This window comes from Ochotona princeps, chromosome 5 (genome assembly GCF_030435755.1).
Source record: "Ochotona princeps isolate mOchPri1 chromosome 5, mOchPri1.hap1, whole genome shotgun sequence".
Taxonomy (NCBI): domain Eukaryota; kingdom Metazoa; phylum Chordata; class Mammalia; order Lagomorpha; family Ochotonidae; genus Ochotona; species Ochotona princeps.
In genome coordinates, this window is record NC_080836.1 from 65014618 (window position 1) to 65158796 (window position 144179).

Consider the following 144179-nt stretch of genomic DNA (forward strand, 5'->3'; position numbering starts at 1 on the left):
AAATCTGTTCCACTAAGTTTGCAAATTAATAGTTTGTTTTCCCAATAATTTACTGATTTTGTTTATGTAACAAGAATAAAGTCCAGTAAAGGGAAAAATTCATTCTTTGAAGTTATGTCCCAGGCTTTTGCCAGTGTTCTCTCTGCTCTACTCAAAAGAAAGTGCTATACTAAGTGGGAAATTAATGGAAGTTATTGTACCTACTCTTAAATTATTAATTAGGCATATAAAGCCATGCTTGCAGTCCAAGAAGAGTATATGATAATTTTCGTCAACAGCACCTATAAGCTTTACCTAGAAATAACTGGAAAACTGTATCTTAGTAATCACATTGTTGAGAGCTGTCTTTTTTACAAATTCCAGAATAAATGAATGTTAGGAAGACTTCCAGGAAGTTGTTCTGAGTATACCAAGTTATACAAAGATAATTGAAAAGATAGATCATGGAAACTTCTGTAATATAAAAATAAACATGAGAACAAATATTTGGGAAACTGCATCAGAACTAAATCAAGAGTCTTTCATTAATCACCAGGGTATTTCTCAACCACTGTTGCATTAATATGTTAATTCAACTTTACATATGATAAATACGCATATGACATATATGGTGTAGTCTTTCCCCATAAAACATGGAAAACAATTTAATAAGTAGTGAGTCCTGGCCTTATTATTTAGTGGGTGAAATTACCGCCTGCAACTATGGCATCGCATCTGGGTGCTGTCAGTGTGTGTTTCAGCTGTTCCACTTTCAGTGCGGATCTCTGCTAATAGCCTGGGTAAGCAGCAGAGGATGACCCAAGCGTTTAAGACTCTAGATTCCACCTGGCCCAGCATGGGAATCTCTGGCCACTGCAGCCATCTGTGAGTGAATCAATGGATAGAAGAGCTTTCTGTTTTGATATCTCTCTCCCAATCATTCAAATAAATAGGTCTTTAAAATTAATAATTTAGGAAGTAACAATTCAGCCTCATTTTGAGCTGGGTGCTGTGTAAGCTGTTTTAGGGAGGTAAGGGAAAAGAGAACATGTTCTACTACCTAGTCACTAAAAGCACAGATTGACTAGCACACGAAGAATCAAGTGCCAAATTCTCAGCAATTAGCAATTGATGCTGCCAACAACGTGTAGGTCAAACCAGGCTGAGCACTGTCATTGAATCCAGTGTCGACAAGAGGAATGATGTGTAAACGAAGAATGGCATATATGATGAACAGTCTCACTGGGCCATTTCAGCATCCTAAAATCAGGATGTGTACCACATTTAAGGTCCTATGTGAGGCTCACAAACTTCATAGTCTTCCAACAAAATTTTGTGTATCCTGCTTTACTGAAAGTGTGCCAACAAGCAGAGGAGAAGCAAATAAATGCAATTATCTTTATATTGGAAACCTATACCAAAAATGGATCAATCTGGCCCTTTATTATTTTACCTATAAATTGTTGTTAGCATTTTATGTTATATGTTGAAGCAAAGCAATATAAAATACATCTACTAAAAGCTTGTGGATCCCATGACTGGGTTATTGAGCGTGGATAGATCGTTGTTATTACTTAGAACCAAAGGACTGATTTTCACTTCAATTGCGCACGTGACTTATTTGAATGAATATTGTGTTTTTTAAAAACTTACTATGAATAAAGATTTGAAGTGTACAAAATTATATAAATTTGTGTTTATAAATAAAATATTAACTTGCATATTATAGTTTTTCTTTTAGCATATTATAGTGTGTTCCTAAAGAGGATTAAACAATATGAAAACAATTTGCCAGTATTTGTCAATTTTATGAATTACTACAGATATTCAATTTACATGTTAGACGGTAACTATTGCTAGATAAATTATTGCTAAATAAAGGGTAGCTCTCAAAACTGAAATATGTCATAGACTATCTAAAGATGGATTTTTAAACAACACCAAACTATAAATTCTTCCTTTAAATAAATATACAAAATGAGCTTCCTAAGGATGAACGACCTTTAATGCATATTCATATTTCTCAGTTTTCTCAAGTGTGTTAATTTTTTACTTCTATATTTAATATGTCCAAGCACTGATGAAAAATTACATGGGGTCACTCTACCCATAATCATACATTGTCAAGTGGCCCATAAATACTGAGTGAGAGAGATTCATTTGGAAATCCCTTAAACTCCTTAAAATCCCTTAAACTCCTATGAGTTTGAAATGATTCTTCCTACTTCAAGAATAGTTTAGTTGACGTTGAAAAACATGGATTTTTAATTTTTGGATATACATGTAGCATGAATTTATTATAAAATTCTTTTTAATTGTAGGATATCATTGTTCATTGTGAAAATAAAGGTTTGTTTAAACATGAACTTAGGAATCTTGATCTAAATCGCATTTAATGAAATGACAAATTTCCATACTTTGCTTGAATAGTTCTGCCATTTAGTTCTGAATTACAAAGCAGCATTAACAGCCCTCTAATATTAGTTTTTTATATTTTATATGGTCATGGTATTTACTTGCAAATGTTTTTACAGTTCATATTTTTTCTAGCTTCTTAAAAATTAGTTTGTATTGTGAAATACCTTTTATCATACAGAAAGACTTAAAATATAAAGTGATATTCTATAATATGTGATATATGTATTAAGATTGATGCAATATGTATATGCACAGAAGTCTTAACACCTTGGAAGAAAACTCGGGTCCTTTTTCTACTTAGCGCTTAGTAGTTGGTTATCTATAGTCTTATCCTGCCATCTAGTGTTAAGCAGTATCAAATTACAGAAAGTTTCTTCCTAACTGGAGTAAACATGAAATTTTCTTCGTCTTCAATAAAACCATTCTAAAAATTAGGAAATATTTCTAAGAGAACGTTCTGATGCATTTAATAAGTGGTATAAGGATGTATAGATACTTCCTGTAGACTATATAAGTAAACATCAGTTTATATATAGTAAAAAGGATGCAGTTCATAGGATATTGAGATGCAGTGTAAACGAGTTAAAATAGTGTCAACATGCATCATAAATTTAACATTACAAATTCAAATCATGTGTATCTTTAAAAGGTTTAAACATTCAGCAGACAAAATGTGCATTCTTAAGAGATATGCAATATGTTATTACATTTTTATGCTTTAATGTCTCTAATCAGAGTAAATATCTCCTCAAGCAACTAATCTTTTCAAACATTGAAGGTTTTTGGTGGTTAAAACATCTAACATCCTATCCTCTTGGCTTCTTTGTGGCAGAGAAATACAAAGTAGAAGAACACTGTCTATGGTCACCCTACTGTGTGATAGAACAACAGAGTTCCATTCCCACATCTAACTAGAATGTAGTATCTGTAAACCAACTCATCTGTAATACTCCCAACTTTAGACTTTTAACTTATATGAAACCTAATCTTTTTTTTTTAACATACTACGTATTCAGTGATCTCCACTTGGTTCCTTGTCTTTTGAGACAGTAACTTGGTATTGGAATGGAGGCTTAAATTGCTGCTGTCTGGAAAGGTAATGGCTGGGGTGTCTCATTCGGCCACTATCTTGCTTTCAGTTCACATGCCATTTTCTTTGTTTTTTCTGATTTATATTTTCATGATCCAAAGCTAAATGTGTCTGAAAATTGGTTAAGTCAAAGTGGATTAACTCCTAAATCTCTGAGCAGGACTACAAATCAGATCTTCAAACACTAAAAACAGAATGCAGGCCCAATGCACTGGTTCAAATAGCTAATCCTCTCCCTTCAAGAACTGGGATGCTGTATCAGTACTGATTTGTGTCCCAGCTGCTTCTCTTCCCATCTAACTCTCTGCTTGTGGCCTGGAAATAAGTAGAGGATGGCCCTAAACCTTTAGACCCTGTGTGGCAGACCCAGAAGAAGCTCCTGGCTCCTGGCTTTGGATGGACTTATCTCTGGCCATCGTAGCCACTTGGGGACTGAATCAGTGTATGACAAGTTTTTCTTTCTCTCTCTCCCTCTCTCTGCAAACCTGTCTTTTCAATAAAAATAGAGTTTAAAAATGCAAAAAGAGGGCCTAGCGTTGTAGCCTAGCTGCTAATGTCCTCGCCTTGCAGGCACAGGGATCCCATGTGGGTGCCAGTTCTAATCCCAGTGGCCCCATTTTCCATCCAGCTCCCTGCTTGTGGCCTGGGAAAGCAGTTGAGGATGACCCAAAGCCTTGTGATCCTGTACCCACATGGGAAGCTCTTGCCTCCTGGCTTTGAATCGGCTCCGTACCGACCATTGCACCCACTTAGGGAGTGAATCAACGGATGGAAATTTTTCCTCTCTGTCTCTCTACGTATATCTGACTTTGCAATAAAATAAATAAATCTTAAAATTGCAAAAGGTATGGAATGCTAAATGCTGTTCATATTTAATATTAATAAAAAAGCCTCTCCACTAGGCATACAGTTTTTTTATTTTATTACTTTCTATTAGAAAAATAGTGGAAAGAAGAACAAGGTGATTATGTGTGAGATTCATTTCAAAATACGTATTTCACCCAGTCTGCAAGTGTGAACCAAAGATAAAAATTAGAATTATACTGCCTTGATGCACAGAGGTCTGCCATTTGTAGTTCTCTGTCATTTTGTCCGCGTGTGAACCTCTCCGGGTATAGGGAACACTTATTTTAGGGTAACTGATATCAGCTGAGGACATTGTCTTGAGAAGGATGCGACTGGTAGCTAACAGCAACTAGTTCTCACCACTGAAGTATGAGTGTCAGGTTCATTAAAGGACATGTGGAGGGGAACCAAAAGAGTCTACCACCATGATGATGGCAGGTAAATAAAACCTATTCCATGGCTGCCCCTGGGTCTTCCTGGAGCTTGAAGATCATAAAATAATACATTTTTAAAAGATATAATATTCTGAAATTTTCATGCATTATTCATCAAGTTGTAAGACCAATAGCTAAAGTTGCATTGACTATATATGATGTAGCCCATACTGTGCTGAGTGTTTTGTATTTTTCTTCTTAATTATCCTGACAATCATTCCAAAGCAAAGCAACAGAGGATTGGAGCTATAAGAGCCAGGTAGGTTCAGATCCTATGATCTTCATTATTTTTTTCACAATAGATGAACCATTCTTCACTTATTTCTAGGAATGTATTGTCAGCCAGCAAAAATGAGGGACACTGTGAATTATGCTGTGCTGTAAAGATAGTATTCATAATTAAATGACTATGTGTCTGTCTTTGTGCTGTTTCTAAGGGAGTTAAAATGGGAATAAGGAAAACATTAGCTTGCATTGTGGTATAGTGTGTCTGTGATGCCAGTTCTAGTCCCAGCTGCTCCACTTCCAATCCAGCTCCTTGCTGATGCACCTGGGAAATTAGTAGACAATGGCTCAAGTGCTTGGGCTTCTTTACTCAACTAGAGGATACAGCAGAAACTGATACAGCCGTTGCAAGTCATTTGGGGAAGATGAATCAGCAGATGGTTTTTGTCTCTTCTCTATATGGCTACCTTTCAAATAAATAAAAAAATAAATCTTTAAAAAGTAAACTGACATTTTCCAAACATATACTTAGATTTACAGTTCTAAAGAATGTCTCATTGAATAGCGACAGATATTTTCAATGAAAAAGGCAGTTATTTATTTCTACTTCTTTAGAGTAGCAATTTCTTGGCAAGATGGATCGTGTAGGTAGCTCACAGCTGTTCACATTTTTGAAACTCCTTAGGAATGTCCCTGGAGTGAATTATAAATTCTTTGAAACATTCTGTTGAGAGTGGGGAATATGTTTAAAAAATGGATGGCTATTGGAGTGTCAGAATACATTCTAATTCCAAAACCTGACTAAGAAGACGGAAGTAGCTGTTTCCTCTGGCTGCTAACTTGAGAGCACTAAGCTGTTTGCAGAGGTGGCTATTAAACTAGAGATATAATTTCTGTGAAGTGACAGATTAAATATACATTAAAACCTTGAAGGCATTCAGATTCTACCACTGAATGAAGGATAACAAATCTTTCACAATATTGACAAAATAGGTTAACTTTGACAAATACGTGGGTTCATTTAAATTTGTGAGAATAGTTCACAGATTTGATGGAAAGAGTTTGTTTCTAGAGAAATATTTTCTGTTTTTTTTCAGAGACTTATTTTACTTTTATTGGAAATTCAGATATATAGAGAGGAGACGAGACAGAAAGAAAGATCTTCTGCCCGCTGATTCACTCCCCAAGTCGCCAGAATGGGCCCGAGCTGAGCTGATCCAAAGTCAGGAGCAAGGAGCATCTTCCAGGTCTTCCAAGAGGGTGCGGTGTCCCAAGGTGTTGGACCATTCTCTAATGCAGGGAACTGGATGGGAAACGGGGCTGCCAGGAGACGAACCCATGTGAACCAGCTTCCATATAGGATCCTGGCATGTGCAAGGTGAGGACTTTAGCTGCTGGTCTACTGTGTCAGGCCTAAGCAATATAATCTTGATTTGGCTAGAATAACTTAAAACAGACTAAACATGTTCGCATTTATTTCAAAACATTTCTTTTAATATTTTAGGATGTATTGGTGAATAATTATTCATCAAATGTCCACAAATTGTTTCCCCAGAACAGTAATAAATAATAATAATAAATAATAAACAATAAGTAAACTTAATGTGGAATGAAAGTTAATAATTTCAGAAAAAAAAAGCTGGCTACAACCAAATCCACTGCTGAAGGATTCAGAATCTCCCACAGGGCCTATGTCTCCCTGTTTGAAATCATTGTATGTTTGAGAACTAATGAAGCACAAAAAGGCAAATTGTAGATGTAATCAATATGGAGATAGCCAACTTCATCAACATGGGCTACTTCTCCAGGAATTTAGATGATTGCTGTAAATGACTATCCATACTAGAAGGATGTAGATATTCACAACACCAGAATCTGGGCAATGTCTCTTTTTGGTTTTGATTGCAGAATATCTCTGTATTTGACTTAACATAAGTTGACACTGGAAGTTTTAAAATAGGATTCTTATAAAATCTTATAATGCTGGAATGAGCCTTGGATGCAGCTGTTAATACATCATCTGAGATGCTCACATCCTATATGCAACTGCCTGGGTTTGAGCCTAGCTCTTTTCTGGTTGCAGCTTCCTTCCTATTCACGCACATCCTGGTTGCAGCAATTGATAGCTCAAATACACTGGTAATTGCTACCTATGTGGAAGACCTGGAATGGGCTATGGACTCCTGGCTTTTATCTGACCTGTCCCCTACATGTTTGAGAAGAGAATCAGTGAATACATCTCTGTCTCTCTTCTTTTTCTCTGTGTATGTGTGTGTACTGTGTACTGTGCATGTGTACTGGGTGTGTATGTGTCTTTGCTTAGCTGTCACTCTTTCAACCAAATAAAAGTTTTAGTATCTAAAAATGCCAAAAATCTTAATTTTTGGTGATAGGCAATATAGTACAAAACATGCACTGTTAATGTCAGTATAGAGCCAGAGAACTCAGATATCTCATCCGTTTACTCAGTGTTGGTATAAGAAATAAAATCTTGAAAGAATTTTGGCTGAATAGTGAGAAGGTGCAATGTCTTTAGCCACAGAAAGATACTATGCAAAGGAAGGACCATGTTCCCAAGGGATTGATTCATGGAAATTTTCATTGGAGAATGAGGAAAGTGGAATGAAGATCCCATGGAGTAGAGAGGAGAGTATAGGGCCTGGCGGCGTGGCCTAGCGGCTAACGTCCTCGCCTTCAACGCCCCTGGATCCCATATGGGCGCCGGTTCTAATCCCGGCAGCTCCACTTCCCATCCAGCTCCCTGCTTGTGGCCTGGGAAAGCAGTTGAGGACGGCCCAGTGCATTGGGACCCTGCACCCACGTGGGAGACCTGGAAGAGGTTCCTGGTTCCCGGCTTCGGATCGGCGCGCATCGGCCCTTTGTGGCTCACTTGGGGAGTGAAACATTGGATGGAAGATCTTCCTCTCTGTCTCTCCTCCTCTGTGTATATCTGGCTGTAATAAAATGAATAAATCTTTAAAAAAAAAGAGAGAGCGGAGAGTATATAGATGGACTGCTTCCAGCCACAGTGCCAGGTACTACTGCATCTGCATGACCAACTCTCAGGAGGTTCATCTGGTCAGGGTAAGGTGAGAGGAGGTTGTCATAGCCCTCACTATGGCTGAATTTGACTGAGGGATAATTTCATGCCACCCACTGGTTTGAATCTGGCCTGGGGCACTGGGGCTCTGGGCAACTACTTTGACCCAAGAAAGGTAGCTTTACTATCTCCCTGCCCTCCCTCCATTCAAAGTTGCTGTAGTGTAGTTGCAGCCAAATTCTTTCCTGACTCATAACATTGAGTGGTCCCGTTGTTTTGGAGGCTGTCAGGCATGGGAAAGGGCAACCTGCAAGGTACAGAGCAGATACCCTGCAGCCTGTGATTGTGGCAGTTCTAGGAACAGGGCACAGAACTGAGAGGATTGTGAGTGATACTTGGGCTCTCATGCTACCACTGGTCTGACTGAGGAGATACAGAGCTTCTTTAATACTGATGATAAGTGTTGAGAAACTGTTAGAGGCTTGCTGCATGGTGAGTTGGTGTTCTGGGTGGTGTGTGTGCCTGGATGTGTATATGTGTGCTGCTGTGGTGCTGGGTGCCTATGGTATGCTGACATCACCAGTTCAATCTAAGATATGAATTAGCTGGTTCATCCAGGATTAGAGAAGGGTTTGACTGTGAGAACACAGCCAGTGCAATATCCTCTCCGACCACTAACTATAGTCAGAGATTCTTCACAAAAGCCACTTTGGACTATGGACTCTTGCCCCACCCAAGTGCCCTAAGCACATTAGCTCCATCCAACACATCAAAAGAGATAAAGAAGGATACCACATAATGATCAAAGGATACCTCCAGCAAGAAGAAATCAGCATAATAAATATTTATGCTCCAAATGCCAAAGCATCTAGCTACGTGAAACAAATATTAATGGTAACATATAAATTATGTGTAATTTATATATTCTAAAATATAGATTTTAGATAATGATATATAATATATAATATTTATAAAATATATAGTATACATTTATTTTATATATATAAAGAGTGACAGACAGGGAGTAGGAGAGAAGTGGAGAGAGTGAAAAGGAATGAAGAACAGAGAGAAAAAGGCTATCTTGTATTTGCTGGTTCATTACTCAGACGGCCACGTCGGCCGGTGCTGAGCCATGCTAAAGCTAGGCTTCAGAAGGTTCTTATGCGTCTCTGAAGTGGATGGCAGAAGCTTAAATACCTTGGGCATTCTTTGCTGCTTTCCCCAGGCCATTAACAGGAAGCTAGATCAGAAGAGGAGTAGCTGGAACATATGGAATGCCAGCGTAGCAGGCTGTAGCTACCTGCTTATGCCACAATGCCAGCTCCTCTTATGGCTTTCTTGTATTCTTGTCTCTGATATGTACAGTACTTTGTTTGTAAGGAAAAGTGAGTGAGATAGATATCGACCATTCACTGATTCATTCTAAAATACCTATGAAACCTAGGTTTGGCCAGGGAGAAACCCAAGAGCCAGGAACTCCATGCAGGGCTGCTTCATTGATTGTCTAATTTTCTCATCTTTTATGTACTGGTTTATTTCTCTGTGACTTTTTCTTTTGACAGTTTAGGACTTTTCTCTCTCTATTACTTGAATTTAAAAGCAATTATTTCTTGAACTTTATATACTATATTTGTTTCTTCATAAGCCTTTATTAGCTTATTTCTCTGAAAATACTAATATTAAATGCTACAATAAATTTAAATATATTTATCTTTTCTAAAATGACTTTTTGAAAAGCAGAGCAACAGAGAGAGGGAGAGGAAAAGGTGCTGGGGAGAGGTTTGAGCCAAGTTAATAACAAGAATCAAGAGCTCCATCTAGCTTTTCCCCCTGGGTGGCAGGACCCCCAGAAGTTCAATCATTTTCTACTGCTTTTCCAGACCTGTTAACAGGGAGCTTGATGGAAAGCAAAGGAGCCAGTCTTGACCTGGGCCTTTCAAATGGGATGCCAAGGTCACAAGTGGTAGCTTAATCGGATGTGTCACAATGCCAGCCTTATATCTTTTTAATGTTCCTCAATAATATATTCGAATTTTTGTATAGAATTTCCCCCTGAAAGTTTCAAAAATAATTTTTGTGATATTTGCTGTTAGGTAACTAGGGGTTTCTAAATTGTGGCTCTAATTCATACATTTTAGATGCTTTTGTTTTCAATCCAGTGCATAGAAATGCTTTAGTTTCCTGTGTTAACTTGCATGTGAAAATTTTGGGTTGCTTCTCCCTCTTGGCAGCCATGGCTTTGATTGTATTTTGTCTTCAGCATCAGGTTGGTAGAGCCATGAAAGTATAGAATGATCTATTATAATTCTCCAGGAAATGCTTCAGGATCTTTATGCTACTTGTATAAACATTTCACTGAAATCTGTGCTCTGGTCTGCAGCTGATGTAGGCATAGCAGTTTTGGAACTGATCATTCAAAAAATGTAATTTCTCAGTCAGAACTGTGTAAACCGAACCAATTCATGTGTCTATGAAGTTGGCAATTGTTTCTTCTTAAAGATGTGTTTGTTTATTTATTTGAAAAGCAGGTGACACAAAGGAGACAGGGGGTGAGATCTCTGTTTCTATTTCTCTGTTGATCTGTCGTCCAAGAAAAAAAGAATGGGAAAAAAATGATAGGAGCACATCTTTTCTTTTTTAATGTAGATGCCACTTTCTTTGAAACACAACAGTTAATGTATCATCCTCTCTGAACTGTACCCTTTGTATAATATGCCCTTTTCCCTCATTTATGATCTTTGCAGTGACTCCTACATTTGTGAAATTAATATCCTTGCTCTCAAGAAAAATAGCATATGCATATGCTCTTTTATATAATATTAATATATTAGCATTACATATTATATTAACATTAGATATTATATTAACATTATATATATAATGTTATATGTATTATATATTAATATTGACTTTTCAAATGGGTGTGAACAAACGTGCCAAATATCTTTTTATTTTAATAATTTGTTACTAAATAATAAAGAACTAGCAGAATTATAGATATCTTGATATTTTATTTTTATATCAGATTATTATGAAGCAAGTGTTGAATTTTGTTAAATTATAATCTATTGGGAAGAATACAGTCTGTAATTCTGTTTTTGTCACAACTGATAAATTCGAATTATCTTTACATATATTAAATAATCACAACAATCTTTTTACTTTTGTTTAAAATGGCAATATGAGTCACTGATACTGTCTTTTTTTACAAATTTTGATACTTTGTCTTATAATTTGCTGTTATTTTTTTTGATAAAATTGTACTAATTATGTTGGTTACTGAGTTTTTAGAGTCCTTTTAAATTCTGTGTCTGAAGTAATTACCCCACTTACTTCTATCTTGTCCCTCCTCTTCCTGTGGAATTACAAGTGTTAAGTTCTGTTCTTATCAACAAGAAAACATGCGCATCAAGCCTTGTCAGTCAAAAGGCTATAATTCTCTCAATAAGATATTCAGTTTAAGGGTGGCTGTAAGACATTAAGGTCAATGGGCGTGCCTTTAGTTAAATTCTGAGAGACAGGAGGAGCCAAATTTTTCTCTAAAAATATGCCTAGAGAAAAAAAGGATCTTAAATTCTAGTAATCTAATAAGTCTATGAGATTAGAACACAAAGGCAAAATAATTATGAGTGGCTAAATCAAGAGATAGCATTGAGTTTTGAAGGCCAAATATGCTGCACTGACTTCATGCTGAATTAAACTGGATCTTATTTCATTTGTGATCCAAATATATCCTTGTTTAAGTTCAGACAGGGCTAGAAATTTCATCATGTCTGAGCAATCTGATGAGGAAATCATATTCATTATTCTAATACTGTGTTTTATTTACTTTGTTAGAGGATTAAAACATCTTTTCCATCTTTAAAATCAATTACCACCAACTATAACTATCTAAATTTTCTTTTTACGAGTGCTCTGAGTTAGGGCCGGCATTCAGTACAGTGTTTGAGTTGCTATTTGGGATGCCTAAATTCCATAACAGGTGCTAGAGTCACATACTAGCTAAATAGCTTTTAACCTGAGCTTCCTCCTAATGTGCATCCTGGGAAACAATGCTGATGGCAAAGTACTTGGGTCCTTGCCAGCCATGTGGGAAACTTGGGTTAAGTTTCTGATTCCCGGGTTTGGCTTGGCTGTTGACCCAGTATAGGTTAGAACAGACATTTAGGGAGTAAATTTTTTTTTTTTGTTTTTTGCCTGCCAAACAAAATCAAATGGATAAGAAATTATAGAAAGTGAATAAAAATAGCCATCATCAAAATAACAGCCATATATTTGTAGTAGTTCAGACTGGGTCTGTGAAACTCACAAGGGAAAGGGGTCCCATTCTATATATTTGGAAACAGGAAAAACAATTAAGTTATGTCCCACATAACTAGAGATTAAGTATTCATACACTGAATAAACTAGATTTAAATGTGAAAAGCAAGTGTAGCTTATAAAGGTAAACATAGCTGCTGAAAACTGGATAGTTTTGTATTATTTTCTTTCTACTTTGATGTGTAGATGGCAGGCTAACTACAATAGTCAATGCTGGGGAGTTTTCATATAATGTATAATTACATTTTAAAATGCATCTGCCCATATCTATGCAGTTATATATAAAGACATTGATGGGAATATTTATGTAATGTGTAGTGGTATAAACACAGAATGATTTTCTTTGTCTCAGTACTCTTTATCTTTGTAATAACTTAAAAGTATTAAATCTTGAGTATTTAATACTATAAAAATGAGACTTTATTGTTCAAGTTAATATATTTTACTCCTTACAACATAAAAATAAAATCATTTCAGGAGTTTACAGCATGAAAATTTAATTTTGAATACAGACAATGAACAAAGTAGGTAAATACATGTATATGCTACATGATACAATGTTGTATAAAATTCACAGTTAGATGTATTGATTATGCAAAATAAAAGAACACAAGATTATCAGAGACCTTCTTACTTAGAAACATAGCACCAATTGGCATTGACACCCAATCAACACTGCAAACCATCTTATTGTTTGAGTGAATATTGCTGGGGAACAAGATAAACTGACATAGTATTATTTATCTGTAAGTACCACTTGACCTAACAGAATTTTCTACCTGTTGAAATATACAGCTTTCAAAGGATACATGCAAGCGAACATATTTCATCAGAGCTTTTGTTTCCACAACAGAGATTAAGTATTCATACACTGAATTTTTGAAATTAAGTTGTAAGACTTTCCTTAAGTTGAATATTTTGAAACCATATTTAATTACATAATTTCTAGGCCACAGGATGGAAATGTTTCATAATTTCATGCTATGACTTTTCATATCCCAACTTAAAATGGAGTGATGTGTTTAAAGTGGACATGAGTTGGATCTTGACTTCAGATAACATAAAATTAGTCAGATTCTCTAATTGGAAAGCAGAATGAGTAAATAATAGAGGTTAAAAACAGAATCCATGAGGAGGAAATACTCTTATGAAATGGAAGTAGTCATGAAAAAGTATTGTAGATAAATTCAAAACTATAGCTATAATCAAAATTCAATTGTGGCAATATGGAATTAGGCTTATCTGCCAACTAGCCACACCTCTTGGAAGATTTTACGTGGTGTAGAAATACATGAAATTTTTGAGGATATGACAGTCTAAAAACCTCAGAGCCTGGATGAACAGCAAGATTTGGTGCCTAATTAGAGAGAATATATGAAGAGAAACAAGAAATGCAATGTGAACTCAAACTTTCAGGATTGAAAAACAGAAAGAATCAAAGTAACATTTCTACAGAGAAGGCGTGAAGCTAGAGTGGTGGGTGAGGTGATTTGTTGTTTCTGGATGTCAAGTTCAGGTTTGTATGTGAGACAATGTGAGCCTTACAGAAACTGGAATGCCTGAAGGCTGTTGGAATACCTGGCTGTGCCTGCTCAACAGAAAACGTAGCTCTGGACACAGCAATGCAACTACAGAGAAATGTTTGCTAAAGCTAATTGAGAGAATGCTGAACAAATTTGTATCCTTATATTTAATGTTATTTTCTTCAGAAATTGCTTTACTTTTTGAGTGCAAACTACTGATTACATTGTAAGTAAAGGCTAATGATAGATTCATACGCTTCAGGAGATGTTAGAGCATTTTCTCAAATAATGTGAGTTTCCTTTTGACTTCCATTAAATGCTTTTCTTTACCATAAAGTTTCTTCTTTTTCATGAACTGCGTTGAATACATAGTGATCCAACTACAATTAAACAAAGAAAAGCTCAGCCAACAAAAATCAGTGATGCATGTGCTTAGAATTGATTTGTGTTTGTTAAAAAGACAACTTGGATCGAAGGAGGTTATAAATTTTGTTACCAGTTCTTTCCAAAAGCACAAATGAATGATTTTTATCAGAAACAGCAATTCACTAGATTTTAGGTGTGAAAACCCAGCATTGCTTGCTCTTTAAAGCTGTGTCTCTTAATGTGGTGACATACTACAAAGAAGACCATCATACATATAGACATAATAAATATATAAATACAGATAGTCAGATGGTCACCACGAGGACAGACATGAGAAGCTAGATTTGTTGTGGTCAGCAGGAGGATCATTTTATTGTTAAACAGCAAGTAGAGAGGGGTCAGATGAAACAGTAAAATCACAGTATCCATTTAATTATAATTCTAAAATAGGAAATTTGGCCAGATTATAAAAGGAACTCTGATGTAAATCATTCCAGTGAAATAAGCCTAGAAAATTATTTCAGAATCATACTAATTAAAATATAGCAGATGAAAACATAGAAATCAGAGTGAAACACTCTTAAGAAAAGTGTTAATAGAATTTTCCAATAAAACAGATCTATGTCTTGTTAATAAAAACTTCTTCATGAACTATTTTCTTTGACTGCTTCTTTCTCTTCCTTTTGGTTTTAATTAATCCCCCTTTTGATAATCTTCGGATGAAACCTACAGGGTAGAGAACAGAAAATTTATATGTGATGAAGTAACACAATAAAACTTTTCTTTACAATCTTCTAAAGTTATCTTTTAGCACTTAACCTCAAAATATGAGATAGGTTTATGTGAAAGATTTATAAACTTTTGATTTGTCTATGTTTCTCTGTAGGACAATTTATTTATAAAAAAATTTATCTTAAGTATATAAATGATCAAAAACAAGTGTGTTGATTTGTTATGACTTTATCTTCTGTTACAAACCTGGGCTCTTTTATTTTAAAAAGTAGAAATATTGCTAAACATGCCTGATAGAATTATAAATGATTATTAATGCAAGATTTCATGCCTTTTTTCCTTTTAGAAATAAGCAGCAATTTTATATTTAGGAGAAATTAATGAATGTGTTAAAATTTTGTGTATTAAAGCTTAAAGGGGCTTTGGAAGAATCCTTAAAAACAAACGTCTAATATTTAACAGAGTTGGATATGTTTTAGATTGATTCTTTTTCCATGAAGACACATTAAGAGGAATCATATGCGGTAATATTACCTGTATGTTTTTAAAACACTGTGTTTCATCTTTTATATTAAAGAGAAACAATTTCATATTTTATGGATTAAAATTCATTCAAAATTTCAATATAATTATCATTAGTGCTTGAAAATTAATGGGAAGAATATCTTTATACCTTTTTTACAATTTGTAAAACATGCTTTTTTAGAAGTGAAATTATTTTCATTTCCCCCACATCCACTGTACTTAAATGGGCGGCATCTCCCAATGTTTGCGTTGTAGTAGAATCTGATCTCATTGGCTTGACACAGACCTCGGTCTGCTGGAGAGAGACACCATGAAGGGCCATGAAATTCTGAAAAGGTCAAGAAAACATGGTAAGACATAGCAGATAGAGAATCTGAAGCTTTCAAGTTGTACTGTTTATCAAATATTCTGTGCCATAACAGCAATATGAATAAACAAAAGTTATACTTAATGAGATTAATATATTTCTCTGTTACAAAAGAGCTTAAAGAATTCCAAGTGTCTGCCATACTGAGATTTTTTTCTAATAAATAACAAAACATTTGCTAAGGGGAAATATGATTACTATTTATGTGAGCCAACTAAATGTACATAGTAACAAAATAACCACTACTCAACAATTTAACTTCTGAAAATTTATATATGTATATGTATAATTTGTGTATATCTGTGTGTTATTAACTTTTCCAGAATATTTATTCATAAATATTGAACTTGGGGAAGAAACCATCATGGTGACCACAGTCCTCATTTGTTTTGGGACACAAACAACAAAACCACAGAAATTTCTTCTTTTGAAATAAAAGTTGTGAATCATAATGGAATTTAGGTGCAGCACATTTTTAACTCAAAGTTTCAGGAAAGGAGCCTAAGAGATGTTGCACTTATTAAGAGCAATTTTCTCATTAGTTGAAGCATCAGTTCTGGATTAATGTTTTTGCAAAGGAAGCAATATTGCTAAAGTTCATAAAACATAATATTGGCTCAGACCAGACAGCCTGTTATGTCAATGGGGATTTTCAAAAACACAGCACATAAAGTGTATCCAGGGTAATAAAAGAAACACTAATTTCCTTAAGGCAAACAACAAGAATTAGTTTCAGCGTAATGGTAGTTTTCGGCACTGGTGGGAATTTCTGTCAGTAACGGAATGCGGGTGTGCTTCAGTAACACACAGCTGCTCGGTGCCAGTGGACTAAGGCTGTGGGTAAGTTGTGGATAGTGAGGAGTCAATGCAAAAGAAACCTTAGTAGCTTTGTCAGTGTTAAGATATGACATGATACACACAGAGGGAGAGATTTGCTAAGTGTTCAAAATTTACAAAAATGGAACTTCAAGGAATCAGTAGCCAAGAAAGCAAAAAGGCTCTGTGGAAAGCAAGAAGCCTTTTGATGACTGAGAACAAGTTGAATAGATAACAAATGAAATGAGGGCCAGTGTGATGTCTCAAATTGCTAATCCTCTGCCTGCATGCACCAGCATCCTATTTGGGCGCAGGTTCGCGTCCTGGATACTCCACTTCCATCCAGCTCCCTGTTTATGGCCTTGGGAAGTAATGGAGGATGATAGCACAAAGCCTTGGGACCCTATACCCACATAGGAAACCCAGAAAAAGCTCCTGGCTTCTGACTCCCGATTGGCTCAGCTCCAGCTATTGCGGCCATTTAAGGAGTAAATATATATGGAAGATCTTTCTTTGTTTTACCTTCTCTCTGTAAATCTGCCTTCCCAATAAAAAAAAATCTTAAAAAAAATAAAATGAATTAAAGTGAAGATAAAATGAAAAAAGTGTTAGTTGGTAAAAATATTCTTACTACCTTGTGTCTTCTAGAGACTTAAATAGATTAGGGTTTCTTCACCAGACATAGTGAAAAAAATTGCAGAAGCTATGAGACATAATGGATACTATTGGAAGAATACATAAGAAGAAATTTCATTAAGATAATTTTCAGTCAAATTTAACTATAATTACATACAGAATTTTAAGTTTTGTTGGGTCTTTGACTTCATATATAAACAATGATATTAATACATGTAATAAAATTCTACTTTAGTGAACCATATTAAGGTATCTATCATTTCAGGTAGTTGGTATAAAATGTACAATTAAAATCTATTTATGTAATAAAAATTTTCAAATATAATGATTAACTGGTTCTGTTGTGCATGAGATTTCTAGATTGATTTGTTTATCCTATGTATTCACTGCTTTGTATCACTTGATGTGATATTTTTCACTATCGTAAGTCAGTTAACTTCAGTTAACATGCCTTTTGTGTTTGTGCCAAATTTTCTAGAAAATGTTCACATATCCCATTACCAAGAATAGTTTCTATAATAGGAGTTTTCAGCAGTTTAAAGGAGATATGTTATAACTGAACTCTATCATTATAAGTCTTTTCCAATCTGTAATGTGATTTCTCTTTCCAGTGTGCTAACATATATGGTTTATGCATGAATTTCACATTAGCATTTTGTACACAAACATTCATATCATTCTTCAAGAAGTTGAATATAATTATGTGAATGTACTTGTAATTGTACCCATCTTTATTAATGTTAGTTATTTATCTAAACTCCCTTATTCCAGGAGAGAAGGACTTTTCCATTGATGGATAGCAATCACCTTTTTTCACAATACACAACTATAACAATCCTTGCTGTATAATGTAATCAAGGCCTATTTCCAAGGAGGCCAAGCTAGCCTGGTACATCTGGGGGTTAAACTGGATGCACAAAGAAAGGGTCTGTTAACAGAGTCCAAGATCACAGAGAAAACCGAAATCACAACAGTCGTCTCCGGGAGGCTGTGGGGTAGGGGTTGGGCAGAAACCATCGGGGTATAGGACGCATGAAGAGAAGGTTTACACACTCTCCTTTTGACTTTCTGGTTATTGAACAATGTCTGCTAAGGACCTGCTCAAGCTAGGAGGATGGGAGGAGGGTTGTGTTTGGGGTCAAATGATTGAGAACACAGATGCCATTTGAGAAAGTTTATCACTCAAATTATCCAAAGTATCAGAAAAACCCTATGGCTTGGGAACTAGAGGTTGCCAGGAATACTGCTTCTGACAGCCTGAAATCAGATATGTGCTCCTATTCGGCGTCTGTCAGTCACTAACTAAATGGCACCTTTTTGACTCATTTTGTCTTCTCAGGTTTCAGGCATTGCTAATGTTGATCATTGAAACAACACAGTTTTGACCCAGATCAATAGTGAGGCCCTAACATTGGAAAGGAGAATATTTTTCTAGTGGATTAACATTTGACTTCCATCACTAAGATATTACCCTACACATATATGAATAATTTTAGATACTTAGATAATGATAAAAATTATCAATCTTTAGAAGGCAATTGCATTTCAGGATGTAAACTGTGTAGGTATGTAAATTAATTCATATCTGTTAAGATCATTCAGTTCTAAGTAGTAAAACTATATCAGTGGAGGTACCGCAGCATAACCCAGAGTAGAATGCAAAGTAATGAAGCCAACTTTAACTACAGGATTTTTTTTTTTTTTGAGCTCTTGATTATCTTCTATCATTTTGATGAATCATCAAAACTGAAGAAATTGAAATCTTTGCACCTAATGGGGAAATGATTGGCTTCAGTTAACAAGTTTACTTTGGATACCGATAGGTACTTACCTATTTAAAATCCAAACTATGATACCAAGAATGAAAGAAAATACACTGGAGTGTTTGGATTGACTCCAGCTTCCTGCTACCGGGCACCCTCAGGGGCAGCAGGTGCTAGCTCAAGGAGTTGAGTTTTTGCCGTCAGTATGGAGACCTGGGTTGGTTTCTAGTGCCTGACTAAAGCCTGATGGATATCAGGCCGTTGTGGGCATTTGTGATGGAAACCAGCAGATGGAAGCTCCTTGGACCTCTTTCTTTCTGATTTTCAAGTAAACAAAAATTTAAGAAGTACAGATTTTGAAATAATTACATTAATTACTTTCGGATAGCTACTTTGATTGCAGTAATTTATAATAAAAAAGACAGTAACCTGAGTTTTGTTCATTTTCTAAAGGAAGCTTAATAATCTAAAGCATTGCATCCTGATCCTGCTCTTAATGGTGAGTTGAGCAGCTTCCTTCTAGAGGATTTGAGCTTAAGAATTTAGGATTCCAGCTGTTATTCTATCTCTTTCTTTTCTCTCAGGAACTGCCATGATTTTGTGACTACTGCAGTGTGAAGTAGTGCAACAAAGTCCATTTTTCAAGTAAACTTTTTGCAAACTTTATTTGAAATTTATTCAGTAAACTTGGAATCTTAGAATCACTCTGAATCATTACTGTGGTACTTATTCCATTTTACATAGCTCTCCTGGCCTCCTAACACTGCAACTTCTTAACTGATTAAGTATATTATTTTCTTCTTTGAAGAGTTTTTAGAGGAATTGAATAGCAAATCATTACTTTTGTTTTCTTCTGCTGTAAATTTGTAGTGAACATAGATACAATTTTAAATATCTTATTACCAATTATCTTTGTTAAACTTGAAAATAATATGAAAATGCAACACATGTAGAAGTTCTCCATCTTTTGACCCACACCCTTTCACCATTATGCATGCTTGGCAAATCTGCTTCCCAAAATTGTTTTTATATGCAAACATATGCAACTATACTGTTGTTTATTTTCAACTTTATTTATTTGAGGGATATGTCTCTAAATTTTTATAAAGTCATACCTCATTCACTTTAATGTATGTACAATATCCATCTATTAATTGACTTCAGTGTATTTAGTCATTGTATGACTCGTGGATATATAGACTATTTCTGTTTGTATTTTTCAGTACCAGGCAATGCTCATATATATCTTTGTACATAAGTTCATAAGCTTCTTGAGGAACTAACTTTAACCTTAGGAATGTGCAAAAGCTATATTTAATTTATCATCTGATCCATGTGGTTTTATTGTCCCATAAAGATTTAAATAAACTTTTATATGTTTATTTGCCCACAGTACTGTTTAAAAGTCTATGAACACAAAACAAACAACTAGTGCCAAAAGTTATTTTCTAGCCGTTGCTATTTTCCCCTCCCACTCCTCCAGATGTAGAATGCTATGAGGAACAAGGAATCGCTAATACCTTCTCAGATGTTCTGTAAAAGAATACTTATGTAGAATCTAAGATGCCATGATTTCAGCATACAAATGTTTTACTCATAAAGAAGAGCAATGAATTACACTTTTACAAACTATCAGTTACAAGCTTCAAAAAACTTAAAATTAGAAAAATGCATCTTAAATTCAATGAAGTTTTTCCCAACATACCAAATTGATGTGCACACATAGCACTACATACAAATAAGAATGAAAATAATATACACTATCACACAAAAAGCTGAAAAAATGCTCAACCAGTGGAAAAGAGAATTACTGTGAAAAAGCAAATTAGATAGAAAGCTCAGAGGCTTCCAAAGTTACAATTCCACAAAATATACTAATTTCTGCTAACCTTATGTTTCTGTGTGGGGCTCCTCCAATAATGACTTGTATACTCTTTACTTGAGGATAAACTGATAAACAATGATTCAATGAGATGAAGCATTTCATAACATTAACAGTGATCATCTTTTGCAATGCAAATAGGGGTAATTTTTTTCTCTCTTTAGTTTTCTATTTTTTCAAATTGTCTACAATTATAATTCTGAATTTTACATGCCACAGTATTTTACAATGAGACTAGTGATTTATGCCTATAAATAAATTAGTGGAGAATAAATGCTTCTAATTAGGAATGGGTAGTAAACTTGTCACATTCTCTGCATGACAGGAAATGTTTATCTCCAATTAGTTAAGAACGGGAGGCAGTCTCAAAAGGGCAGAAGTTACAATTTCAGACACAAGAACAAAGAAGTGGAAAACAAAATCACAAAAGTAACTTTTAAAATTTCATGTGCAGTAGGACCACTTAGCTGAGGGTATGATGTAAAATAGGGGCTGTCAAAGGCTTTGAGACTGAAAGGTCACAGGACGTGGACTGTCAGAGATCTTGCCAAGTCAGGAAAGCCTGCACAGATTTTACAAAAGTGTAATAGATATGTGTAGGGTTGAGTATTTTTAGCCTACATATTGCTTAAATCAAGGAAAGAGTTCAGAAATTTATCTTAACCCAGAGATTTTTTTTTCCTGAACAGATCTCAATGAAAATCATCAAAAAAATTACAAAATCATGAAATTTCTATGAGTATAATCTTTTAAAATAATCTTGAGTTAGAACACATCAGAAAACATTTGGTCATAGCATATGCACAAAAAATTTTTAAAAAATCTAAAATCTTAGTAAAGGCAAAAATCAACGTTTAGTCTCAATCAGCTTTCAAAGAAAAAAATGGGATTCATTTATTTTAAATTTTTATTTATTCACATTTAGTTGAGAGGCAGAGCAAAACAAACAGAATATTCCTTCTGTTGGTACACTCCCCAAAGGACCACAACAGTCCATACTGGAACAGAAGAAAACCAAAGCCGGAAGCTAGACATGTACCCTTGAGTCTCTCAGGTGCAAATACTCGGGGCATCAACTGCTGCTTCCCCAAGGTTCTCACTATCAGAAAGTAGGAGTCAGAAATGAAGCGGGGATCAAACCCACACATTCCCATAAAGGATTCCCTCATGAAATCCAAGAGGTATCTTAACTATGGGGCCAAAATTCAGATCTTAACAAGAGTCTGCATGTGAATGATGGGCAATTAAGAATGTAAAAGTTGGAATATTTCTGGTTTGTTAGGTACTTTGCCCATTCCAAGTTATTTGAAAAGCAAGCTGTGTAGAAGAGTACAGTGAAATAGGAGGCTAGAAAAGTCGATTTAGGTAAAATCAAGGTTTCTGAGCACTAAGCTTCTTGGAGTTTTTAATATAGACATTTGTGCTCCACTGGCAGCATTAAAATGTAAACTATGCAATTCTGATTTTCCTTGATGGAACTAACAGTCAAACACATGTAGGCTGAATCCAGTGACATTAGAGATCATAAAAAATGAACTGAGGATATTCCATGCGAATGTTTAAAATTAGACTTATTGTGGGCAGAAAAAGAATTTGAGAAAGAATAAGTCTAGTGTTCCTAGAAGGATTAGCTTAGGAAGTCGAATATTTTCTCTGTATACTATGAAATATTATTATAGAGTTAATCATAATCAGAATAGTTCATAATTTGCCATTTTATTTTGATTTTCTTTTATTGTGCCCTTACATAGAAAAAATACCTAAATGAAGGTGTAATTGTAAACTATAACCACAGATTAATCAGTGGCTATATACATAGATCCAATAGACGTCAGAAGATTGAACCTAGGTTTAAAGAAGATAGAGAATTTCGTATTGCTCAATGACTGTATGTATTTTTGTGACTGTCCGCCCAAAATGCTTGTGCAAGTCTTTGTCTGAACATGTAAGTTAGACAATGAAGTCACCTGGGAATCTAAATCCATACCTATTTGAAAGGCATATCTGTGAAGGATATAACCACCATCATAGTTATTATTCTGATGAGATAGATCTCCTTGATAGTTACCATTATTTAATAGTATCTTAATATTGGTTGAATTGAACTGAAATTAAGAAGTACACAGATGTTTATTTCTTAGATCGAAATATAAAGTTTTAAATATGGCTTAACAAGTTCTCTGACTAAAAATAAGATCCAGAGATATAAAAAGTACATCTGAATTTTGTGACTTTCCTAAGCATTATGTATTAATTTCATAATGATAGTATAAGTAAAATTGAGCAGTGTAATACTTACATTTTAGCTGCATTTAAATTATAAATTATAATAAATATGTAAATAATACCCTTCAATGGCCTTCTGTTATATAACAGGGGTAAAACTGGATCATTACAATCATAATCATCAAAAAATACCAAACATTAATACTATAGGACTTTTATTGTGTGTTGAATACTTGGTTAAGAATTATATTCACAAAAACTATGAGATTCTACTCTCCACATATAACAAATGATAAATTTAGCCAAGGGAAGTTGTGTGATTTTTTTCAAATCAACAAAGTCAGAAAATACCAGAACCAAAACTTAAACTCCCCTCTGTTTATAAAACCAGTATTTGTAACCACTACGACATGTTGTTCTGCAAGCTAGATAGAAATCTAAAAAAAAAAAAAGGGTATTTTAATAATTTTTATCACATAGAGAAAGGTATCACAATTTCTCCTTTATGTCTGATTTCCAAATTTCTTTGTAAGTCAGATTCAGAATACACTTTATATCTTACTCACACTTCCTGGCACAGAGTTGGAATTTTTCAAGTTTGAATAGGAGAAAGATTTAATCACAACAAATTATCTAACAGAAAAGCTGGAATTAAATCGTTTCTGGTTGTGGAGACAGTAATACTGAGCTGAATAGTGTTCAGAGAGCTCGAACTTTTCAGGAAAGAATTGTTAGGTTTTTATCTTCAAACTGAACTACCTAAAACTGGCAGATCAAACATCCAAGCCTCTAGACTCTGTTATCACATTTGCACTAATCAGGTTAATTTAATCTCCTTAAATGTCATATGGAACTATCAACCTTCTTGGCTGTGTCCCTATCAAAGTTAAAATATTCTTAATTCATATGTGCTGTATCTGTGCTTCTTACAATCATTTCTGCAAATATTGCCCAGTACACATACTATCCAAAGGAAAGTAAGAGAGTTACATACAACGTAGAATAGCACAAGGCTTTCTAAACTTTCCCTACCCTTTTTCCATTGCTATTCATACTAGTCAATATTACACTACAAGTGATTTTTTTCTTATCTAGGGAAAAATGTTTTATTCAACTATAAATATTAATTTGTTAGTTTGTGTTTGGATTGTATTATTCAGTAAATAAGCTTTAGTTTATTTTTTTTGATGTTTATTTCTTAGGATGTTTATTTCTACTGCTTGCTAGGTACTGAAAATTTAACTTAAAATAATTTGGTTTACAAATTGAAACCCCACAATTATCCATTTAAGGTATCTGTATAATGTTCAAGTTTGAGATCACTTCTCTGGAAAATTCTTATGACTGGGGCAGAAAAGAAATATTTTTATAAGGCTCCAGGTTCTCCAGGAAGAAAGAGATTAGACAAGTAGCAGTAGTCACCCATGGTGACTGGATGGCATAAATTTGGCCAAGATGAAGTGACACATTTTTTTTCTCACCAAGAAAACTGCCAGGAAGTCGAAGATCTGAGGGGTGCTCTCCAAAAGCTGTTTATTTTTAGAAGTCAAAATGTCAACATCAGCATATGAGTCTTCAGATGTACTCTGCAAGCATATTTAGATTATAAAGAATATTTCTATGCTTCTTGGTCTGAGAGCACATTCTGGGAAGCCCGATATTTATTTGGAACTACGGGAGTGTTTTACACATGAAATGGATTTCTTCAGAATTTTCCTAAGCAGCGTGATTAACTAGGTATGCAAGTGCATGTGCCTTTATTTAGGGAGAAAGAGAGATATTTTGTTTGCAGAAAGTTTCCACAGATGCAACTCTCCTCTACACTTCAATAAGAGGTCTAATAGGTAACAATATTCTCTTGTACATTTGTAAGTTGACCTTATCAGCGATAGATTTTAGCTGTTAATTTTGTTCTTTGTATGGATCACACCTCTTCTGGGGGATCAGTGATAACCAAAAATCTTTTAAAAATATGCAGCTTGCTTATTGCCAGTTTCATCCATAATTTATGGAATCTGGGTGGTAGGTCATAAAACTGCATGTAACTGAGAGACACATAGAGTTTGAAGTAAATAAATGGTTTTCAAGATGACATCTGATCATTTTCCCTGAACCTGGAGGCTGACAGGAAGCAGTGCGGAACTAGATAATGTATGTGGTTGTTTCTTTTAGTCAGAGAGCAATGGCCAGATTGAATTGGAAGTAATTTTTGAAGTTTATCCAAATATTTACTTCTCAAAATATCATAATGTGGATATAATCTCAAGACATATGTTTAGAGTTGATGTGTGGTGGAAAATGGGGTTTTGAACAAGAATAATAATTCACTAATTTCCAAGAATGGTCAGTTCTACTGAACATACCCCAAATCAATATGAACACTTGAGAATATTAGTTTTCTTTACTACTTGTACAATGAGAGGTACTGCAAGGAGTATATTAATTATACATGTAAACACTAAAGTTTATTAATATTATGCTCTCAAAGACATCACACATTGAGAAAATAACTCAAACACAAATATTAACAAAATCATAAAATGCTATCCAATCCTAAAAATAGCATGGATGCATGAATGAAGAAGACGATCAGAAAGACTTGGTAAGTATGGTCAGCATTCTTCCAACCACCATTTGTTGTTTCCTGTGTAACTGTGGATCACAAAATTAATATGTTAAAAATGTGAGTCACATGTCATGCTCTTAAAGCAGCCTACATGCTAGGGAGGGGCTAGTCTATAAAACCATAATACACTCTATCTTACTTTCAAAAAACTTGCAATCAAGTCAGTAAGACAGAGAACTAATATAAAAAGTTCTAGCGTTAAATGAGTCATGATGGGAATTCAGGGGGGAAAAAAAGGAACACAATTTTTTGAGGAAGTTCATGATAGGTGAGAGATGATGAGGGAAGGAAACAAAACATTTGCATGGGAATGAAGAGTTCAGGCATAATGATAAGGTTAATTTTAATGGACAGGTATGTTTCATATGTAAAGAACACTGAGGAAATCCAACAGTTAATTTATACACATTTAAAGTAAATAGATAAGGCTAAGTTAACACAGAGAAAAATGAATCCACCATGCTTTTGCTTATTTTTAATTTTTCTATAAATGAGGAGAGATATATCTGTTTGATTAAAAATAGCCTGGTCCAGACATATAAATGTGAAGATCAGTGGAGCAAGAAGGACACATCCATGCTGTCTATCACACTCTCTGTGTCTTTCTGCCCCATTTGTTTTTTGATATATATGTAATCTCTTTTAATAGACTTAAAGGACAGATCAACTTATATGTACTATATAAATATTCTGTGTATCTGAATTACATTTGAGGTCTGTGTTATCTCTCATCGGTATACCTAGTTTGCCTTAACTGATATTAATTTATGCTTAATGTTTGGAGATAGAATCAAAAGCTGAAATACTTTTAAAATAAATTTGCTAGAATCCCACCAAAATCACAATTCAGATTTTCTTCCTTTTTATTCTATCGCTCAATTTTAACCTCCATTTTGCATTCCCATGACTGTCCCAGTTTGGATGAAATATTACTATTTTGTCAACCTAAGTATGAAGAACTTATGATCTAAACAAAACAGAACTGAAAATGGAAGAGACAGAACCAGATAATTTATTATATAAACCCTCAGTATTAAAATAATGACTACAAGAAGAGAATTGATCAGGGGAAATTACAAGGTAAAAAATGGAATAATTAAAGCAATAATTCTAAATGTTCTGGATTTAGAGATATTGTAAGGATAAAAAAATCATGCGAATAAACTTCCGTTAACATCAAAGAAACATGCTATCTCTGCATAAAAATAATCTCAAATTATTTTGGATAAGTACATTGAACTATTTGAGTTTTCATACATGCATTTAGTTAGTTCTAGTGTGAGTTATTGCTAAATTCTCATTGTGATTTTGTTGACTACATACTTCAATTGCTAATGCATTCATATGCTCAGATAGCTCATAAGTGCTTGGAATAACAACTTCTCCTGCAAATAGGATCTTATAACAAGTTGTTTTACAGGAAAGAAACTAAGATCTGGGTAGTTATGGCTTGCTCTAGATCACAGGTGTTATAGCAACAGTAATACTATGTGTTCCAAACAAGGATCTAACATTACCCTAGGAGATTTAACTACATTGACTGAATTAATCTCTTAAGGAAATCTGTCAGGTTAACACTAGAGCATGACCAACCTCCTCTGATAGAGGGAAGGTAATGTTCAAAAAAAGTTAAGAAACATCCTGGGATCACACAGCCAGGTAAAAAAAGCTGGGATCTGAACCTGTGTCTTCAGTCTCAGGGATGCTTACCTAGTCTACTACATTGCCAATCAGAGAAAAAGAAGGAGAACCAATTGTGATGTTTTCTTCTGAAGATTATCCACACTACTACACATACTTAGAAACAATACCTTACAATTATTTCTCTCAGATATGTGGGGAGAACAATCACTGCAACTTTAATTCATCTATCCGTTCTGAAAATCATACTCGTTCATGGTTGGGGTTGTTTAAAAATTACTTTTTAAAATCTTGTTGAGGAAAAAAACTAAATCCCTGAGGTCCTCTGTGTAACTTGTTAATCTTGATGTATGGATATAAAAATAAATAAGCCTCTGTTGTGTTTAATATGTGTCTAAGTATCTGTAGTCAAGAAAACTCATTGGAAAAAATATATTCTTAAACTCATTTATAATATTCTAATAATTGAGAATAAATACCAAGTTAGAAAAATAATTTATCACACCAAGCCATTTTCTGCTAGCTAATAAACATTGAACATGACTTTTATAATGCTTTCCTAATATTACCCTCAACAAATATTAGCACTTATTTTATAAATATTTCACTCAATGAATAATAACTAAATTTTACATTATTCAAATACTCTACATGGGGATTGATTCTTAATATAAAGAATTTTAAGAGTACTATTTTATGTTGTGGGACACATTATTATTCCTGTACATTGAACTGAAACCTTAATTAATTGCATCATTTTATAAGACACTGATAAATGCAGACTTACATAGTTAATATAATTCTAAAATATGAAGCTTTTACATACAGTTTAATCTTCTAAAATTGAAATATATTCATAAAATTGCTAGCAAATATATAGGTGCAATTAGTGTTGAGCTGAACAATTAAAGAGGTTTTTACAGATCTCCTCAGACCTCTTAGACAGCATGGGTAAAGGATTATACAGGTTTTAGGCAGTACTGAGGGACCGATATCCTGTTCAGGGTGTATCAATAACCATGCAAGTTAGAAGAATGAAGGCATAGCTTCATTTCCAACCCCTATGTGTCAGAAAAGTTATAAAAGATGAATATATTATATAGTTAAGGAAGAAAAACTGTTATAGCATTAAAGATTTGGGGCCAGATATATAAAATTAAAAATTAAGATGGTTTCATGGGAAATGAAATTTTGCTCTAATTTTCAATTACATTTCTACATAACATAATCTCTTTACTGCCTATTATTTAAGTAAACACCATTAATATTTCCTTTTCAATTTGTGTTATTGCTATTTCTTCTCTCAGTTAATAATTTATTCTTATAATCATGCAATTATTTATTATATTTTTCAATATTCATCTGCCTAAAAAGTTAGAAAATGAATACATCAGAAAGTATTCAAGCTTCATGAATTCTATTTTCTTACAATTTCGCCGTTTCCCTCTATGTGAGTAATACCTTGCCAAAACACATGAAACTTATCCCTCAAAAACTTAGAGACCAAGTCATCCCTTTCCCTACTCTACTTATTTTAGAGACAACTGACCAAAGATCTCTCATGAATTAATAAAATAATTCAAATAAGAATATTGAAATATTTAAAAACCAATTCCAGGCATTAATTTTTAATTATTGTAGCATGTAGATCTACAATTACTTGGTATTCTAAATGTTTTACATATTTTGTAACAGTAAGATTTATCATGCTTTTGAACATGTGGCATTTCGGTGGATAGAGCAAAATGTCTTTGAAAGGCATGGAGCTATGAAGACATAAAGAAAGAATGCAATGAAAACATTTAGTGTAACGCATAAAAATAGGTACAAAAAGACAATTGTTATTATAAGTGGTGTTTCAAAATTAGATTTAAATTCATCTAGTATGGAAAGTTTACATTCTTCATATGGCATTTTCAAGTGTGATTAAGACACTGTTTGAATACTACATTTTAGGAAATTTACTAATTCCTTAAACAACCATTAAATTTTGAAGATCTCATAAAAATTTAACAGGCAAATACGTGTACTTTAGGTTTAACTCCTTAGTATTTGCTGCTTAGACTGGGTAAAAGGGTGTGCAGGGTCTGGAGTAGGCAGGACTGAAGGGTGAGGAGCAAATACAAGTAGTTCTCTTTCATATGGTAGTATTCCAAATCTAGAGCATACACGATGCTCCCTGTTAGACTCCAAGTGTCCTTACATTGTGAAATCCTTTCATAAATATGCTTCAAATTCTCTTTGTGACTTCTTAAGCGGTGGAACTCAGGATTGCAGCAAACATCACTGATGACTATGTCACCGAAATATTAAGCTTGGGCATTCAGAGTCCTCATTCTATGTGAGGCATAGCCAACATTTCCAGAATTTTAGAGCCGTATGGACAGAATATTTGCTTACTTGATAAATTGTTGTGAATTGGCAATGCTCAAAAATATCTCAATTCCAAATACCACCTGATTCTGATACAAAACCAGTATGAAGAATTCCTATACCAAACACCAAACGTTTTTAATCTTAAAAATTGCTATTTTTATAGTCGTAGAACTCCTTGAACTCGCATAAAGTTTGCATGTGAAGCAGTCACACGAATTACTTCTGCACAAATCTCTCATTTTTGAATGAACGCAGGGTAGACCTCTTATTTAAATTGTAAATTTCCAAATTTTGAGTTGTTTCTAACTGCTCAGTTATGTGTGGTTTCTGTTTATGGATATCAATTTGTTCCCAGCTAGGCATTTTTTTGTGGGGATATTTCCTAACTGTTTATTTAGATGTGATAAATATGTTGACAAGGTAGAACCCAGAGAGGAATCCTACAGAAACCCAAAAGAAAATCCAGCCACTGGGATTTCTAATGTGCCATGGCACTGATACCAGAGAACTTGTCCAGTGCCAAGCCCGGGTTAAAAGCATTTTGGATTGGCTGTGACGTGCTTCTGCCAGGAAAATGATTTATCATCACACACTGAGCTGATAATTCCTAGTACTATTTTGTAAGATGAATTCGGCATGGAGTTAAATATCAAATGAAATTTTTCATGTGATACGTAATCAAAAGCCTACTTCAAAGCATACCTTAATAGAGATTAAGAAATGAACCACTTATATGAGATTAAGTATATTAGAGACTGTGAGTCTCTGTATATCAACATACCCAACCAACCCAACATACCCACTATCAAATAGCAAAATGGGTTTACACTATTTTACATGTACGTTAAAATATTCCACTTCTATTATTATCATAATAATATGTTTCTGGAAACAGTAATGACAATGAGATCCTTACCCCAAAGTCTGGAAGCCTTGGTTGGCTGGGGGCCCAAGGTGTCATTCACAGCACTGATTTCATTTCTTTGAACTGTGTTATCTTTTTCCACCAGGAAATCATTCATTGAAAATATAGAAAAAATTAAAATATGAAAACATTATTGAGTTCACATATTTGCGCAAAGAGGTATTGTAAAGAGTGCTGTTAAGCAAAATAAACATCTACTACAGTTTTTCAAATTGCTTTGCTAAATCAAAAAACAGTGAATTTTAAACATGAATTTTGAAATGAGATTTCCATTAGTAATTTGTAGCTCTTTATAAAAAAATATTAGTGTATAAATCGACCCTTTAATTGTATAGGCAGTTTAAATTGATTTTACGTGGTAGGATCCAAGTAACTCTTGGCACTCAAATATTTGTAAGAAAAAGAGATATCAGCTGTCATATATTTCAAAATTATACAGTACTCTAAGGAAGCAAAAGGAGATAATGCATCATATAAATAATATTAGATTTTTGAAAATAATTCCCATTATAGTTAAATTTCTTAATTCTGTATCCTTTACCCTAACATGGGGACAAATGACTTTTAGATCTAATGAATAAAATAAAATCTTAATTTGCACAATGATAACAAAACACGAGTTTATTTGAAATCCTCTGACATGCCTTAATTTTCAAAAGTCTATAAATGGACAAAGAAAAGATGGAAATGAACTTACCTGGATCCTCACAGGTGCTCTTGCATTCTTCCAAAGACTCAAAGTTGTTTAGATTGCCAAGGCACCCACCGTACTTGAAACGTTCACACTGTTTAGACTGATTGTTGTAAAAATACCTGGTAATATAACCCCGACAGATACCAGGATCTTCTTCCAAAAAGCAGAAATCTGGCTTTCCTAAAAATCATAAAAATGTCAGAAATCCATGGTATTTTTGGTAAATAATTTGTTTTACTTTACATGTAGCTATATATTTAACAGTGAACATGAAAATTTAAGGTTAAGAAAAACATGACTTCAGAGATACCTAAAGAGCATATCTATGGTGTTACTTAGAATTGGCATTCAAGTTTTAAATTTCTCATAGCAAGTAGGGAATCAGCTATTAATTTCATATTGACTGAAAATATAAAAGATGTAGGGTTATTGTATTATGAACCACCCTTGATTTGAAGGTACACATTATGACAAAACTTGCTTTAATTATTTTTATTGAGGTTATGCACACTAACATTTAGGAAAGGCTTTTGAATATTTAATGCGATTGAGACATGGGAGTGTATTATGGGCAGCAGAATAAGTTAAACTTTTAAATTGGAAATGAAAAGTTTCCATGGCTATTCTCAGAAATTCCTGAATTCTTACACCAAAATTAATAACTGTATGAGGTATGACATCCTTCCATGCTGTGCCTTTGTTGTTGTTGTTGTTGGAGTGTCTCCAACAGTGCAGAGGGAGAAAGGAAATATACATTCAGGAATGGAAGAGGCTTCTGCAAAAAAGTGTCATATCCTTTTTTGATGATGTTCCAGGCAGGCTTAAGACAGCTGTCACAAACATTGACCACTGCGATCTCCATTACAGCCTGGTCCATCTGAATGCTATGAGAGCAGAACTAAACTGATTTTTTTTTAACTTTATGATTTAAAGGCAAATCAGGTTTGATGTTGTGGAAACAAAGCTCCCAATGTCTCCATTTGTTTCCCCTGCAACTATACTATCACAGTGTCAAAAAATGAACTGTGATATCCTTTTCACATTAAAGCTGTTTTGCTCTAATGTCTCAGAGAAACAATATCCATACATGCTTTAGTACAAAAACAACATATAGGGGTGGGCATTTGTACTGGCAGTTAAGACACATATAAGCATTCTTGGGTGTGATAGCTGCCCTGGCTTTTGACTAGTGTTTCTTGCAAGAAAAACCATGGTAGGCAGCCATAATGGTTCAAATAACTTGGGTTTTTGCCATTCACATGGTGGAATTGAAATACAGTTCCCAGGGGAGTTTGCCAAAGAGTGGGAGCTCTATCTATGACTCAAATAAATTTAAAAAATGTATTTAATAGTGTGCGATGATTTTCCCCCGTTCTGTTTTTTTTCTCTCTCCAGAATTTTTTTAAACTCATATATACATCTTTAACAAGTTCATGGAACATGAATGTTATGCGAAACTATGAACTACAAAATTATTTGTACAAAAATGCACTTATTTTTAGTTTCATTTTTCATGGACCTTTTTCCTTTTTTTAAAAAATTTTTTTCATGATACTTTTTATAGGCACAAGAATTTCCCCTTTCTATCCTGCCCCCACTACCATTTCCACATGCTTTTTAAAGTTCTCTTATGATTACGGAATTGTGAAATCTAACTAACTGTAGTAATTATTTTTATAATGAGAGAGCCTAACAGTATCTCCTAGAATTTCTCAATAAGTAAATGACCAGTAATTATAGATACCATGTTATATAATAGATCTCTTCAACTGATTCCTTCTGCTTGTTTCACAATCATCTCCCTGGCCAATCCTCCCATACAATCTGACTCTCCGACAATCACTATTCTACCATTATTTTTTAAATGAAATTGATTTTTAAAAAGTTTGCAGATCAGAGCATGTTGTATTTGTTCTTTTGTGATTGGCTTATTTTATTTAACCGAATGCCCCCCAGGTTCATTTGCATTGCTGCTAAATATGACCTCAATAATATGATGCTAGGATTTTCTGCCATTGCCTGTGCCTACAATGCCACGGCGCATGTAGCTTGAATAATGTTGAACTTGTAATTGCTGCTGGAGGACTGCATTGTTACAATAATATGGCACTGGAATTATGTGAGGGGAAGATGGGGAAGAAGGAGGAAGGAAAGGGGAAATCCCTACACCTACAAAATAGTATCATGGAAAAGAGTAAAAGTAATGTTAAAAAGAGTTTTATACTGTGGCTGAATGGTATTTTATTGTACATACATGTTTTCTTAATTTATCCTCTGATAAACACTCTGGTTGATCCCATCTCTTGATGTTGTGAATGATGCTTCAATAAACTTGGAGTGTGGATTTTTTTTTTTCATATATTGACTTCAGCTCCTTCATGCACCTACTCTGTTGTGGGATTGCTGGGCCACATGGTATTTCTGTTTTTAATTTTTTGAGGACTATCCATATTGGTTTTCATAATGGCTGTTCAAATGACACTTCCACCAACAATTCTCTAGTGCTCCCTTAGTACCATTTCCTTACCAGCACGAGTTGTGTATTATTGTTAGGCAGTAACAAACCTCACTTTAGTAAGGTAATTTCTAATTGTTTTGATTTGCTTTTCTTGTTTTTTTTTTTTTAAAGTGAATGTTACTCCTGGTATATAATATATGGGAGAATTAAAAGATATATTTAACAATTGAATTTTTACAAAATGAATTTGATGACTGTCATTTTTATTTTAGTCTTAGAAGGAAATTTTTATGATATTTAAGATATCAGCTTAACACATAGCATATGAACTTTATGCTTTAACAATGAATGAATAAACGTATTGTGTATAAACAATAGAATATAATGACATGTAATTAAGATTATACAACTGAACTTATTTATATGAAGTCTTATTATAGGGCTGAATTTATTTTGGGACAGGGTAAAAAAATACAAGCTTGCAACATAATTCTTCCCAGGGCTGTAACTTAAAGTATAGTTATAAATAAAGAAATCAACTTTTAATAAAATGATATGCTTATGAGTTTTTAGATATAACCTATGCTGTCAACGGGTACTAAGTGAAAATTGAATGGACAAGTCATTGAATTCTGAATTATCAAATATGTATTTTATAGTATTATTTTACAGCAGGATTTTTTCCTAATTTCTATAAAGAAAGTTTTTATTGATATATACCTTTGTAAAACTATCTTTGATTTGCTACACAAAAACCCCCTTTTACATTATGGTTTGCTTCTCAGTTGTGAATTTCCTTAAAGGCAATTCTGTATAGTTTTGTCAAGGTTAATTCAATATTTACAGGAAGATTTTTTTAAATATAAATTAATATCTATACAAATGCCCACTTATGTTGTAGCATAAAAATCATTAGTAAATTTGTTTTATTAACTTTGCTTCAAAAGTCACAGGCCAATGAATAAATGTGAAGATCATAAAAATTTTCAAATATTCAAAAATTTTCAAGTATTTTCTACACAACTTAATCAACATAGAAAAAATTAAAATTACTTTGAATTTTGAACTCTTTTATTTCTTGGCTTTAATAACTACATTTTTTTGTTTATTTTTTCCATTCATTTATGTGTCATCATGATCACTGTATTAAATATGCATTTAGACCTTTATTAAAAGGGTGTTGGTTTTCTTGACCTGTTGCTAACATTTTTCTTTGAACTGATAAGATAAGCTCACTAAAAATTACTTACTTTAGTAAAAATAATAAGTGGAAAAACTGTCACAGAGTTAAACAAGTGTGAGCAAATACTAAGTAATACACACATGCAGCTGTTTATTATTAAACGCCTCCACTCTCTCTGGCTTATGGAACTAATGAGAATTCTAAGGTATACATTCATTCAGGGGGAATTTTGGATGAAATTTGCAAATGCCGTGCAATGTTGAGATTAAAGGATTAGGAGAACCAAAGTTACATTAGCATCATCTTAATTACCACCTGGAAGACTTAAAATATGTATGACACCGGACTCTGCATGATCTAAAACTAAACATTTCCCTGCGATAGAATGTGAATAAGTATAATGCTTAAGGACTTCCCATCAAAGCACAAGCATATTGTTTCTAATTTTAATTATATTTTCTGAAAAAAATCATTTAGAAGATTGTATAAAGGTATGATCAACCTTACTCTACAGAACCCCAAGATTTGAATATCTAGCTGCCTTATATAAATGCTAACGATTTACAAGTAATGATCACCTTTTTGCAATGTCAGTTTTGTAGTCATCTTTGAATAATCTGCAATAAAAACAATACTTTTGTTAATTTTAGCAGCTCATAAAGCAGAACTCTAAATCTCAATTTAACAAGCAAACTAAGACAATGTATTCATTTACCATTAAAATTATTCTTATAAAAATGTTTAAATAAATGAACTTTCCATAAAATTCTCCTGATAGTAACCACATAATCATGTAATAATAATATAATAATGTTTCAAATGGTTTAAGCATTTTCTAACATACTTGCATAAATGTTAATTCACAGTAATTAAGCTTGTTCAGAATATCTGAAATTAAAAGGGTTATTTAAGATAATGTGCATGAGGACACTCATTCAAACAGCCTACCTGAGATATAAAAGCAGATAATTTCCAGAGAGGCTTGGGAGTCTAGGATTACCTTCTTTCTGATTTCTTCCCTGACCTCATGGTCTCCATGTAATCACAGCCAGGTGCAGAAGAGAAATGAAGCAGAAAGCATCTGGGATGCAGTATTTGGCTTAAAATTATAGAATTAATGAAATTGCTCCCCTCAAAAATTAGAATGCTAGTCATCTTTGTCCTAGTATATTTCAAGTTGAAGCCTAATTTCTAATTTAAATAGTAATTAGTTAAAATTGATTTAACAAATATATGAAATTACAGCTTCATCACATAAACATTAGCAAAGTTTAATTGAATTATATTGTTCTGTCATGTAATCATTTGTTCTACGTTAAAAAATTAATCAAGGGAGATGCAGCTAATTGTATGTCCATCAGAAAGACAAAAAAGGAGAAAGAACAGGATTAAGGTAATATGCTTCATCAGCCACTGGCTCACCATTTCTCCTTAAGAACATCATTACTATTTTTCTTTAAAAAGAAAATATCTAGGAAGTGTGAGTTGGACGAATTTCCTTGAATTGGAATGTGTCTATTTAGTAGTTTTTTTAAAAAAATATGTATCTTTCTATATGTTCATACATACACACATATGTATAAATTCATTTATATGTATTTTTAGTAATTTTATATTTCAAATATTGAGAAAAATATATGCTTTTTTTTTCTGTAACTGGTCAATCCCATATTAAGATCTCCTAACTAGCTAGTGAGTTTTCTCTATACTATTCCATCAAATTATAAATTTTGATATATAAAATCTAAAATATTTTGTCTTCAAAATATTCTTCTTAAGCACTTTATCCTCATGTATTAAACATTAATTGCTGGGAATGATGATATAAGAAATATGCATTTACTAAGTTTTGGTAATTATCTTAGATAATAATTTAATATGGATTGCATTTAATATTTATTATTAAACATTAAAGCATGAACAAATGTAAGTTTTCAAAGAATTACTAAATTGGAAATTGTCTAACACACTTTCATTACTCATTAAAATTGTTAACAAATTGTATAATCTAGGACATTTTAGTAGCTTGAAGTAATTTTATTATTTCAGACTCTTACTGGATAAACTCAGCCTAACACATTTTACATGATTGTACATGGACAGTATACAGGAATCTTCAGTGATTTTCCATCAGCTCAGGAGCGCACAGCAAAGCATGTTACAGAATCACAGGGCAAAGTTATTTTTTCAGCACACTGAGAGTTTCCCCATAAGACAAAGACATCATGAGGCCAAGGCTGTTTAGTACAGCTCTTCTGGAAACTGAAATTGAAAAGAAGGAGAGGAGGATTAAGGAGGAGATGTAGGGAGAGAGGAGGAGAGGGAAAGAGGGAAGGGAGGGGAGAGGAAAAGGGAGACAAAAGAAGGAAAGAAAAGGTAGAAAGTTTCAAGAAAGAAAAACAAGCCATTGGCGTGTAGCTAGCTAAAGGTATCATCTCTATAACAATACAGTTCACTCAGACAGCTCGGGAACACAGTGTGGGGGAATACTGGACTAAAAATAGGAACCAATTACCTGAGATGGTTAATGTCCCTTTTATCACTGTCATTGCTACTGTCCATAAATGACGAAGATCTAGTTCTCACTGTACCTACATTAGGGCCTTGGGATACAAGAATGGACTCAACAAAATGACAATCTCCTACATTGCTGGGGGACACTCCAGCAGCAGCATAAAGGACTTGGGAAGTTTTACGAAAGACATCCATTGTGAAACTGGAGGGAAGACAGAGAGGAGGGGAGGGAACTTGGGGGAAGGGGAAAGGAGACTCCAGTGCCAACTAAAAAAACAATAAATAACAAAACAATAAATAAACAAATAGTTAGATAAATAAATAAATAAAAATAAAAACCATGGGGAAAAAACCTTGAATGTTCTCTCCACTAAAATAGCTCACAATTTAGCAGAATAAACTGAAATACACATTTAAAGTTTTTATCAGTAATTGGAACTTATCCAAATGAGGCGAGGTAAAACCACAAACACTGTTGTAATTTTTCATTATTAGTAAAAATATTAAATTTTATTAACATCAAGAAGAATGCTTCTGATAAATTTAATCGTTTGGAAGAGGGTTAGGATGTGCTTTTAAACCTGTTAGCTATAAAATGAGAAAAGTTGGCTTCAGTAAAGTTTGCTTGTATCGGCAAGCATATTTTCTTTACTTGGTATTACTCCAAGATACCAATTAGAACAACCGGAATTTCATATATGTATTTCTACTCTCTGATGCAATAGTAGTTTTTAATTAGGAGCTATAAAACCTCAACATGAAATCTCACATTCATCATCTTGGGAGAGGACATCAATGAGATCATGACACTCTAAGGGAACAACCAAGTCCACGTGACTGACAATTGTTTGCTGCCAACTCATAGCAACCCAGGGAAGCTGAACTACATTCACCTCATTACCACTCCAAAGCTCCGCTCTGAACTGGAAAAGATTTTTTGGCAATGAAAGGCTTCATTTCATGCTAAATTAGAAAAACAAACAAACAAACAACAACAACAAAATACCCTGAAAAACAATTCTCAAACATGAAATCTCCAGGCATGGAATGAGGAAGATTCCTCGGAAATATTAAAATATTAGGACATTCTGGGTTTTTTTTTTAAGTGCATTACTTATCCTAAAGTAGTCAAATCTAAGATTAGACCCAATAACCCTGATTTTTCCTGGGCGAAATAAATTTGTGGATATCTACCTCTTACACAGTTTTCTTTGCATTCTTCCAGAGTGACGAATCGATTCTCATTCCCTTCACATCCTCCATATATAAATTCTTCACACTGGTGAGTGAGCATATTGAAAAAGTATCTCTTTATAAATGCTCTGCAGGGGCCATCATCAACCTTCATTGCACAAAATGTCTGCACCGGCTTCAGTGGTGGCAATTTCATATCTACAAGATAAAAATAAAAACACTGTGTGTAATTTTCTACTAAGAGCATAATGATGTTCTTTATACCATTTTAATTCCCTTTTAAATATGTCCTAAATTTAAGAGAAATCCAACTAGAAAAGGTAAAAAGCTAACATCAATAAATGAGACACATCTTGCCAACTAAGAAACTTTAGTAGTAATAATTAACCGTTAAAACAGATATGTCATATACTTAACTAGACTCTTAATGATTATTTTTTCAATCCATACTAGTTGATTGATTTGGAATGAAATTGTAGTGATCAGTTAAACTCACTCAATTGGGTCGGTTCATGTTTCAAATAAATAGAGGCCTCTTCATTTAATTTAGCAGGATTTAGATATAGACACTAAGGCAAATTGAGTTCTTCCTAATTCAAGTTCATGTCACGTTTTAAAAGCAAAAATATGCTCAAATTTACATATAAAATATATATTTTACAGTAACTATTTCTATAATTACTAAAATGCAATTGTTTGATGTTACAAAAAGAATATACTACACAGTGCATTCTTTCATTTTTCAAAATAGTCAGATCTAAGATTTGACCCAATAACCCTGAGTTCTCTTGGGCAAAATAAATTTGTGAATACCTACCTCTTACACAGTTTTCTTTGCATTCTTTGCATTTTCTTTGCATTAAGATTTTTCATAAAATGAAAGAATGCACTATTATAAAAAAAGTGGAGAGAATATCTTCAATAGAATGGGCTTATTATTTTTAAGCTAAGTTACAGATTTTTCTCTAAATATTCAGTTACTTATTTTGGTTGCAGGAATTTGTCCCCTTTGGGGATATGCTCTTAGAGAAAACAGAATTTGACTTTTAAAACTTGAACTTCTCAAGTCCTGCAGTGTTAATAGAGATCTGGTTTTATATGACTTGCATTTGTTTACATGTTCTACTGATAAATTATGTTGTAGTTGCTTGGGTAGGAGACAGTTGAGGGCAAATATAGAATTTCGATTAGGTGCAGTAACTTCAAGAAATATCAATGCACACACTGACAAGATTTAAGCTTATATTTTATTATTCAAAAATGAGAAGAGTCAATTTAAGGTAATTTCACTACAAAACACATTACTATATGCACATTAGTTATCAAGAGTTACTCATTCTTCAGTATATGTGTATATATGTGGATATAGAGTATATATATGTACAGTGTGTATATATATACTTTAGGATGTCATATTTTAACAGTGAACATATTACAGTTGTCTACTAACAAAAATAACAAAAGAGAAAATGTGATTGATACAATCAGAAGAATAATGAATTCTGCATGGTGGTGCTGCAAATTAATGTTCCACTTGCTACACAACATTCCATATAGGTGCCGATTCATATCCCATCACTCCACTTCCAATTCAGCTCTCTACTTATGACCTATAAAACAAGAAAGAATGTCTCAAGTCTTTTGGCCCCTGTACCCACGTGGGAGAGCTTTGGATTAGCTCAGTTCCAGCCACTGCAGCTATTTGATGGAGTGAATCAGCAGATGGAAGACTTCATATTTCTACCCTTCTCTGTAAAATCTGCCTTTCAAAAACAGAAATTATAATGGTAAAAAAATTCTACTTAGTATTCCTCAAGAATTTTCTTTTTATTGAGGTTATACATTTTCTACTTCTTTGGAAAGTGATTATGACTTACTTATGAGGAATAAGACTTTTATTGTTTTTTAAAAACTTATTTATTTTTACTGGAAAGGCAGATATACAGAGAGGAAGATCCTCTGTCTGCTGATTTACTCCCTAAGCGGCCGCAGTGGCTGGAGCTGAGCCAATCTGAAGCCAGGAGCCAGGAACCAGGAGCCAGGAGTCCCCTTCAGGTCTCCCACGTGGGTGCAGGGTCCCAAGGCCCTGTCCCGTGCTGAGCTGCCCTCCTAGGCCACAATCAGGGAGCTGGATGGGAAGTGGGGGCTCTGGAATTAGAACCAGCACCCAAATGGGATCCCAGGGTGTACAAGGCGAGGATTTTAGCCACTAGGCTACTACAACAGGCCTGAGAGTGACTTCTCAATAATCTAAATCAATTTCTCCCCTAGGGAGCAGAATATTCTAGTAAATGGATCCTAATTATTGTAAGTCTTCACAACAATGTCTTAACACACTGTAAAACAATTTACTTTGAAGAAATGCAAATTGATGTCACTTTAGTATTTCAGCCAAAGAATTTTTTTAAAAAAGAATTTTTAAAATGTAACACTAGGAAAAGTTTTTTTTTTTTTTTAAATTGGAAAGGCAGATATACAGAGAAGAGGAGAGACAGAGAGGAAGATATTCCGTCCGATGATTCACTCCCCAAGTGACTGCAACAGCCGGTGCTGCTCTGATCCAAAGCCATGATCCAGGAATTTCTTCCAGATCTCCCACGCAGGTGCAGAGTTTCAAGGCTTTGGGCCGTCCTCAACTGCTTTCCCAGGCCACAAGCAGGGAGCTGGATGGGAAGCGGGGCCGCCGGGATTAGAACTGGCGACCATATGGGATCCCAGCATGTGCAAGGCGGGGACTTTAACCACTACACTATCACGCTGGGCCCGGAAAAGTTTTTTGATGAGTGAAAAGTTCTTTTGTAAATAAATTTCTTTTATTTGATTTTTAAAGATTTATTTATTTTTATTGGAAAGGCAGATACAGAGAGAGGAGAGACAGAGAGGAAGATCTTCCATCTGATGATTCACTGGCCAAATGTCTGCAATGGCCCGAACTGAAGCCCAGAGCCAAGAGCCACTTCCAGGTCTCCCACATGGGTGCAGGGTTTCAAGGCCTTGGGCTGTTCTCTACTGCTTTCTCAGACCACAAGCAGAGAGCTGGAAGGGAAGCAGGGCTGCCGGGATTAGAACTGGCACCCATATGGGATCCTGGCGCATGCAAGGTGAGGACCTTAGCCACCAGGCTACAGTTCCCAGCCCTTCATTTTTATTTTTAAGGATTTATTTATTTGAAAAGTCTGGGCTGGCTTTGGTCACAGCAAGGAATCTTATGTGACATTTTTAGAAAAATACATACATTATGAAATTTGAATTCATTAAGTTTGCCAAGTCTTTTCAACCATTAATATTTTATTACAATTATTTATATGAATTAACATGAAGTATGGCCATATTTAAGGAACATTAGAACACTCTGTTAACAAAGTGATTTTAGCATAATTGCTGATTTTTTATGAGTCACGCAGCGCCTTAGTGAAGCAGATTGAGATATCCACCTGCCTTCTGCAAGCACCAGATCAAGTCCTGGCAGCCCCACTTCAGTGTAGATCACCACCTAGGTTAGAAAGCAGCCGTCCTGCTACAAGCTTTGAGAAGCGCAGATGGGACTTCTGTCTTCTGACTTCTGTGAAGCCATTTGGGTGGTTGATTTTCTCTTTCTCTCTCTCTCTCCCTCTCTCTCTCTCTCTCTCTCTCTCTCTTTCTTACAGGGTCTTTAAATAGAAAACCTATTTTTAAAGAGTGGTACTTGCAGTCTTGGAAGGCTTAAAAACTAACTTTCTGGGCCCGGCGGCGTGGTGGCTTAGCGGCTAAAAGTCCTCGCCTTGAACGCCCCGGGATCCCATATGGGCGCCGGTTCTAATCCCAACAGCTCCACTTCCCATCCAGCTCCCTGCTTGTGGCCTGGGAAAGCAGTCGAGGACAGCCCAATGCATTGGGACCCTGCACCCGCATGGGAGACCCGGAGGAGGTTCCTGGTTCCTGGCTTTGGATCGGGGAGTGAATCATCGGACGGAATATCTTCCTCTCTGTTTCTCCTCCTCTCTGTATATCTGACTTCGTAATAAAATAAATAAATCTTTAAAAAAAACCAAAAAAACAAAACTAACTTTCTATACATAAGTTCACATGATGTGTTTTATACCTCAGATACTAAGACACCTTCAATTTTAATTTGTATTACCTTGTAATATATAATTTGCTATTTAATTTATTTGGTAATAAAATTTACTTTTTTTCAATTTAAATAAATTGAGCTGATGAAAATGACAGAATGGTGCGTTTCACAAACCCCAAACTTGGTAATGTAGAATTAAAATGCAACAGAGATATATTATGTTACAGAGCAAACTACAGCACCAAATACATTTGTCCATCAACTGGTTAATCAGCAAGTTATAATAATCAAAGCCTTTAAAGTAGGATTTTATAGACTTCTGTATTTGCATTTTTCAACTTCCTCAGAGGTTATATTGAATTGACAACATGTATTTTTAATTTATAAATAGCTTTTATAAATATTTTATAAATATAATTTTATAAATCATTGTTGTCAAAACTATAAGACCTGTAAATCCTATCAATATGTAAATATGTGCACCTGTCTTTATCAATGTGCTAAGAAATATTAGTTAATATGCAAAGATTTAATATTTCCGTTTTGCTCATCCAATATTTGCTTACTTTTACTTCAAAAGAGTGACACAGAAAGAGACAAAGACAAATCAATGTTATATGTTCAGGTTCATTTCCCAAATGTCAATAACATCTCAGATTAGCCAGGCTAAAGTTAAGAGCCAGGAACTCACTTTGGGTCTACCAAGTGAGTGGCATGCCCAAGACACTGAGCCAACTTCTGCTGCTGCTCAGCATGCACAAGAATGCAAAGTGGTGTTGGAGGCAATGTAACCAGAGCGGAGCCAAGCAGCCCAATACCTGACAGCTGTCCTTCATGTTACTTTATAAGTCTTCACTCAATTTTTATGCAGACTGATCTGAATTTTGAGAATTGGCCTTAAAAAGACTCTCAGGTATATCAAGTATTTCTGTTACCTATAAACAGAGATGTTACAGAGTAAAGTTCCCAATGATCACTTTCCATAAGTATTTATTAGATTTCCTTGAAATTCCCTATTTTTAAATATGTAGTGCTTTCTTTCTAGAGGATTGCTGAAAAAAAATATATGTAGGCATGTGTATTTTGGATATAGTCATCCAAACTGAGCCTACTTAGCAATCACACCACCAGATGGTGGCAGTGTATCGCAAAATAAGACAGCAGGCCAGTGTTGTAGTAACAAGAGCTGATTCAACAGTCCTTAGCTGGATATTTTGCAGTAGTATCATTGAATCATCACAACTTCTAAGTTAGGAGTGAGTATCTTAATTTTACAATTAATAAAATTGCATTTTGGAAATTAAATCACTCAATTGCATAACATGACTTGGAATTGATCTCCTCGTAGCTTTACAGCACGATCTCACACATTCTCCATAACTGTGTGATACAGTTACACATCTGGCAAATCGGTATTTCTTAGCTTGCTTTTGTATAAAGACATCAATTTAATTGTAAAATTTGTTCTTAGTGACACTTTTCTAAAATTTGCTTTTACAAAATTTCAAATGGCTTCAGAGATGAAAGTGGGCTATCATTTTGAAAATTATCTAGTCTTCTTTAAATACTGCCTACTAATTATTTATTCCCACAGAAAATACATTTTTAATCTTATCACTACTAGTTTTAATTATAGTTTTGCCTTACAAGTAGGTTTTCTTCCTAAATGAACGTCACTATTACTTACAAAGGAGCAATAGAATTTTGTATGGCTTCTATGAATAACAGTAACTTGTTTTTTTTAAAGATTCATTTTTTTTTATTTTAAAGTTAGAATTAGAGAGAAAGAGAGATCTTCTATCCCCTGATATCTCCCCAAATGCGTGCAACAGCCAGATCTGAGCCACCCCAATGCTTGGATCCAGGAGCTTCTCCCGTGAATCCCATGTCGGTACAGGGCCCAAGGCCTCAGGCCATATTCTGCTGCTGTCTCAGGCCACCAGTGCAAGCGGAATCAGAAGTGAGACATCCAGGCCATGAATGGGTGCCCATATGGGATGCTGATGCTGCAGGAAGAGGATTAGCCTGCCATACCAATATGCCAGCCCCAAGAATAACCTTTTAAATGAACGTTATATTGGTATTAAAAATGGTTCAGCTTTGGAGCCACATAATGAATTGCACCTCCAAAAGGGACTAGATTCAGATGCAGGATGCTGTTACTGCATGATTAATTCAAAACAATACAAATATGAAGCTTGAGTAAGATTGTGTAGCCAATTAGTCAGGAGGGCTTCAAATCTTTAGTAACAAAGTTCTTATTCATCTAGGTTTAGAAACTACCAGGCTAAAATTTGAAGTGCTGATTTATCATTTAGAAGTTTAACTGGTTTTTTCATCACCAGTGATGACAGGAGCATCCTCATGAGCTGGGTTGTGTTTTCTCAGTCCAGTTGAGGGAGATTGAATTGGCATCATTTCTGGGCCACTGCTTGGACCCATTCTCTTTCAACATCCAAGATCACCTGACTTTCCTTGTTCCACCTTTATCCTCCGTATCCCTTTTGTCTGTCACCCACAGAACCAGGAATTTAGCACACTTCCCTTTGAAGAAAAAAATTGAGTACAGAACAAAAATATCCCTTATAATACTAATATTTCTATTTTCAAAAGACACACTAAAATTTTATATTATAAAGAAATGTTCCCACTCCAGGAAATTTTTATAATATTGCATCCCTGTACCTGGCACTTAGATAATGGCTGAATTCCATTCCTCTTTTCATCAACAGTTGCACAGGTGTTTCTGTCACTGCATTTGGTACATTAAAGTGAGATCACCATTCTCTCAGTTAACATTCCCTATAATGCTGTGAGGTTCTTATGAACCCAGTCTCAACCATCACTCTTTTCCTAGGACCAATCACCAGTTTAGGCATAAAATATATATTCAAGTTTTATTAAAAGAAAATATACTGGGACCAACACAGTGGTTCTACAGGTTGATCCTCCTTTTGTTAGTGTCAGTATCTCATATGGATGCAGGTTCTAGTGCCCAATACTTCTGATCCAACTACTTACACGTATACAATACTTCTGATCCAATTCCTTTTCCATGCCTGGAAAGCAATGGCAGATTGCCCAAGTGTTTGGACCACTGCAGCCACGTGGGAGACCCAGAAATGGCTCCTGATTCCCATTTTGGACCAGTCTAGCTCCTGCTGTTGTGGCCATTTGGGGAGTGAACTGGTGAATGGAAGACCTTTCTCTTTGTTTTTCCTTTTCTTTGCAAATATGCCTTTAAAAGCCTGGCATTGTGGCTTAGTGGCTAAAGGCCTTGCCTTGCATGCACCAGGTTCCCATATGGGTGCCGGTTCACATCCCAGCTGCTCTACTTCCCTTCCAGATCCCTGCTTTTGGCCTGAGAAAGCAGTGGAGAATGGCTCAAAGTCTTGGGAACCTGAAACACGTGGGAGACCTGGAAGAAGCTCCTGGCTCCTGGCTCCTAGCTTTAGATTAGCTGAGCTCTGTCCTTTGTGGTCAACTGGGGAGTGATTAGTGAATGGCAGATCTTTCTCTCTGTCCCTCCTTTTCTCCATAAATCTGACTTTCCAATAAAACAAATAAATCTATTTTATTAAATCTGCCTTTGAAATAAAAAAGCAATGAACCTGGAAAAAGGGAAATGCGCTGAACGTAGTGCATTTTTAAAAGCCATGAGATTGGAAATAAGAATGTTTATGGAAATATTTGGCACATAACAAACTGCAATCCAAAAGAAATGGCCACAGTGTTAATGTTCTCTCACTATTATGGAAACATTGGGATTTGTATCAAAAGTTTCTTTATTTGCCACAAAAACCTTACTTTCAAGAAAATATGTCACCTAATTATAATCAATCTACACTGAAATATTGCTAATATTGTTGATGTTTTGGAATTTTGTGAGACTGTAACCAACTTGTGTTACTGGATACTTTGGTTTATTTTGTCTAGATTCTTGCACTGGGCCCCATGGGAGGTTATTGCTTCAGAGACTTGGGAGAAAGATTGTGGCTATAATCTTAGATCTCCAGAGTTCCCTGGCCTTCTCACACATTTCCCAGCCAAATAGTGGCATCAGGTTTCACAGAGATCTCTCCTTGCACTATGTCCCATGAAATATTACAGAGTCAAAAGTGTTTTGTTTTGGGACTTTTTAGCACTACATTGCATTCTAAAAAGTATCTTAAGAAAAATGCCTCTTATTTGAAAATTCAGTTTCTGACACATTACAAAATATATCAACTTTCTGGGCTAAGACAAAGTTTGACAAGCTGAGAAAGATAAACACTTGTAACGTTTTACCTGTAATATTTGTAAATTCTTCATCTTCCTCAAGTGCCGAGTCAACAGGGACAGGGACAACAGCAAGTAGCAGACATATAGAAGTCCAAAGAATGTGTTCTTTCTTCATGTTGTAAGTCAATTCTGAAATAGAGATCCCATCGATATCTAATCAGTAAGGCGTTAATGCAGACTCATAATATACTATCAAAACTCCATACTTCTAAATGCAAGTTTCTGTGACATTTAATTTGCATTCACATACAGTTCTCTATCCTGACTAGTTTTACAAGTATGTAGTTTTCACTTGAGAAGGCAAACACACTCTAAGTGCATATGTTTAATACTCTTCTAATACACATGTCATATTTTGATGTTGCAAATACAAATTAAAAGGGTAGTTATTGAGAAGCATAGGTAAATACTGATCACTGTGGCCAAGGATACAGTCAAATCCATTTCAGATGCGGTTCTACATTTCATGACTTTCTCATGGCTGTTCTTTCCTAGTCAGGGAGGATGGTTTTCCCTGCGTTTTTCTACATCTTTAATTCAGCTTGCATTTCCTCATTTCTGCTTTTCTTTTGCCCTTTCTGCTTTTAAAAAGGAAACACATTTTCAGCATTTTCATCTTGTCTATTTTAAGGTATATTTGACCTATAAACAATTTCCTGGTCAGATTTTCTATGTATAGCAAACAAACAGAACTGCCGATGAAATATGACATCCAGTCAGATCCATTTTATACTTCGCTAATATACAGAGTTATCTGGTCCAAAGGAATTTCACAGTAAAATAGACTTTGCATGATAAGCCAACATTTACCCTCTACAGGAAATATTTTAGCAGGAATGTGACACTTTTCCTGCTTCAATATGATTTAAAGATCCATAGAAGGAAAAAAACAGTAAAAACACAAGTCTCTTAAAAACAGTTCGGATACAAAGGTGGAAGGAAACACCCAATGTTTATGCAGGATGAGAAAAAGAATGGAGATTCAGCCTGCATCTGTCTCTGAGTGACATGAAAGTCAGGAAGGAAAGTGAGGTCATCATCAGGGAGCATTCACAGATGCAGAGGCCTGTATTCTGTAGTCCATCAAAAACAATGGAAAGATTTCTAGATTTTGCCCATAGTCACAGACGAAACATAGATGCAACACGAACTACTCTAGTATGAGGAGCTTTGTAATACTCATGCATAGTAAAATAATAAATGCCATTTTTTGCTTTAAATGCCAATGAAATAACTAGTGAATGCATAATCTATTTTTTAACAACACTTCAGAAATGTTAACACATGTTTTGTTTTCAAACAGTAGCGTTGCTATGTGCCATGTAGATCTTATGGTGAACTATTTGAATCTACAAATATATAGGAATGCATACATGTATATAACCTACATGATTCTGAAAACTCTTTCAAGGAAACATGAATCTTGTTCACATGTTTGAACATCTTTTTTTCAGGGATGCTTTTATATCTATTTGATTATTTCAGATATACAAATCTGTTAAACTGTGTACGTAAAGTACAGCTTTTACTTTATAGCAAGGCTTCAGGACAGGCTGAGACTCAGTAACCATAAAAGAATGGGAAAGTTAAGAATGTAAATCAGCAAGTTCCCTTCTCTGAGCAATGACAGCCTGAATTCTTGTATACACTTTGCAGTTTATACTTTTCTTACTTGCAAGAATCATATCAATTCACATCAAAATTAGTTGCAAGAATCATATAAATTCACATCAAGGGATATCTAATCATTTCTTCTAGAAAGACTGGAACAATCTAGGGTGCAGAAGAACAGGCTCGTGTTGATGGTCAGGAATAACTAGAGCCAGGGAGCTAACCCTCACCTAACGTCCTCCATTGCTGTTGTACTCCTTAAGCAAGCTTATTCTCATTCAGGGCTGCCTTACTTCCTCAGCTTGATGCATGGTCTCTGAACTTTGCTGGATTTTAAGCCTCAAGGATACTTCTACAAAAACAATGTGACCGTTTCTCACTGTGGATCAAACAGCTTGAGAATTGCACTGATAATTTTATTTTTAAAAAAATAACATTCTTTGAACCAACACATTTTGAGTTAGTTGAAAGACTATGACTCACATAGATTTTTGGTGTCCTAAGTTAGTCAAGGATCTAGCATAGCAAATGTTGTAGTATTTGTTTAAGAAAGAAAACTCAGGTATATAATTGTTTTAAAATAGAAAAATGAGCAAAATATAGACTATACATATTACAAGAGGAATAAAATATCCACGTTTTTACCTCCAAATCCTGCTGTGTCATGTAAGAACAGATGTAATATGGAATAAATTCTTGTACCAAATGATATATCTTAAGAAATCACTTTTCTGGATTTTTTTCCCCAGCTAATTATCCTACACTTGGAAAATATAGGCAGGCAAACTCTGTTCCACGAATTCTTCTGCATAGCCCAGCAGAGAATTTCCTATGAGGATCTGCTTGATAAACACAATGTATTGGCTTTCTGGTAGAAATGTCCTATGTTCTAAAAATAGTTGGCCATTATTTAAAGCAGTTCTAGCATTAACCATAATCAAATAACTAAATAAATAACACAATGATACACCGATTTCTTATATATCTCATCACACTTTCCCTATGCTTGCCAGCTTAGGTTAGGATGACACATTACTTGCCATTAGTGTAATTAGCACTGATACATTGTTATTAGAATCCTCATCTTATTGCTTTTCTTGACTTTAACCCAGTTGTTTTCTGAACCACCCAGGATACACCCTGAATTTCAGTTGCTTTTTTTTTTCTTTTTGTCTTTCTTAGCTATACCCGTTTTCAAGACTGTTTTTGAAGACCTCAAGAGTTTTCATAAACTGAGCAAGTGGTTAGGATGTCCCACGTACTAGGATTTGTGTGTGTATGGTTCTCATACTGCTCTTTGGAAGGAAGTCATGAGAGGCAGCCCATAGTTAAAACAAGGGAGAGCAGTATTCCACAATGTTGAGGTCAGTTTTGAGTAGCTGCATAAGTCATTTAGAGTTGTTCTACATCAGACAATTGACTTCTCTTCTTCATTTCTTAAATGATCCAAATCTTTTTATATCAGTATAAATTTAGTTTTATTGATTTTGTTTTGTGTTATAATCCCATACTACTTCCTTTTATTGCTGCTCTAATTATCTCCCAGAAATGGGAACCTGTACACATTGTTGATGGAAGGTGAAATTAGTGATGCAATTATGAAATAATTTCCTCTAACAATGAAAAATGTAATTGCCATCTGATCCAAAGGTCCCGTTACTGGGTTTGTTGCTAAAGGAACTGAAATAAATTTGTTGAAGAGTTATCTGCACGCCCATGTTTTTTGCACTATTACTGGCAATTGCTAAGATATGGAAGCAATTTGGTGCTCTTCAAGAAATAAATGGATAAAGAAAATGTGATATATATCCAAATTTGCATACTATTCAGAAAAAAAGGAGAAAAAGCCCTCCCATTTCAACAACACTTATGAACCCAGATTATATTGTGGTTGGTAAAACAGGCCAAAGACAGAAACCTAATCATTTCTCTCATATGTGGAATCTAAAAATATTGATCTCAACAAAACTAAAGAGAATCGGTTACCAGACACTAGGTGATAGGAAGAAATTCATCAATGGGTATACAATTGTCATTGGATCGAAGAAATCAGTTCTGGTGTTTCATTATAGTTAGCAATAATGTACTGTGTATTTCAAAATATTATGGATTTTGAAGATTGTCACTACAAAGAGATGATAAATGCTAAAGGTGATAGGCATGCTAATTATACAGATTTTATTTCTCAAAGAACTTATGTGTCAAAACTTTACATGTGCAACATCATGAAAGCAAAAAGTGGAAATGCATTTTATAGAAAACTTCAAAACACATGGAATAGCAAAAATAACTTTTAAGAAGAGCATCGGAACTTCAGTTTCCATTTTCAGATTTACTGCAAAACTCCATGTGGCTCTCCCACCTGGCTTGCAGGAACTCATTACAGGGGCCATCATCTGTCTCCTGCATCACACATGCAGGTAGGACCTGGTCCTAGACATCCTGATTGGAGATGCTGGCGTCCGGATTGGCCGCTTAGCCCTCTGCTCCACAATGCTTGCTTCTGTAGTATCCTTTTTAAGGGAACATTTCTCAATGTGCATTCCTTCTAAATTGTCAGTAATCTAAATTTTGTAACTTGCTTATAATCTTTCCAGCTTAATGGAGTTTATGTTTAACACATGACTGGTGATAAATAAGGCAGCTGGTTATAGTGACAATATTAATGTTATGAATTAGTTAAACCTCTTTTGACACACTTATGTACCTGCTTTCTTCCAAACATCTTCCTAACATACCATTTGCCATATGTAATCTATCAATATGTATTGTGACAGATTAATAAAAGAAATACTTTCTTTAGTCATTTATTTCAATTTATTACCTGCAGTTAAACAGTCTTTCTGGGAAACTGTAATAGGTGAAGGCTGACTTACTTGTCTTTAAGAATTAAAGTAAAATTGAATTTAGTTTTTCATAACACTACTTAAAAATCAAGCACAGAGAGCTGTCAATTAAATTATAAAGAAAGGGGCAGTTTTTGAGTTAAACCTTGATGACATTGATTGAATAGAAAGATAACATAAAGGAAAGAAGATTCATGGATTCCCCAAATTAATCATGTAACTCACATAACTATACAAACAGAGGTAATATTGGTTTATGTGCCTCTTAGGGTTAAGTTCAGATCTGTAGACTGTGTGCTTGTACGTTTTCAAAGTGGAATTAAAGACACGACAAGGGAGCTGTATGTTTGTCATCGTTTCACCAAGAGAGGTCTCAGCATTTCACTCAGTGGTTAAAATGCTGCTTGAGACACACACATCTCAGAGTGTGTGAGTTCTACTCCCTGTTCTACTTCCAATTCCAGCTTCAAAGGAATGCACACTCTGCGGGGTAACGTACACCTACTAAGGTGCACCTTCATGACTCAGATGCTTGGATTCCCGCCACCCTTGTGAGTTCTGGACTACTGTCTTCAGTACTGCCAGCCCTGGCTTTGGCAGGTGTTTTGGTGAGTGAACCAATTGATTTCTTCTTTCTTTCTCTGTCTGTGTCTCTCTGCCTTTCAAACAAAAAAATAAATAAATAAAATGAAAAAATAAAATTGGCCAGACATGACGGCTAAATCCTCACCTTGGAAGCCCTGGGATCCCATATGGGTCCCAGTTTATGTCCAGGATGCTCTACTTTCCATACAGCTCCCTGCTTATGACCTGGGAAAGCAGTGGAGAATAGCCCAAAGTGTTGGGACCCTGCACACATGTGCACCCCAAAAGAAGTTCCTGACTTCTGGGGTCACATCGGCTCAGCTCTGGCCATGCTGCCATTTGGGAAGTGAACCAGTGCATAGAAGATTTTTTTTTGTCTCGTCTTTCTGTAAATCTGATCTTTCTTTTCAGTAAAAATAAAGTAAATCTTAAAAAATAAAAATGAAATAATGTATGAAGGACAAAAAGAGGAAAGAAAAGGGAAGAATTTCATGATGTTCACTTTTTCATATAACATCTCCTATTAATTTTGCATCAATGATAGGCCCCTTAATAAAACCCATCCTATAAGAAGTATGATGCACATCTTAAGAAAATGGAGGCTTGGAAAGAGAGTGTGATTTCCTGAGGCTGAATGAAACATAGTCACATTTCCTTTCATATTTGTGATTATAGAATTTAAGATCACCTGATGATACAAAACTGGCTTCTAAGGAACTAGACATTTTTCTCCAGCACTGCTTAGAAAATATCTTCTTCTAATTGTCCACAGGATTTTGGTTTGCCTAGTCAGTCATTGGACAATTGTAGCTGAAAAAGCCATTCTTATGTTGAAACCAAGAACCATTAAGCCAATATAAGTAATGCCACATGCCATGACTCCAAGTGTTTCGTTCCTCATTTCTTCCCTTCTCCTCTTTCTCTGCCCCTTACCTACTACTTGCCCTTGCCCGCCCTCTCTCCTCCTCCATCTCCACTCTGTTCTCTTACGCTCTGGCTTCCCACTAATTTTTTATGTTTGCTTCCTCATGTTTCTTTTTCTATTAATTGCTTATCTGTTAAGATGAGGATTGGAATTAAAGCTAAATTGTGCCCCCTCAAATCCACACACACTGAAGTCCTAATTCCAAGTTAAGAGAAATTATTGCAACCACCAGGTGATCGGGGTGATGGACTGTGCCGGGCCCTGTACTTGCTAGTACATACAAGAATCTGGTCTGAGAACACCTCAGACAAAGTTTTTTGGAGATCTCCCCAATCGAAATGCTGGACTCAGAACCCTAACCAAGAAAAGAATAAAGACAGAACAGGTCAATCAACCATCTCAGCTATATGTTGGCAGCGAAATATGGGGCAAACGGAGACTCTATGATGGACTATGTCAATCAGTGGATTCTTCAACGACCTCATCATGCTTGGAGTGGCAAGATTGGCAGCTATTCATAACTGGTGCACTATCAAAACCACTTGAGCAAGAACCTGGGAGCATGCCCTATATCCGGGACCTGGGAAGGGTGGGAAATTGGGTGGGCCTTCTCCTTTAATATCCCCCTTTAAACATGAAGGAAACAATATGGAAATAATAGTCTTACCCACTTCCCTATTCCCCTTTACCTTTTTTACCCTAATTAACTATGTAAAGATTGTCAAAAATATAATTTAAAAAATTAATAAAAAATTTAAAAAATAAAACAAAGAAAAAGAGAGAAATGAGATCCTTAGGAGTGAATTTCGTGACCACTGTCCTTTTAACAAGAGGAAAGACCAACCCTCCTCTAATAACATGACCTCAGAAGAAATCAACCCTATTGATCATTTTATGTCAAACTTCCAGCTTCTAGAATGTAAGAAATACTTTTGTGTTGTTTAAGCCAAGCCATCTTATAGTACTTTATTATTGTGGCCCTACAAAATTTATGCAAAGTAACATTATAATGCTTTAAATATGAGTTCTGTAACTTACTTGCTATGTTAGTTTGACAGTGTACGTACTCTGGATATATTACCTCATCTATGAAATGGATATTGTACTAGAACATATCCAATATTATCATATGAACATTAAATGACAGGGTATTAGAATGGTGAATAGTTTTAAAATGTTAGTTACTATTACTTTCACAAGTAATGCTGAGAATTGTTTCAGATGTACTACGGATATCTAAATGCTTAACATTATGCTGGTTTTGTAAAAGCCAAAGCTCATATTGCTCATTCCATGTTGAAACTGTAATCTCAGGTGCTTTAACAAGTATTAAAGATATAATAGAAAAATAACATTAACTTGGAAAGGGTTTAGGGCCTGAGAGATTATTTTATTCTGATTTGGTTAGGTACGGAGACTGAGTTGCCAGACTACCCCATATAATGTGGATCAGTGTAGATTTCACTGTAAAACAAATGTTGTTCTAAGGCGCCAAATACATTGCAATTAAAATATTTTGGCAATTTGGCATTAATGATAGGAGGAAAATAAATCACTGGAAATTGACAATGGATATTGATGTGGGTAAGAATTTATGGTGTGATCCAATGAGTCAGAAAACACAGTAGGATGCGAGATACTAAGAATAGGATGATATCATTAATACTAGATTTTGGGAGAGGCATGATACAACTGATGAGCAGTGACTGATTTATTCTGTCACAAGTTTTGGAGTATATGCAGATTTTATCATCTAGAAAAATCACATGCTATAGTTATGCATGTTTTACAAGGTGTTTATGTAAATCAAACTTCTGATTTCAGATTGTCTTTATCACATACTAGTGAATGTTTCTGTTCTTAGAGTTTTACAAGTAATACCTATGCACCGTGAGTACTTTGCCATGTCTGAAAGAGAAAATTGCATTTCGGCTACTTCTTTATTTATAGGGTACCAATGAAAGGCATGCAAGACAGAACTTGACAAATAGAAAAGGAGGAAATAAAAAGGAACTTGAAGAAAACCTTCAAAAGTCATTCAATTTTCTGCCCTGCAGTGGCTAATGTTGTTACAGCCCTGGTGTTTATTACGTCTATGCACTCGATTTAGCTGATCCACAGGGGATGTTATCCAGCTGCCCACTAGAATGAAGAAGTCTTTTGTTTTTAACCTGTGTTCTCCTTCTTCTTCTGTTTTTCATTTTGAATGAATTTAAAGCAGACAAATATCAAGTAAAATGAAGGACAAAAAAGAAAACATCAGAATGCAAGTAGGATTGGGGGAGGGAGACACACTGCAGAGGCTGTAACAGATGTCTGCTCTTCAGGCTTTAAGTTCACTGTTGATAAGTAGTGTTCTTCACTCAAAAGTCAAGAATGTCCACAACAACTTTGGATTTTCAAGTAGGTTTTAGTTAAAACAAAACTTCTTGATAGATGTTTCAATTCTTGTCCCACAATGGAGAATTTCCCTAATCTCAGGGAGATATCTGAGAGCCAGATTTTTCTCGGGAGAAGAATATTTTCTTAGTAAATACATTGTGGAGATGCAAACATTTGGGCAGCTTCCCAGAGGAGCTCTACAGGCTGGATAACTGCGTATTTGCTGCATACCAGATTCTAGCAAGTTAGCACAGAGCCTTATTTATCTCTTTATTAACGTTCTCTCTGGATCCCTCATTGCTGGAATATTGAACCATCACCATAGGCATTATTTTGACATCAAGATTACTTATCTACAACATAAAATTAAGTTAGACTATCATGAATTCCTGGCTACAAGGCATTTGGACCACATTTAATTTAAGAACTGATGTTAGAAGTACAGATAGAAAATATTTTTCATGGTAACTCACTGTTTTCTAAAGTGGTTTCTTATCTCTTACTAGATCTTGACAATAATGTGGAGCAGCCAGCTGAACATGTATATTGCATTTATGTTAGAAGCACATGCTTGATTTCCCAACATCAATATCCTACATGATTAGTAAACAACAAACCAAAAACCAGATCCCATTCTAGTTTATTCCAGAGTATCTTTAACGTTAGCAAGGTTCATGGAATAGAGACCAAAATCAAACGCAGGAAATTTAATTTGTATGTATCTCTTCCTATGTTTACTTCTCGTGAGATATATTATTTTCTTATTTTTTCATTTGTTTGAGAGATAGAGCTTGCATTCACTGGTGCATTTTCCCAATACTTGTGAAGACTAGGGCTAATCCAGGAACCCAATTTAGATCTCTCCTGTGAGTGGTAGGGAGCTGAGAACTTGAGCCACCATCTGCAGTTTCCCAAGATTTCCATCAACAGGAACTGAAACAGGAAGGGAGCCCTGGTTCAAACTCATTCTTTGAAATGGGATGTGATCATCTTAACCACCTGGTCAAATGCCCATTCTGGATTCTCTTGAAATACTGTTTTAATTTTGGCGCAAAGACAATGGTAAGGTAATATCAACAAAGGATGTTCATAATAACAACTTTCTCTGAGTTCCTAATTAGAATTTATTAATCAATGTAAGCTTTCACTATGATTATTTTTATAAGTTTAGACCAAGTTGCCTATGTGCGTTCCCTTTCCAGTTTAGAAACTATACACTTCATTACTTATTACCTTTATTACTATGAAGATATTCCTACATCAGTCTGGCACATGTGTCTAGAAACTGGAATGCTGCCCAGACCTGAACGAACTACATTTGAGAGTGGCATAGGCTGTAAACCTTAGAAAACCTGGAGTTTCACCACTTACATCTTGGAAGAGTTCACAGAAGTTTAATAAAATGAGCTCGCTTGAATGAAGAGATTAGAATAAAGCTTAGCAAAGGAATATCTTTAAGAAGGAATCGAATGTTTCCCCAGAATCATGTTTTCTTTTTTCTCCAAACTTTACAAGAAATAGAAACCATACATTCACACACATAAAAAATAATCTCAGTTAAAAGTAACTGGTAAAATGAGGCAATTCTCCTTTGATCAAATGTTGCATTGAGATTGATTTTCTTACTATAGATGTATTATTTGCTTAGATCCTTCTTTAAATGTCATTTTGTTACCATTGGGTGGTTAAATTACAATATGTCAACACTAATAGTGCCAAAGGAAGTTTCCATTATTGAATCTGTTTTATATTGTTTTCATCATTTATATTTTACACTTGCATTGAGAAAACGCTATCTTATTCTACTCCTAAAGAGGAAGAAATACCCAAAATGATAAATTGTCCCCAAAAAGAGCTATTAAAAGACGGAGTAATTAGATTTGATCCTGAAGCTTTAATGTCTTTGATGAATGTTATATACTGTGATTTTTTAAATAAATATTGATAGTGAAAGAAAATTTAAATATTGGTTTAAAAAGTATATTTATACATGGATGTATAGATTGGTTAGTATGCTTTGTTTTAATTAAAAATATAAGTGTGAACAAATGGCTAAATACTAAAATGAAACAGACACGAGACAGCTGAATGGTACCGTATAGCCATTTTAAGGTATATAGCAGCCGGTCCTGAATATAAACTAAAATTGAAATGTCAATGAGCTAATCATAGGTTGTGGTTAGGACTTGCTTTTTTTTTTTTTTTTTTAACTTACTGGTTACTCAAAACCATGTCAATTCCATAATGTTGCAAATTGCTGTTGATGTTATATTGGGACTCTTAATTGACTGGGATGATATTCTACCAGCTCTAACTTGGGACCAGAAATGGTCTCCCCAAGAAACTGTTCAACCAATCTGGACAATAAGTAGCTGGACTCTATGCTTGGTATATGTTTGCAAGGAAAGAATCTTGATTGAATTTGAACTGTAATACTGCACCAAGGTGGAGGAATCCACCAGGGGGAGGGGCGTGGGGAGGGGTGGGGGGATTCCCAGAGCCTATGAAACTGTCACATAATGCGAAATAATTAATAAAAAAAAATATAAGTGTGAATTTGAAAAACGCAAATTTTGTTACAATGGGATTTCATTCTGGATAATGTTGATAGGGTCAGTTTTTTATAATTCTGAATGTGGAGTGTGCAAAGAAATAAAACAAAGCAACTCGTAAATATGTAAGGTAGAAATCCTTTCATGAACTAGTCCAGATTTGGGTTCTAGCAAGAATGATGAATCAGATGCACTTCAAGGTGTCTTCCTTTGCTGCCACTCCAAAGCAGCCAACAGCCTTGAAATGCATCGTGTATATTTAACATGCTAGAGACTAAGAGACACTGTGCTTAAAGCTTATAGGAGTTAAGTCTAATAGTGTTTTAACAAAATAACACAGACTGGGTGGCTTAATAGGAATTTATTTTCCAAGCTAAGAATTCCAAGGTGAAGATGTGGCTCACTACTTCTTGGTGAGGGCTCTCTGCCTGACTTGAAGATGTTGACTATTTTATTCCCGTCTCCTGGCCTAGCCTTTCCTCCTTGTGTACAGATTCACAAAGAGAAAAGGTCTCTCTCTTTCTCTCTCTCTCTCTTTCTTTCTCCCTCTCTCTCTCTCTCCCTCCTTCTCTACTTCTACCTCTCTATTCTTACAAGGCTACCAATGTACTAGGCTAAACATTTATGATCGCATTTCATCTTAATCTTAACGACCTCCCATTGTATTACACATACAGTCACTTGGGCAGTTAAGGCTTCAACACATGAAATTTTCAGGAGACACAGTTCACAGATCAGAGCAGAAAGCTTCTCATCTTCCAAAGAAGGGCCTTCAGTTTTGTCAGTAGTTTATTCCAGAAGTGATGGTCACTTGCCCTTTATCAGAAGGCTGAAGCAAATTTATCAGCCTGAGCCTCTACGCTCTAATATGAATGCCAACTCCAAGCTATAGACTTCCTTACTCTGTTCCTGCGATGCATATAAACTAAGCCTGAGATGGAACTGGTCATAGTCTATCATGTTCCTGGAGAAAAGCTAGAAATTGCTAGTATACAGTTTGCCCAATTTATGTTTTTGTTTATTTAACATTTTGTGCTTGTTTCTTAAGTAGGCACAATTGTTTTGGGAAAACAACTATTCTTAATCTTCTAATAAAAAAATGTCTGTTGTAGTTCAAATATGAAAGGAACAATTTGGCAGGGAAAAGAGCTCCTCTTGCCAAATCCCTTCTCTAACCTCATTTCTCCATTGTGATTTCAAGCTGTATGTTACACAGAAGAAAGCACTGCCCTGGAAGTCAAATCTTATAGCCAGCAATTACAGAATCATTTTATTGCCAGTCAGTCATGTAAACTATCTATGAAAATACTCAGATGTTTTATTTTGAAATTGAATCTTCCTAACAATTTTACCTAATAAATGTATCTGATAAATATCCTAAGTGCTGAAACATGTATTATTTTTCTTAAGATTGAAGAAAATGTGCTGCCATGATTGCTAATAAGGAAATAGGAAGACAAACAAAGTAGGCAGATATTTCCTGTTGCAGTAGCAAAGAAATTCTGTGTTAAAACCTACTCACATCCTGCCGGCACTGTGGTGTCATAGACTACGCCTTCGCCCGTGGTCCTAGCGTCCATATGGGTGCCAGTCTGAGTCAGGCTGCTCCAATTACAATCCACCTTCCTGCTTATGGGCTGAGAAGGCAGTGGAGGATGGCTCAAGTCGTTGAGTCCCTGGACCTTAATGGGAAACTCAGCTCCTGACTTTCAATCAGCCCATCTCTAGTCTTAGGGACCATTTGGGGAGTGAAGACTTTCCCCTTTTCTCTCATATCTCTGCAACTCTGCCTTCCAGGTAAAAACAAACAACAACAACAACAAAAAGGAAAAGAAATGAAGCAGGAAAAACACACCTCTCAGAGTCATCCTTTCCCCTTCACTTCTGGAATCGTGCCCTGGCTTAAACCTATGAAGGATGCACTGGGCAAAATATGAAATCTGTATCACATCTGTGCTCTAGTGGTGCCATCTCGGCTGCTAACATTGTGAGGCTGCAGCTTAATCCACTACCTGCAAAGCCCACATACTGTATCAGAGTACAGTCTGAGTTTCTGCTGCGCTGCTTTGTCCTGCTGCCTGCTGATGTGCCTAGGTAAGCATTGTATTACCCAAGTGCTTGATCCCTGTCACCCACATGGGAGACACAGATGGCTTCCAAGCTTCTGCTTGTCCCAATCTTGGCCTCTGGGGTCATTTGGGGAATAAAACAGCTTTCTCTGTCCCTCTATCCTTCAGACAAATAAATAAATCTTATTTTAAAACATGGTATTTTTCCAGAAAGTCCATTTTTTGAGGAAGTAAAACAAAATCGCATGGTTTTATTTTATCCTCTTTGGTCATTTTAAAACATTGTATTTGTTCCACTATTATTCATTACATTTCTTTTTGCTTACTGTCTGTCTGTTTTGTAAACAGGTAGTTCTATAAATGCAAGAATTATGTCTGTTCTTTCTGGTAGCTAATGAAAACTCAATGAATAGGTGCAAAACAAATGGACAAATTAAAAACCAGTAAAAGAAAAAAAAGTTTGGTTTTTGCTTTCAAAAATTAAAAACAGAAGACAGAGTTGTGATAAAGCATATTATGCCACCACTTGCAATACTAACATCTCATATTAGAGTGCTGGTTCAAATTCCACCTTCTCTGTTTCCATTCAAGCCCCCTGCTAATGTGCTGGGGAAACCAGCGGAGGACAGTCTGAATACTTGGGCCTGGGTGAGTACTTGCCACCCATATGAGTGACTCACTGGAGCTCTGGGCTCCTGCCTTCTGTGTGGCTCAGTCTAACCATTGTGATCATTTAGGGAGTGAACCAGTAGCTAGAAGATCTCTTTGTCTCTGTCACACTATCTTTTCAATAGATATTTTAAAAAATAAAAAGATCCTGGAAAAGTTTAAAACAATCAGGCAAAAGTGATTTGAAACTTTATGGCTCTATAATAGACCTCAGTTGTGTTGATATTGTATTAGAGAAGATTATAATTGTTTACTAATTATTTATTCCTTCCTCTTCCCTCCAACCCCAAATATTGCTCATGTTCTGTACTTTAAATCCGCTCCATGAGTGCTACTGAGTGGATAGTAATGGAAGTCAGACCAGCATGTACTTTGCAAACGGGTGGGGAGAAGCGTACAGACTTAGGTCAATTACTGAGCTGCAGGGAGATGTGCGGTGCAGAGTCAGACATGAAGTCAAACCATGAGAGTTCACCGCTGGGGCTGCCCAGCAATGATCTCAGTGGTTTACATGTTAGAGTCTTAACTCACATTGATTGTGGAACCTCTAAAACACTACACAGCTTTTCAAGGAATTCCAATGGTCCTTCCAAAATCCATTCTATGAGTGTTTTAATGTATCTGATTGAATTATGCGCTATCACAACTCATGGACCAAGATGTGTTTTACAGGCACCTGTCTTGATACAATGTCCAGTTTGTTTCAAACTATCAATAACAGAGTAATACCTGTACTCACAAATTATTTCCTTGTGTATTTTTAATCATTTGATTATAAATAATTTTCACAATTATCAATTTAATTGTTCATTCTAAAGTATCTATGGCATATTGAACTTTTAATATAATTTCTAGAATTATAATAGACTTTAAATTAAATAGATTTAATTTATTCCTATCTCTGCTATGTGGCCTGATTTATGGAAAAACTAAAATGAAAACTGAAGAGAATTTTGTGATTAAATGTTGATAGGTTAGGGAACACAAGGGATCAAGGGCAAGTATAAACTTTTGCCTTAGACAAAGGGATCCATGTGCCATTCCAGACTTTGAGGTGAGGAGATCAAGAGAAAGACGTGCCTCAGAAAGGTGATGAGTTCAAGGTGAGGATGATGGAACATCTGGGAATATTTGTGAACTTTCCAGAGGAGCCCTGAAATTGGAGGCTCAGTATAGCAATTTCTAGTAGAGATAACAATGTAAGAATCCACAATGAATTATCACAGTTTCTCCATTCGGCCAATGTTGTGGCACAGCACATTAAGCCGCTGTTTCTGTTGCTAACATGCTTTACCTGCTAATGCATTGGAGAAGGCAATGGAAAATGGCACAAGTGCTTGGAGTTCCTGCCACCCATGCAGGAAGACCATGACAGAGTTCCTGGCTCCAGGCTTCAGCCTGGTTTCAGGCCGGCTGTTGTGAGCTCTTGGGGAGGGCACCAATGTATGAAAGCTCTCTGGCTTATCCTCTCCCCTATCTCTCTCCTACCTCCTCTTCTTCTCCATTCCTTCTGTTACTCTGATTCTCTGAAAAAATAGATATTTATTTAACATGCAATCCTAAAACATGCCATAGGGAGCATGCTCCAAAGTGCTTTTGGAAATATAAATAAACACTTCACATAGTGACTCTGTGAGCTGAGCATGAAGATTGTGGCAGATATCTGGGAAGGGACCTTTAACGAGCAAGAATGGGGAAACGACAGAGGAAATGGCCATCAAATGAGAGGAAATCTGACACGCGCCAGTAAGAAAAAATAAAGAAATGGCTTATTACTTAATAAACAACTAATATTTTGTTATACACGAGAACATTCTTTGTTCAGATATGTGGATAAGGGTGCCTGTAACCTCAGAAAGGAAGAGATGGCGCCCCCAGGCGGCCGGAGCAGCTCCCTTCGCTGTGACCAGTGGTAACCAGCCTAACCCTCAGCTGCGGGAAGCAAAGCAGCATGACTCTGAGACCATGCAGCAGAAGCAGAACTGAAAAGCAGGTGGGACCCAGGTGGTCAGCCTCTTTCCCATTGCCCGTGTGCCTGCGGAAGTGAGAAGGTGGCACCCAGGCGGTCAGGCCTCTTTCCCCTGGCCTGTGTGCCTGGAGCCTTTCCCCTTTGTTCCCACTCCCTCCAGTTCTGCTCTCAGATCCCGGGCCTTTGCCCTGAGCCTGTTTGCTTTTCTTCAGGTAGCCTGTCTCCTCCTGGGTCACTCATGGGCAGGGGGAGTTTACCTCTTCCTAGTGATTTTATGTTCCAATGGGATACACCCCAAAGTATTCAGAGTTGCTTTGTAAAACAATAATAGTGATAATAACAACGAACGTAGATGACTAAATGCACGTTCATGTTTCATTTAATAGAGAAAATGAAAGTTGTAACCAATTTGGATTTCCAACATTATACAATTAATTGATATAGAAGCTCTTCTGTGTTCCAGATGTTCTATTACAGAAGGTTAAATTGGCAGTGGTAGTGACTGGAAGGTTATGTGAGAAAAGTCAGAGGACCATAAATTTAAAAAACTGTGTACAAAAATATATGTGTATTTTTTTTAAATCAACAGAAACTCATATTTATGGAGAAAATTCGGAAAGACAAGCACTTGTATTTTTGTCATTTACTTAAACTTTGTGCTGTTGCTTTGGTCGTCTTGTTTGCTAATGAAACAACCGTTTTCTGACCCTTGGCATAATTGGCAGACTCCTTAACTCATTCATAAATCCAGATCTCAGTAATAAATCATTATTGGTCTACATAAATAGGAATGATTTAATTTCTTTTCCAGTGATTGATTTAGGTATTTCTACATAATAAGCCTCTGTCCAACATGAGAATAGGGAAAGCATGTTGTCTTGCAAGGGTGAGACATGAAAATGAAAATGATTTTTGCTCTCAACACAGGTACAAGGAAGAATCATGATAAGCCCTTTCACGTGTCCCATTTGCATGCAATGCCTGGGGCTGAAGCAGCCATCTTGTAATACTGAGAACAACCTTGAAATAAAAATAATGTGTGGTGAATGATGACAATAAGAATATCTAAGGAACTCAGAGGCTCCAATTACCAGTCTCGAGGCATCCCACTTTATTCTTGAATGATGTGGGATCATAAATGACCTCATTATTGAAGCCACTTCTGCTGTTTTTCCCCCTTTTTCAGTGGCCAAAGATAAACTCTGTCTTCTGTTTTTCGTCAACTAGCAAGCTATTCATCATTTAAAAAATACTTTTAGATTGAAGGGTGCTTAATGAATAAGAATATTAAATTAATTATCTAAAGCCCAAGCCAGAACTTTGTTATTAAAACTTTTTACATTTAAACAATGCCTAAAGGATCTTTCTTTTGCCTAGAAGAATGAAATCTTCACAGTGTGCTTCGGAAGTATACGTAGATGAAAGAAACTGGCAGACTGAACCAAATTATTTGGTACTTGATGAACCAAATAATATGAAAATAGTGACTTACAAGTAACAATGAAATTCAAACTCTCCCCTTTCCTCTTCACTGCAGACTGAACTGACTGTAATCTTGTTTACTAGACGATTGGCTGTTTTAGTGGGAAGCTTCTTTAAGATTTGACCCTTGTTACAGGAAGTCATAATTTTCTGGAGGATTACTTATTATGAGCTCATGAGTCAAACACAAGGCTTATCTGTATTTTACAGTATGACAATTTCACTGCTTAAAGAAAAAGAGAAAAAAATGTGTTTCCCTCTCACACGTGGAGCTGTGATGTATGGTTTTAAAACAGGAGCATTTCCTTCAAGAATAAACACATTAAATGAGTTCATTGTGTAGACCAGAGTTCCTACTATTCAAAGTGTAAGCAAATGAAAGCTTTAAAAACAAATCCCCTGGGATGAGACTTGGTTCAAGGTTGGAACTGCAGCTTGGTGGTGACTATGTCCATCTGCTTGGATGACACCTTGAGTTCAATCTTTGAATCATCCTGTGAAGCAAGGAACACGAGGCAGCTGAGTCATGTTCCTTCAGGGACCGTGAGTAGGTTGCAGTTGAGCAGCGTCCATGAAGCAGTGAAATGGCTGGACAACTAAAAGCATGAGAACAATGGTCCGGTAAAGGACAGACAATTGCTGCCACTCACTTTCTTTTATCCACAGCGTCCAATCAGTAATTCTTTTTTCCCCTTTTTCCTCCTAGTAAATGCTCAGTATTTTGCATTTTTTACACAGAGCAGTTAGTTTAAATTGCCATTGTTCTTTTTCCCACCTTATAAAAATGTTATCTAAGATGTAAGCATATAATCAAAGTACAGATTTTTTTGTTCAATGCTCACTTTCATTGTAATACGTGAGAATGTAGATCAGATTTGATTTTTTATAAGCTACTAGAAATCTTCTTAGATTGACTTATAAGTGTTTAAAATGTATCACATTGTACACTTTTGTGTCTTACAAAGAATCCGATATGCAAAAAGAGCATATAGTTACTTCTAGCTTTGAATATTACTTCTTTAAATTTTGTGATATAACTGAAAAGGATTTTGGTTGTGTAAAAGATAGCCTGTTCTTCTCAAGGCATGTATTTATCCATAGAATATCTTATCTCCTACACCTATCTTGTTTTCTTGGGGAACAAAAGTGCTGAACACTCCTTTGAACCGAACTACTACCCTTTTTCCATAGATAAGTTAAGCATTTCTCAGATGCATCTTTTATGTTGATATGTAAGCTTCTGGGAGAGCTGTAGCTCCCTCTGGCTTGCTAATCTGTATGTAGGGATATCTCTTCCATATACATTCTTGAAGACCATCTCTGGACAACCAGCCATGGTATGTTTAACCGTTTACCTTTTACCAATAAAGCGACCCTGAAGCTGCCCTCCAGCAGTTTCTGTTTTCTGAATGAGGAAGTGATAATATCTAAGGAAAGAATCTAAAGCCATATAATACTGAGACTCAAGAGAAGTCACTAGCCCGGAGAAAAAATGGGATGTCGGACACGGGTCAAGAAAGGCTGTAAAGTGTCTGGTAATCTTTGTTGACTAGCTGAAAACATTGAGCTATAAAGTAGAGCATGGAAAATGTACTTTTTCTTTAAATAAGCAGTGGATGGCAGATTTTTCTGTCTATCCCCCTCTCTGTCTATAACTCTGATTTTCAAAGTAAATAAATCTTAAGTAATAAAAATGCACATAAAAATAAAATTTACTACTCACCAGTTTGAAAAATAAATTAACTTTGTTGTTTCAAGTTTTCTATACTATAAAATGGCTTGATATCACTTGAATATAAATGAGGATAAATCACAGATGACTAATCTAAACTCCAAAGCAATCACTAAATTAAACTATAGGATTACAGCAAATAAGTAAATAAAGTAGATAGAATGATAATTTGTATAATATTCAGTCCAAAAGAAAACCTAAAAAGAAGTTATGAGATGACAAAGCCATTATATTAAAATGGCAGCAATGTGGTAACAATGAAAACCTCAGCATATTAAATATCACATGAGATGCAATGTGATGGCTCAGTGGCTAACTCCTCTCAATGGAGGTGATGGGATCACATATTGATGCCAGTTTGTGTCCCAGCTGCTCCACTGCCTGTGGAGCTTCCTGCTGTGGCTTGGGGAAGCAGTAGAGGATGACATAAGACCTCGGGCTCCTGTACCTGTGTGGGAGACCTGGAAAAAGCTCCTGGCTACTGATCTTTCTCTCTGTCTCCCCTTTCTTAAAATCTGATCTGTCTTTCCAATAAAAATAATCTTTTTCAAATATTAAAAAATAAATGTAACACAAATGGTAAATGAAAACACTGCAAAACTGGAAAATAAGGTAATCAATCAATCACAGAGATATTAACAGCAAACTTCCAATGCTAAATAAAAATGATGCAAATAGATTTCATAGAAGTATAAAGATTTGATCTGAATGAACTTGATATAATTGACATTTATATATTTCATTTTCACAAAAGTATAATACACATGCTCAAAGTGCATGCAGGGTATTTTCTAATTTAGAAAATATTCAGGGCCACAAAGCATGTCTCAATATTCAAACCATATAAAATATGCATTGTGATTCTGATGTAATTAAAATTAGAATAGGGATACCATGAAGTTCAGCATTTTAATTATTTTAAAATGTACAACCTAGTGGCCATAATTGCATTTATTAAAAAATATATTGACAGAAATTATTTTTCACTGTTCAAAGAGAAACTCAGTGCTGATAAAGCAAATATTCATCATTTATCCAAAAACATTACTATCATTTTGGAGACATCAGATTTCTTAGATTTGTTCTACTTTAAAGTCCTGTAAAATGAGGGGTAATTAACTCTTACGTAGTGTCATTAGTATAAGACTTAGGGCATGGGTAGAAATAGTCACATAACATTTAGTAATAAAAATTCTATTCGTTTTTATCAGCTTTTTATTGGTAGATATTTTCATATTCCCGATGTTGAAACAGTTCACTGCAAGTAGATAGACTATGGTATTTATTCAATCATTGTATAATGGAAGAATTCCTTATAATAATTCTAAGTGTTTCTGGAGATGTGTTGTCCACTGGATGGAACAACTGGGACAGAATTGTTGCAGCATTAGGATTTCTTTATTGTTAATGGTACTCTTTTGTTTGTTTTTGAAATTTATTTTTTCCACCTAAGAGAGAACAAAGGATTCCAAAGGAAGGCGTGAACAGTGTTGAAAACAGTAGATTTGATAAGGACCTGGTGTTTCTGGCTACTTGTAGGATATGAAAAGAAGGAAGGAAGGTCAAGTGATGAATTGCCCTCAGCCTTTAGGTAGTGGAATCTTAGGCTCTGGTTCTGTGCAGCACACACTCCTTGGAAAGTGCAGACAGGAGACTGGATACAGAAAGCTGCATCCCGGGAGTTTATTGGCAATAAGAAGAAAGCAGTTACTGAGGATCAAAGAGAAATGAGGTAGAGGCTAGGATGAAAAGAACTTGTTAGAAAAACATAAACTTTTCCCTTATTTTGGTGAGATCTGACATCTGAAACAAAGAATACAATAGACACCCAGTTTGTCGAAATCAGATTGCTCTAAATCTGCATGGCTACACTAAGAATGATATTTTGTTTCTATATTTCCATAAAAGATAGCAGAATCTACTTTTGACACTTCTGCATTGAAAGTTACACTTTCTATTTTGAAGAACCAATCCCTGAAAACTAGTTTCTCAAATGAGTTAAATGAAACACAAAAACGGCAGCTAACTGGAAAAGCCTTTTTCCTGTAATGGATGAATGAGATTACAATAAAATTATCAGGTCATGTCTACATAACTGATTAAATTGGTGATGGGATTAATTCGTTTAATCTGCATTACCATTCAACTTGTTTAATTTAACCTAGTAAGTGAGACTTTTGGGGAAAATCCTATTGTGAATAATTTTTTCACCTTCTATATTGTCTCTTCCTTTCTGATTTTATTGGGGGAGTTGTGGACAAGGATGATTGTTTTATATTTCTCTTATTATTTGGTAGAAATATCAGCTGAAATTTTGTCTTAAAACTTGTGGCACTTAAGTTAATCAGCCAGTATTACAGCTGATTAGTAATTGCTGAGATTTTTGGGGATATTCTGGAAATATATTGACCTTTTGAGTTTGCTCTGGTTTCTTTAATAGTATGTCATTCTGTCAGTAGACCTTTGATACTTAAATTATATAAAGAATGGAAACTAGGGAATTAATTCTTAAAGAAGAGGTAAATTAGGAAAACAAACTTGTAGCAAACATTTTCTCATTCCTTTTGTTATCATTTTAAAATTGAACATTAATGCTTATAGTGGAAAAGTCTTGCCAAAACAGTTACCAAATTAACACGAAGCTTAGGTTTATGGACAATCAGATCATCTAGCACAAGTTGATGGCCTAATTCATTTGAGTGACAGCCACAATTCTAATACTTTGGAACTAATCATAGGAAACCACACAAATCCTTAAAGATATTAGACTCTACCTTCAAGAGAAGTAAAACAAATTAAAACAGAAACTTGTCCAGTACATGCACAATACAGGGAAAACCAAACAGTGGCATATACACTTCATTAAAATTGCCAGTTAGATTCCATGGCCACATGTAAGACAAATTTGATTTCATGACAGACCAACCGGAGGCATGTAAAGTTTATTTTGGTTTTAAGGTATTATTTTGTTACATTAATTATCTCTATTTCTGTTTATAGCTTCAGTTTCAATTTATCCCTACTATTTCATGTTAATTTATTGCCATATTTTCTAGTAAAATAAGTTTTCAGAAACTTTCTATGCATTAAAAAGTAGAAAACATATTAATTAAATGCCATGAAATAATCATGCACCAAAGTGATGAATTCAAAATAATCTTTCCTTTTTTCAATTAAAGATTAGGCTCAAAAATTTTTAAGTATCTCAGTGTTTCATAACTTTGTCCTTCTGATGTAAATACCATGCCTTTTATACAGACCCTTTCTCCTTGGGTTCTGCCTCTAAATTCATGTTATCTCCTATTGCACAAAGTCATTTTGTGACTAATTTCCAGAGCTCTGAGTCACAGTGTGGCTGTGGCTTATCTATTCTGTTCTTCCACATGGCACTCCTCTCAGCTCTCATTTTTTGCTAGTTATTTTACACAAACGAACTTTTCCTATGAAAAAGTAGATGCCTCTGAGTTTTGTGGTTGAGTATGGTTATATTATGTACTTTCCTTCAGTGTTGAAGTTTAGTCATTTCAGAACCAGTAAGGACATGCCATTTTGGGTATGCAATCTATTTTTATGTCATTGAACATATGTAGACTGGATCACAAATATTCTTATTTAAGTATCTTAGAATATGTCCTTTTTGGAGACTTAGAATATATCCCAGAAAGATTTTGTAAATGCTGGCATGAAATATAAAGATTAAAAGATTTATGGTATTTTTACTTCATTTTAAAAATCAACTAAAGGCAGTCTAGCAAGTTTCTTCACAATGAAGCTGACAGTCTCTGTGTATGTTACTAAATGCAATTTTAAGATAAACTGAACCTTAAAGAAATTTCAGTTAAGCAGGTATAATTAGTAAAAAAAAAAAATCAACTACAGTGTTAAAGTGATAAAAGTCTACATTTCATCAACAACTTGAAAAATCGTCATGATCTTAAAAGCACACACATGTCCTGCATACACATATGTTTGAGGAGTTAATGCAAAATGCTGAAATCAATTTGGCATTGAAATGTGAGCTTGCATATTCACAGGGAAGGGCTGATTTTCATTTTAGGCAAACAGTGATCCTCCTCTCCTCAGCTTTGCCTGCCTTTCCCTACAGAGAGAGAACTACAACTCATTTCCCAAGCACCAGCCAGCATGTTCCAAGTACTCACGAGTAAAATCTCTGAAGAAAGTTCGTGGAAAGATTTTATTCAAAGCGGAGTTGAAGCTGTTTTGTCTTCCTTTCCAGGTGATGAAGAGTACATTTATCTTCTCTACTTCCTGTTTTAAAGAGCTCACGGAGGCGGGGAGTGGAGGAAACTCCAAAGAAACGCGATCTGATCTTATTAGCAGTGAAGGGGAAAGGTAAGAATTTGCCAATGATCCAGCCCCGGTGGCTCTTGTCATTTGGGTCAAAAGGGAGTCTCAGCCTGTGTCAGAGCCCTGGGCAGCCGGGAGTAACTGGGCTTCCTGTGAGGTCACTGCAGCTCTGACTTCACTTTGTCTAATTTCGCCAAACTTTCCCAAGGCCTTTTTTTTTTTTTTTTTTTTTTTTAAGTAGGGGAAAGAGACAAAGGAAATAGCTTATTCTAGAATTATTTTTAATACCTGTATTTTTTACTTTTGGAATTCTTTTTGTAACCAACTCATCAGAAGCACTTTTCTTCCTTAGTTTTCTTAAAAATTACATGTCATAATATTGGCAATAAATGAATTCATTTTCAGTTGATTTGTTCAAATGATTTCATCCACATCTTCAGTTTATTAGGGTAAAAAAAAAGTTAAGGGCTACCTGAAGTGTCTCTTATTAGAGAAAGAATATACTGTCTTATAAATTTCAGAATGTCAGTCTGTGATCCCCACGTCTATTATTTGTCAGCTTTGCATATTTACCTGTTATTTAAATCCTTTTTGCCTCAGTTTCTTTATCCTTAAATGATGATATTCAAATACCCTTGTTTTGGAATAAGTACTAATATGTCTATAGAAAACATTCAAGCAATCCCCAACGTGGAGCACACCTACGTAACTGTTGGCTATCGGATGGAGGAGTGGTGGTATTGTGGCTCAGTGGGCTAATTCTCCAACTGCAAGCGCCGGCATCCCATATTTTCTCCAGTTCATCTTCCAGTTGTGCCACTTTTGATCCAGCTCCCTACTAGTGAAGGCAATGGATGACAACTCAGTCCTTGGAACCTTGCACTGACCTGGGAGACCCAGAGGAAGCTCTTGGCTCAGCTTTGGCCCTAGTAGCCCTTTGGGCAGTGAAAAACGCATAGAAAATCTTTTCCTGTCTCTGCTCTGCAAATCTGCCTTTCCAATAAAAAGAAATAGATCTTGAAAAAAATGTTGACTACTACTGCAGGCTGCTTGTTTTACTACTTTCATCATCATTATTATTATATGAAATATATAAATATTTAAAGATATCACTTAGCCTTACTTTGATGTGGGTCCCTATATGTAAATTCAGCTCAGTGGAACTATGAAGACATCAGACTAAAATCACTTGGAATTTCACAAGATGCTACAATTTACTGAAAGCTGAGTCATGTGATTAGAAAACCTTCCAGTTTGTTTTCTCTATCAGGCTGTCTGCCTTCAACTTTTCATTCTCCTCCCTTTGACATGTATCTGTGAAAGGGATAAACTTTCCTCTTAATGCTTTGTAATTTCTGTTAAATAATTAGTGAGTGACACAAAAGTTGTGTAATCTCCCACATCTGGCTGATGCTGTAGGTTCTCCACACATCCAGGAAAAGGGAGGACCACGTGTATCCCATCCGAATTCAGAGCAGAGATGCTTAGTTCCTCTTGCCCCCTTCTCTCTCATCCCCTTGCACTTTTCCTTCTCATCCATGTGCTGCATTTCACAACGTGTTAGCAACTAAAATCTTAATTGCCCGCTCTCTGTTGTTCTGCCACCATTGGCACTGTTGAATTGCTGAGGAAATATTTGTTCTTGATGCTGCAGGGGACACTGACCAATCTTTTGGCCGATATATCGACTCTGTTAAGTAAAGATAAGCTCAGCCAACCAGATTTCTTTCCTTGGACATGTGTATTAACAGAAAAAAGTAGTTAGGACATGGCAGAATCCGAACTAAAATATCAAGCCAAGAAGGTCTGGAGGCCTCCTGGCTTTGTGCGAGGCCTATGTGTAGACAGGTAGTTGAGAGGGAAAGTTGAGCAGAAGAAAATGTTAATTGTTAACCTCTGAGCTAGAAGGGAGAGTGAGGGGAGAGTAAGAGTGAGAAGCAGGTGAGAAGCAGGTGATGCCTTTGTTCTACAATGAGAGGACCGCTGCAGGCCTGCTTCCAAATTTTCCTAAGTGCTAAGAATCTATATCCTTGTCATAACCAATTTTGGCCTAAGTTAGTACAGTAATATCTTTTTCTTTTTGTATAAACAAAGATGAAAAGCCAAGCTGTGCTGACAATCTTTGTAGAGATCATCAGTTTTATTGAGTGGCACTTACCTCAATGAAAACTTTTTGTCATTTCGTTGTCACATATGGGGTATGCGCGTGCTCGCAGACTGTAGGAACTTGATGTGAATGCCTGATGCTGTAACTCACACCATCTGTTGGCCTACCTCTTTCCTCCATGATATCTGTCTGCAGTTCTTTTGGGGTTCACTGTTTAGTTGCCACTTCACATTACATAAGTCTATGTAATTTGCTTAAAATAAATTCAGTAACATGTTTAATAGAAATCATCGCATCTTATACCACTCTGTATTTAGTCAACAGCTAAATGCGCCAATTATTCACTTTGTCATAAGTATAATTTAAAAAAAATAAGGATGTATTTTATTTTTAAAATGTTTATTGATTTTAAATGTTTATTGTATTTTTATTGTAAAGTCACAGAGAGGAGGAGAGACAAAGGAAGATCTTCTATCTTTTCGTTCACTCCCCAAGCAGCCATAACAGCCAGAGCTGAGCCAATCTGAAGCCAAGAACCTGGATCCCCGAGCCTCTTCTGGGGGAAAGTCCCAAGGCTTTGGACTGTCCAGACCACTGCTTTCCCAGACCACAAACAGGGAGCTGGATGGGAAGTGGGACTGCTGGGATTAGAACCAGTGTCCACATGGGTTCTCAGCACGTGCAAGGCGAATGCTTTAGCTGCTAGGCTACTGCTCCAGACCGATGTATTTTATTCGTATTTGAACGACAATTACAGAAAGAAGGATGGAGAGACAAAGCGAGAGAGAGAGCAAGAGCAAGAGAGAGAGGGAAAAAGAGCAAGAGCGAGAGAGAGAGAGAGAAAGAGAGAGATGGAGAGAGAAAGAGAGAGATCTGCTGGGTCACTCCCCAAATGGATGCAATAGCTGGAGCCGAACCAGTCTGAAGCCAGGAGTCCGGAGCTTCCTATGGGTTTCCCACGTGGATTCAGGGGCCCAAGAACATGTACCATTCTCCACTTCTTTCCCAGGATGTTAACATTTCCAACGGGATAGAAAGTTTGAAAAATATAATAAAATTAAAGTTTATCATGTTGAACACTCTAAGCATTTCTTTCTAGAGTCGGAAGATTGGATATTTCATTACTTCATATTTTAATCAGCTACTTTTTAAAAATTCATGTGCTTTTTAAAAAGGTAGAGTAATAGAGAGATAAATGCAAGATTAAGGATAGATAGATAGATGCACAGTCATCTCCTACCTGCTGAGTCAGTACCCAAGTGACTGCAAAGACCAGGGCTGGACTAAGCCAATACCATGAACCAGGATTTTCTTTTGAATCTCTCCTATGGAAGTCAGGAGTACAAGCATTTGGGCCATCTTTTGGTGATTTTCTCATGCCATTTGCAAGGAGATAGATCAGAAATGGAGCAGCCAGGACGTAAACTGCTGACATCATAGGTTGCAGCTTAATCCATTATGCCACAACATCAGCCCCATGGGCTAACTACTTTTCACACGCAGAATGACTCCAAAGGCATTTCACTCAATTCAGTGAGTATGCTTTGTGCTTCAGTCTTTGTATTAGTTTTTATCCTCATATCCAGATCCTAACTAAATATATAACATTTGTGGTTTACTTTTTAACAATTACATCTTAAAAACCTCTGCAGTTTCTGTTTTTGCTGACATGGAAAATGCAATCTCTTCTAAAAATTGCTTTGTTGGCCAAAACACTATTTTAAATTTGGGCACATTTGGTTAAATCTGGGCATATATGTGTCTCTTGCTCTTAATCCTTTCCTGTTTTCTAGAGCACCTGACCTTTTGCCAGTGTTTGGGGAAGACTTCTAATCCATTCAGTGTCTACTGTTTAGCCTCTGCTTAGAGAAAAAACATGCAGCAGCTTTTCCAGTTTGACCAAGATTTGGAAATAAAATTGCATTCTCATTTCAGATCATTGTTCTTTCAGTTTAAAGCCTCAACTCAAGGGCCAGACACAATAGCCTAGTGGTTAAATCTTCGCCTTGCAACTGCCAGTATTCCTGGCACTGGTTCATGCTCCAGCAGCTCCATTTCCCACCCAGCTACCTGCTTGTAGCAGTAGAGGACAGCCCAAAGCCAAGGGACCATGCACCCATGTGGGAGACCCAGAGGAGACCAGAGGAGACTCCGGACTCCTGGCTTCAGATCAACTCCACTCCAGTCATTGCGGCCGCTTGGTGAGTGAACCACTGGTGGAAGATCTTTCTCTGTGTATCTCCTCTCTGTTAAATCTTCCTTCCGAATAAAAAATAAAGAAATCTTAAAAAAAAAAAAATGCTTGAGCTTGCAAAGATATAATGGCTGTTGTTTCAGGAAGTCACAAAAAGACTGTGTGTAAATCAAATATTTACTAGTAATAATCCAGTCAGTTCACTCTTAACCAGTATGTGTCATGCTGCTAGTAACAGTACTTGAGATGCTTATTAAGTATGAAGCGTGAATTTGTAAGCAAAATATCTCCATATATAAATGTATCTTAAGCTAAGTTTTTTTTTTTTTTTTTTTTTTTTTTTTGGAGTCAAGTAAGTTCTCAGTTGTCTTAATTTCCAAATGAAGGTTTACCAAAAGAAATCATCTTTCAGGGAGAAGGAACATACTGTATTCTCTCCACTTCCTCTGATACAATGACACGATTTGTTCAAACACATTTGCTGCTCTCCCTTCTGGGTCTCTCTGACAACCAGCAAGAAAAGGACAGTTCTCTTTCTGCTAACATCAGGTTTTGCTGCTTTACTGGCTTTGGTAGCTAAAACAAGGCGAACAAGCATATACGTAAGTGGCAAGTGACAGCTGAGTAAAATTTGTGTGAGCCTTGCCCCAAGTTTGCCATTTTTACACTAAAATGTTGTCCATTTTCTCTCCCAGATGATTTTTATGCCTGGGATAAGGTCAATTCTTTGAAAATAATCATAATAAACAGGAAATAGAAGAGAATAGAAGAGGCATGTGGAGGTGATTAAAAACAAACACTTTATTGCTAAAAGCTTTGTAGATTTGAGATTGTAGATATTAGTAGGTATGATGCCAAGCATAGCATAGAAATGAACAATATCCTTCTTACTCGTGCTTTGTTCTCTTGGCGTTATCTTGATTATGCCCTTATTAGGATGTTAGGAAACTCTTGAAAACAGGACCAGATTGGACCCCTGGACTACATCTTCTGCAACTTGTCTTCTTTCTTTGCTTTATACACTGCATTGCAGGATATACAGTAATTTGGGAGAAAGGCTTTCTGGAAATGACCTTACAGTAAGCAGCAGACATAATTAAACAAAAATCAATATGAAGTATATTGCAGCTTTGAGTAAATTATTTTAAGCAATATATTAATAATGAAAGTATTTCCAGAAGTTTTATGGTTATTTGGAAGTTGACTTCATCTGTAGGAAAACTCCATCTTTTTAAATTATATTGATTTTTCACATAAGCACCAAAGTAAGATGTAAAATTCAATACTGATAATTTTTATATATAGTTTATATTGTTCATCAACAAGATATTCCTTGCTAATTTTAAAATTAGAGTGTTCCCTAAGCAGTGGTTACAATTTATGGGACCACAGGCTTTGTTCATGGTTAGAAAAGATTTTCCAAGAAGTTTTAATCACAAATTGCATACTTAAAAGATAAGCATCTTGTGTAAGCAGTCCTTCATTAGACAAAACATGTTGACTAGCAAAACAAAGAATCAGCTCTTTATCTGCCTTTGTCTTGTCATTGCCTTTCACAATATTATGTTGTTGCATACAGTTTTTAGAAATGCTTTGTCTTACACAAAGGAAAAATAAGACAAGTTGATTTTTTTTCTGACTTCCTAGAATCATATAGGCTATTAAATAAGATGGTGACAATACATAAGAAGTTCATTTTTATTCATGTGGTTTCCCATCCCCTTCATTTGATTTAGGTTTTTCTGATTCATGATAGCTACACATGTTTCACTAAAGTGTGAATCAAGTGGTACTCTATAAATCTACTTGGTTTTTATTACTGGACAATGGGAGTTCAGTCTGTATCTACGTGTAAGTTACATGTCTGTAGGAGTACAATCTAGGTCACAATCATTGATTTAAACTGACTAGCATAAAAACAGTCATGTTCCCATGTAACGTTACAATCTTTTTTTCCCTATCTTTGGGCAAAGTCTGAAAAAATTCAAAACATTCATAGAAAGTGGGACTTAAAGATTTTTTTGGCGAAAGACAATTTGAAACAGATGCATATAAATTCACTGTAATACATTTTTTTCATGAACTTTTTGAAGACCCTTTATGTTAGGAGAGCAGTTGTCAAATCAATGTGTCCAGCGAGGTGAGACAAAACTACACCATTTAAAGCATATTTGACACTTTAATTATGCTTGTCGCAAAAAGGTAGAACAAGCTAGGACATTCGAGGAAGAAGACGCTTGAGAAATTGGTCGAATATGCATGTGACATAATGTTTATAAACACTGTTTTGTGGAAAAGAGAGTAAATATTATCCATTTTGTTCCTGATAGAGTATTTGAGACACAGGTTCTTAGTTTAAAATTAGGATATGATTCCTACTCACTGCAGTTTGCAAAAATGGGTCAAATTACTGGAAGTTCTGAATGTAAGTAATGATTGGGAGATGCACTGCGACTCTGTGCAGGAGCCATCCTGGCGCTGAGGCACAGGAGCAGGCCGAGAGCAGCAGGGAATGCCATACGCCATTCAAAATCCTTCCAGGCCTCTTATCACTGCCTGTAAAAGCTGTTACTGTAAAAGGAATGTAAATCTGTAGAAAAGTTATAATTTAAACCACAAATGTCACAAAATAAATTATTTTTGTTGAAGCTTTACTGTCAGACAAGTAATACTTTATGTTTTTTTTTAAATAGACATTCAACCTTTACTACCTCATAGGTAAATGACGAAGTAACTTGGATAATTTTTACAAGTAATAAGCAGTAGAATGGGATTTGATTTTAAATAGTTAAGATGTAAGATGCTGAAGGTACAATTGAAGCTTTTGAGACATACATATTTTATGGAGCATCAATTCTGTCTGTAATTTTCTGAAAAAAATTATCACTCTGCATTTGTTTTATTAATATGCCTGAACAATGTCAAAGTTAAACTGAATCTTAAAGTAAAAAATAAATCCAGTGCAATTTAACTGATTTTAGAAATAAACATAAAACAATACTACACACACACACATATATATAAAGAGGAATCATTTATCTCATATATCTTTCATATAAAACGCTACACTGCATTTTATGTAGGTACTACTTAACAGAATTAAATTATTTTATGCAAAATATGTAGCATGCTTAATGAAAAGGTTAATATTTATTCATTGCGGATGATCATGACTCAGATTTTTGGAGTTTGAAGGCTCTATGCAATGTTCTCAAAAAAGCACATGTCTTGAAAAGCTATGCATGGCTTCAAAATGCTGTGCAACGAAACAAACTTATCTTTTAAAGTTTTATTTATTTATTTGTGAGGCAGAGTTAGAAGGAGAAGGGAAGGCAGAAGTGCTGCTCGTCTGATGGCTGACTTCCCAGGTGCACTCAGAGCCAGGGACTGGGCCTGGCAGAGCCAGGGACTGCATATTCAGACTGAACCCTGCCACAGGGCAGCGCTATGACCAGCAAATACCATTGCCTCCCAGGGCCTTCAGTAGCAACTAAATGGAGCTGGGGATTGGACTCCAACGTGGGAAGATGGTATTTCGGTCAGCATCTTAACATTTAGGCCAAACACCCACACTTACCTTTTAATTCCATTTTCTCATTAACTTTTGAAATACATTTGCATCAATCTTTGTACTTTTTCCTGATGATAAATATTTAAATTAAAAATAACTTAGATTATATAATTACAGATTAAAAAAAGAGAATAGTGTCATTCTTCACTCTCTCCAAATATTTTAATTAAAATTCAAATATTTCTAAATGTATAGAAGATAACATCAAGGTCATGTTTCACACGCACACAAAAAGAAAGTGTTTGGTGTGTTATTTTTTAAATTATCCGGACAATGTAAAAAACAGCTATTATTTTTTATACAATGACATTGTTCTCTGTTATAATGGAGTTTCCCAAGTCAACGTGCATGAAAGGTGACAAGTGTCTTTCCTGTGTGGCTAAGCAGAAGCAGAGACAAACTGCTAATGCAATGACTATGTGCGGTTCCAACACTCCCTTTCTAAATGGACTGATTCTCCTCCCCACTTGCCTTTCTCACGCAGAGGCTGATCTTTTGTCAAGATGTGTGGATTTTAACACACAGCTTTCTCAGCCTGCTTGTGGCAGAGGTGCATGCCAACACATGTCTTCAGAATTCCGCTGTCACAGGAAGCCTCTGTTTTGTTTATTTCTCTTAAAGAAAGCAAATAAACATTGTGGTGGAGTTGAAGTAAAACTGCAGGAGTAAATGGGGGAAAATGACAGCTCTTGCCATGTGGCATCTTACATTCCCTTTTATGGCTTGCAGCATCAGGTTCATTCTTGGAACAGATATTTTGTGGTACAGGAAAAGCACGTAAGAATAATTTAGCATTTCCCTTTTTTCGTGTGCTTTTTCCCCCTTTTGTGCAGAATCGGTGTGGGTTAAAGGAGTCTAAAATCTCTTGTGTTTTTCCTGTCTCTCCCCACTCTGTGGAAACAGAAGCTTCCTAGTAGACTATGGTAGGTTATGGAGAAATGTGTTCAACCTTTTGCTCCATCTCTCTGCTCAAGCATGTGCTCTGAAAGTTCAGGTTTTATCTAATACAGACGAAATTGCCATTACTTGTCAAAAAATTTAAGAAGTTTTTAACTAAATTAACTCATTTCATTTTCATAACTGTTCTTTCAGACAGCATATAGCTATGAAGTACAGTTCTAGAATCCCCATGCCAAAATATTTTACTATATGTTTTGGTAGCAAGAGAAGCAAAAAATGCTGAGAATAAATTTATAGCTCTGGCCCTAAAAAATTGGTCATGGTGGTGCTCATCTCACTGTCAGTATCCACACTCCTTATTCAAGCTGTCTGTGAGAGGTCCTTCCAAGGAGGGGCGGCTTCAGGGAATAGCGGAAATGAATCATCTTCACTTTCTCGGTTTCCATACCTCTCAGTGCCTTTCTCACTTCTGCATTGGGATGTGAAGCCTCACAGGTGATGCTTTCATGATCTTGTGACTTATTCTTCCATCTTTCAGACTTTAATTCTTTTACTTCAATTTATTTTGTTTAAACTTGTTTTAGTCTTTTCGTTTTTCTGGATCTCTTAATTATTTTAGAAAGGTGTGTTTCTTTTTTAACTTTTAATTTGAGAGAGAGAAAAACAGAAGCAAACAGCAAAGGTGCAAGAGTGAGTGAGAGGGCCCAGTGCAGCAGCCTAGCAGCAAAAGTCCTCACCTTAAACGCATTGGGATGCCATATGGATGCTGGATCTAATACCCACAACTCCGCTTCCCCTCCAGCTCCCTGCTTGTGGCCTGGGAAAGCAGACAAGGACGGCCTAAAGCCTTGGGACCCTGCACCCAAGTGGGAGACCCTGAAGAGGCTTCAGGTTTCTGACTGCAGATGGGTGCAGCTCCGGCTTTTGCGGCCACTTGGGGAGTGAATCAACAGACAGGAGATCTTCCTCTCTGCCTCTCCTCCTCTCTGCATATTTGACTTTCCAATAAACATAAAAGTTAAAAACTAAACCTTAGAAAAGAGTGAGTGAGACACAGAGATATCTTCCATCTGATAATACATTCCTAGTACATTCAGAGATAGGACATTCCTAGTGCATTCCTGAAGTGCCTGCGGGAAAGGTGATAGGTCAGGTTGAAGCAAGAGCCAAGTATCTGGTCACTAACTCATTTCTTGCTATAACGTGCATTAGTAGGAAGCGGGAATGAGCAGCAGAAGCAGGACACGAGCCCAGACACTGGATGTGACATGGAGATGAGCTAAGCAGTGTCCAGCCTTGGTGTCAAACCCCCCTATCTGTAGCACTCATTCTTAACAACTTTTTCCACTAAAAATCATTTATATTATCTGCAGTGTTCTTATCGCTTTTATTATTTCCAAGCTTATTTAACATCATTTTGTAGTGTCTAGCTTAAGCATTGTTATTAATGCTGTATTAGCATGTAAGGGTTCTGTGTTTATGAAAGTAGCAAAGTATGCAAAGAGACCAGGAAATTTGCATCTTTATTTCCTTCTAATTGATGTAAGAGCAAGCGTACTACTCCAAAAGAATGGGCTGTCTTTCCTTTGGCTGAATGGTTCTCTCTGATTCTTCCATTACCGAATTGAGTAATTTGGTGGGTTATTAAACAAAAATTACTTTCTACCCAAAGCTTACCTTTCTTGTCAAGACAGACACTGAGAAATCACATGAAAAATCTAACTGTTCACACCAGAAACTGTTTTATTATTAATCTCCTAAAAATTACACATGAGGATAGATTAAGTTTTCTTATAATTTCCATTAATCGCATGCACTTTTATTGATACCGCTCTTTATGGGTTGTATTTAGAAATAATTCCATTGACTAGGACTATTAAGGAAAGTTTGTCTGCAGAGAGAATTGGCCTTGCATCCCAATCCTTTTGGCTTAGATCTTAAGCAACAGGTTAATGGATGGATGAATCCTTAGCTCAGATAGCCTGACTGATTAGATATCATGATCCTGCCAAGGATTTCAGAGAACAGAGGACTAGCCATCCAAACCTCATTCTTTCTTGATGATAGCTTCGGTACTATACAAAAGGATCAACTGAATTGCGTGAGAGCCAGTTTGTAGATTCTTTGTACATTTAGGGAAGTTAAAAAAAAGGTAACAGCATAACTGACTGAATCTTTTCAACTTCCTCCACTCTATTTACCTTCTCAGCAGTTAAATTTTATATTTATCACTTTGGATACTCTTGACATTTTGTGAGACATGATTTTTTTTTTCTTTTTTGCTGCTGTGGGCTGTCCTGAGTATTGCAGGCTGTTCTGCAGCCTTGTTGGTCTCTGTACACCACACACAGTGTCAAGGCCTCTCTTCCACGTTCAGGTTCTTGCTACTTGCAGTCTGGGAGACTGGAGAGGATGGCTAAAGCAGGATCCTATCAATGGGTTAAGCTGCTACTGGAGACAGTGACATCCCAGAGCAGAACACTGGTTTGCCTTCTGGCTGCTCTGCTTCTAATCATCTTCCTGCTAATATGCCTGGAAAGGAGCAGAAGCCCCCGACAGTTCCATCAGAAAATACAGATAGAGGTCCAGACTTTGGCTTGATCTACCTTTCGCTTTTACAGTAATTTGGGAAGTAAATCAGCCAGTGGAAGCATTGTTTCATTCTCTCGTTACCCCTGCCCTGTCACTTTTTAATAAAAAATTAAAAAAAAAAAAAACCTTTTTTAAAAAGCAGTAAATGTTCAAAAGACAGAGAGAGAAAGTTTGGAGAGATAGTGAATAAAGAAGAAAATTCACAAAAATTCTGCTTATACAAAAATTAACATAGATGAACTCAATTTTATGTAAGTGAAGATAAGACAGTATTATACCTGACTTGTATGCAGACATGTTAAGATGTTTCTAAATTATATTTCAATCTAAAAATGATGCTCATGAACATATATTTCAAATAGTCTTAAATGTGCTTTATCTTTCTGTTTACCCTGATCAAGTATATTTTATGAAATATATAAAATTGGATAATAATTCTTCATGGAAAACATTTCTCTTGTTTTGTTAAGAAATGCAATGTGTGTGCTTGTGTCTTTTCCTGTCTCTTCTAGGGGAACAAGAAGAGCTCCCATTGACTGGAGCTATTTGGAATTCTGAAGACAGGTGACGCACGGGGCGTGATGGTTTTCTGAGGATCTCCTCTGTCTCAAGAGACGAACGATCCACAGAAGCAGAATGGTTGGCAGAATTTAACTGATTTTTTTCCTTCCACAAAAATAATAAAAGCCCAACTATCGAGTTATTATTTTTAGACATGTAGTCATTTCAGTAATTTTATAACTTAATTATGTAGACTATTATAAATGTCTTAAAATGTGCAAAAATATACACAGTAGCATAGCATATGAGAATCTTCAAAGGTACGTGGAAAATGCAGACTGTGAAAAAAAACTATGCAAAGATTCTTTTAAAACATTATTTTGTACCAAGTACTTACTAATGATCCCAGCTCTTATTCACTGAGGGTTATATCCATCTGAACTCAGATCATCTCACCTTCTAACATGTCTTTTTAAAACTATTTATATATAACTTATTCCAAATGCATATGTGAAATTTTTTATTTATTCCTGTTAGTGGAAAACTTGTTGTTATGTCTGTTAGAGATTTTTACCAATTATTAAACATCCAAATGTCAACATAAATTTTTTGTTTCACATTTTTATTGATTTCTTAAAATGTGTGTAGTATAGTTTAAAAATTATATTTTCTGTCAATACCAAGACACTAACACTTTTTTGTTTATGGTGACATTGACATACCAACTCGCTGAACGACACATGTTTTTAAAGTTTTACAAACAAAATATGGCCAAATATTAAAATTTACAATCCAGTGAGTTAGCAGTGAATATCAGTGTTCATTTTCTCATTCAATATTTTTAATTTTTCTTTAATGCATTACTATTCATACCCTTTGCTCATTTTTCCAATTTAGGATGTGCATTTCTTATTGATCTGTGTGTTCTCATTTAGTGTCATATTTTTATGTTTTGAGATACTTTAAAATAAAATGACTGATAAGCTGATATTTGTTTTCATTTATGATAAAAGGTTCCAAATTCCTTATATCTGGTTCAAGTAAATAAAATAGATAATTTAATTAAAGGGATATGTATGCATTATGTATATACATATATATACTTTAAAGATGAAATGTAAAATTTATTTTTTATTAGACTCAGTAATAACAAAGAAATCTATGTATAATTATAACATTTATGAAATAATAAAGCATTAGTGACCATCTATGATATGCTTAGGATACTGTTACAGTATTTACTAATAGTGATGTTTTTAAAAGATTTATTTTTATTGAAAAAGGAGATACACAGAGAAAAGGAGAGACAGAATCTTCCACCAGCTGGTTCACGTCCAAGTAGCTGCAAAAGCTGGAGCTGAGTTGATCTGAAACCAGGAGCCAGGAGTTTCTTAGGTCTCCAAAACGTTTGGGCCATTCTGACTACTCTCTCAGGCCACAAGAAGGGAGCTGGATGAGAAACTGAGCAGCTGGGACATGAACTGGTTTCCATATAGGATCCAGGTACTTGAAAGGGGAGGATTACCCAGTTGAGCCACTGTGCCAGGCCCCACTAGTACTGATTTTAGTCTAACATGTTTAAATGAAAGAATTAAAGATGTACCAGTTACAGTGAGTAGCCAGTCACAGGTTAAACGACCCCTTGTCGGTAACCTCTGCAGTGGTCACAGTTACACAAACACCCACAATGTAAGAGATCAGAAAGCAGAGAACAGACATTCTGATCTCCACTGACAAGGCCTTTTCATCATTATGAAAAAAATTTTTAAAGATTGATTTTTTTTTTTAATTGGAAAGTCAGACTTACAGAGAGAAGGAGATACAGGGAAAAAGATCTTCCATCTGCTGTTTCATGTCCCAAGTGGCTGCAATGGGTGGAGCTGAGCAGATCTGAATTCAGGAGCTGAGCTTCTTCCGGCTCTCCCACGCGGGTACAGGGTCCCAAGGCTTCGGGCCATCCTCGACTCCAGGCCACAGCAGGGAGCTGGAGGGGAAGTGGAGCAGCTGGGGTATGAACTGGTGCTGATATGGGATCCTGGTGCGTTCAAAGTGAGGACTTTAGCCACTGGGCTATGACGCTGGGCCCATTATGAAGTAATTTTTGTATTCTTTTTTGTGTGCTCCTCTCTCTTAACTCAGAGGGTTGAAGTTATTCAAGAAAGACAAGATATTTGATTACTCAAATTCTTTGCATGAGAGAAACAACAATAAGTGTTACTTTGAATGCTGTGCTTCAATGTCGATGGAACTGATTCATTCTTGTGGCTAGAGAACATGGGGCAGTTTATGGTTAATTACTGCCCTCTGTTGACAACATGTTATATCAACCTTAATTTATGCTTTAAGAATGTTTAGGGTAAGAATTACAAGAAACGTACTCTATAAAGATAAGAAAATGAACCTGCAAGCAATGAAGTACTTTATCCAAACATCCACAGTTGGTCAATGACAGGGGCAGGGTGGGACTTCAAACAGAGAAAATGGATCATAAATATCTTTCATTGTTCACCTGTTCTCAGAAGTAGAAACTATGAACTATCTTTGTTATCTTGTTGTTTTAATTATTTTATTTTAAAATTAACTTCCTATTAATATAGGATAGATTTTATATAGTTTACAGATATATTTTATGATAAAAAAAATAAAGGGCTGGACTGAGCCGTTGCCTGAGACAGTATCCCATATGAGAGCCAGCTGGAATTTTGGCTGTCCCAATTCTGATCCAAATCTCTGCTAATGCGCTTAGAAAAGCAGCAGAAGATGACTCAAGTGCTTGGCCCTCTGCACCCAGATGGGACATACAGAAGCAGCTCTGGCTTAGGCTTGGCCCAGCATCATGCTTTGAGGCTCTTGGGGGCTAAAAGCAGCAGAAGGAAAATCAGTCCCTTTGTCTCTGCCTCTCTGTTTCTGTAACTTTGCCTTTCTAATAAGTAAAATCAATCTTAAAAAATTAGTAAAACAATCTCCCCTTTCTGCTCTCTTCTTTTCATTTGTATTTGCATGCCTTTCTTTTTTTAAAAATTAAAATGCAATTTTCCAGTATTTTAAAAACATGAAATACTTTTCTTAAAGTTTATTTCAAGTCACCACACTCAGATGTGCTTATTTTTTAATGTTGCTGTCTTATGATGACACTTTAGGAATATGGAAAATTAGAATGCCCTTATTTGTGTTTGCTTGAAATTTCCACATTATTACTTACAAGTTGCGTGTTTCTTTTAGGACTATTACAGATGTGAGGTTGTCTATCTTTATTTTTACTTTATTCCACTGAGGCAGGGGACACTTGATTTTGGCTTTTCTGCATTGATGAATCCTCATTTCTCTAAATAAGGTTGATTGTATATTAATTTGAAAAAGGAGCAGAGACAGCGTGTGAGAAAAATCTTCCATCCACTCAATGGCTACAGTGAACTGCTGCAGGGGCTAGGTTGATAATCTGGGTAACTAGGTTGATAGACCATCTGCGTCTTCCATTAGGTTGGTCAGCATCCTAATACTTGGGCTTTTAGCTGCTGTCTTCCCAGACACATCCACAGGTAGCTGATCAGGAGCAGATGGCCAGGACTCAAACAAGCGCTAGGACACAGGGTGCTAGCATGACAGTGGTAACTTAACCAATTGTCAGCCCTCTGAATGTTCAATGTGAAGACTTGCTTAAGGTGTTGTCCACTTGTGTTTCCATTAAAAATTACATCATTTTCCTCTTTTTTTATAGAATATGATTTTAAATGGCAGAAGTAATTAGCCAAGATTTAAAAAAATCTAGAACAATTACCTTGTCAAATCTTTTCCCCCAAATTAAAAATAATGATGATGATGGTAATAATAAAACAACAACACAGTGCTTTAAGCTTCTTTTTGCAGTGCCTTCACAAGTCCAAGCTGTTCAACTTCCAATCCAGCTTCATGCTAAGAAGGCTGAAAAAGAAATGGAGGATGACCTAAGTCGTTGGCCTCTTGTACTCAACTGGGAAACCCAGAAAAATCTCCAGGTTCCTGACTGAGGCCTGACACAGCACTGGCCATTGAGGTCACTTCAGAATGAACCAGTGGATGGAAAATTTCTTCTTCTGTCTCTCTTTGTCTTACTCTGTAACTCTGCCTTTCAAATACATAAATAAAAGTTAAAAAAAAAAAAAAAAAGAAAGAAATAACAAATCTGGTGTCAGTGCCATGGGTTAGTTAGGCTCCACTTATGACACTGGTGTCTCATATGGGCACCAGTCCCATGTCCCAGCTGTTCACTTCTGATCTAACTCCCTGTTTATGGCCTGGGAAAGCAACAAAGTCCTTGTGCCCCTGCACCCACATGGGATATGTGGGGGAAGTTCCTGGCTGCTGGTTTCACAGAGCTAAGCTCCTGCCATTGCAACCATTTGGGTACTGAACCAGCAAATGGAGGATCTCTCTGAAATAAAGCTTAAAAAAGTAATATATCTAAGAAGAGTATGTATTATTATCCTGAATGGGATGAATGTACTAATTTTATTCCAATTTTTCTTTCAAGAGGAAGTATTTGCAATAGTTGCTATTAGAGAATAAACACCATCTTTCTGTATTACAAATTCATGCAACTTTGCATTTTATTACTATATGTGCAAATGGAGGAATAATGGACACCTGTACTTCTGATAGTTTTGTTTTTCTTAAAAACATTTTCTAAAACTTAGGTTTTTAAAAATTATATTAACATTTTAGGATGGTCCTGTATATAAACTAAAATTGAAATGTCAATGAGCTAATCATAGGTTGTGGTTAAGAACTTGCTTTTTTTTTTTTTTTTTTTAACTTATTGGTTACTCAAAACCATGTCAATTCCATAATGTTGCAAATTGCTGTTGATGTTATATTGGGACTCTTAATTGACTGTGATGATATTATACCAGCTCTAACTTGGGACCAGAAATGGTCTCCCCAAGAAACTGTTCAACCCATCTGGACAATAAGTAGCTGGACTCCATGCTTAGTATATGTTTGCAAGGAAAGAATCTTGATTGAATTTGAACTGTAATGCTGCATCAAGGTGGAGGAATCCACCAGGGGGGAGGGGAGGTGGAGGGGTGAGGGGATCCCCAGAGCCTATGAAACTGTCACATAATGCAAAATAATTAATAAAAAAATTATATTAAAATTTTAGGATTGTTCTTTAAAATGTTTATATTAAAATGTGCACTTTTTAAATTTTCACAAGTACCTCAGAATATTATTAAAAACTGAAGATACATGAAGTTGTAAAATGTTTTGATTTAAATCAATTTATATTTTTGATAAAAAACATTTCAACTTATATACAGTTGAAAAAAGGGTAGAAAATATAACATTCTTAAACATAATAGTTATTATCATGTTCAAATGAAGGCAAGAGAGATGAATGGTATGAAATAAAGACGTAAGTACTAATGATGCATGTGTGTATTTTATTATTCATCCAGGTTTCACGGACCAGTTAATTGAACATCGGAATGTGCAAAAAAATTCAATGGCACTGCCTTGCTTCTTTGTCAGTTTAGCTTGCAGCATATTCTTCAATTTTATTCTTATGAAGTTACTCCAAGAGGGATGTAAGTATTAATATACTATTTGCTAGTTTTATTCATGGCCTTTCCTGGTCACTAACATGCAATAGAATCAGTTGCTGAATCAAATATTCTCTATGTGCTTGTTGATCATCTGCTTCATGATACTGTCAGGAGAATCTCAGTAAACTGAACACTCTTATTTTCTTGGAACATTTTTTAGCTTCTTTCTATTTTTTTTTTAATCAAAAGAGTCTGAGGATGTATTCTATATAGAACGTAACAGCTTTTTTTACGTAACAGCTTTAAATCACGTAATAACAAAAACTCTCACTACAACAAATTTTGCACTAACATGTAATCTTAGTAGTGTGTAATTGTAAAACAGATTGATCTACCAGAAGTGAAGAAAACACCTGGCCATGAGGAAAATGTTTAGAGAACAAATCAAAACAGACTAATTGTATGAAGATGTCATTGTCCTCAACAAGGTCCGTGATATCTACTAAGTAGAGTATATAATGGAAAGAAAGAAGAACAAATTTGGACTGAGTTATTTTTGGGGAGGGTTAATGGTATATTAGAAAGAGTAAACAAAATATGTTGATTAATGCATATCATAACTGGTAACAAACAATCACAAACTTATTTCTCTATGTACTCATGGAAATGTATTAACAAACAGCTGCTGTCCTTTTTACAGAGTCAGAAAACGAAGTTAATGAGAAGTACTGCATAGCAAATTTATTTCCATTTACAGGAAAATCGGTTCAGCAAAGAATATTTTCATGGTGTGATTTATTTTTTATGAGTTCCGTTAGTATTATGTCAGAAATAGGTGTTAATGGTACATTAGGTAGCTAAGAAAGAGAAGTACCTGCTAACTCCCAAAGGGACTGGGAACAATATCCTTTTTATTCTGTGGCAACTGTCATTTTTCTTTGTTTAGATGTGCACGTCAGAATCCAGGTGACATTCATCAAAGCAGAAAGTCTTTGCAATGGATGCATTAAGACAGTATTCAGTCTTAATTTCCTCACAAAAATTAAGCGATGAAATGCTAGGCGATTGGATAATCTGTTTTTAATGCTTATCCTACAATTTGGAAGTGTCTGCTTTTCCCGTCACAAATATCACTGACAGCTGAATAATGCATTAACGTTATTAGAATCAGGTTTCAAACTCATTTAACCATATGCCTTTAAGCATGAAAATAACCTTCAGCAAATGTTAATATCCCTTTGTAGCATGTGGGTGTAAATCCATCTTCACATGTTACTTCTGACATTTGTTTTATTCACGCATTTTGGATAGCATATACCACTCATGATGACAAATTTCAGTTCATTCCATGGTCTCTCACGATCCTTATAAGTTGCCGTTATCCAAATATATCAAGTGAATTTTTTTGATGCATGAATGTTATACTTTCCCTAGAAATAATAAATAAGTAAATATTGAAAGAATTTGTTACTTGTTTTAATTTTATTTGAAATGCTGAGAGACAGATATTCCTTAGTTTCTCTGTAACTCATTCAGATAAATAAATCTTCTTTTTAAAAAGAAAGCTCTGTTATAAGAGTATCTGGCAAAATTGGAATAATTTGCATTTTATTATTCTAGTTATTAAGAAAGATAATTTTGCATTTGTCTTGCAAATGTACAATTTAGTAGGCTCAGTGAAATAACTGGTTTCTATTAATCTTTCTTAAAGATACACTTATTTATTTGAGACAGATAAAGAAAGGGAGAGGGAGAGAAAGAGACAGACCACAAACACACACATTCAGTGGGAGAAAGAAATAGAAAGAAAGTTCTTTCATCTGCTGGTTCACTTTCAAAATGATTCCAACAGTCAGGGCTGGGCCAGACCAAAGCCAGGAGGCAAGAGTTTCATCTGGGTCTTTGACATTGGTGGCAGAAGTCCAAACACAGACTCTATTGCCATTTTCCCCAGATACATTTACAGGAAGAAGAATGCAAAGAGCTCTCAAACTTACACTGACAGGATGCCCGTGTCGTGGGAACTGGCTGAATCCACTGTTCTATGCCGTAGCATTAGTTGGAGACTGATTCAAGAGAGGAAATTGTCTAAAGTTTTATCAAACTGAAGAGGATATGAAGGTTGTCTTGGTTGAGTGTGACCAGAAACATGACACATGACCTCTATAAAAAACAGCTTGCCTTCCTCAATGGAAGCATGCCTCGTGATCAGGGTGTATGAGTTCCCCCCAAAAAAAAAAAAAAAAATTACAAAAAATGGGGTTACTAATGACTTAACCTTGAACATGAAGTACAACATTACATCTGCATTCTACTGCTTGAAACTGTCAAAAATGTCCATGCAAGGGCAAACACGGGGAAAAGGAGATTCCTTCACTTGATGTGGCAGTTACAAAATTCTGTGAGAGCATATGGAGAACTAGAAAAATTGCAGCTGTTTGGGGAAACACCATCTGCCTCACTAAAATGCATTTTATTAAAATTTAGCAATATCAGCAGACATTGTTTATAATTAGAGCAACATAATTTTTTTCTGACAGGAGTATTTTAATACAACATTATTTAAAACTGTTAGTATTTAATTTTGGGGGGGAGAGCTAGAAACATTTTTCACTTTGATTTTTTTTTCTTCTATTTATATGGGATGAAGGGGAGGGGGCCACTCCTTGCTATCAAACTACATCAGGACCCAGATGGGATCCAGCCGTTTGATGATGCCTTAGGCTCCTATATGGGGAAGAGTGCTCTGAGGGTATTGCTTGAGTAGATTTGAGATTCTGAGTTGCTTGTTTTATTGTTGCAGGGATGAGAAAATCGTACCTAGATCTTTTGGTTGACAAAATCCACCTTAATGCCTCCACAGACCCAGGAATAGGACTAGTTTGACCCCAGCTCCATATCTCATGTGAACTGAGAGGTTCTGTGCCCCAGCCTAGCCTGCCCTTTTTAGATTTGGTCCTCATGCATCATAGTGAGTGCTGTGGCTTAGTCTGGATTGACCCCCTAATAACTCCCACCAGGCCCATCTCCAGCTCAGGTTTTTGTGTGCCTAGCACGGCCCAGCCCATATCCTATCTGGCTGTCATACATATCAGCCCGGTTTGCTCTCAGACCTGGCCTTCATATATGCTGACAAATGCCACTGCCTTGTCCAGCCTAGCCTGCTGTAGTTCTCATGCTCATTAGCGGTAGGTACAAAGCAGCAGGGGTGTGCCCACAGTCTCCTGTAGTTTTGCCCCCACCTCTGTCGTACCTGCCAAGGAGTACCATGATCCAGCCAGACGTGACTCACAGTCCTGGCCCCTGCCAGCTGCTGTTGTGTCCTAGCCCAGCTGGGCTGTACATATTTATGGTTCTGGTGTGTACCAGCAGATGATGCGGCCTAGCCCAACCTAGATAACCTCCATTCCCAGCTCTCATGCCCACCCATGGAAGCAGCAGCCCAGCAAGGGAGATCCCAAAATTCCCCTACCAGGCTTGCATCCAGCCCTGGGTCTTGGTACGTGCTCGTGGGTACTTCAACCCAGACTGACATGGTCTACCTGCAGTCTCAGCTCTTGCTGGCAGGTGTTGTAGTCTAACATAGCCCAGCTGGGCACAACACAACCCTGGCTCTCATGCACGCCAGTGGGTGTTGCATTCTGGCCCAGCTGAGCTTCTCCTTAGATCCAGCTTACACAAACACTGAATGCTCCAGCCTCACGTGGCCTGTCCCCCAGTCCCAGCTCTTGTGCTCCACAGTGGTAGCTGTGGCCTAGCAAGGGATTTCCACAATTTCTCCTAGCAGGCCTGATTCCAGCCCAGATCTCATGTGTTCTGCCTGGTACAGAAGTTCTGCTTGTCCTGGTCTGCCTTCAGTTCAGGCTCTGCATGTCCTAATGAGTTCTGCAACCTGGCTCCACCCAGTGGAGCCTCCTCTCAGTCCCAGCTTCCACTAGTGCCAGGTGGGTTCCTGTCAAATGAGTTCTATGATCTAGCCTAGATGGCCTCTCACCACCCAGGGCCCTCCATGTAAAACAATGTGGTGGGTGTTGCAGCCCATCCTGACATCCATCCCTTGCCCTGACACACTTAGCTCAGCCAGATATGCACCCTAGCCCCAGTTTTTGTGAGTGCCGGTGGGCGGTTGGTGATGTTATTTAGCCCACCACAGGTCTCCCACCACAGGTCTCCCATACGGGTGGGTGCCTTGACCTGACGCAGATGCCAAGAAAGAGAAGGCAAAGAGCAGAGACACAGAAGAGAGAGGTCTCCAGACATAGTGACAGGCGAGGGATCCAAGGTAGGAAGAGAGAAAGAGCAGAGAGCTTAGAGTCAGAAGAGCCAAGAGCCAAGACAGCTGAAAGCTAAGAGAGCAGACATGAATGCAAGTGTGCCTCTATGTCCAGGAGGCGGGCTTTGGGAACAAGGGGCCATGAGAGGTTGGTGGATAGGACTGTCATGTGCAGTGCCATGAGTTTATAGTGGATTGGCAGGAACTGGGTTGCAAGTTTACAGCAGATTGGGATGAACCTTAAGGAGACCAAGACCTAGGGGAAGCAGATATTTAAAATGCCACAAAGTCTAAAATGATGAGGTCAATCGTCAGAGCTGATGTTCGAGGCACTCAGTCCTCACAAGGTTTTTCTTTTCTTCTTTTTTTAAATGTTTATTTATTTTTTATTGGAAAAACAGAATTTGCAGAGAGAAGCACAGATGAAGAGAAATATTGAAATATGAAGATACAATGAAATATGCATATCCACTTCCAAATCAAAGATGGACTCCTAATGAAACTTATATCTTGAAAATGGGATGTTGGACTCTTTACCAATGTCCATAGCTACAATGTCAGGATACACTTCAATTGCAGAATGATGGACTTTTAACTGTTTGTGAAGGACTATACTATCGTAATAATTTAGGGGAAATCAGTGGGGACAGGAATCTAGGGTGGAGGAGGAGAAATTCCATAGCATATGAAGCTATGTTTTTTTTTAAATGGGAATATCTTCCATCTCTTTTTTCATCCCCAAATGGCTGCAACAGCCAGAGCTGAGCTGATCTGACAGCAGGAGCCAGAAGCTTCTTTTGTGTCTCTCACACAGGTGCAGGATACCAAGGCACTGCACCATCCTCCACTGCTTTCCCAGGCTACAAGCAGGTACCTGGATGGGAAGTGGAACAACCAGGAGGTTAACCAGAGTGGGATGCCAGCACTTGGAGATGGAGGATTAGCTAGCTGAGTTCAATGCCCTAGCTCCATATCAATGTTTCTCTTGAATGCAATCATTAGCACATAGACTGAATATAAATTCTTTACCCTTTGTTCTCCATTCTTTTTAGAAGTAAATCACTCATCATTCTTTCTGAATAAAATTTCATGCACTATAAACCGTTATCCAATCTCTCTCAAGCACTTATATCTAGAGAAAAACATCCAGATTAATTTAATCTTCCCTTAAGAGATAAAATTTCTAGTATTTTATATTGTTTTTTAAATAAATTTGTTTTATGGGAATTTCAATTAATTACCTTCTTTTTAGTATTTTCTACATCACATGCATTCATATACCAAGGATTTAGTATACACAATTTTGCTTGTTCCTCCACTTGATCGATCTTGATATTTGTGCTTGTTTTTGAATTTCTTGTGAAACATCACTGACTGAGGCAATGCTTTTTATTTGCTCTCATCTTTATCCAGCTGTGTTGGACAGAACAAGGCTTTTTTCCATTTGTAACTTGCAGATTCTTTTCCATTTTATTACTACATGTCCTCTTTTGTTCCTTATTTCTTAATCAGTGAATCAGGGTTGACTTCCTTCCAAGATAAGAGGCTCTTTTTTTCCAGCGATCTGACTCCATATGTTCTTGATAATATCATTAAGTAAAAATAACACATAGAAGTCATAAGTCTACACATCAAGAAACAAATATACAACAACATAATTCAGAATATTGATATATGACTTGAAACTTATGTTAATCAGTTATTTTAGACGAATAGAATCAGTGTGTGTGTGTGTGTGTGTGTGTGTGTGTGTGTGTGTGTGTTTAGGAAATGAGGATTGCCTCATACATTTCTGGAGGCTGAGGAATCCCACAGCATGGTGTTTTTTACGTTGGAGAACCAGAAAGGCCTGGTAGTAGGTCTGGGAATCATGAGAGCTAACTGTCACTCCCAAGTGGAGCCAAAGGCCTAAATACCCAACATCTTGAATTCTGAAGGCCTGAGGGGCAGTAGCTCTGCTGTGTGCAGGTAGGAAGGATGAGTGTCCTGGATCATCAAGAGAAAAATTGAAATCATTCTTCCTTTGTCCTTTACAGATTTGATGATGCCTTCCTCTTTCAGTTAAGGGTGGATTTGCTGCAGCAAATATTTAAACGGAATGGAAATTGTGAAGACACTGAGGTAGAAATAAAACTGCTTTTTATTCTCGTTCATAATGTGCAAGAATCTTTTTACAAAGTTGTTTGTAACATGTACAGACACACACAAAATACATATAATTCCACCATTTCTTCTTTTAAAAATATTCTTAAAACATATCCATAGAAGAAGTATTAATGACATATATGGACACACGAATAGGCAGCATGATTGCAATATGAAACCAAAACTTGTGATACTGTGGAGATCCACCAGTAGTAGAAAGGCTGGAAAATATTCTGATAGTGGGGAATGGTTAAGTGTTTTTCAAGAGATTTAAAATATATAATTGTTGGGCCTGGCGTGATACCTAGTGGCTAAATCCTTGCCTACTCATTGTGCCAACATCTCATGTGGGCAATGGTTTGTATCCCGTCTTCCAGTCCAGCTCCTGCTTGCAGCCTGGGAAGGTAGTGAATGATGGCCCAAAGCCTTGGGACCCTGCACCTGTGTGGGAGAGCCACAGGAGGCTCCTGGTTCCTGGCTCCTGGCTTCAAATCAGCACAACTCCCAGAGTTTAGGCCACTTGAGGAGTGAGCCAGTTGATGGAGAATCCATTTTTTTGTCTCTCCTTCTCTCTGTAGATTTGCCTTTCCAATAAATAAATAAATCTTTTAAAAAGTTAAACTGTAATTCACATCTTAATCAGAAGAATTAACTATTCTTGTATATGCATATGTTTAATATGTCCACATGAATGTAGAAAAAGTATGGAAATTAATTCAGAGTTGTGAAAAAGATTTCATGTGTGAAGATTCTGAAAGTTTTCTTAACATTTGTGCACGCGAAGTTGAGGCAATATACACATACTAATTTGCGGTAAGAGAAGAAAACCAGCCATTTTTAAATGCTATAAAAACAAAAAAGAGTTCTATGCACCCCTGAATCTCTCTTATAGAGAAATATTGGCATAATGTGTTTATAGTTTTCATAATTGATAACTAGCAGCAAAAAACCTGTTTCTCTTGCTGTATTTATCACATTTGCCCTAACATATGTTGCATAAAATAGTGATTAAGTCTAAAATAAAACGTATCTCTAAGTTATTATGAAGGTTTTATTAAGATTTTGTTAATACTATTAAATTCTGCATGAGAAATTTGTTATCTTGAGTGAAAAGGATGGGAATCAAATTTTCTTGCCCTTAATTTCTGCCAACTGCTCGTACCTTCCCTGAAAGTCTAAAGGATTTTTTCCCCACTATGAAGATAAAGGTTTTTAATTATCATCAGATTTCTTCAACCTTTACATGATGTATTTAATCACCTTTAAGATATGTGCAGCCTCTCCTGAAGATGCTTTAACTTGTCAATAGCCTTCCTAGAAATAGGCAGTAAAAGCAACACGGGACATCAGATGGAGACCAGCCAGCTGGAAGTTATAGCTTACTTATTTCTCCTAAATAAGTAGAACTTCTGTTATGAATGTGATATTAATTGAATAATGTCACAAAGTAAAAATAGTTCAAACACTTGCTTGTCGGAGTGAATTATTATCAAATATTCCAAATAGTCTATTTTTGTGATTGAGTAGCCTTTTATATTTTTTTCTGTTAGTTGCACTGAGGATCAGTCTTTTTTAAGTCTGTCATGATGGAACTAATATATTATGCCCACTGGATTTTATAATTTACAAGTGACAAGTCAAAATATCATAATCTCAGTTGCATTAGTAAACATCAACTAGTTCAGTAATAGAAAAGATGACATGATTTTGTAATCCTTCCCACTCTGAAAACATAAGAGAATCCATAAATTTACTTAAGTTTTACAAATTAAAAATCACATAGTTTCATATTCATCAGTTTCTCACTGTTTATTTTTCATAAATCAAAAGTTTGCCATAAAGTATCTTGATGATCCATCATTAATCCAGTGACAGTAATTGATCTAATAAATGACAATGTTGTTTGTCTTTTTAAAAAAATTATTATATTGGTTTTTAGAAGGTTTTATATTTACAGAAAAAAAAAAGAATATAGAATTCTTGCATTATCATTTCATTCTCTTTTCCCTGTGCACAAATAGTTACTAGTTAGTGTGGATAAAAGGTTGCAATCATACTAATGTTAATACATGACTGTTGACCAAAGTCTGTAGTTTATATTACAAATGTAATGTTGTGTATTTGTCATTTAAGTAGTCTCTCTTGGCCTTAGAAACTCTCCGTCCACCAGTTACTCCTCTCCCCTTGCCCACCAACCTGTGGTAGCCACTGAGCATTACAATAGCTAGTTTTATTCTTTTTGAGTACCATTTAATAAATATTTAAAGTTCATTTTTTATCAGACTTATTTCCCTTGCTTAGAAACATATTTAAATTTCTTTCACATTTTATTGTTGCTTCATAGCTGATTCTTTAATAGCTGGAAAATACTCTATTGTATGACTGTATTCTGATTTGTTTACTTGACTCATATATTAAAGAACATTGTTGTTGTTTCCAATTTGGAATAATTATGAATAAAACTGATATCCAGATTTTCTTATAACTTTTTTGTGTTTTATAAGTTCTCATTTTTTAACTCGATACTTAGAAGTGTCCTAGATGAATCATAAGTCACATCTGTGTTTAGCTTTGTAAGAAATTGCTCATTTTCCAAAATGGCTATGACATTTTATATTCCCAGCAACAATGCATGGGATTTCCTGTTGCTCTGAATCATTTCCAGTATTAGGAATTATGAGATTTTTGGATTATAGCCATTGAAATTGTGTACAGCATCTTACTGTTGTTTTAATCTGCATTGCTCTGGTGATGTACAAAACTTCTAAAGAATTCCTTGTAGATTTTTGTCACGTGTCCACTAGCAGATACATGCTTTGTAAATAGTCTCCAAATCTATGATTATATTTTCATTCCCTTAATGATTAACAGGATTTTGAGGTGGTGATTTCTTTGATGGATATAGTTTCGGCACATTTAAGACAAGCTGAAAAATCTGCAGTTTCTTATTTGCTAATGTATTTTTCTTTGTTTAGTTTAATCAAATCAGTCACTGGGTGTCACTATTGCCTTATCAAATATGACTGTTTTGTTTATAAAGATTATGCTTTAGAATATTTTCAAAACAACATCTTTATTAAATCAGCAAGTCCACATCTTAAGTACCTATATTAAGATTCGAATCACAGCTACAAAGCATTTCAAGAATTAGAAAAGTATTTTCAGTTTAATTTTAATGCTAATTTATTCCTGAAATTGTATTTTTCTTAGAATACACTTTAAATCATATGTGTATATAAGACATATATAGTCAAATGCTTTAACCTCAAAGCTTAATGTAAAATTTCAGTAAGTTCATCCTACACACATATTTCCTTTGTAAGCAATATATCTATTACAACCTTATGTTTGAAATTTATTCCCTTATGAAAAAAAGTGAAACTAAGAAGTTTGTCACACTTATCAAAGAAGCCTTAACTCTCACAACTACCAGAATAAACTGCATATCTTATGGCACATGAAAAAGTTTGTGAGAAAATGTAATGCAAAAATTTTGTTTTGTTGTAATACAGCTCAAAATACATGCATAATTTTTCATGAAACACCTTTTTCTATGGTCTTGAAAGTCACAGAAATGGATTAAATTTTTTTGCAGCAAAATAAACTGATATTTTAATTTCATTTTCCAGAAATTTTGAAGTATCTTCATACGAGTCGGCTTATTTTACAAAGCTTGACTAAAACTCTTCTGTACTTATTGTACCATTGTAAAAAACCAATAACTCAAAGCTTTTCTTACCTTAATCATCTTCCTCAAGAAGTACTATGCTGGTTTAGAACCTCCTATACTACATCTATCTTGCAATTGTGTATGCAAGTTATGTTTTATTCTACCTAGCTTGATATAATGTTCTGTGCTGGATAAAAACTCAAGAGAAAAAAATTTGCAGTGCAGGTACATCAAATTACATATTCATGTCAAGGTGCCACAAAGATCATTCCAATGAATATAGAAATTAGAACATTGTATCTCTGTACTGATTCAGAATCTGACATGATAACACATCTTGGAATATTCTAAGCAATATTAAGCACCTTAGCTTCTTCAACAAATGTTGTTGGGACAATTGGATAGCAGCCTGTGAAAGTAAAAGGTAAGACCCCTACTTCTCACCTTACACAAAAATCACCTCTCACCTCTTGTTCTAAACGGAACCAGGAACCATCAAACTATTAGAGGAAAACAGGAAGCATTCTGCAAGATATGGGCATTGGTAAAGACTTCTTAGAAAAGTCAACAAAAGCACAGATAGTCAAAACCAAAATAAATAAATAAATAAATAAATAAATAAATAAATAAATAAATCTACATCAAACTAAGAAGAAGCTTCTGTAGACAAAAGGAAATGATCAACAAACAGGCCACCAACAGAATGGGGGAAAATCTTTGCACACTGCACAGCTGATAGGGGATTACCATCCAGGATTTCCAAAAGCTTCAGAAACTCAAGGACAGCGAAATAAAAAGTCCTGTGAAGAAATTGGCAAAGGAAATGAGCAATGCTTTTCAAAACAACAAACTCCAATGGCTAATAGACATGAAAACATGCTCAGAGGACTATATTCCAAGATTCCCATTGGAAATACATAAATAATGAGACAAAATAATCCTAAGTACTTATCAGAAAAGCAGTTTTTAAGGAAAAGTTATTAATATGGTTCTACACAGAGAAATTGTTTAATTAGAGCAGAACAATACTGATGACTTAGAAGAATAAACCCCTCTTCAGTTTATCTGTTGGCAATGTAGATCAAATGCTGACAACACTGGCAATGATCCCTACAAACCAATTTTTCAATAAGCTATTAGTATCAGAAAATTTTTAAATTAAAATTCTAGCAAAACTGCAGCATATAAAGCACACATATTTGTCTAAATAAGATATATTCATTAGGGTTTTATATCAAATTTTTCGATATTTGCTGATCGCCGAGAAATTGACTCTCCTACTTGCTTACTATTCACGACATTCACTCTTCACAACAACGCACTGAGTTAGTCATTAACATAAATTCACACACACACACACACACACACACACACGTGGATTTGATGTAGTAAATGGCATGCTTACAAAACTATGTAAAGGGTTAGAAAAGCAGTGATTAATTTGGATCTGTAACAGTGACTTTCAGTGAAACATAGAAGGGCCCTTTCTGTGACGGTAACCAAGCTGGGGAATCTGGTAACTGATGCAGCAACCCATCACATGACTCACAGTCTTGGAGTGACACCAACTCTCAGGACCGAGGGCCCTTGGAATACACGACTTTCCCTGGAAGCCGAGAATGAGCAAGCTGCTGCTCATCAGCTGGAAAGGTCAAAAGATGTTCTATAGAGGATTATACTCACAAAACAAACAACTTCTGGAATTCCAAGTTAGAGCAAAACATTATAAGCAAAAAGTAGCTCATTTACTTTAATCATGGATCTAAAAAAATAGGGATCTTTTAATTTTGAAATTTTAAATGCTCTATAATATGACAGCTGGGAAAAGTAGTAGATATGAAACTATGCTGTAAGTCAAGATGACTCATTTAAAAAAATACCAGCACAACCTGTGCATTCTGAAACTAATAAACTCAATTTTGAAATTCATCGTACTTCCTTTAGAGTCTAGGCTAACTCTTTTGCTTTTGATTCTTTGATCAAAGCAATAAAAATATGTAAGATAGTCAATATCCATGGTGGATATTGTAGTGCACTGGAATGATACTCTGCTTGTGACTTTGGCATCCCAAATGGCTGTGCCAGCTTGGCTCCTGAGCCAGCTTCCTGCTAGTGCAGCTGGGAAGGTAGTGGACAGCACAAGTGTTTGGTCCTCTGTCACCCACATGGGAGACCATGGAGGGTCATTCCCACTTCTTTCTATTTTTTACTCAACAAAATGAGAGTAATTACATAAATGAATGAAATTTTAAATCTATCTTGAATGATTGAAACATGGTAGTTTTTTTCTTGTCAAAAAATTATGAAATTGAGTCCTAGTTAAAACATGCCATCTTCTACTGAAAATGAAGGCTATCTTCAATGATGTCACGGTCCACTAAAACTGGGACAACTCCAGTGCTCCTTGGTTGCTTTCAGGTGGCCACATGTTTAAGATAGCATACAACTCTAAAAGTGCTGAATAATCTCAACCTATAACTCAATTTATGGTAAACAATCATAATAAAAAAGTAAGCCAGAAATTCTTATGTCATGCCAAGCTGCTGTTACTGAACAATGAAAGTATTTTTAATTAAAGTGTATGATATGTGAGCTTGATAATTGCTGTTCAAACTCTTTAAATCCTTGCAATATTCCTAGAGGAAAAGCCAAATGCGTTTGATTGAAGCAGCTATGCTTCAGCAAGTCTTTGCAGGGCACCCAGCTGTGTGGTAAGCCCTGATCACTCATGGGTTAAATTTCTGTGCATGGTATGAGAGATTTAGACAGGGATTTCATTACAAAGGGGAATTTCGTTCTGCAGCAAACAGGATTGACTTTGGAGAGCCATTATTAGTTTTAACCTTTTTTTTTCCATAATATGAATTTATGCCGTATCTCTATATAGAGTATCCTGAGTTCAGTAATTGTTTTCCCTATGTACAATGACCTGATTGCTCCTCTCCATCATGTTTACTTCTCTTTAGTGACTTACAGAATTCTGAGAAGTGACCAGCAAGTGTATTGCTGTGGTATCCTCTCTGATGACTAGTATGTCTAGTGGAATAGCTCTAACAGCAGAAATGTCCTAAAAAAAATTCTTCTGGGGCATGAAACATTGTTCTGTGCTTTTGGAAAATGGCTTTGGAGGGATGAAGTGTTTAGACTAAATAAAAAAATCAAATGCAAAGCACAGAAAATTAATTATTTGTCCAAACATAGCCTGAACCTCCTACTTGTCATTTTTTATTTGCAGTATTGCTCTGTATTGTGTAAGTGTTTGAGCTATACCTAGTGAACATGCAAATCGAGTTTGTGTAGCAAACTAATGGATCAAATTTTCAGACTATACATTACAATGCAATTTTGAACATGATGAGGGTGTGAGAACTTCAGTGCCTAAAGGAAATATTTGTGTTTCTCTATGTCAGCACATGAGTTAAAATTAATACCAACATTAATATCAACATTATATAAATATTTTCAAATACACTTAGGCAGAAAATAATAAAAATTTCTGATTTAGGAATAGTATTTTGATTTTAATTTCTTGTTCAAGTTTTTGTTCTGTGAGTTTAACAGATACTAAAAGAATTATTCAAGACACAATGTCTTGTATTTATCGCTTATAATCTTGTATCTCCAGTGAGCTCTCATGTCCTACATAAAAGCTAGAACTTAGAGTTTGGATGTGTATCACATCTGTTTTTTAAGAAGTCTTTGAAGAATTCTCCTCCTTATAGATATAATGTCAACGTTAAGCCTTCTAAGATAGTAAATGTTCTAAAAAGAAAAACAAAGAAAACCTTGTAACTCCTCTGAGAGGATAAATGTAGCCTGAATGCATTACTATGAAAAAGAAGAGATTATCTTATTTTCCAGAAACTACAGGTATAAGCCTAGAGGACTAAGTTATAAGGCTGTTTTAAAGATTTACTTTCTATTTAGTTAATATATCCTCATCAAATTGTCCCTCCAAGTTACACAATTTCAATCCTTTAATAGTGTGGACACATACAAGGTTACAAAAGAGATTAGAACAACAATAATTTACACAACTGGTGTGACAACCAATTCATTTTTCTAATGATGATTTGTCTAAAGGGAACTTTTCTATATGTATACTTTGCAGAAAAAACAGGAAGAACAAAGAGTAGCTACACGATAGAAGTTAATATTTTATAAACTGTGGAATTGAAATGTTTGAGTATCATGAGGAAGGATAGTAGTCGAAGTTTTTCAGCACTGTATCTGCACACAACATGCATAGCCAAAATTAATCTAGGAATAATAATTCTATCAGTAAGATCTCTATAGCTTTCCTCAAACAACTTTTTCTGAGTAGGTGAATAATCTTCTGGTTTTGAGTTGTGGTAAACATAAAGGCAGTGTCACAGCAATAAGAACTAACGACTGGCTGGGGAATACTAAGGCGGTGTGATGTTTATAATAATGGGAGTCAAGAACAGATCTTAAGGGGACAGTCAATACTATTCCTAATTTAGGACTTTTATTTTTCTGTTATAAATAGAATTTAAAAAATATAAGTTTGCAGGCATATTATATGTTATCTTAAACTAGAATAGAAAAATTCCTGTTTTAAAAAAAATTAGCTGACATTTTAGAAACATTAAAAACTATTTGGGGGATAATATGCACATTATTAAAACTATGTAGATAAATTGGGAAATTACTTAGTTCTTGAAATATTTACTTCTGTGATTATCTAATAAGAGTACTTCAGGGATTTATAAGGATCTGGCACCATGGAATCCAGAGGATGTCTGCTTTTGTCATAATTTATGTCTTAGCATTTTACCTAGCAGACAGTAAGCACTCTGCTACCATGGTTGACACTCAGTGGATGTTTCTTGCTGTTGTCCTCACTCTCCACATATACAAAAGGGAAAAGTTTTATCCCTGCAGAGACTCATTTTCATCACAGTGGTTTCTTTCAACCTCTCCAATTTCCTAAACTTTCTACTATCCTTCTAAGTGTACTCTGAATGGATGGCATATTACGCTTCTATTGAGTTAATTTTTTTTGAAGTGCTATGCAAATTAAATAGGATATTGTAGCCAACTCAATGTCTGTTAAGTATTTGCAATATGATTAACACAAGACTTAATTTTTACTGTACATAAGGGAAGGCTATTAGGATACTAGGATATATGCTATTACATCTCGGAATTTATGCAAGAGGGAAAATGTGTTTGTGAAAAGTACAGTCTTAACAGTGAAATTATTCTTTGGGAGGCTCAGTTGAAAGCACAATAGTGAGTAATATAGGCCTATTGCGATAACCTCTGGCAATGTCATTCTTTACTAACAATTCTGTGGCAAAACTAAACTTCCTACACATTAGTATTTGTGATTTTGGAATCCTGATAACACTTTGTGATGTGTTGGTGGGAACATAACACAGGTCATTTAGTTAAGAGCAAAAGTATTAACTAGTTGGAAATGTCCTCAACAGTTATTTTTCTTCTGTTGTTAGTTTGGGTTTTTATAACTTATGCCTTAACCAACATCTAATATTCTCTCATACTTATCTAATAAAAAGTGTACTTTGACATTGAAAGTGAGGAGCCCTACATTGTTCTCATGTGTTTAAGATAATAATCACAGATTATGGGGACTAAGTTTTGATGTCTATATGGATTCTTTTCTTTCTGCTTCTCCTTATTGCATTTTATTGGATTGATTGGAGTAGAATACATTGACTAAATCAGTAAGAAAAGCTGCTTGAGGTAAATATTGCCTTACAAAATTAAAGATAACAGCAATGCATAGCAAAAATAACTGTGAGGAAAACAGCAAAAATAAAGGTAATAAAGTGTGAAATTGAAAGTTAAATCAGGTAGCTAAGATGGGTAAAATGGTACTCTTTTGAAATCGCGCAGTAAAAACAATCAGGCTCCTCCATTTGTTAACAAAAACAGTTAACATACCTGTGACAAGGTATCTCAGACTGTACCCTAAAACATGAAGGTATAACTATGGTAATTTTTGCATCTGTTCTTAACACTCAAGATAATGTACGATCTAAACAAAATGACAACATTCTTTAGCTAGTGTTTGTAACTTGGGAGGCTTGTGAAAATACCCCTGTGCTTTGAATCGACATGATCAGTTGTAGATGGCCTATTCATATGTGTTTTCAAGAAGTCATTGGTAGCTTTTGCTTTATTTTAAAGATTTAACTGTTAATTTAAAGTTAGAGTTACAGAGATCTTCCATCCACTGGTTTACTCTCCAAATGTCTGCAATGGCCAAAACTTGACCAATTTACTTCTGAGTCTCCCATGTGGCTGCAAAGATCTGAAGCACTTGGACCATCCTCCACTGCTTTCCCAGGAACATCACCAGGAAGCTGGCTGGGAAGTGGAGCAGCTAAATTTTGAACTGTGTCCATATGGGACCCCAGCCTGTTACCCCAAGGAATCACCCCCTTGAGAAGTTTTGTGAACTAACACACAGCAAAGGAAAACATAAAAGTGAAGGGGCCATTAAGATAAACGTGTTTCACTTTTATTTGCCAAAGGAAAATACTGATTTTGGTCACTAAGTGTTTTTATTTTGGATCATTTCATTTATTTATATGCTTCTGTGGACAGAAATACCTCTGGCATTTTAGCAGTATTATGTACTACTGTCAGTAAACAGCCATCTATCAGTGTGATGATTATTAGTTTATAACAAATGACAATTTGGCAACTCCCTAATTCTATTATTGATGCAATTCCTTCTATTTCCATTGATAATTGTCTAGTAGAAGGATGAATTCCTTAACATCTCACTACACATTAGTGAATTATGTAATTTTCAAGTTATTGGGTTGACAACAATTCCCAGATTGGCAAAGAATTCTTATTATAGAACACATTTGGGCCCAGAGCGATAGCCTAGTAGCTGAAATTCTTTTCTTGCATGTGCCAGGATCCCACATGGGCACCGTTTCTAAACTCAGCATCCCTACTTGCCATGCAACTCCCTGCTTGTAGCCTGGGAGAGCAGTCGAAGATGGCCCAAAGCCTTCAGACCCTGCACCCATGTGGGATACCTGGATGAAGCTCCAGCCTCCTGGCTTTGGATTGGCTCAGTTCTGGCCATTGTAGCTGCTTGGGCAGTGAGCCAATGGACGGAAGATCTTCTTTTCTGTCTCTCCTCCTCTCTATATATCTGAGTTTGCAATAAAAATAAATCTCGAAAAAGCATTCATAATGAATAAGTAAATAGCTTTTCTTATTAGATCTCAATATTTTTAAAGAAAAGAAGAGTTGATGAATCCATGATACATTAGATGTATTACAAATTATACATTGTACTTAAAATAATTTCAGAATAGGTTGATAGATGAATTTTGAAGACTGTAGTACATGCTGCAGTTTATATTTATGAGTCTGTGGTTTACTAATTAAAACTTGAACAGGTTCACTTTCCGTTAGTGATGTATAAATTCTTCTCAACATGTTAATATTTAAATCATATTAAATCATATGAACTATAGACAGTTATAGTAAATCATGCAGTACAAAACTTGAGCACCCTACTGATAAATATCTTATAAAGATTATCCAAGGTTACCAGCATTGTGGAGTAGTAGGTTAGGCTGCAGCCAGCTACACTGACATTTGAATAGTTGGATCCTTGCCATCCGTGTCAGGGACCTAGCTGAAATTCCTGGCTACTGGTTTTGACCCAGCCTAAGCTTGGCTATTGTAACCATTTGTGGAGTTCACCAACAGATGAAAGACCTCTCTCCATCTCTTCCTCTCTCTATGTAACTCTTCTTTTCAGGTAAATACTTCTAAAAATGTTACCCAGGGATACATTTCAGAAAATGTGTGTAATTTCTACATTGCCACACATACAGGGAGATGTAAAAATGAAAAATACCTTAATAAATGGAAAATTAATAATCTCAGTGTTATTAAGATAATCTGATTTCTCACAAATTAGTCTATGGATTCAATGTAATCCCAATAAAATTTCCAGAAGTTTTTCGTTGTTGTTGAAATTAACCAGCTGATCATACAATTTTATTTAAATGTTAATGATCTGGAAAAATAAAATTTTAAAACCTTGACAAAAAATTGAGTTGGAGAATTTACCCTACCATATTAAGGATGTTCAAAATTCCAATACTAGACATTGACAAGTACTGGGAAATAGTGATCAACAGAATGAAAAAGACACTCACATGACTTAGACACACATGCATTGTTATCTACATACAACAAAGATGCTGGGGAAGTTGATTTGGAAAACATCTCTGTACTGTCTTTCAGCACTGTTACCTCAAAATTTATTCAGAAATTCAACTGCTAAAATATAAAAATGCACCATTTTACATAATTCCTGACATTAACTGGGTTAGGATACATTAACTGGGTACTCTTGGCTCAGGATTGTTCACAAAGTTACGGCACAGTCAACACAGTATACAATTGTATCATGACTCAACCAGGGCTGGAGAACCAATTTACAGTGCACGTAATTGTTGGGAAGTCTCGTGCTATTCAGTTATAGACTAAAGGCTTCAGTTCCTTCCCTTGTATGCTTCACCACAGGGCTGTTCACATAATGCAACTCTCGTTACATTTCTGGTCTTCATAGATAAAGATAGAAGATGAATAGGTGGTAGAATCATAGGTGGTGGACAGTTGATAGGGAGGTAGGTCAGTAGATAGATAGAGCAGAGAGACCAAGAGAGAAAGAAACAGATCCAAAAGTGGAATCCTGAGACTTTAAAATAATGTTATCACAGATGTGAGATACCTTCATTTTCTTTATGTAACTCGTCAACCAGAATAACCTAATATAATGTGGGGTAGTACTGCACAGCAAAGGTAACAGGAAACAAGTATCATTGACGACCATCTTAAAGACTGGCTACTACATAAGAATAGTAAATTACACGGACAAATAACTTAGAAGAATTACTGGTAAAACAAAAGCAATGTACATGTATTATCTATCCCTATGGTAACTATACCAAATTTGATATTTGGTGACAAAAATAACACCTAAATGTTTTATTGTGCTTGTGCTGTATTAGTAATTAAGAAGGTTTTTTTTTTTTGGCTTATTGAGACATGATTGCAACTTAAATAGAAACTGAATTTTCTGACACAGAAATTTTAGTTGTTATCAAAGATCTTAGATGTAATTTTGTGTAAATGCTGTGATTCTCATCCTTCATAAATTGAACCTGAGCCTGGTTGCACCATATTCTGTATTGAAACTTCATCCTTCAAGATTTAGACAGAGGATGTTGTATGGCAGCTTCCAGTTTTGTGTCAGCAAATAGAGCCAGTATGCCAGGTGCAAGCTGAGATGATGTTTCAAGGCACACAACTCAGATGCCAATGTTAGCGCTTGTTTCCTCTGAGTCAGTTCATCTTTCTGACATTGAGCTGCTACTGGTTCCATGCCCTGGTGATATGAGGTCAAAATAAATGAGAGTCATTGTGGATGATTCTTGCAGGACACATATCTTTGTGCAAAAAGTTATTAATTTTATTGCTGCTTAATATCTTCCTCTTCAAAGTCAGAATCATAACCCTTGGGATGTTCATAGATTCAATGAGTAGATTTATAGTAACTCTGAATTTAATAGGTCTACATATAAAGTGGAGAATCATAAAATTTTAGATCTGAAACAGACAATGAGTTCAGCAGGTGTTCCCTAGAATGACAGTTCTATCTGGAGGGTATTAATAGCTATTAAATCATGTCATTGGTGCTTGCCATGTTTTGACCATCCATAATCCATTTTACAGAATAACTGTATACAATTCATTTTTGCAAAAATACAAGTTCTTCTTTTATTTGTATTGGAAAATCAGATACACAGAGAGAATGAGAGACAGAGGAAGATCTTCCGTCCAATGATTCACTCCCCAGACTGCCGCATGGCCAGAGCTGAGCCAATGCAAAGCCAGGAGCCAGGAACCTCTTCTGGGTCTCCCTCATGGGTGCAAGGTGCCAAGGCTTTGGACTGTTCTTGATTGCTTTCCCAGGCCACAGGCGGGGAGCTGGATGGGAAGCAAGGCTGACAGGATTAGAACCGGTGCCCATATGGGATCCTGGCAGATGCAAGATGAGGACTTTAGCCGCTAGGCCACCGCGTGGGGCACAACAAGTTCTTTTTTATAAATCACTTTTTAAAAAAGTGCGTTTTCTACGGTCCCTATGAAATGGATGCCTAGGCCAATTGTCATGTTAATATTTTACTGAAAAATATTATTCAAGTGAAGAAAACATGGCAAGGCAAGGAAATCAGGTGGGGGAGGAAGAAAAGCAAATATAATACAGTGCATTCCAGATTCTCCCATTAACCCAAATATTGGTTTGATTCATTCATGCAGATCCTGTTTCCTGTTTCTTACTAGTGAAAGTCCCCCCTAAATGCTGAGTTGCATTCATCATACATGTTGCTGAGTTGCCCTGACAAACTCTTAGCATCGTCTGAGGAAACACCAAACCTTCGTTGCATTGTCTTTCAAGAAAGGTGAGATAATTGAATTATGACTGTGACTTTAAGACTGGAATGGTCAGACAAGAAGGTCTGTGAAAACTAAAATGAGATGCTGCTTCTTGGAAAACAGGATAATCATGAGAACCTGAAATGTTAGTGGTCCTGTGCTGGACGGCAGAAGGCATAAATCCGGTTAATACAGCTGTTTCTGGTGGGTAAAGGACATATAGCCCAAATTCACATTTCCCATATCATCCCATCCCATAATCTTTACACAGCTCAGTAATAGTAAATTAAATGAAATTCTCATCCACCTCTCAGCACTTACAATGAAAATTTCCAAAAGCTAGTGTTGCAACCTTTGGCTCTGCTAGCGCTTGAGGATAAATACTTCCAAGTCAAGTAAAAGATTTGCTGTTCAGGGATTGTGGTTTAAACTTATTTCATGTATAGTGATGAAGATTTTAAAAAGACCTTGGAGAACTTGATAGATTATTGTTGAAGTTTGAAAACTTGGAAACCAGATAGGCTAATACTTTTGGGAAAATAAAAGGCTGTGGATGGCAGCTTGGTTGATTTTGGTGGTAGTTCGTAGAACTCCAAATGGGTAGTTCAAAGTTTAGGTTTTATGTAGAATAGTAGACGAAGAAGAAGAGATAATATGAAAGGAGTTTGAAGGGAGAGTCTGGACCAGAAGTGAGAGCTAGGTAAATATTGTATTACCTTTTCATTGGAGGTGCAAACCTAAGATTGTTATTGAAGAATTCTTTTCATTACCTTTCACATTTCCCAGGTCCTGAAGTTGTTAGCTTTTGTATGAGGGGAAACTAGCCTAGTTAACTTCAAATTAATACAGAAATTCTGATTATTAAACCTGTTTAGGTACATTAATTACTGAGTGGGAGCTGCATCAGCACTAATATGAGCAAGGGAGTGTTGCTAACTAAGCAGGAACAGGTGTGAGGCCTGCCCGGCTTTTATCCTGGACAGAAACAAGATGGTCTCAGAGGAGTGAATTTCCTGAGGCACTCAGAAGCAAAACATTAAGATTGTTTTATAGTTTCATGCTTGTTCCCAATGCCCGTGTTCTTCCAGTGCCCTGATTAGGTAATGCTTGTTTTCTTTCTTTTTTTTTTTTTTTTAAAGATTTACTCATTTTATTACAAAGTCAGATATACAGAGAGGAGGAGAGACAGAGAGGAAGATCTTCCGTCCAATGATTCACTCCCCAAGTGAGCTGCAACGGGGCCGGTGCGCGCCGATCCAAAGCCGGGAACCTGGAACCTCTTCCGGGTCTCCCACGCGGATGCAGGGTCCCAAAGCTTTGGGCCGTCCTCGACTGCTTTTCCAGGCCACAAGCAGGGAGCTGGATGGGAAGTGGAGCTTCTGGGATTAGAACCGGCACCCATATGGGATCCCGGTGCGTTCAAGGCGAGGACTTTAGCTGCTAGGCCACGCCGCCGGGGCCCGGTAATGCTTGTTTTCTTCTTTCCTATTTTCAGAATTGAGGTAAGGAACTCTCCTCCTTGTTATCCTTTAATTACAAACTGTTAATCCCAACATGGCCTATCATTTTATTTCCACTCACTGCCCTCCCCCCAGTCCTTTCTGCTAGACTGCTTCCATTAAAACCACCCTTGAAAAAATATTTCTGAAAAGAATGATTTATTACTGATTGTAAGAGAAGTTTAAAAAGACAGGAAATCATTATAAAAAGTAAATAGAAGGTAGGCTCAAAGTGCACTACATAGGAATAACATCTATTATCATTTTATGTTTTAATAGATGTTTTAGTACCATTATTGTGCATTGTATTTTAAAATTTTTTTTATTATTCATTAATTACATTGTATTAGTTTCATAGGTACTGGGATTTCCCTCACCCCTCCCCACACCCTCCCCCAATGGTGGATTGCTCCACTCTGTTACATGACCACAGGTTAAGTTCAGTTGAGATTCCCTCACTGCAAGCATATACCAAACATAGAGTCCAGCATCTTACTGTCCAGTCTAGTTCAACGGCATCTTATTTTTACACTGATTTGAAACATCATTTGTGGTCACTTCTCACACAGTTTTAGAAGCTGTGCTATGTTTCATTATATGGTCATGTCCGTTTATATAATCTTTTCATGTTTTCAAATATTTTAATATCTCAATTTAGAAAATACTAACATGAATTCTTTTGAAAATACATTTACTTTGATTTCTATAGTAATTTTCTTCTGAAATTCAAATTTCTTATTGCATTTAATATTCAAGTTTTTGTTTATCTTTTAGGGTCTGCTCATGTCTTTGTGGGGTATTCCCTGACAGTGTTTTATTTCTTTGTTTGCTCCTTCCTTGATCTTGGTTAAGGAAAATTCTATTTGGTGTCTATTTTGGGTAGAACTGTGCGAGACCAACCCAAAGTAGATTTTGGCTGAACATTTTGATTGAAGACTTCGGCATTATCTCAGATTTTAAGGTTTAGATTCTGTTCCTTCCTCCTGGTCGGAGTAGGCATCCAGGAACAAGTTTCAGCTAGAATATTTGTAGAGCAAATCTTGATTAATTTTGTATTACTAACTTGGTCTTGCCGCTTTTCAAGGTTCAGCTTTATGTCCTCTCTTACGTTTTACTCTTAATCAGAGTAACAAAAAGGACTTGGACAAATCCATGTTACACAGCTTTCTGTCTGCAGTTGTCATTGATCCTATTACATTTCTGTGCTGTGGTGTGTTAAGTGATGACCTCTGCAGAAATGAGAGCGCTGTTACCAGCCTTCTGTCATTGAGTTGGGTTCTAAGATGGACAAAGAGACAGAGAGGGAGGAAGGGACAGGGGGGAAATGAGAGAAGAGAGAGAGAGAAAGATAGAGAGAGGAGAGAGAGAGATTGACTCAATCCTTCGTCATTCCTGGTGTTCTCTAAACATTCTATTTAGTATATTAAATACCCTACTGTCTTTTATCTTAAACATATTGTTATAAATAGAATAAACACTACAGAATGGCGGTTTTATATTGTTGCTATGAACATCTTTTATGACCTCTATACATAAAATGGAAACTACATATATTCAATTCAAACTCTTTCTATATTTATAATTACATGAAAGTCTTAAAATTATCTGACCACTTTTCTTTCATTTTTCTAAATATTGTCTTTTCTGTGTCTAAATAATCATCACATTCTTTTTTTTTATTAATTATGTTGCATTATGTGGCACAGTTTCATAGGCTCTGGGATTCACCCAACCCCTCCCTGCGCCCTCCCCCCATGGTGGATTCCTCCACCTTGTTGCAGTATTACAATTCAAATTAAGTCAAGATTCTTTCGTTGCAAACATATACCAACCATAGAGTCCAGCATCTTATTGTCCAGATAAATTCAATAGTTTCTTGGAGAGACCATCTCCGGTCTGAAAGTAGAGCTGGCAGAATATCATCCCAATCAATTGAAAGCCCCAGCACATCAACAACAGTTTACAACATTATGGAATTAATTGACATGGTATTGAATAATCAATATGTTAAAACATTATCAGTTCATGGATTGTCTTATCAAAAGGCTCTTGAATAAACAAGACAGAGAGTCCTCTAAAAGACAAGGATTTAGCTTTTCAACTCAAAACCTGAGTTCTAGGGTTTAGATTTCTATTTTGTTTCTCCTGAGCAGTTCCAAGACTAATTTCTTCACAGTTAAACTAGCAAACATAAGGAGAGCCACTCACCTTTGCTATAAGCAGAATCTTGAGTGACAATAAAACAAGTTCTCATTTTCCTACCTACTCAGGTAAAGCAATTGGGTGAGAAGCAACTCTCATTTTCCTCATCCTCCTTCCTTCTGACTCCTGTGTTGTGATTATTATTACATAAGGTAGATTGCAATTGGATATTGCTTTTAATGTATATTGATATAGTGAATAAAACAAGTTTTGAGAAATGTGAATTAACAAAAAACTATGACTTAGTTTCAAAATACGTTGCACCTAAGTAAGTTAACCTATAATTCCATTTCCCACAGATTTTTTTGAAATATTTCTTTATGTTCTGACCAGTGAAGCCAAGTTATTGACAAATTGTACATGACTAATTCATTTGGTATTAAATTCTGCGCCTGACAAATCAAAATGAGAGTGTTTACTTCGACAGGGGAAGATTACTTGATAACTAGCTGTTGAAAAAGTTAGAGTCATATATAAAAAATAGTGCACACTGAGTCCATCACTATGTATATGATAAAAAATAGAACGTCTCATTTACTTCTGTGTATATGCTTTAGACTGTAAGATTTCTCCCTCAGAGATTCTTTTAAGTTGCATCATAACCCAATGCCACTTGGACAAAAGTCTTGGTGTGAATGGGAGGTACCCACATAGGACAGGGAGAATTGAGAAGAGATGACAAACTGACTCTGTCTTGTCTATCATGTCAGTGTGTATCATGTTAGAGCAATTTGATTCTAAATTATTTTGGGAAATTCTATTCCTGTGTTAAAAAGGAAACAAAACTCAAGAATAAAAAGCAATTCATCAACAAGATGTTTCAAATGGAATCACACATCTACAATAAGCAAATTAAGTTCAAGAATACTGCCACTGAAATGTAAAGATCCAAGGTAATTAGATTAAAAAGAATTAGATAAAAATGATAGACATTGGGTGTTAAATTGCTATACATATTTTAATTACCTAAGTTCAATATTTGTCTCATCAAAAACTATTTTGTCAGCATATTTCTTAATTAGCATAAATAAAAATAATTATGGAGCTGTGTAAATGGACAGTGGTAAATTCTCTACCATCAATTTCTATCTTTTATCTTCTCTGGCATTTAGTTTTCTTGTATGAAAGACCTTTTGTAATAAATGTAAATTTCAGTATTCTTTCTATAACAGTAATAGATGTTCACTAAAATCTGAAGCATATTAACTTAGTAAATTTTTTAAAATTTCTGTGATAGCATATTTTTAAATTTATGCTGTAATCAATGGCTTAATTATCCTCTAGATAAAGAATTCATTCAACAAATTGAAAACAAAATGTAGCTGTTTGAATGAATGATTTTAATGTAAGATGTTAGGTGGAATAATTTCTATAAATAATGAGTTATTAAAATACAGTAATATAAACTTAGAATTTATACATTTTAGATTTTCTATGATGAAATGTATACGAATGATGTATCGTCATGAGGTTGAGAGGCAGCTATTGCAAATAACCCAAAATATTCAGAACATCATTCTCTTGATTCTGAAAAAAAGTGGTAATTGAGTTGTTCCTGAAGTATAATTGTGAAACAAGGCATTTTTTTTAACATGGATGAGAAGTTGACTCATAGACCAATCATATATCCTTAGCCATATGGTCATCAGTGGCTTGCAGCTGACTACAGATTTCAATCACAATCAGTAAGAACAGATTTTTTAAAACCTCCTAAAGAAAATTTTGTTCATTATACATTATGTTTAATTGTGATCTGTGTAAATCCATTTTAAGAAAGCAGTAGCTTTCACGATATTTCCAAATTTGCATTTAAAGACAAATCTTTCGTCATGTAAATTTAACATGTGGTAAGCTTGAAAATATCTGACCACTCAAAGCATAGTATATTACTTAAATATCAGTGACTAGGAGGGCATCAAAATAAATGAAGTGCATTTTAATGTAATCTAAACATTGTAATCCATAGGGATAAAAGTAGATTTTATTTAAAATCTGTATGTATGCATATTTAAAAATATTATTAAATATGTATTGGTCTTTTAAATAAAATATTTCAAGTACAGTTTGAAAAATAAATTATAGGTATTTTCCTATTGAAGCAATAGTGATTAGTAAGTCTGTTGTAGTTATTTGTTCTCTTTGTGGTTTTCTAGGCCAGTTGTGGTCTAAAGAAATGTTTTAAATCAAGATTAGGTATATACATTTATTTATCTAGAGGATCTGTGTAATAGTGGCAAGTGTAGTATGAGTGAAGAAACATTGCAGTATGCATCTTCTGAATAAAAGATAGACATCCAACGAAACTGTTTAAAAATGTCTTGACAGTAGAATGCTGGACTTTCTGGCATTTTCTATACTTACAGCATGAGGATATGCTTAATTGTAGAATGATGGACTTGTGACTGCTGTTATAGTGTAGGGGAGAACAGTGTAGAAACAGCTGTGGGGTAGTGTGGAAGGGGAAACCCCTGAGCCTAAAGAACTGCATCATAAAAAATAACTGAAGAAAACAGTCACAGAAAAAGATTGGATAGAAGAGACAGAAATGGGGAATAAAAGGAATTTGAACTACATTCTATAAATGGAGTGAAAATATTCTAAATGAATGCATGCAACAAGATAGCACTATGGATATGAATACATGTGCACATCTATATGTATGTATATACATATGTAGATGCTAAATAGCATCTATTTCTGTATTGCAAAATACATGAAATCTGTTCAGCTTATATACATGAAAGCATTAAGACTCTTTCTAAACTATTTAAAACACTTTCACATTAACTGTGTGCTCCAGTCACAACTACAAACTAGTGAGAAACACAGTAACAGTGAGGATCCAACTTCAGTGTCTTACTTCTGGCTCTCTTTAGTGGAAAGCTCAGGGATATGTGTGCATCCTTTTGGTTTTGACGATTCTGGTGGTACTTCTGTGGATGTGGTAAACTTCCAGATGGTAAGAGGAACACTGAAGCAAGTCACCAAACGGAAAATCCCTTTTGTCTTTGTTGCACATTCCGTAGAACGCATACGAGGGAAGGCAAAGGCAACATCTAGGATTCTGAGGTGGCAGAAACTGCTTCCCGCGCACTGCACATGATCCGGATGGTCCAGATGTTTCCTCATTTCTCAACTAGCAAAGTTGGGAGTTTAGGGGTATTTTTGAGAGTTGACTCTCAAAGATACTGATAATATTTATGGACCTAAGGGATGCTGGAATTTCAACAAGCTGCCACTATGCTCACGGCTTCCTAGCCGGAGTCAAATGAGATGTTTACAGCACAGGAATGTCAATCACATGTCAGTAGATGTTAGGCCAGGAGCTCCTGAGGAAAAACAAACAACAAACAAGCAAACAGCAAGCCAAACATTCTGCCACACAGTCTAGTGAGGTCTGGAAAGGCAATCTGAACAGATGCATACTGATCATTTGCTGGGGGATCAGCAAGAGTGAACATTCAATAGCAATTTTAAAAATGTTTTAAAATGAAACAGGGAAAGGACATGAATTGGTTAAATGGCAAGTTAAAGTTCCTTCCTGTTCTTTTCCCTGCATTGTAGAATATATCTCATCCATACACAAAATTGACTTTTAACTTTCGGTACAGTCATGTGTTTCTATCAGAATTCATTTAATTTAGATCATGCAGTATTTTCAAATTGTAAATCTATATGTGCCAAAAATACACTTAAGGCCCTTACAATTTCCTGTTACATTATATATTCCAAAATTTTTGACAAGGCCACATTGCCCATACAGATCAGCCTGATCATCCTGCTTGCCACCCAATCTCATGTTTCACCATTCTCTGTTCACGTCCATCAAGTCTGGCTTTTGTTCTCATGATGCTCTGTTATTTATACTTGACAACAGGTCTTTGTAGAGAATCCCTGAAAAGGGGGTGCTATTCCTTCTCTGGCTACTCTTCCACAACATCTTAATCTTAATCAATTTAATTCTTCTGAGGCTCAAATTCTATTTATTCTAGTCTCATCAGACTAGGGTTTGGCATGGCCACACACTTGTGCATGACACTTTCATGGGCTGTTTTGCAGTAGACTCTTTCATATCCTATTGCATTTTTTTTTTTTTGCCTAAAATCTTCCCCTTTGAATTGATTTTCTGATAAAACATTTATTTCAACAGGAAATGTTCAGTTATAATACAAAAGAAAAATTGTAAAAATAAATTCACTTTCTCGTTTTTTAAATAATTGATTAATTAGTTTGTTAATTAATTTAAACATTATCTTACGATACAATTCCATAGACTCTGGGATTTCCCTTAGCCCCTCCTGAAGTGTCCTGCTCCGCACTGATTTCCTCATATTTTTACAATCATATGGTTCTTCATAAGCAGTCATAAGTTCTATGAAGATAATTTCAAAATCATTGCAAAATATTAGTCATGAAATACTATACAGAAGTCATGAAATAAGCTAAAATTATGTGGCATCATTTTTATTTTCACAAATTATAGATACAATATTCAGATATGTTACCCTTGTCACGTGGACCAGAAACCTTTTCAAAGGCATTTACTTTATGATCTTGTCCTTCTCTGAAATTGAACCAATTGACTCATTCCACTTTTATGGAAACTACCAGATGCACATTGTGCTAGTCTTCTGTTTTATAATATACTGAGTTTAGTGCTGCACATGCTTCAACTTTACATATGTTACAACGAAGGACTGTGGATTGTAAGCAACATATGTAATTACTTATGATAAAATTAGTTTCTGGTCTCTAGGAAAAAAGAGGTATTTTGTTTAGAATCATAAGAAGTCATCAGTATTTCCGTTTATCTTAACAGTGTCTTTACGTCACTCTGAACAATCCACATGCACTGTGGCTATAAAATCATATGTGTGTGATACACATAACCTTAATGAATTAATGATAATTAATTCTTCATTTAAATGGGCCATTTACATAATTGTTCTAGTAATCTAAAAAATTCATGATAATCATTCATGCTATTCAGATTAAGAACTTTAGAAGAATAAATTTTATATTTTGAGGAATTATAATTGTGACAGTACTCATTTTCCTGGGCTCTAAGTTCAGTTGTCTAAATAGTTTAATTTTAATATCCTATTAATCTGGTAACTACTTAATTTCCATATACTTTTCGTGACCAAGTAAGTTATTATTTTAATAATAATTCCACATTTATGATGCTACTTAGGAAGATATTCCCAGGATATTGTGTTGTGAAACTTTAATGATTTCGAAGAATCTCAAAACTATCACTACTTTTATCAAAGAAAACCCTAAAATGTTTTGATAATATACAGTACAGTCTACCTATTGTTTTCTCAACTTTAACAACAAAAAGGTAAAATGAAATACACCCCTCATGAGTTAAAAGGTCAGATACACATCCTCAAAACATGCATAGTTATTAAAAGGAAGCGCACCTCTCTAGGAACAGCACGTGTGTTGTTGTCTTTTGAAAGCTTATTTCTTTATTTTTGTGTATTTGATAGGCAGAGTGACAGAGATATTGCAACCACTACTTTTACAATGGCCTCAAAAGCCAGGCCTGGATCTGACCAAGGCTGGAATTTGGGGTTGGGATGCAGGAATTCATCCTGTGTTTCACATGTGGATGGTAAGGAGCCTGCTGGTTGAGCCATCATCTACTGCCTCCCACAGTGCACAAGGACAGAACGCTAGCTCACATGAGGAGACAAAGCTTGATCCCAGGGACTGTGATACAGCACGGAGACAACCCAAGGGCAGTGCCAACGCAATGAGTCACCTCACCCAGATGGCAGCAGCTTTCATTTAAAACAAACTGTGACATTTTAATACATTGTTTAGGTTCTTCTATTGTGTAGTATCTACTTGCACACTATATCCATGCTGACTTTTTATATATATATATATATTTTTTTATTAATTATTTTGCATTATGTGACAGTTTCATAGGCTCTGGGAATCTCCCCACCCCTTCCCCTCCCCTCCCCCCGGTGGATTCCTCCACCTTGATGCAGTATTACAGTTCAAATTCAATCAAGATTCTTTTCTTGCAAACATATACCAAGCATGGAGTCCAGCTACTTATTGTCCAGATGGGTTGAACAGTTTCTTGGGGAGACCATTTCTGGTCCGAAGTTAGAGCTGGTAGAATATCATCCCAGTCAATTAAGAGTCCCAATATAACATCAACAGCAATTTGCAATATTATGGAATTGACATGGTTTTGAGTAACCAGTATGTTAAAAAAAAAAAAAAGCAAGTCCTAACCTAGATTATCCCAAAATCTGCCAAGATCAACAAAATTATACTTCAACACAACAAATGGCTAAATACTAAAATGAAATAGACACGAGACAGCTGAATGGTACCCTATAGCCATTTTAAGGTATATAGCAGCCGGTCCGGTCCTGTATATAAGCTAAAATTGAGATGTCAATGAGCTAATCATAGGTTGTGGTTAGGACTTGACTTTTTTTTTAAGATTTATTTTATTGGAAAGGCAGATGTACAGAGGAGGACAGAGAAGAAGATCTTCCATCCGATGATTCTCTCCCCAAGTGGCCGCAATGGCCAGTGCTGTGCCAAGCCGAAGCCAGGAGCCAGGAGCTTCTTTCCGGGTCTATCATGTGGGTGCAGGGTCCCAAATGCTTTGGGCCGTCCTCGACTGCTTTCCCAGGAAACAAGAAGGGAGCTGGATAGGAAGCAAGGCTGCCAGGATTAGAACCAGCACCCATATGGGGTCCTGGCGCGTTCAAGGTGAGGACCTTAACAACTATGCTATCGCGCCAGGCCCCATGCAGGATTTTGAATGTTGGCTGCTTTGAAACTATCAAGCAAAAGAGTAAAAAAATTATTTTAGGGCCCAGGGTGGTAGACTAGCAGCTAAAGTGCCTGATTTCAACCCCATGTGGATACCAGTTCTAATCCTGGCTGCCCTGCTTCCCATTCAGCTCTCTGCTTGTGACCTGGGAAAACAGTTGATGATGGCCCAAGAGCTTGGGACTCTGCACCTGCTTGGGAGACCTGGAAGAGGCTCTGGAGTTCTGGATTGGATCGGCTCAGCTATGGCTGTTGCAGCTGCTGGGGGATGAATCAACAGACAAAAGATCTTTCTCTCTTTCCTCCTCTGTATATCTGAGTTTGCAATAAAAATCAATAAAAATCTTTAAAAAAGATTATTAAAAAAACCCCACTGCTTTGACAGAGGTAAAGAATGTAATTAAGAACAACATTCTGATTCTTTTTTTTAAATTTATTTTAATGTATTACCTCAATAACTAAAAAGATGAAATCATCTCACTAATAAAATTTGGGGGCCCAGCGCAGTAGCCTAACAGCTAAAGTCCTCAACGTGCATGCTCCGGGATCCCATATGGACACCGGTTCTAATCCCAGTGGCCCCGCTTCCCACCCAGCTCCCTGCTTTTGACCTGGGGAAGCAGTCAAGGACACCTCAAAGCCTTGGGACTCTACACCTGCGTGGGAGACAGGAAGAGGCTCCGGGCTCCTAGCCTCAGACTGGCACAGCTCTGGCCATTCCAGCTGCTTTGGGGAGTGAACCAACAGATGGAATATCTTTCTATCTCTCTTCCTCTCTATATATCTGACTTTCCAATAGAAAAAATATCTTAAAAAATAAATAAATATCTCTGCATAGCCCTAGTTCCTGGCTCACCACTCTCCACCTCCTGGGATACCATGCCAAGGCTGCACTGTTGTCTGTACAAACCTTCTTCCAATTCTGGTTTGTGCAGTTCCTAGGATTAGGGAGATACCAGGGGTGCTATATAGCCTGCTTGTTGCTGGTGTTGATCCTGCTGGAATCTGTTAGCCTTTATCTCTGAGGGCCATATGGACCTATTTTGAGCTGTACGATGCCAAAGTCAGTATTATTTTCCCCATGGGACCAGTGCAATACACTGAGTTCAGTGAGTTCACTCCCAGCTCAGTGCATGTGCAGCTCACTGTTGTCCTGCAATCGTAAAGCCTTTGCCACACTATACAAAATGGCGCCTAATGTGCCACTGCTAGAGTTCTTGTTCTTGATCTGCTGGCCATCACGTATGAGGACTGCCCTGACCTATCTTGGGTGGAACCTGCAGGATGTCATGTCATTGCATTGCACTGAGCCAGAAATGAGTTTGCTCCCAGCATAGTGCATGTGTAATCCTGTCCTATAGCCTTTGCCTTCCTACACAAAATGCTGCCTAATATGGCTCCAGTCCAGACTGGACTGTGAAATCCATCCTGTTCCCACACTGCCCATCTGGGACCTGCTGCTCTGTCTCTGCTCCTGATCAAATCAAACAGAATAACAGGATGGGCAGTTCTTTGTCTTGGCTCCCAGTGAATGCCCCTTTCTATCTTGTTGTTGATGGAGTTGCAGCTACTGGTGTAGTTCAGATCACCACTCACCACACCATTTTGTCCGCTGCTTTCCTCTGTCTGTCAGTTTCCAGGTGCCCCTCTGCTGTTTTCTGTCCTCTCCTATTTCCTGGAATGTGCCCTCTCTGCTTCACATGGCTAAAGTTTCTCTGTCCATTTAAACATGTCCTTGTCCCATTCCTCCATCAAAGCTCTCTTTTGTTTTTGAAAATGAAATAAAGTTCTTCCATAGTAAAGAAAATTTGAAAGAACATGCCTCTTTAAAACCGGTCCTACAAATAATACTTACAAGTGTTCTCTTGTCAGAGAAGAGGAATAGCACCCACCAAAACCAAAGGCAAATGTGAAAAAGCATCCCAATAAAATAACAGAAGACTAAATCAATGAAAAACCCATTGCTAAAATGACAGCAACATGTTAGCATCCATTCTTATTAACCGTGAATGAAAATGGCTTAAACTCATCGATCAAATGTCATAGATTAGTAGACTGGATTAAAAAAAAACACAAAACCCATCTTCCTATTGCCTATAGGAGACATAACTCACCAATAAAGATCAGCAAAAATTATGTCTCATGGATTTTTTTTTGTTTCATCTCTTCAAATCCCTTTTAATTAGGATCTTCATGACTCATAAATTATACAGTAGCATTTTCTTCAAGAATGTTCTTGATTTTCTTTTTCATTTCTTCAGCGACATATTTGTCATTCAGTAGCATATTATTTGACGTCATGGCATTTTTAATTTCTTTTTTTTCTCCCTGTTGTTGATTTTGTTTTGTGGCTTTTCATCTAAGGGGAAGTACAGTAACTGTATAATGGCAACTATCATATGTAGTATCATGTTATTTAACTTCATGTCATTGTAAATTTCTCTCTTCTGGTTGTTGATTTTATATTGTGGCTTTTAATTTAAGGGGATATATAGTAACTGTAATGGAGACTATCATATCCAGATGTGAGGATACAATGCAGTGTGCATCTCTACTTCCAAATCAAAGATGGATTCCCAATGAAACTGTTAATTATATCTTTACAATAGGATGCTGGACACTCTGGTATTGTCCATGCCTGCAATGATGGACACATCACTGTTTAAGAAGAGAAATAATGTATTAATAATATAGAGGAATTCAGTAAGGGGAAGGGGACTTTGGATAGAGGGTAAGGGAAATCCTATGTCTTATGGAACTGTATCATAAAATGATAGTAATAATAAAAAATAAGTGGAGTCCATGCAAATCTGAGTAGCAGCACCACATGGGTGTCTGGGTCTCCCAGCCTGTGCCAGCCCAGACTTCCTGCTAGGGATCCCAGCTTCCCAGGCAGCACTGCTAGGTAGGGGGGTGGGTCCTGTGATTGTGCGCAGCCATTGAGCCAACTGGTGCCTGGCTTTGCCTACTGGCCAACTGGTGGCGAGCTCTAGAGTCTTAGGCATATGGAATTACTGCCTAGGGACATCCATGGATAAGGCCACAGTATGTGTAGGTGAGGAAAGAGTCCTGCAGGACACTCAATGACAAGGCCAATATACATGCAGGTAAGTAGGGGGCTGCAACCTGGTGGTTTGGAGGGGAGAGACCTGAAGATACTTTTTGGTCAGACCGATGCATCAGCCCACATGGAAATCCCAGGTTGGGCTCATTAGAATGGAACATGCCTGACCACCACATGCAGTGGACAGGTAAGCTATCTCTGAGGGACTGTCTGGCAGGGCTAGATCCCAGTACCTGATAGTAAGTGTCAGATCAGGCGATGGGCCACATTAGACTGGGCCATGACACTAACTAGCACACAAGAGAACCAGGGGTGGATTCTATGGGGGCTATGTGGGTCCAACCTTGTGGAACTATAAGTCCCACTGGTTAGCTTGAGAGTTGGGATGATGATGGGGTGAGCTAGGCATGACCATGGAACTCACCGATATTCATACTACTGGGGCTGGAAACAAATGGGCAGGTCCTAATACTGGGTGTGGGGCAGGCCTGGCCGCACCATCTCAGAAAAAGCCAAGGCAGATGAGGCAGGCCATGCCAGGAAAGGGCCAAGCAACCACCGGCATATGTGAGATCTGGCTCTGTGAGTAGCCCAAGCGGAGGAACCTGGGAAACTTCCTTAGTGGGTCATAGCTCCCACTGATGAGCACATAATACAGGCCTCAGTGTTGAGCAGGATGGGTAGAATAGCTCCATCTGTTGGCAAATGTGTGAGTTGGTTTAGGATGGTGGCAGACTGGGCGGGCCGAGCAAACCATAGCCCACTGGCAAGTGCAAAAACTAGGATGGAGTGCAGGTCATGTCAGGCTAGGCTGTCACATCTACTGGTTTGCATGAGTCAGGAATGAGAACTGACTGAGCAGGGCCAGATTGCAGTATCCACCATTGAGAGTTGAGCCATGCCAAGACAGGGAAAGGGTTATGCCAAGCTGGGTCAAAGCAATGACTGGCACATGTGAGATCAGTGGCTTGGATCAGCCCTGATTGGAGAGCTAAGGGGATGCCCTAGCTGGGTTGTGGGTCCCACTGGTGAGTGCAGGGGCCAGAGTGAGGGATGCAGTATGGTCATGATATGGTTGCAGTCTCCCTCGGTACAGGTTGGGCTGGAATATGCCAGACTAGGCTAGACTCCAGCAGCCATTGGAGTTTATGACAACCAGGATGGATGTAGGATGGTTTGGGCTAGGTCTGTCTCTGCCGAGCCATGTATGAGCTGTGTCTGGGTATGGACTAGGCTTGGCTGGGCTGCAGCACCCAACAATAAGAACTGGAATGGGTGAGGATCAGTCAGGAAAGGCCACTATTCCTGCTAGGACAAGAGGTGGACTAAGTAGGGCTGTCCAATGGCTCCACTGGTGTGCATGAGATCTGGTATTGGGAGCGGTTTTGATGGAGAAGCTTGGAAACTCCTGTGTTGGGACACAGTCCCTGCAGGTGACAGCAAGAAACAAGAAAGGCAGCAGCCCAGACCTGGCCAAGATACAAACTCATAGGCTTACCGTTGGCTCAGGTCTGGGGCAAACCTACCTGGACTAGTTCATATTACCTGCTTGCAAATTTGAGAGCCAGAATGTTGTGTGGGTCATGCCAGGTTGGAACACTAAGGCCAGGACTGGGGGCTGGCTAGGCTAGGTAGGCTGTAGTCCCCACCAGTATGAGCTGAACTGGGGGCGGGCTGGGCCAGGCACGGCTAAAGCACCCACTGGCAAATGCCAAGGTGAGGCAGGCCGTACATACCAGACTGGACAGCAGCACCCAACCAGCACACGTGAGACTTGGGGAAGAGTGTGCTAACCCTGTAGAGGGGCTGCAGGGAGATCCCATGCTGGGCCACTATTCCCACTACTGAGCATTAGAACTGGGATCAGGGGTAGACCAGGCCAGGCAGGGCTACAACATCTGTTTGCATGTAAGCTGAATCAGGGAAAGTAGGCTGGGCGGACTGTATCTGTCGGTACATGCAGAAGCCAGAGTGGGTGTGGGTTGGCTGGGTTTTGCCGCAGATGCTGGCTTGGGGGGAAAACTATCAAGCTGCACTGCAGTGACACTTGGAGAGTGTGGGATCCAGGAGTGGGAGTGGGCCCATTGGGGGAAACAGTGGGCACCTCCAAGTTAGGTAGCAACTCTGGTGAAAATGAGAATTAGGTGTGGGACAGGCATGGCTAGACAGAGAGTGGTACCCACCAGCCCATGAGTGGGCTGGATAGTGGGGCTGGTTGGGTTGAATTAGGCTTCAAAGCCAAATGATACATGTGATAAACTGAATGGGATGTGGGACAGACAGGACCAGCTGGCTGTACATACTGGCAAGCACAGGATCCAGGGCAGGAGGCAGGACTGGTGGGGATTATTGTGGGTTGTTCCGACTAGGCTACAACTCCCACTGGTTTGCTTGGGGGTTGAGTGTGCTGTGGGTCGAATTGGTCTGGACTGCAACACCCATTGGTTTGCATAGAAGACAGGGCTGGAAACAACTGATCCAATAATTGCAACTAACAATTTATGTTTAGGCTGATTTGGACAACAGACTATCCTGGACCCTGTATTGGCATGTACACACAAGAATTGGGTCTGGGATCACCTCAGATGAAATTTCTTTGGGAATACCCCCAAAGATGGAACTGCTGGACTCAAAATTCCAACCAATCAGGAAATTACAGGTCCCATAGTCTGACTGTGGAATGCATGTGTCAGAGCTGGGCCTCCTCAGTGGCTTAGATGGAGCAGTGGACAGCATGTCCAAATGCACATGGAGGATTTGACAGTACATTGGATCCTGCAGAGGACATCTGGTACCATAACAGAGGACAGTGTGGTTTCTCCCCTTATCTCTCCCCTCTCTCCAGACACAGGAAGGAAAAAAAGAATGTCAAAACAATGGTCACAACCACCTTCCTCTAGTCCTTGACCCTTCACACCCTAATCAAATGTAAAACCCTGTCAAAAATAAAATGTATACAAAGAAAAGTGAAACACAAATAAATACATACATACATAAATTCTATAAATTCCAGGAGTTAAAAATAATCTCAAACTTACAGACAGTGTGCACATGTAATACAAGTGAGTATTTCCAATTCTCTATCTTAATAAATTGAGGTAAACTTCCAGAGATAAAGGATTATTGGTTTGGATCATTTTCTTGCAAAAAAATATGCTTTCATATACACGTATCACAAGCATCATAAGCAGGGTGCTAATATTGCTTTATCATGTAAAATCCTTACTTTTGTTTCTACCAAATGTCCCCAACATGGTTTTTACAGCAAGAGTTGCTACTCAGAATCACAAATGTGTCATAATTGTTATGGCAATATTTCTTTAAGTTTTTCTCAATCGTGATTGATTTTTTAGTTTTTCCCTTGATATTTGGACATCGATAAGTTTGAAGATTCAAAGGTGTTTCCACTATAGAAGACTCCTGAGATGCCAGTTTTCTCTTCTTTGCTAGTTTTAGATTGTTACGTATCTTGGGGAAAATATTACTGAAGCACTTGAGTACTTCCTATGTCCTATCAGCACATGATTTTAATTTCTCGCATTGTTAATGAATCTGGTTTTATGCGAGCAATCACTGCTATCCCATTCCCAGATGGAGAGATAATATTTTTGACCTTTTGTTATTATGTATGGCATTTGCTTTGGAATTTTTATGCATATATAACTTATTACTGTTGTAAGATTATACAATATTATTTTATTTATAGCCTGCTAAGCATTTTAATCATGAAAAGATATTAGGCTTTTTCAAATAATTTGTATACATGTTTTACGTTCATTGATCTCCCTCCTGTTGACATGATGAATAATAATGGTGGGATTTTCAAATGTTTAATTAACTACATAGCTGTTATGAAACAATCCTAAAAAATTTGCTAGCCGTTGTCTGTTCTTTTTAACCACTAATTCAATTTATTATCTTTTCATTTAGGATTTTCTTAGGCCTATTTTTCTAGTGATAGCCCTGAATTTTTCTTTAGTGTCTCTTTTGGGTTTTGATGCCATGGTAATGATCAGCATTTTTTCTGTTCTTGGGAGAACTTATCTGACTTGTAGCATCCACTTTTGAAATCACTTGGACTAGATCTAGAGATTTTCATGAAACCATCTAAATCACAGAGAGTTTTCTATAATATTTGTTTTCATTTATCTAAAAGATCAAGATACACAGAAGCAAAGGTATATGTCATTGATTGATTCACTTCCCAAATGCTTTTTTTTTAAAAAGATTTATTTATTTTTATTGGAAAGGTGGATATACAGAGAGGAGGAAAGACAGAGAGGAAGATCTTCTGTCTGATGATTCACTCCCCAAGTGAGCCGCAATGGCTGGTGCTGTGCCGCTCCGAAGCTGGGAACCAGGAACCTCCTCCAGGTCTCCCACGCAGGTGCAGGGTCCCAAGGCTTTGGGTCATCCTCAACTGCTTTCCCAGGCCACAAGCAGGGAGCTGGATGGGAAGCAGGGCCGCCGGGACTAGAACTGGTGAGCATATGGGATCCCAGCATGTGCAAGGCGAGGACTTTAACCGCTGTGCTATTGTGTCAGGCCCACTTCCCAAATGCTTTTAACAGACATAACTGGGCTAGCACAAATATAGGAGTTTGAACTAGATCTGGGCCTGCCACATGGCTGACGGGTACTCCACTACTTGAGCTAACACCTGCTGCCTCCCATGGTGCACATAGCAGGCATCTGGAATTAGGATGTAGCTGAAAGCTGAACCTGAGAATGCCAATATAGGATTTGTGGGTATCTAAAGTAGCATCTTAACCACTACACAAAACACTCACCTCAAAATCAAATTTTCTTGAAAACATAATGGATTGTCTTCATCTGGGATAAAAAGAGAGCATAGCATGCCATCCAAGTTAGGTGAAGGTAATTTGACTAGTATGGTATTCCATCATTATAGAATGATGGAATTGAGAGCAGGAAAGAGAATAAAAAAAAAAAAAAAGAAAAGAAGAAAGCTAAACAAAATTGCAAAACCTAACTACTAAATACCTGGTACTTTATTACCTGGAAACTGATTCATACAGTTGCCTGTGTTAGACTTGGACACAAGAAAGGTTGATTCACTAGCTTTCATGTATCATTGATCAGAGAGTTCTTCATGAAGTGTTTGGATCTTCATACTTGCATTTTCCTATTATACACACTTGAGAGCTAAGCTGGTTTCCTGTTTAAGAGAAACACCCAGGTAAACTGCCAGACTTAACAACTTAGTTGAATCAAACTGTGGTTATTTTACATGTGGGCGCAGATGACTATTAAAGCAATGATTACTGAAAGGTCAACAAACTGGAGATGAGGCAAGAGATACAATCAAAATTTTTAAAAAGTTAGATTTTCTATTTCATGCTGTGCTAGTTTTGCTAAAATAAAATTAGAATCAATGAAATTTAGATAGAATGATGAAAACATAATCTGGATTGCTGGTTGACCCCTTTGTCATGATTGTGTTTATCAATAATCTGCTTATTATTACATCTTATTTGCTCTTCTTGCTCTTAATTTTACCCTAATTACCAAAGCCAAAATGTCATTATATTAATAAAAATAAAAAACAGATTATTAGAATAAATGACTCTTTATAATCACTTTTATGTACATCATAATTTAGACATTCAAATTCTTAAAATAGAGAATTTGAAACAACTCTAAATTAGATGCACATTATTTTTTGCAATGTAACTGTGCAAGCAAAATTGTTGGTGCTTTGAATGTTTTAATATATAAGCTCTGTCTACTTGATAAATATCTACATGTAGACATTGGTATCTTCTTAAGAGCTAAGACTTGAGTGCATGTATCAGTGAGATAATAAAAACACTGGATTCCCTTTACATAGCACAAAACTAGTGTGTAGTCAGGTAACACAAAAATAAAATTATGCAAACAATCTGATAATGAAGAAGAAAATACTTCTCTAAATATTTTTCTAACTGTAAAACTTCAAATGGATAGGCCATTACAAATTTTGGTGAAAATATATATTTAGGAGGAGTTTTACTTTAGGCAGTTAGTTATCCTCCAATAAAGTTTTTTGTGCTAACAGTGAAGGGAAAATACCAATCAAACCAATTAGAAGGCAGTTTGGGATAATGAATTTTGTTTATGGAAAAACTGGTGAAGCTGCGCTAGTCAGAAAATTAATCACCACCAAGTAGAAAATTAGTCAAAAGTACAGTTTTTCTGTCAGTATCATGCAGCACATCTGGTAACTTCAGCGGATTTTACACTTTCTGCCATCTGCTTAGAACAGACCCAGTGCTGATGTCTAACAAGCACATGCACATTTTTCACAGGTAACTTTTCCTGAGTCATGCCTTTCACCGACATTATACTGCTTTATTAATGACGGGCCAACTTTGGGCTTCAGGGAATAGTTTTCAGAAGCGATTTTGCTTGCTTGTGGTTAACATAATCATCATTTGCCTGATATTCCTTGTGCTTACCTCCAATTTCCTCATCTTACAGACCCATAGTAGGATTATATTCCTTCCATTGAGTTTGGAGGTCTCATTTTTGTTAAAAAATTTATGCCATTTAACTCCTAAATCAGTACTTAGTATATAATTGCTAGAACAGGAATTCATAGAGCCTTCTGCTTTCTGACACGGGGACAAGTGTGATGCTCAACAGTGGGCACTGCATCTCCTACGTCTCTGGATGAATGCAATAAGCAAAGGCCTTGTGACAGATAATACAGCATAAATAAGAAATACATCTTTGTTTCTTTAAGTCTGCGGAATACCAAAGGTCATTTGTTACTGTAGTAATCTGCAGCAAGGATCCATATCAACCTTGGGTTTTCAAGGTGAGTTTCTATCCCTTTGTTTATGTAGATTTGGTGCATTACTGCGATGCAAAGATATTTTGTGTCAAGAACTCCAATTTTGAATGAATTTATTAACCAAGAAAGAACTATGTATCTTTATTCACATACTCCAGCTTCATACTTGTGAGCATCAAGCAAAGGTTATATTGTTGAATGATAGCAGTAGAGAAGTCTTGCTTTATGTATGATCTGCCATGAATATCACAAATTAATGAACCTGGTTATTAAAAACTATAATTTCTCCCACACCTCAGCTTATACCATTTGTGTTTGAATACGAGAAGTTTGCAACTGTATATAAAAAACAATAGTTCAAAAACATCCTCCAGTCATTTATAGTATGTAGGAATATTTAATGATGTACATTATCGAATATGTTACAGAGGAATATCATCATATTTATTTAGAACATTGTAGTATCTACAAACTAGTGTAATTTCCAGTAGGAAAGGATTGGTTATTGACAAACCTATAAAAATGTGACAGTAAACAGTACTTTAGACACTAATTTGTCTTTAACATTTTATCAGAAGCTTGCAACAATGTTTTATTCAATTTTGTTTTTGTCAGCTGTTATGAAACTGCACTTCTCTGTGTTTCTGCATTAAAGGCAGCATTTCTCAAAAAATATGATCTCATCTGTTCTAGAGTGATAGTTTTAGGTTTTCTTTGAGAGTTGCCAAAAACTCGACAATGTTGCCGTATTCCTTGTGTATAGGAAATAATCATGTTGAATCCATCCTCAGAAACATTTTAAGAACTACAGTGAGATGGGATCATGAAACTCAATACTGTGTTGTTTTTGTGGAGATTTGTTGCTCTTGTGAAGAAGCATCTTATTTCTCAAGCAAATCAGGACAGAATTAACCAGAATTCTATCACACATACACAAGCTCCACATTATTGGCATTCCTGATGGCATCATTTTCAAAGCATCATTAAGAAGACTGAATGGCCAGGGATATTTCCTTAGTGAGAAAACAGTTGTTTGTGTTACATATTTCTGCAATTTTGTTAGATTGCCATAATAGACACAAATATAGTCTTCCTATATACACTGTACGTTGCCATTTTAGTGAATTTCAAAAGGAGTAGTCAGTACTTACATATCGACTTGCATTGATCTAGAAAACTACTCCACATCAATGACAATGGTCATATAAATATCCCAGAATAACTCTCCTGATGTTTATGTCACTTTCTTCTATAAGTACTTGATAGTCAACACATTTTTAGTAACAAGTACTCTGCATAAATTGTATTATTTATTACTTATAAAAATTCTTTGGGCATGCACTATCATCATCTCTATTTTATACATAAGAAAACAAGATTTGAGAAGCAAAGCAAAATTTCCAGTTTGTCCATTAATCAGCTTAATGGTTACTTTCCTGTTCTCAGATTGGACAGTAAGTGGAAAGCAACTGATGGTTTCTATTTTTCAGTTCCAATGTCACATTTTTACACATTTATGTACAAATAAGCAAGAAAAATCATGCAAGTATAAACATAATATGTATAAATATAATTTTGGTTGTATCTTGAAAGAACATTGGCAATCCAACATTAATTAACCTTGTGATGATTTCCTGATTGATTCTTCCTAGTATTTGTCCAATTCATGTCCACTGGCACATTTCAGGGGCTTCATAATCCTAAGAGTTAGTAATCAGTGAAAGAAGACATTACCATGAAAAATAATTAATAATATCTATTGAATGTTGCATAGTGGTAACAACTACAGAAAATTAGGAGCAATTCTGAATTAAGAATACTAACAAAATGAAATTTAAGGGCCTGGTGTGATAATTTAGTGGTTATATCCTTACCTTTTATGCACCTGGATCCATTATGTACACCAGTGCGTGTCCTGGTTCTCCACTTCCTATTCAGCTCCCTGCATATGGCCTGGGGGAGAGTAGAAGATAGTCCAAAGCCTTGGGACCCTGTACCCACATGGGAGACCCAGAGGAAGTTGCTGGCTTCTGGCTTTGGATTGGCTCTGCTCTGGCTCTTGCAGACACTTGGGGAGTGAATTGGCAGATGGAAGATTCTTCTCTTTGTAAACCTGCTTTCCAACAAAAATAAATAAATCTTTAAAAAAGAAAAAAATGAAATTTTAATTATAATAATCTGAAAGGTGCTATTGAGGGTAAACCAAATAGAACAAAGACTAAAATAAATGAGGAGGAAGTGTTTCTAGAAAATTTTTACTGTTTGGATCATGTGTTGGTGGTTAACTTAATATTAAATATTGCTGAAGATGCCCATGTCCCATTTTGGAATACTTAGATTCAAAACCTACCTCTGGCTCTTGACTGATGAACACCTCAGAAATGGTGGTAGTGATTGTTTAAGTAAGTGAGTTGTTGCCACACATGTGAGGGACTTATATTGAATTCCTGGCTCCCAGCTTCCACTTGGGCCAGTCTTAGCTCTAGAGGGCATGCAGAGAACATCCAGCATATGGGACCTCCTGTTTTTGATCTTTCAACTGAAAAATAAAGCCATTTTCTAAAGGACAAATATCATATGTTCTCTCTGTTTTGGGCAACCTTCATGTAATATGCAAGATCCATCGATATATAGGTAAACATTCATGTACATATATTCATCTGGAAGAGTTGTATAATGGAGACTAACATATCAAGAAATGAAGATACATTGCAGTTTGCATCTCTACCCTTGATAAGAATGGACTGCCAATAAAACTGTGAAATACATCCTGATAATAGGATGCTGGACTCCCTGCCATTGTCCATACCCGCTGTGTCAGGATACAGTTAGATAGCAGAATAATGGACTTGTGACTGTTGTTGAGGGCCAACACTTTTGTAATAATATTATCTCTCCACAAGTCTTAAAAACAGATTCTTGAATCCAGCAGATTAAAATTGTTTCTCTTAAGAGCATATTCATTTAAAATAAATCATCACGTCATATGTTTATTTTGATTGTTTTAGTAGAATTTCACAAAGTATTTTTGTTCATTTCTGATATAGGAATTTGCATAATATAATTTTTGGTGCATTTATTTCAAATTTTTTGTTCATTTATTTTATCCAAAATTGATAGCTTCTTTTTTTAAGATTTTTTTTTTATTGGAAAGGCAGATTACAGAGAGAAGAGAAAGAAGAAATCTTCCATCTGATGTTTCACTCCCTAAATAGCTGTGAGGACTGGAGCAGAGCCAATCCAGTCACAGGAACCTGGAATTTCACGTGGATCTCTTACATGGCTGCAGGGGTCCAAAGACCTGGGCCACCCTCTGCTGCTTTCCCTGTCCACAAGCAGGGAGCCGGAAGGGAAGCGGAGCAGCTGGGGCTAAAATCAGTGCCCGTATTTGATGCCAGCCCCTGTAGGTGGATGGTTATTGTTTATAGCCTCAGCCCTGACCACCCAAACCAATAACTTCTTTAGGAAGTTACTATGTCTGAGACAAGTAACTAATATAAGTCAGCATTTAATTTCTTCCATGACCTAGGTGAAAATATATTTCCTTTATTATGTTTTTGAGATAACATAATAAACACAATAGTCAAAAAGTGAGCGTCTATACATTGGAACATACATTGGAAATCAGGCTTTCCTACTGGGAAATTCCTAAGACTTTGCATAATACTTAAACAAAATACTAAAATAATGTTTTATTTTGTCCAGGATTATAAAAAAAACTATTTGAAATGAATGGAATGTTTTCCTGGTAATTTTAAATATATACTGGTTTCTGGAATAAAAAAAGGAATTTTAAGAAACCGTGTATTTGTGTCACATAATACAATGTAATTACTGAAGTAAAAATAATAAATAATTTAAAAAAAAAGAAACCGTGTATTTATTTTTCAAGAGAGACACATGTAAAAAGACATAGTGATGAGGAAAAAAGTCTGACATCTGCCAGTTCACTTCCCAAATGCCTACGGGACTTGGACACCCTAACATATTTCTTATCCATTAGACCAAATATCGGTTCCCAAGAATAGATATTTCAGTCTTATGTTTTAGTATGATATATGTTTGGTCATGGATGAAAATATTGCTTTTGGATTGCTGACACTTAAGGCAAGAATTTCTGAGTCAGTGAATAAAAATAAAAGGCAGTGAGTCACAAAATCAACAGTGAGGGAAAATGTTTTGGGAAGCAATATTCTCTCAACATGACTTGGTTACAAGAGGGTAGTTGTATTAGTGAATATTTCTTATATTGTTTCTTAAGTTAAAAGCTGATTTCTCTGACAGCTCATAAAATGCAAGTTCAACAGAGGGGAATCATGATACTTGTACTTGTGTTCCTTACATTATTATCCGAAAGTAAATAAAAGGAATTTTGGTTGCTCATAAGAAGTACTATAAACTACACTCATAAAATAGTACCAGTGATGTCTGTATATTCAGTCTTCACTAACTTGTGAGACTGATTTGTAAATAATTAACTTACAAGTTGATGTGTGTGTGTGTGCTTAAAGGATCAAAGGTTTTCTTTAGTGAAGCATTTTTTAAAAATTTTTCAGCATTAAAATTAAAACACATTTTCCTATGGGGTCCTTTTGCTTATGAAGTGAATTTTAGTGATATCAATACAAGACAAGACACTGTTCTAGGATTTAGCATTTCACAGCTGTTCATTTTACTGTTCAGTGTATGGAGAAAAACAATGAACAAGAAAGCACCAAAGTGCTTGTTGTATTGACCTCTGTCTTAAATTAGGTTATTGGATATTGGGTTAAAGATTCAATGTTCCGTTTAGAGTTGTATTAGCTATGACTGTGTCTTTCTTGGCAACAAATACTTGGCTTAAAGTACAGATATTGGAAAGAATCCAGGAGATAAAGAAAAGGGGAACAGTTGGGGTTACAGAAAAGACAACTAATATACTATGGTGCAATGGTGGAATGAACTTGTAATATTTTTTAAGTGTTTCTGAGGTTTTTCCATTGGTGAATCTTTAGAATGGTGTAAAAATTCTGCCAAAGAAGAAAATTTTCTTGTTGAAGAAGTTACTTGAAATGTAACAAACTTTCTGGGACAGTGAGGGAAAGGTAATCCAAAAGCAGACTTCTGCAGACAGCTTTTCCTGCATTGTGTTATTCACTTGTAATACATTATTTATACTCCTCATTATCATAATTGTGACATCTCCATCTTCCAGATGGAACATTTATCAAGATGCAGCCGTATGTTGTGGGAATCTTCTCGGTAGACCCAAATGTTAAACAATGTCTTTTCTGAGAAACACAATATAATGGACTAGTTAAATCAAATCAAGCTAAAAACTTCAATAAAGAGATGCTACTTCTAATACTTCCCTTTTTCATTTCCTTTAACATTTTCCTGCTTCTGTGATTTCCTATGTTCAGATAAATTATTTCAGACTTCCACCAAGATGTTGGCAAGGTCAGAACGATGAAGCACATTTCAAACCATCTTCCATTAAGAAAGTTAAACTTCCAAAGTCTCAACTAAAATGTTATATTGGGAAAGAGAATTATTTGCACAATGAAACATGAAGAACTTATTTTTGGGGGGTTAAAATAGATTATGCTATGCTTGACCCCAATTAACATAACTAACCAAGGGTGGACTGTGTCCTTTTACATATCACATCATCCTAACAGTCACAGTAAGTAACCGCTGAATATCAGTCATTGCCAGTCATGTTGCTTTGGCCATTAACAAGACTACTTTTCTGTGATAATTGCCATAAATTTGTCATACCAGATACAGGTAAATCTGCAATTGGAATAGGATTTAAGAGTCAAAATATACTGTTACAAGACAGAGCTCTAATAGACTCAGGACAAGAGAGTATGAGTTTCACAAGTGGAATTTTAATTTTTTCATATATGCACACATATACATGCATTATTTCATGGGAAATTTAATTTTCAACTTGTAAATAATTTGTGTGCTTGATACTTTTGTGAATTTAGTTAATTCAAGAGACTTAAGTAATCACATAAGCAGTGAAATGAGTATCTATCATAAATTTTAAGATAGTTTAACAAAGCCGTCTTTACAAAAAATACCATAATCAAATAAAAATATTTTCTTCCAGAGTAGTGTGAAATTGACTGTTCTGACTAATTACCCTTTGTACTGAAATTTTAGCAAGCTGCTTTGAAACCTCAAACCCAGGAGACAAAATCAATACAACCTGGATCGTTCCAGAATGTTTTTAGCCATCACTGATATGTTTGATAATTTTACCATTCCATTCAATCATTGCTTCTTGAAGAAGCTTGTGACTACTAATTTCAAGATCTTGCTGCTGTTATGCGTCTCTATGAAGCAGCTCTAAATTGGCATTCAGCCACACAAATCTGTGCCCTGCTCCTGCTATGTCATTTCGTGTGGCTCAGGACACCACATTTTAAAAAATTAATTAGTTAACTTATTTTTCTATCTCCTGATTCTAAGAAGCATTTCAGTGGCTTATTAAAATTGCACAATAAAAATAATATAAGAATATATTTATAGCTTTAAAAATAAGATTTATTTATGTATTTATTTATTGGAAAGATTTATAAGAGAGGAGAGACCAAGATCTTCTGTCCACTGTTTCAGTTCCCTAGTGGTTGCAATGACTGGAGCTAAGTTGATCTGATCTGAAACCAGAAGTCAGGAGCTTCTTTGGATCTCCCATGTGAGTGCGGGGTCCCAAGGGCCTGGGCCATCCTCCACTTTTTTCCCAGGCCACAGGCAGAGCTGAATGGAAAGTGGAGCAGCTCGAACAAACAGGTGCTCACATGGAATTCCGGTTCATGCAAGGGGAGGACTTAGCTACTGAGCCATTGTGCCGTTCCCAAGACAAAGTATTTGTTTATAAAATCCAGTTAGATTGATTTTATTAGCTTACAAAAAATGTAAAATGTAAAAAAGTTTATTATACTGGTATCCATATCATGCAGTTGTGGCAGGAATTAAATTAAAACTTTTAAACTTAATACAAAGTATTCAGTAATGATTGACTACTATTGTGAAACTATAGGGGAAGTGTTCATCTCTTGAAAAAAATCTCTCTTTTCATTATGACCAATCCCATCAACTTCCTTTACATCAAAGGTAAGAGAAAATAAAGTGCAGGAACAATGAAAAAATAATAAAAAGTTTAACAATACCATATTGTAATTGAATATGTTTAATTATATCATGGATTTTTTCTGATTTTTGTAAATTAACACAGCTGGAAGGGTTTAAACTGTGGGTTTCTGCCAATATACTTTTAAATTCTCAGAATGTCAATATGTTCATCTATCGTGTCTCTGTCATTCGATTTCTTCTTTTCTCTCCCTCTTTCTTATGAAGAATGATGCAGAAAGCGTTACATGAATGAACAGATAATTATTGTTAGCATTAAATTCAGAAGAGTTTGAACAGGAAAAGGACTCAAGTTTTCCACTAGAGGAAAAAAAACCCTCTTTTCTACTTTTGTTGTATTTATATAATTTTAATTAAAATGAACATGTTATTGAACAAGGATAAATGACTCTTTTTTTTGTAATTGCTTGGAATTGAGCTCTGTCAGGGCTGGCACTCTGGCACAGAGGATAAAGCTACCACCTGCAAAACTAGTATCTCATATAGGCATTGGTAAGTATCCTGGCTGTTCCAGTTCCTATCCAACTTCCTGCTAATGGCCCGAGGAAAGCAGCATGAGGTGGTTCATGTGTATAGACCCTTTCCACCCATGTAAGAAACCTGGAAGAAGCTTCTAACTTCAACCTGGTCAAGCCCTGGATGCTGGGTCTGTATAGGAATGAATCAAAGGACCAATTAATAGAGCTCCTCTCCCCCTCTCTTTCTGTCTCTATCTCTGAAACTCTGACTTTGAAATAAGTAAAACTTTAAATAAAAGAAATTAATATTTTCATTCAATGAAGATGAACTATAGTTCCTTCATCATTAGGGATAGCATGGATGAAAGCAGGAACCTAATCTTTTATTCACATTGGGACTCATGTAATCTGATCTTTACTTCTCTGACTCTTTGGTTTACTCTCTGGGAAAGTTGTCACAATTTTGCATTATCATCTCAAAAACTTGTAGGATAGACACTAAGACACTTTAATATCATTTGTAATATGAAAAAATTCCCAAGTTGTACTCCAGTGTTCCAGAGGGTCTTTGTGTTCAGTTATGTGTTCCTTGAAGAAGATCGCTCTAATGGGCATTTAGAGTCTCTGGACAATCTGGCTTGTTACATGTTGTGATGGTGGAACTAAATGCGTTTAGGTACCAGCAAGGTAAATGAGTAGCGTTTCAGTGTACTTTAGTATCTGACCTGGAACACTGTTAAGAATGAAAATGTTGCTATTGGAGTATAAGTAAAATGCAGTGATAGGAAGTAGAGAAGAGAATTCTTCCAAGTCAGTAGAGCTGTATGTTCACTCGCTATAGCATTGATACAGGACAGTAAGAATTACAGAAAAGTAGAAAAAGGCATCTCAAGGTCATTCATTCAAACCAATAGTATGGGCTCCTGTTGTTAGATCTAATTTATCAAAAAAATCTGGAAATGCAAAATTTTATGTAGATGTATAAGATTTATAATGGCTCTATCATTCTTAATTGCTTCCATTTATCTCAACAAGATTTTTTTTTTTTGCAGCCAAACCTTCATTCTGCGTGTAAAGAAGCAGTTTTTCACTCCAGTCTAATGAATCAAACAGAATTAGTGCTTCACTTCCTTACTCATGAAACTATGTAGCCTCTGAAATTCCCCTATCTTTACCTAAAATCTGATGTAAATCTCAAGTTGTGTATATGCCTAATTCATAGCATCACTGTACATATATGTGTATATATATATAAAACATATATTATATGTGTGACTTGTGTGTGTTTATGTGTGTAATTCAAAAATTTTGTTGCAACTGAAATTCAGTGATGTTTGCTTTGGTTGAAAAATTTGAAATTCATGTGTAGGTAGGTCGTAAGATTCCTTTTCCATGAACTTTTAAACTGTCTCCTTCATGCTTTAATATACAGATGGTTCCAGGAACATAGATGCATATTGCAGAACAATGAATGTGGGGACTAAAGGGAAAAGAAGTGACCCTTTTTGGCCCAAGGGACCTAATATCATACTGTGACCTCATCATGTCTGATGACACAGTGGAAGAAATGTATGAACAGAATGTTTCATAAAAAAGTGGCTAAAAAGATAAAATGTCCTCATGAAGAATTGTTTTAATTTTGCAACACTTTAAATAATATGGCCTTGGAAAAAAAGCTCTTTTAAAAATATGAATCTAAGAACAGAGCATTTCACATTTCACTTAGTAATCACAGTTTATTGCTCTCATATAATATGTCTATAAAATATTTTTGTAAGCAAAGAGTTAAAGGTTGTAGATAGATGATGAAGGTAGTAGAAGCCAGGTAAAATACTCACACAGAGTATTTCATGTATATAATTGCTAGTATTTTGAAACTAGGTACTCAAGTTGGAAGAATGAGAGTTGAGATGAAGTAATAAAACTGGAAAATGTGAGTGGGGAGTGACAAATTTATTCATTACACAGAGTGTATCATCTCTCATATTTTTAAATTTTTCTTTCTGTATTTTTTAAATTTTATTATTATTTTTAATTCATTAATTACATTGTATTATGTGACAGTTTCATAGGTACTTGGGTTGCCAACTACAGAAACTGTTGGTAGTCATTTATATTTTTGTTCATAGTTCACCTGCTGGAAGTATGACTCATACTGTCAATATAATATAAAAATTAAAACTATGACAACTGTTACTATTGTACAAGTAAAATAATTAAAAATAATTATACATCTTACGTACATAACACGCTCCTTCAAGATTGGTGTTATGAGTAATTATGTCTTAATTGTAGTGATTATTAAATCATTTTTATATTTATTATTAGATATTTTATGTTATACCATTGTATTTGTCATTTGTTATATTTGTTCTTTATGCCTTTAGTGTTATGCTACATTCATGGGAAATACAAATATTTCAAATTTATTTTCTGTTAATTTTCCCATAGACTTCTGCTTTGCATTGTTTCAGGTGTTTAATCTTCTGTGTAGTATTTAAGTATCAAACAAGTTTACTTCCATTGACATATGCTAGGGATGGACATGGGGTACCACCATTTCTACTTCTGATTCAGGTTCCAGCTAACATGAATCCTGGGGGTCCCCAGGATGATGACAAGTGTTTGGTTTCCTATCAAGCATGTGAGCAACCTGCATAGGGATCCTGGCTCCTAGTTTTGGTCTGATTCCTGTGCCTCAACAGTTGCAGGTATTCAGAGAGTCAATCAGCTGATGGAAACTTATGCTCCTATCAAGCATCTAAAAATGACTTAGATGTTAATTAACTAACAAGTAGAAATTTTAAAATGCCAGTGTTGGAATTACACATAGTTTCAAAGATGGCCTCTTAACCAATGACAGAATTGGAGAAAAAGCATGTTTGTATGTGTTCGAGGGTTTGTATTGTGGAAATATTTTACTCTATTATCTAGCAAAGGAAGAAGAGTGATAGCTGGCATACATGGAGTTGCTAGACACATACCTCTGAGTTTTGGGCCTCAGTAGAGATTCTAGTTCCAAAGTGGATGCAGAAGCAAATGGGCATGTCAGCCTCAAATGTGATCAGGAACTGAACAAAGAGCATTTTAGAAAGCTGGTGGACACACTGAGCACCTTTCTGATGTTTCTTTTGTTTTGTAAGCTCCAAGGACCTTTTTACTGTTTTGGCTGTAGATGCTGAAGACCATACAAGGGGTTTTCAAATATTTATAGAAATATTTATTATGTGAAAACTAAACAGATATCATTTTTTGGTATAAATTAAACATTTAATAGAATTTTTCAACAAGAATTTCAAAAGAACTAATAAATGGAATTGACTACATATCTTTAAAGGATTAAGAGTATCATGGCAGTAGTTATCCAAGTTTGTAATGTAATCATCCTGCCTGTTACAATATCAGGAACACAAATATGTCATTAGCTATGGTATCTAATTACAAATGTTGGGGTGGCATTGTGACATAACGAGTTAAGCTGTTGCCTGCAATGCTGGTATTCTTAGGGGCTCTGGTTTGAGCAGTTCATGAACAAGACATTTAAAAGAAAGCTTAAATATTTGAAACAACTTTTTATCTCTATACTTTATTTTCAGTTACCATTTCTGTACCATTTCAGTTATTAGCACTCTGCTAATGACCTGAGAAAAACAGTGGAAGATGACCCAAATACTTGGGTACCTGCTATCTACATGAAAAACCTGGATAAGGCTCCTGGCTCCTGGCTTCAGACTGTCACAACCCTAGGTTCTCTAGGGAGTGAACCAGTGGGTAGAAAATCACTTTGTTTCTCTGTCTCTAACATTCTCTCTCTCTGTAGACCTTTCGAATAAATAGATAGCTATTAAAAGGTAAAAGCTTAATAATGTACTGAAAAAACTGCAACATTATACATTTATTTATAAAAATGTGTGATAGATTTTTATAACATGATATTGAGTACCTGTGACTTAGTGTAAACAGATGCATTTTAATATTAATTAAAAAAATTGTGGAGCCCATTAGGCACAGGTGTGTAGGTATACACAGTTTGTCTGTTGACATTCTACAAAATCCCACTAATCTGGGGGAGGAGTGAGACTGATGAATCAGTATCCTCGGTGAGCAACAGCCAGAGCAGCTGTTCCTGATCCCGGTGGTGCCCTTCAGCTTCCCTGCTTCAGAGGGCCCACAGATGCAGTAAGATGAATGTGGTGGGGACCTCGAGTCTCTTATTTTTACTGAGTCATTATAAAAATTGTCTTTGCAGTGCACTTGCAAGCTATGATAAATGTGCTGGCAATTAATACTGCAGCACAATCAACTATAATTTGGCTGAGTGGCAAACTCCAGTGTATCTCTCTTTGAGTTTTCTCGGTGCTCATATTTGAAAGGGATAGTCATCCTCTATTTTATCCTTCTCTTCAATTTTGTCCTGTATCATTTTGAAACAAAAAAATTGAGAACAAACCTCATATTTAATTTCCTAAGCAGACTGCATTGCTTTGATACGTACCTCAATTTGCAATGGTCTATGAGTAGCCTAAAAGCTTTTTAAAAAATTTATTCTATTTTCACAGGAAAGGCAGATGTCCTTCTTTTTACAATGGCAAAGTAGTACTGTTTTTGCAGCAACTTATGGATTTGATATTTTTGTTTCATAAATTTTTATTTCTTCAAAAGAGTTTCTTTTATGTTATTAAATTCTTCAATGACTCTTAGGTTATACAGTGGCATCATTTTCTCCAGGAAGCTTTTTTGTTTTCTTTTTCGTTTTTCATTGACACATTGCTCATTCAGTAGCATGTTATTTAATTGAATGGTATTGTACATTTTTAAACTTAATTCCTATTGCTGATTAAGCTGTGTGGCTTTACATTTAAGGGAATGTATAGTAACTGTAATAGAAACTATCATATCCAGAAATGAAGATACAATGCAGTATGCATCTCTACTTCCGAACCAAAGATGGACTACCAATGAGACTGTTAAATATATCTTGACAATAGCATGCTGGACTGCCATTGTCCATATCTGCAACATTAGGATACTCTTAGATAGCAGAATTATGGAACTGTGAATTCTCATGAAGGACTATACTATTGTTAATATATGGGGGAAATCAGATGGGGTGTAGGGAGTTTGGAGAGGAGGCAAGGGAAATTCCAGAGCCTATGGAATTGTACCATAAAATAAAGTGTTAAAATGTTTTGATACAAAATTGAAACAACCATAAATTCTATGCTAAAATGATATCTATTATTTCAAGTATTTATACCAAACACTTTTCATGTTAGGATGAATTAAGGAAAATCTTGAGCAATTTTCCAGCAAGAGAGAAAGAAATAAAAAGAAATGCACTTAAAGTTGGTTAATTGGGAGAGATGGTGTCAGGGAATAACAAGCATACAAAATATTGAGTAAAATTGTTCCCAAGTACTGGACCTGCTTGCCTTTGAATATATTGAATGCTATTCTTTGTGTATTCATAATTTTTCATCTGAAAAAAATGTGTCTCCAAGAGCAGTAGAGAACTGAGATTGTGTTCATTAAGTGGTATCTCAATGCTTTGATCCTACCCAAATTTATTTCCATGTTTCCCATTTATCTAAATACATCGACTAAGAATGTATTTAACTTTTTGTACCTTTGTGACAAGGACAGGTATATTTACTTATGACAAGAACAAAAAACTGCATTGAGACATGGAAGATAAATATAATTAAATGGTACTTTATTTATGTACCTTGTATTGTAAACCAATTTTAAAATGGAGTTCTGACATTGAAGCAACAATGCATTTTTAAAATCAAAGTAAAACATAAAAAATATAGTAGTATCTACTTTGTAGAGTCATTGAGAGTATCAAAAATTACAAAGGCACTATAAAAATTGATGGAATGTTTGAATTAACAGGTAAATTTATTTTGGTGTAAAGTATTTTGAAATGCACAAAAATGTCACCAGAAAGTTCATAGAAAAGTGCATCTTATGTAAAACTATGCTTACAGTTGGAAGAATGTTGCACCAAAAGAAACTTCTCTGTTAATTCCACTTTCCACAAACTTTCAGATTGTACATAGAAAAGATTCTGTAAAGGGTCCTTTCAAATCAGCTGGTAGTGTTGTGGATAAGGATGAAAATGTTGCATGTCACTATCTGACACTGAATGGAGCACACCATTTCTTATTTTGTAAGTGTTTACTTTTGGAGGAGAGAAATATATTTCTTTGTGTAGGAACATTTTATGTGTATTAAAGCATCTCACTACTTTGTATCCAGATTCTATCATCATTTTTATTTTCATGTGAAGATAAGCAATGATTCTTTTACCAAGTAGATCAGAGTTCACATTTGGTAGAGTTAGTGCGAGTTCTCAAACTTACAGGCAGACATTTGTCTTGTAACATTAAACTGAGCAAAATAAAGTGGGTGTATTCAGCATCAGTTTTATGCTGTTAGCAAAACTGCTGATGCTTACTTGGCTGCTGAGAGGGAATGTTTTTTATATAATTGCACTAATAATTATTTCAGTGAAACCCATCAGTCTTCATGTCATATTAACCCCGTTGAATGAAACCTGCCATCACTTAGTGTTTCTCTTTTTTTTCCTGGACATTTAATCATACCATATAATATGCACCTCCATGGAAACGAAAACCATTTAGCTTAGAAGACAAGAGGTGAGCCCTGCCTAGTACTAGCATTATTTCATGGAGGTTGCTGCACTTTATTACAAGTGAAAAAGCTGCAACAGCAACCTGTACTTTGCAATTTCAGAAACAGGGCAATTAAAGTTTTGCAATAATAACAGCACCTAAGAACTGTGTTATATACTTCCAAGGAGATGTGTGGCTGTATAACATTTATTTATTATTTTTTTTAGATGAGCTCTGATAAAAGGATTCTTTAATCTTTTATTATTGACACATATATTTATACATAGTTACAGGGTACAGTATGATAAATACATGTATATAATATACAATGATAAAATCAGAGGAATGATTAAATACATGTATATAATGTACACGTGATAAAATCAGAGGAGTTAGCATTTCCATTTCTTCAAAGCTAGAAAACACTGGACTCTTTTCTAGTTAATTTGAAATACAGATTGTTGTAGACTACAGTTGCCCTGCTAGGCAAAACAATGCTAGAACTGATTCCTCCTATTTAATTATATTTTGGTGTCCTTTATCAAATAAATTCCTTCTCCCATCCATTACCCTATGCTTCTCAGTCTCTCCTGACCAGTGTCCCTCTGTCTTTTTTTGTAACATCAATTTCTTTTTAAAATCTTTTTTATTTATTATTATTATCATTTTATTTTTTAATACATTTTATTATTATTATTACTATTATTTTATAGTACAGTTTCATATTCCCTTATCCCCTCCCCAGTTCCCTCCCACCAGTTCCTCTATATCATTACTAACATATAGTTCTTCATACTCAGTCATATGTCCATCATTGCGGGCATAGACACTGGCAGAAAGTCCAGAATCCTATTGTCAAGATATAGTAAGCAGTTTCATTGTAAGTCCATCTTTGTCTGGAAGCAGAAATGCATACCGCACTACATCCTCACATCTGAATGTTAGTCTCCATTTCACAGCTACTGTACATCCCCTTAAATAAAAAGTAACGTTTCAAAATCAACAATGGAAAGAAAAGAGGAAATTTAAAATGCCATGAAGTTAAATGACATGTTACTAGATATGACAGTCTCCATTACACAGCTACTATACATCCCCTTAAATGAAGAGCCACAAAACAAAATCAACAACAGGAAGAAAAAAGAAATTAACAACACCAAGAAGTTAAATAACATGCTATTAAATGACTAATGTGTAGCTGAAGAAATGAAAATCAAGAACCTTCTTGAAGAAAATGATGCTACTGTATGATATACGCGTCATTGAATGATTTAATCAGAAGGAAGTGTTTTGAAGAGATGAAACTAACAGAGAATGACAAAACCCATGTGATATAGTTTCCACTAATCTTTGTTGAAGT

At 36.0% G+C, this 144179-nt stretch overlaps 1 protein-coding gene across 2 annotated transcripts; it reads right to left on the bottom strand.

Moving 5' to 3' along the window:
- Window positions 1–14400: 14400 nt before the first annotated feature.
- Window positions 14401–70510, bottom strand: TFPI (tissue factor pathway inhibitor). 2 transcript variants are annotated; one of them, XM_004576987.3, is made up of 8 exons: window positions 70117–70492; window positions 47141–47263; window positions 38800–38997; window positions 35670–35708; window positions 31454–31630; window positions 30748–30828; window positions 15647–15826; window positions 14401–14967 (listed from the first exon to the last, which is right to left on the bottom strand). In XM_004576987.3, exons 1-8 carry the CDS (start codon window positions 70349–70351, stop codon window positions 14861–14863), a joined length of 1140 nt encoding a protein of 379 aa, XP_004577044.3. In that variant the 5' UTR covers window positions 70352–70492; the 3' UTR covers window positions 14401–14860. The 2 variants fall into 2 exon arrangements, with proteins under 2 accessions (XP_004577044.3, XP_058520690.1); XM_058664707.1 differs by lacking the exons at window positions 14401–14967; window positions 15647–15826 and adding an exon at window positions 23309–25840 and having other exon boundaries at window positions 70117–70510.
- Between the last annotated feature and the right edge of the window lie 73669 nt (window positions 70511–144179).

Excerpts from the sequence above, each read along its gene's own strand:
- TFPI (XM_004576987.3), bottom strand. The coding sequence starts at position 70,351 with ATGACAAGAGCCACCGGGGCTGGATCATTGGCAAATTCTTACCTTTCC. Across the intron at positions 35,709-38,799 it reads CAAAGAAAACTGTGTAAGAG|ATTATTCAAAGATGACTACA; the intron begins GTAGATATCCAC and ends TTTTTATTGCAG. Across the intron at positions 14,968-15,646 it reads TTTTACAAATTGTAAAAAAG|GTTTCATCCGAAGATTATCA; the intron begins GTATAAAGATAT and ends TCTACCCTGTAG.